This window comes from Henckelia pumila, chromosome 2 (genome assembly GCF_033568475.1).
Source record: "Henckelia pumila isolate YLH828 chromosome 2, ASM3356847v2, whole genome shotgun sequence".
Classification (NCBI taxonomy): domain Eukaryota; kingdom Viridiplantae; phylum Streptophyta; class Magnoliopsida; order Lamiales; family Gesneriaceae; genus Henckelia; species Henckelia pumila.
The window spans coordinates 24,338,125-24,473,273 of NC_133121.1; the positions used below are offsets into that span (position 1 = coordinate 24,338,125).

The following is a 135,149-nucleotide window of genomic DNA, read 5'->3' on the forward strand; positions in this document are numbered from 1 at the left end:
ATCTATAAATACCCCCAACCTCCTTTCATTTTGTTTACACAATTCTCTCTATTCTCAATTCCTTTTAATTTCTTGAATTATCAAAAATATCAAGTTTCGATTATTGTTTTATTGTCAATTGTTGATTTATTTTCATATTTATACAATTACAAATGTCTGGAGCGGGATCAATTCATAGGGGTGACAAAGGAAAAGGAAAGGAAAACAGCATCATACCACCCGAGGTCGAGTATCCTCAATTCAATGTCGATGGATTTGATCTTGAATATTTCGATGATGAAATTCAAGAAATTCAACAAGAGACGCAACAAAGACAACAAGTTGAACAACCACCACCACCACCACGTCAGCATGCAAGTCAAGAAAGTATGAACGATCCGGCGGCCTCTCAAAAACAAACTCGAGCGATGCCTCGCCCGACATCCGATATCTTCACCAAACACTTCGACAAGGTGACGCTTCCATCCGATGATTTGCAAGCCAAATGCAAATATTGTTCAAAATGTTACAAATTTAAACAAGGAGGTGGTTATAGAACTTTGAAGCGGCATATCGAGAAAAATCATCCGGTGGAAATTGGTATTGATCGTGGTCAAACTCAAATTCCGGCATTCTCTTCTCAATCGGGTAATGAATCCCAACTATTTAAATATAACAAAGCTAGATTTAGAGAAGAAACGGCTAAATTTTTTGCGGTTGAACAACTTTCTTTTAGTTTTAGCGATAAATTATCTTTTGAAAATTGGCTTTCTACAAGTGCAAATCTTTCTATTAGACGTATTCCAAGAAATAGTCTCAAACGCACAATGAAAAAGTTAGTCGTTGATCAAAAGAAAGAATTAATTAACGGATTTTATAGTTTGAATAATAAAGTTTCTTTGTGTTCCGATATTTAGAGTGATCATTGGCAAAGTTGTTCATATATGGGTATTACATGTCATTGGATTGATAATAATTGGAACATTTAAAAAACGTTGCTTGCATATAAATGTTTCAACGAATCACACATGGCACAAAATATTTCGCAACTTATATTTTTTATTTTAGAAGAATATGGTCCAACTACTAAAGTTTTTTCAATGTCTTTTGATAATGCTAGTGCAAATACTTCTAGTATTAGTGAGCTTATTGAAATATGTAAACCATCACTAGGTGGCAAATTTTTTCATATTAGATGCACATGTCATATTTTAAATTTGTGTGTTCAAGATGGGCTAAAACATTTAGGCACACATATTCAACCAATTAGAAACGCTATTCATTATTTATGGACGCACCCCCAAGTTATGAAGCAATGGGAAAAATTTTGTAGAGTAAATGGTATGAAACCTAACCGGTTTGCACGAGACGTTCCAACTCGTTGGAATTCAACATATAAATTGTTATTATGCTCTTTTGAATATAAAGATTTATTATGTATATTTTTTCATCAATTTGTTCAAGCTCGTGATATTTATTTGTTTTCAAATCAATGGAACATATGCACTAGTATTTGTGAAATTTTAAAAGTTTTTAATGATGCTAGTGACCAATTATCCGGTATTTATTATCCTACTTCGCATTTAGTTTTAACACATTATTGCAACATTGCTTGTATTTTTCATGAACATGTTAATTCTAATGATAGTGCTTTATCTCAATGTATTCTCGTCATGAAAGCAAAATGGGAAAAATATTTTTTGCTCATTCTTGAAAATTTTTTATGTGCTTTTGTTTTAGATCCTAGACTTAAATTAGATGGCTTAAGCGACATGTTAACATTATATTATGAATCTTTGGAGCCTATTGCAGAAACGATTCCTTCTATCTCATTGATTTTGTTTAATATTAAAACTCATTTACTTGATATTTATAATGAATATAACATCAAATATGGTGGACAAATTGTTTCACATAAAACACAATCCACTGCAACTAGTAATGCTACTTCTAAACTTACTAAAGCACAACTTTTATTAAGGGAATGGACGAAACGTCCACGAGGATCCTCAAGTTCCAGTCAGGAACTTGAGAATTATTTTACCACTACTTTTGATTTTAGTGATACAGATGAGGAAAACTTCGACATTTTGAGATGGTGGTCGCAAAAAACACAAATATATCCAATTTTGGCTATAATGGCAAAAGAAATTCTAGCTTGTCCGGTTTCAACAGTTGCAGTGGAGCAAGCATTTAGTATTGGAGGAAATACATTGGACGAGAGACGTTCTAGCTTAAGGCCAGAAAATTTGGAAGCCCAATGTTTGCTCAATGATTGGTCAAAAGTCGCTACTCGAACACAACATATTCAAAGTGATGAAGAAGACCAAGATGATACCGAAGGAACATCCGGAACTACGATGGGAGGAAATGCGAGTGAAGTAGAATAAAATGTAATAGATTTGTAATATTAAGTCATAAGATATTAAGATGTTGAAATTCTAATATATTGTTTATTTAATAAATGTAATAGATTTTTATTATGGAGATATGAAATATTTGATAGAGATTATTTAATGAATATTTCTTATTAAAAATCTGTTTAAAAATTTTAAAAAAAATTAAATTTCGAAGGTGCAGCGCCCCAGCACTGCATTGGCAGCGCTGGGGCGCTGCAATTTGTTTTTTTTTTTTAAATAGCCCGGGTTATCCCGGACCCTGAACCGGCGATTAACCGGACCCAGACCGGAACCGCCGGTTCACCGACCCGGACCGAAACCGGCCATTGGCGGGCCGGTTAAGGGTTGGCTAAAATCCAACCAGGACCCGAACCGTGGCCAGGTCTACGTGGAGAGACCTCTCAGGATTCTTGACAGGAAGGACAAGGATCTTCGTAATAAGAGAATACCCTTGGTGATGGTGCAGTGGCAGTGCAGAGGTACTGATGAAGCAACTTGGGAGCTAGAGAGCCGGATGCGAGCTGAGCATCCATTGATATTTTGTACTTTTCTTTGTAAGGAAGATTTGTATTTTGTAATGTTCAATTGTAATAAAGAACATTGTTTGACTTTTCGAGTTTTCCTCTAGACTTAAATTTCGAGGATGAAATTTCTTAAAGGGGAGAGAATGTAGTAACCCGTAACCCAATAAAGTGATTAAGGAAATTAATCATAATTAATATTCCTAATGTTTGGACGGCCCGATGAGAAGACCGGAGGATCCGAAGACGTTCGGACGACCCGAAGTGAAGTTTGGAGGCTCCGATCGCGTTCGAATGGTCCGTCGGCAGGTTCGGAGGATCCGAACAGGGATAGGGCTTACGTCATTGATTATGTCAGCAAGGTGACATCATGGATGACACACTGATGGGACTTCGGACGCCCCGAAGTAGGGATCGGACGCTCCGATCGTGTTCGAAGGCTCCAAACTGGGTTCGGACGGCCCGAACTCCGTCTACAAATAGGGGAGCCGAGATTCATTTTCACTCGCACCTCTCCTCTCTTCTATCTCGATTCCTAGGCCTTCTAACTCAGATCTAGGGAGATCTAGGCGTCCTATGGGGAATCCAAAAGTGGCATAGCGATCATGGCGTTGTAGCGGAGCCGTGGCCTAGTTTTGAGGCAAACGACAACAAAGGGCTAACGACGGACGCAGGTATAGCTTTGGCTTTCTAAAAATATTTTGTAACGCCCCGTTTTTATCTTAATTGAATTTATTTGAGTTAATCAGAGATTACAGAGTTCTCGAGCCGGTTTGATTTTGATCAGGGTCCTTTTTGCAAAAATTGGATTTTTCAGGGACTAAAACGCAAATTTTGATTTTTATATATTATCTACACATGGATTTTAATTTGGAGAAGCCTCCATCTTCCTCTCCAACCGTGAGCCTCCATTAGAGCTGCCCCTTTGGAGTTTTGAGCTTTCAGATTTCCTCCCGAGCTCGATCCGTCCGTTGAAATTTATTTCTGAAGGCAGATTATCGATCACAGCAGTGAGAGCTCTGTTATATCGTAAGTTTTTCTACATCGGATACATTCTAGTTTTTGGATGTTGTTAGAATCGTTCTAGATTCGAGTATGTTGTTCTCTACAGAGTTCTGATCGTTTATTATCTGTCAGTTTTGAAATAGAGCGACGTTCGGATTTGTTATGATTTTTGTAAGCCATTTTCGAAAATCATGGTTTTGAGATTTGTTGGGTTTGTCTTGTTGTTGTTGTATTAGCATTGAATTGAGTTGTTATCAGTATTGAACTGCTGTCTGCGTTGCCGGTTTGTTCAGTTATAGCCGTTATGCCGTCGGTTTGAGTTTTTGGAGATTTTGAACCGTTTTTGAGTTTGAACTTGGCTTGTAAGTTGATCGTGGTTTTTGATCAATCATCTCTTGTATCTGAACAGATTCGTTTGGAGTTGTCAAGCCCAGAGTTAGGAGCTGTTTGATCGTTTCAGAGAATTGGACGAAGAACGGTATAAAGAGTTTTCCTTGAACCGTTGCCTTGTTGTTGTTAGATTGTGTAGTTGTTTATACAATCTCTTTTGTAGCTTATCCAGAGTTGGAGCTACTGCATTGAAAGGTAAAAGCAGTCATCGTAGCGGGATAGCATACTCGGGACTGTGGTTCTCGAGTTTTCCCTTTTGAAATCACATACTTGCATCTACACTTGTTCTAGCATGAGAAACTTGTGTATTGTTTGATTGTATTGGTTTTTGTTAAAAGGATTATGTTTTATGTTTCTGTTATGCATTCATCTTGAGTCAATCTTGTTTCAGCGGGCAGAACCGCCCTTTTTGTTTAGACGTTTGGGAACTATGATTGAGTGGCCCAGGTCGTAGTCGTTTCGTCTGGTGCTAGCATACTCATTATAGTTGCTCAAAGTCTAGAGGAGTGAGATACGTGGCACCACCTCGATTGGGAGAGTCGGTGAGTTGTTACGTGATCTTATCCTTGGGATCCCAAAGGCACAGCAGCAATCCCTCGTTATCAGATTTGATATCCCTGTTTAAAGACATGCATTTCATTACGATGTTATTGATTACGTTATTGCATTGAAAGTATGTTTGTCACTTGTATTAATTGTTATGTTGCTTTTACTGGGAATGTCGTTCTCACCGGTTATCCGGCTGTTGCTTTGTTTTGTATGTGTACTTGGCAACAGGTGGGGCAGGAACAAGTCAGAAAAGGCATGGTTAGCTTCGATGGTAAGTAGTAGAAGTGAGACTCGGTTTAGAAGTCGAATTAGCATGTTTATCTAGTTTAATATTGAAGCATGTTAGAACTCGAACTTGATATGTTTTGTTATTCGAATTAGTTTGTATTCGGATTGTAATCTAAAATCGAAGTATGTTGTTGTTGTATCGATTTAGACTTCTGATTGTTTTTATGCCTTCTGAAAGCATGACTTGTTATGGCATGTTTCCCTACACCTTGTTATTGCATATGTGTTTGAAGGCATGTCGGATCAAGTGCGGAATCCTTTCTTTATTTTCTGCAGCCTGAGCATTTTCTGCCCAGGCCTTCCGCGCGCGGGCGAGGCGTTCCTCGCGCGCGCGCGAGGCCTCCGTTGGGCCTCTGAATTGTTTGCCCGTGCGCGCGCGAGCTTGGTACCTCGCGCGCGCGTGAGCCTTTGGTTGGTCTCGGTTGTTGAAGCCCGCGCACGGGCGAGCTTGGTTCCTCGCGCGGGCGCGCGGCGTTTAAAAAAAAAAAAAAAAGCCTTTGAATTGTTTTACTCTTGGATTCTTGTTCGCTTAATTGTTGTTTAATTCGAGATTAGTGGTTTAGAATCGAGGTCTCACATTAAGTGGTATCAGAGCGTTAAGATTCTTGGTCGAACTAGAGTGAGCGGGGTAGATCGAGTCTGTGTGCAATGAATCCTCGCATGTGTTTGAATTATTTAATTGTGTACTTAATTCCATGCGAGCATGCTTTATTGTTTGAGCATTATTTGAATTTCATGGTTGTGTGATTTAAATTAATAAAGCATGATCTACTTGAGATATAACTTTTTCTGTTCTCGACTGGTATTCGGTATTCCAAGCGGTTGTAAGGGCACTGATGGTAGCGATTGAGATATCTCGTGTGCTAACCTTTGATTATCAGATGGGTCCTCGTCGAGTGATAAACAGAAACACACTACCAGTTATCCCTGCGACTGAGCAAGCTAGCACTGAGGTTGATCAGTTGGATGCTTCAGCGACTCCTATGGAAACCTTGCTGAAGAGGTTTCAGTCGTTCAATCTGCCATTGTTGATGGGTTCAGAAAATCCAGTTGACTGTGAGAGTTGGTTGGATGATATGGATCAGTTGTTTGATTCCATTGACTACTCAGATGACCGCCGAATCAGGTTAGTAATTCATCAGCTGCGTGGTGGTGCTAAGAGCTGGTGGATCATGACAAAGAAAGCATTTGAGAGTAGAGGTACAGAGGTTACTTGGACTCTTTTTAAATCTGAGTTTTATAAGCGGTTTTTCCCTATCTCGTATCGTAAGGATAAGGGAGCAGAGTTTGCAAATTTGAGGCAAGGGAATCTGAACATTGAAGAGTACGTGGCTAAGTTCGATAGTCTATTGCATTTTGCACCGCTAATTGCCGGAGATGAAGAAGCTAAGGCAGATCAGTTCATCAATCGGTTGAACCCCGATGTCTTCACGTTGGTTAACACCAACAGGCCTAGCAACTTTGCGGATGCCATGAATTACGCAAAGGGAGCAGAAGCAGGCTTGTGGAGGCAAAGAGGTAATCAGGGGGCACCTCAGCAGCAGAGGCAGTATCAGAACCAACCATCTCAGTACCAGAATCAGCCACCTCAACATCAGAACCAGCAGCAGAGGTATGAAGGTGGAAACAGTGGGGGAAACAGAAAGGATCAGTACAAGGCAAGAGGTAAACAGTTCAAGAGACAGGGGAACAGTTCGTCCAGTTCCAGTGGTTCAAATCAATTCGGTTCAGGACCGAGTTCTGGGTCATCATCCTTGTACTGCAGCAAGTGTGGAGGAAGACACTCATCGGATCAGTGTGTGGGAGTCTTAGGCAATTGTAACACATGTCAGCAACCGGGACACTTCTCCAAAGTGTGCCCTCAACGTATTAGAGATAGAGCTCAGAGTGGGAGTTCGTCTAGACCTGCAGCTCAGCCGGAGAGGCAGTCGTCTGTAGTGCACTCTTTCCAACCCCAGCAACAGCAAAACAGACAGGGAGGTAGCTCTAGTGCAAATCAGCCTCCGAGACAGCAAGCACGAGTCTTTGCATTGACAGAGGATCAGGCTCAGGCAGCACCTGACGATGTCATAGCAGGTAACTGTTCGATTTTCGGTCATTCTGCTCATGTCTTGATAGATACAGGTGCTTCCCATTCCTTTATCTCTGAGAAATATGTGTTATTGCATGCTTTGCCAACTGAATTGTTGCCTACAGTAGTAGCTGTTACTTCACCTTTGGGTGGAGGAATTGTTTCTGTCCGACTAGTCAGGAACTGTGAACTTTGTTTCGAGGGGAATTTGTTAGAATTTGACTGTATTGTGCTTGGGTTGTCAGATTTTGATTGTATTGTCGGTATAGATGCTTTGACCAAGTACAGGGCAACAGTTGATTGTTTTCTGAAAGTTGTCAGGTTCAGACCTGAAATGACAGACGAGTGGAAATTCTTTGGTAAGGGTTCTCGATCTAGAATTCCTTTGATTTCAGTGTTATCTATGACTCGTTTGTTACAGAGAGGTGCAGAAGGATTTTTGGTTTATGCGGTTGATGTACTGAAATCTAGCCCAGCTTTGGTTGACTTACCAGTGGTTAGAGATTTTGCTGATGTGTTTCCGGAAGATGTTCCTGGATTGCCACCCATTCGAGAGGTTGAATTCAGCATTGACTTAGTGCCAGGTACTCAACCTATTTCAAAAGCTCCTTATCATATGGCACTTGTTGAATTGAGAGAGTTGAAGGAGCAGCTTGAGGATTTGATTGCCAAGGGATACATCAAACCTAGTGTATCGCCTTGGGGTGCTCCTGTTCTATTCGTTCGAAAGAAGGATGGTTCTATGCGGATCTGTATCGACTACCGTCAATTGAATCAGGCTACAGTTAAGAACAGGTATCCTTTACCCCAAATAGATGACTTGTTCGATCAACTGCAGGGTTCTTCTGTCTACTCTAAGATTGATCTGAGGTCAGGCTACCATCAGCTGAGAGTGCGAGAGGAAGATGTTCCTAAGACCGCATTCAGAACGAGGTATGGTCACTTTGAGTTTATAGTCAAGCCGTTCGGTTTGACTAACGCTCCAGCTGTTTTTATGGGTTTGATGAACCGTATCTTTCAGCGTTATTTAGATGAGTTCGTCATTATTTTCATCGATGATATTCTTATCTACTCGAAGAACCGTACTGACCATGCAGAGCACTTGAGAATCGTCTTGCAGATTTTGCGAGTTGAGCAGTTGTTTGCCAAGCTATCGAAATGCGAATTTTGGTTAGATCGAGTTGTCTTTCTCGGTCATATTATTTCTGAAGAAGGGATTTCTGTCGATCCCAGCAAAATCGAAGCGGTTATGAATTGGCCTAGACCGACATCAGTACCTGAGATCCGAAGCTTCATGGGTTTAGCTGGTTATTACCGTCGTTTCATCGAGGGTTTCTCGTCTATTGCCAAGCCTATTACCCAGCTGACTCAGAAGAATGCGCCTTTTGTCTGGACTACAGATTGTGAGGCTAGCTTTGTTGATCTGAAGAGGAGACTGACCAGTGCTCCAATTCTTTCTATTCCGAAGGGTACTGGAGGTTTCACAGTGTATTGTGATGCTTCTAACCGAGGTTTGGGTTGTGTTCTTATGCAGCATAAGCATGTGATAGCGTATGCATCGAGGCAGCTGAAACCGCACGAGACTCGTTATCCTGTTCATGATCTTGAACTTGCAGCGATTGTATTTGCTTTGAAGATCTGGCGTCACTATCTTTATGGTGAGTCTTTCGAGATCTTTTCTGATCATAAGAGTCTTAAGTACATGTTTTCACAGGCAGAGCTGAATATGAGACAGAGAAGATGGTTAGATCTGTTGAAGGATTTCGACTGTGAGATCAAGTATTATCCAGGGAAGTCGAATGCAGTTGCAGATGCCTTGAGCCGAAAGCTTTGTTCTTTATCTCTTTCAACTATCGGTGTTTCTCAGTTGGTCGATGATTGTTGCACTTCTGGTTTAGAGTTTGAAACAGATAGGGAGACTATCAGAGTGTTTGCTATTCAAGCCGAGCCGGAGTTGTTTGTTGCAATCAGAGAAGCACAGAAGTCTGAGCCGAGCATTCAGGTTTCAGTAGAGAAAGTCAGAACTGGGCATCAGTCAGAATTCCAGGTTAGAGATGACGTTTTGTTTGTGAATAACCGTATTGTTGTGCCTGATATTTCGGAGTTGAGACAGCGTATTCTCCGAGAGGCTCATTGCAGTCGGTTTAGCATTCATCCTGGAGGTCGTAAGATGTACAACGATCTGAAGATTCAGTTTTGGTGGAAGAGAATGAAGAGCGACATAGCAAGGTTTGTATCTCGGTGTTTGAATTGTCAGCAGGTGAAAGCAGAACGGAAGCGACCAGGAGGTCTATTGCACAGTCTATCTGTTCCTGAATGGAAGTGGGATCACATTTCCATGGATTTCGTCACGAAGCTACCACGATCCGTTCGAGGATGCGATGCCATTTGGGAAGTGATCGACCGATTAACGAAGTCTGCGTGTTTTATTCCGTACAGGATGACGTATCGTCATGATCAGATGGCTGAGTTGTATGTTAGCAATGTTGTGAGACTGCATGGTGTGCCGAAGTCGATCGTTTCAGACAGAGATCCTAGATTCACTTCTCACTTCTGGCACAGTCTTCAGGGGGCACTTGGTACTCGATTGCATCTGAGTACAGCTTATCATCCTCAGACCGATGGACAGTCAGAGCGGACTATCCAGATGTTAGAGGATATGCTGCGAGCGGTAGTGCTAGACTTTGGCACTAGTTGGCAGGATTCTTTGCCTCTTGTCGAGTTTTCTTACAACAACAGCTTCCAAGCGAGTATCGGTATGGCGCCTTTTGAGGCTTTGTATGGTAGAAAGTGCCGATCTCCGTTGTTTTGGGATGAATTGTCCGAGTCACCAGATTTGGGACCGGAGATGCTTAGAGATATGGCAGAGCAGGTTAAGATCATTCAGACCAGAATGAAGTCAGCTCAAGATAGACAGGCGAAGTATGCGAATGTCAGGCGTAGACCTCTGAGTTTTGATCAGGGAGACCGAGTCTTTTTGAAGATTTCACCTTTCAGAGGCACTGTCAGATTCGGTAAGAGAGGGAAGTTATCTCCGAGATTCATCGGGCCGTACGAGATTCTCGAGAAGTTAGGCGATCTTGCCTACAGACTTGCACTTCCTCCGTCTTTATCTGGTATTCACGATGTTTTTCACGTCTCTATGCTGCGAAAGTATCAACCAGATATTTCTCATATCCTTCAGCCTGACGAAGCCGAGTTAGACGAGACCCTGAGCTATTTTGAATGACCGATTCAGATCCTTGATCGGAAAGAAAAGCAACTCAGAACCAAGTTGATTCCATTGGTGAAAGTGCAGTGGAGCCATCACGGCGTCGAGGAAGCGACTTGGGAGACAGAATCTGACATGAGACAGCGATTTCCGGAGTTATTCGGATGACGTGAGTTCTTCTTACTGTCTTTAGTTCTTTATTCTATCTTATGAGTTATGGTTCTTGTGGATTTCGAGGACGAAATCTCTTCTTAGTGGGGGAGAATTGTAACACCCCGTTTTTATATTAATTGAATTTATTTGAGTTAATCAGATATTACAGAGTTCTCGAGCCGGTTTGATTTTGATCAGGGTCCTTTTTGCAAAAAATGGATTTTTCAGGGACTAAAACGCAAATTTTGATTTTTATATATTATCTACACATGGATTTTAATTTTGAGAAGCCTCCATCTTCCTCTCCAACCGTGAGCCTCCATTAGAGCCGCCCCTTTGGAGTTTTGAGCTTTCAGATTTCCTCCCGAGCTCGATCCGTCCGTTGGAATTTATTTCTGAAGGCAGATTATCGATCACAGCAGTGAGAGCTCTGTTATATCGTAAGTTTTTCTACGATCGGATACATTCTAGTTTTTGGATGTTGTTAGAATCGTTCTAGATTCGAGTATGTTGTTCTCTACAGAGTTCTGATCGTTTATTATCTGTCAGTTTTGAAATAGAGCGACGTTCGGATTTGTTATGATTTTTGGAAGCCATTTTCGAAAATCATGGTTTTGAGATTTGTTGGGTTTGTCTTGTTGTTGTTGTATTAGCATTGAATTGAGTTGTTATCAGTATTGAACTGCTGTCTGCGTTGCCGGTTTGTTCAGTTATAGCCGTTATGCCGTCGGTTTGAGTTTTTGGAGATTTTGAACCGTTTTTGAGTTTGAACTTGGCTTGTAAGTTGATCATGGTTTTTGATCAATCATCTCTTGTATCTGAACAGATTCGTTTGGAGTTGTCAAGCCCAGAGTTAGGAGCTGTTTGATCGTTTCAGAGAATTGGACGAAGAACGGTATAAAGAGTTTTCCTTGAACCGTTGCCTTGTTGCTGTTAGATTGTGTAGTTGTTTATACAATCTCTTTTGTAGCTTATCCAGAGTTGGAGCTACTTCATTGAAAGGTAAAAGCAGTCATCGTAGCGGGATAGCATACTCGGGACTGTGGTTCTCGAGTTTTCCCTTTTGAAATCACATACTTGCATCTACACTTGTTCTAGCATGAGGAACTTGTGTATTGTTTGATTGTATTGGTTTTTGTTAAAAGGATTATGTTTTATGTTTCTGTTATGCATTCATCTTGAGCCAATCTTGTTTCAGCGGGCAGAACCGCCCTTTTTGTTTAGACGTTTGGGAACTATGATTGAGTGGCCCAGGTCGTAGTCGTTTCGTCTGGTGCTAGCATACTCATTATAGTTGCTCAAAGTCTAGAGGAGTGAGATACGTGGCACCACCTCGATTGGGAGAGTCGGTGAGTTGTTACGTGATCTTATCCTCGGGATCCCAAAGGCACAGCAGCAATCCCTCGTTATCAGATTTGATATCCCTGTTTAAAGACATGCATTTCATTACGATGTTATTGATTACGTTATTGTATTGAAAGTATGTTTGTCACTTGTATTACTTGTTATGTTGCTTTTACTGGGAATGTCGTTCTCACCGGTTATCTGGCTGTTGCTTTGTTTTGTATGTGTACTTGGCAACAGGTGGGGCAGGAACAAGTCAGAAGAGGCATGGTTAGCTTCGAGGGCAAGTAGTAGAAGTGAGACTCGATTTAGAAGTCGAATTAGCATGTTTATCTAGTTTAATATTGAAGCATGTTAGAACTCGAACTTGATATGTTTTGTTATTCGAATTAGTTTGTATTCAGATTGTAATCTAAAATCGAAGTATGTTGTTGTTGTATCGATTTAGACTTCTGATTGTTTTTAGGCCTTCTAAAAGCATGACTTGTTATGGCATGTTTCCCTACACCCTGTTATTGCATATGTGTTTGAAGGCATGTCGGACCAAGCGCGGAATCTTTTCTTTATTTTTTGCAGCCTGAGCATTTTCTGCCCAGGCCTTCCGCGCGCGGGCGAGGCGTTCCTCGCGCGCGCGCGAGGCCTCCGTTGGGCCTCTGAATTGTTTGCTCGCGCGCGAGCTTGGTACCTCGGGCGCGCGCGAGCCTTTGGTTGGTCTCGGTTGTTGAAGCCCGCGCACGCGCGAGCTTGGTTCCTCGCGCGGGCGCGCGGCGTTTAAAAAAAAAAAAAGCCTTTGAATTGTTTTACTCTTGGATTCTTGTTCGCTTAATTGTTGTTTAATCCGAGATTAGTGGTTTAAAATCGAGGTCTCACATATTTAGGAGTATAGAATAGCTTAGTTAAGGCTTTTAGAGCTTATTTAATGATGAATGGGTATTTGCATTGTAGACACCTTAGTATGGATGTGTAGGCGTGGGATCTAGACTAGTGGTGCTAGGATTTTCCTGCATTGTTAGAGATAAGTAAGTACTGACCGAGATAGCCGGCATGATATATATGCTTATATGTTGCATGAGTATGTGCTATATGTTTTACCATGTTTTACAGCTTTAGAACATGCATATTTTTACGGTTGACTGCATCTGGTATGATGTGAGCCATTGACAGTTTCCATCGGTGAGGGGTTACTCCTTATGGATTCGTGTCTGGGGTGACTCAGCCCCTGGTTTTTCTATCACTAAGAGCGGCCACAATGGTGGGTTTTGACGCTATAGTTGATAGGAGAATATACGAGTACCTCGTGGAGTCGCTCTCTTAGCACGGTACTGTATATTAATGGCGCCCTGAGTAGACTGTTTTAACCAGTATTTTAAAGTCATTTGCTTGCTGCATATTAGTCTATATATCATTGATTTCGTATTGAGCATTGTCGCTCATGCCCCTGTGTTGGTTTCTTTTTGGATTCCTTGTGGCGGGGCAGGTTTGAGGCTGGACGGTCCAGGTGACTCGCAGCAGGGTTGAGGTTGTTACCTGTTGCAGCGAGGTTTTAGTGGTAGGGTTTGTAACCCTAAGACTTTCGATTTGGTTGTATAAGAGTATTTATACACTATTTTATCGTCGGTTGTATTCTGCCGATTGGATTTGTTGTATTTTAAATATTTCGCTCTTTACGCTTTTAATTTTAATGCATGCGCTATTTAAACTCTGATTAGGTAGTGGATCCGGGTAGGGTCGCTACAGAGATACTTTGTGCCCATGATTTTTGGTAATGCTATAGAGGAGTTGAAGCATTTCATGGAGGGACTGAATGACACTATTCGTTGTGATGTCAGATTGAGTGGGGCACAAACTTACCGAGCATCCATCGACGAGGCTATGTTATCAGAGAAAGACGGGAATGATATGATCAAAGAATCGCAGGCAAAGAGAATCAGCCACCAAGGGAGAGAGCAGCAAGGGCCTAGTTAGAAGAGGCCGTACCTAGATCTAGCTTAGAGGAGACCACAACATCAGCAGTTCCAAAACCCCAATCAGGCGCGACTTCAAGGGTAGAATCAGCTGAATGCCAATGCTCCAAGGCCGGCGGCTGCACCTATCTGTCAGAAGTGTGGGAAGTCACACTCAGGTTAATGCATGCTTAGGACCAATACTTGATTTCTTTGCAAGAAGCCAGGGCATTTTGCCAAGTATTGCTCGCAATCAAAGGAGCCTGTTAAGGGGAGAGTGTTTGCTATGACTCACGATCAGGTTGACCCAGATTTTGTAATTGTCACAGGTATGATCCGTATTGCTGATTTACCTGCTTTCGTGTTGATAGATACAGGAGCTACGCAATCTTTTATGTCTGTTAGTTTTATGATGAAATTGAGGATCTTGTCGGATGAATCTATTTGGAATTTTGTGTGTCGTTACCCTCAGGAGAAGAACTGAAAAGTAGTAGTGTGCTAAGAAATTGTAAGATTAAGATGCATAATCTAGAATTGTGTGCAGATTTTATTGTTTTGGAGATGGTGGATTTCGATGCGATTTTTGAGATGGACTGGTTGGCTCAGCATGAGTCTATTATTGACTGCAAATGGAGAACTGTCTCTTTGAAAGAGCATGGAAAACCATTTGTGTTCCGCGCTACATCTAAGAGGAGCACACCAGGTATGATATCAGCAGGAACGGCTTGGAAATTATTGAGTAATGGGTGTACAAGCTTTCTAGCAAGACTAACTGGTGATCAGGAGGGGCAGCGGTCGAAACTTGAGAAAGTGGAAGTAGTGAAAGATTTTCCAGAAGTCTTTCCCGATGATGTTGCGGGATTGCCTCCAGTCAGGGAAGTAAAATTTGGGATAAAATTGTTGCCTTGAACTAAGCCAGCTTCTAAGGCACCGTACAGATTAGCACCAACTGAGATGAAAGAACTGAAGGATCAGTTGCAAGAGTTGCTGGATAAGGGGTTCATCAGACCGAGTGTATAGCCATAGGGTGCACCGGTGTTGTTTTTTAAGAAGAAAGATGGGTAAATGAGGTTGTGCATTGACTACAGAGAGCTGAATCGAGTTACATTGAAGAATAGATATCTCTTGCCCAGAATAGACGACTTGTTCGATCAATTTCAAGGGGCGGTGGTGTTCTCAAAAATCGATCTACGATCAGGATACCACCAGCTGAAGGTGAAGGATGAAGACGTGTAGAAGACAGCATTCAGGACTCGCTATGGCCACTACGAGTTCTTGGTAATCCCATTTTGGTTGACCAATGCACCAGAAGTGTTCATGGACTTGATGAACAGGGTGTTTCAACCTTTCTTGGATCAGTTTGTCATAATCTTTATAGATGACATACTGATTTACTCTCGCAGTTTGGAGGAGCATCGTCAGCACTTGACTAAAGTATTGCAGATTTTGAAAGAGAAACAGTTGTATGCTAAGTTCAGTAATGTGAATTTTGGATGGAGCAGATTGCATTTTTGGGGTCATATAGTGTCAGCTAAGGGGATTGAGGTGGATCCTTCTAAGGTGGAAGCGGTTCGAAATTGGGTTGCTTCGAAGAATGCTACAGAAATACGGAGTTTCTTGGGTTTAGCAGGCTACTACGGGAGATTTATTCAAGATTTCTTCAAGATAACTCTATCATTGACTTCTCTAACTTGGAAATGTGTGAAGTTTGTGTGGTCAGAATAGTGTGAGAAGAGCTTTGCAGTTGAAATAAAGACTGATATCAGCGCCAGTGCTAGCAATTCCAGAAGGCACGGGTCATTTTGTGGTTTATACTAATGCTTCTAAGAGTGGATTAGGGGTTGTTTTGATGCAGGATGATAAAGTAATAGCATATGCATCTCGACAGCTGAAGGTACATGATAAAAACTACCCGACTCACGATCTTGAGTTGGCGGCAGTTGTATTTGCCTTGAAGCTGTGGAGACACTACTTGTTTGGCGAGAAGTGTCAGATTTTCACCGACCACAAGAGCCTGAAGTACTTCTTCACTCAGAAGGATTTGAATATGAGGCAGATACGATGGTTGGAATTGGTGAAGGACTACAACTGTGACATTAGCTACCATCCAGATAAGGCTAATGTAGTAGCAGATGCATTGAGTCACAATTCTACGACTTTGAACCATTTGACAGTCCAACAGGAGTTGATTGCAGATTTTGAGCGTATGAGTTTGGAGGTATTCGAACCAATGGATGTATGCAATTTATCATCTTTAACAGTTGTACCAAGTTTGCTTGATAGAATTCGAGCAGGACAAGCTTCTGATGAACAGTTGATGTTGTGGAGGAATAGAGATGGTACATTATATACTGTCAAAGATGGAATTGTTCATCACAAAGATAGAATGTGGGTGCCAGCAGTAGACTCACTGAGAATAGAAGTGATGAATGAAGCCCACACTGTATCGTATTCCCTTCATCCAGGGAGTACGAAGATGTATAAGGACCTACAATCCTTATATTGGTGGCCAGGTATGAAGAAGGACATCGTCAGGTATGTGAGGGAATGCTTGACTTGTCAACAGGTGAAGATTGAGCATCAGAGGCCAACAGGACTTCTGAAACCGTTGCCTATACCCGCATGGAAGTGGGAAGACGTCACTATGGATTTCGTGGCAGGATTGCCAGTTACACCGCGGAGGATGAACTCGGTTTGGGTGATATTGGACAGATTAACAAAGTCAGCTCACTTTCTTCCAGTCAGGAATAATTTCTTGATGAATCAGTATGTGGAGCTGTACATTCAAGAAATTGTCAGATTGCATGGAGTTTCAGCTAGAATAGTGTCTGACAGAGATCCTAAGTTCACCTCGAATTTTTGGGGAAGTTTACATAGAGGATTGGGAACGAAGCTAGCTTTCAGCACATCTTTCCACCCTCAGACATATGGTAAGTCAGAACGAGTGATCCAGATACTCGAAGTCATGTTGAGGGCTTGTATGATCGACTTTGGAGGTAATTGGGAATCGAAAGTACCTTTAGTGGAGTTCACATACAACAATAGTTATCAAGCAACTATTGGCATGGCTCCTTATGAGGAATTATATGGGAGAAGATGTAGAACTCCATTGCATTAGGATGAGGTTGGAGAAAGAGCTGTTTTGGGGCCAGAGATAGTGACTCAGACAGTGGATGTGATAGCCAAGATCAGAGATAGAATGTTGACAGCTCAAAGTCGACAGAAAAGTTATGTCGATCGGCGGCGTAGAGATTTGGAGTTTGAAGTAGGTGACCATGTATTTTTGAAGGTGTCACCTTGGAAGGGTGTCATGAGGTTTGGAAAGAGAGGTAAATTGAGTTCAAGATATATAGGACCTTTCGAGATCCTAGAAAAAATTGGGGCTCGAGCTTACCGAGTAGCTCTACCGCCAAACTTGGAGGGTGTACACAACGTCTTCCATATCTCCATGCTAAGGAAATATGTGGTGAATCCTTCCCATGTTATTCGCCATGAGCCAGTAGAATGGACGCCAGACTTGTCCTACGAGGAGATGCCTGTTCAAATTTTGGACAGACAAGTTCGTAGGTTGAGGAACAGAGAGATCCCGACGGTGAAGATCCTATGGCGAAATCACTTGGTTGAGGAAGCTACATGGGAAACCAGGCAGGATATGCGAGCACGTTATCCTGAACTATTTGGTAAGTCGAATTTCGAGGACGAAGTTCTTTTAAGGAGGGTAGAGTTGTAAGGTCCAAAAAGTTCACTATCTTAATCACAATTAATTAATTAAATTATATGATTTAAGGCATGATATTTAGAATATTTAATTGTTATGTTTAATTATATGATTTAATTAAATGCCTGAAATGTTATGTGATATGTATGATTTTAAAGTTTTCAACTTGGTATTAATTTTGGGTCGTAGGGACGAGTCTAGCCTTGGACCGAGTTAAGAAAATATTTTATATGCAGTGTATTTTATTATTGAGAGAGTAAAATTTTAAAAGATTTTTAAGTGTAATTAATGGGCCGTGTGAGAGCCCATTAGTCACAAAAAAAAATAAGCGTTCAGAATTTTATTCTGAATTCTCATTTTGAACGCTCCATTCTCCTCTCAAAGTCTCTCTCGCTCAAACACTACCATTTCAAGGGTTAGGGTTCTTCATTGTCAAGGCTAGATTATCTCTCCGCCCAGGTTAATCCCAATCAAACGATTCAGGTAAGTTTTTACTGTTTTGAAACTTATTCAAGAGTATATGTATTTTAAAGTAAACCCTATGAGATTGTTGATGATTTATGCATATTTCTTGATGATTCATGAGTATGTTGTTTAATTGTGACACGTGAGACGTTCTTGATGTTTTCGGTACAAATTTGATGAGATGTAAGGACATAGATGTTTGAAATCCAAACTTTTTGGGTTGAGTGTGTTGGGTGTGAATTTGATTCAAATCTTTGAGTTTATGTTTTGATGGGTGAATTTTGAAGTATTATTTGAAGGTCTATTGAGGTTTTAAAGTGCTTATACTGGATTTAGGAAGATTGATCGTTTTAGGAATCCAAAAATATGATTTTCATGAAAACAGGTTTGCAGATTCGTAAATTTGCAGAATTTCATTCGCAGTGTCCAGACCCTGGAAGGGGGTCCGGACACAGGTCTGTGCATCGACGCATTTTTTTAAAAAAACGAGTTTGGCTTAATGCACGGACCCTGGCATGGGGTCCGTGCAGCATCCGTGTAAGGGTCTGGAAGGGGGTCCGGACATAGGTCTGGAACTCGACGTAGACGTAATAATTTATTTTGAAAACTTAATGCACGGACCCTGGCACGGGGTCCGTGTCACCTCTGGATAAGGGTCCGAACAAGGGTCCGGATCACTTCGAATTACAAAAGTTTAAATACTTTGTTTTTGGGTTCTAAAACGTATGTTTATGATATTTTATGGTGTCTTAAATAAATTTAGGAGGTTTTATGTAAAAGTTTTATGTTTTCAATGCACGGGACGGATGTAACGACTCACACGAATCGGTTAAGCTATGTATGACATGATTATGTGAATTTCTCATGAAAATCATTTCTCTCATGAAAAGTTTTGAAGAACTTTATGCATGTAGTATCACGAGGAGCTTATATAGCATGATTTTATGAGATGTATGAAAATGGTATGACACGTTATGTTATGATACGAAGAATGACATGGTGCATGAAAAATATTTTGATGTCTTATGCGTCTTGTGGTGATTATACGGGATATGCAATTCGGGATGAGCTCCGGAGCGGATATCCAAACATGGCTCACGGGATGGTTATACGGGGTATGCACTTTGGGATGAGCTCCGAAGCGGCTATCCAAAGAATGAAAGTTTACGGTCGTAATGCCATATGCTTGTTGATCAACAGAAAATTATGAATGGCTCAATATGACGGTTGCCACAATACTCATACTTCATCACCCCAAATATTTTTATGTTATGGCTACAACAAAGTTATGTTTATTGCATGAAAGCCTGAGTTAATGTTTTCTCTTTTAAAGTTTAGAAAGATCCTTTTTATGCATTTCCTTGCCGAGTCTTTAGACTCACTATACTTGAATGGTGCAGGTAACATTGATGTTGATGCATTCATTGATAATTATGTGGCCGGACATGAAGAAGAGGCAGAGGTCGGTCCAACGGGCGATGCATGAGTGCGAATGCGATTGAATGAAAGTTGTTTAAAACATTTTTAGTTGATGAGAGGAAAACAAGTTTTAAATTTATAGTTGATGGTCATGTTTGTCATAGTCTTTTAAATGTTTTATTTTGTTATTTGTGCACTTTTAATACGCTCATTTAATAAAGATGATGATGCTTTCGCAAACTTTTTATTTTTTTCCCCCCAAATTTTAAGTATGTATGTTTGAGTAACGTTCCGATGTGAAAATTGGGGCGTTACAACTGGATATCTTACTAAGAAGAGTGAACCAATTATAAAACTAAGAAAAGTGTGACACCCGAAGCCAAATATCCTAGGCTGTTAAATGGTCCGTAATATGGGTGGTTAATACCTGAAAGATGAAAACTCCAACAATGAATGAACAACGGATGCATGAATGAACCGATTCCACATGAAAATGAGAGGTACAAAATATTTGATATGTATTACTCATATCAAAAAGGTACATCTTATTTTCGAGAGCTCATCACACAAGAATTCCAAATATGAACGTGCTTAACTTGAGGCAATTATAGGATGTGTGACCTCTTGAGAAGTTTCTTAGGATGCGTGTGAGTGGGAACATAAACACGTTGAAAAAACTAGTCTTGATACAGTAGGGACATTCATCGAATCTGAGACGTCACAAAAAGAGCCTTTTCTCAGAAGTAATTCATTTGTGTAGTATTTAATAGTTGAGAGATCTAGGAATTTTAGTAGGCAAAGGTAAGCCCTGCTAAAGTGGGTTTGTACTAAGTCTTGTACTAATTAAATCTTCTAGTGATACCTTCTGGAAATAGAAGAAGGTGTAACGTGTAAGGTTTTCATCCTTCGAATTTCCAAGAACAAATCGTTTTGCATTTTCTTTTCATCTGTCATTAGCTTCAACAAATCTAGTAGACTGTTTTACGCAATATTCTAGTAGCCTACTGTTTTGTCATTGTAGTGATCCTGCATGGTATCACCTACTAACTGGCAACTAATAGCATGCATTAAACCTTAATACTGCAAAATAACTTAACAGAGTAAAACGTGCGGAAACATAACCATAAATTACATATCAGCTTAGTAACATAATCCAGGCTTAAATCTGTAGTGATACAACCAAATTGAAAACTTAAACAGTAAACATTATACATCTATATCGAATCCTGTTGTATAATAAAATACTCAAGGCTCCTGCTCCCTAGTCCTGCCTTGAACAACCAGCTCCGTCCATCCTGCGACCTGCCCCATGGAATAGGATGTCCAAGATAACAACTAGGACGTGAGCACTAACGCCCAGTACATAGACATGAGTAAACATATGTATATAATGCATACAACATGATGACTGGTACAGGGTCATCTAAAAAATCATGCTCAGAACCGGCGCCACATGAGTGCTGCCACCGCACGGATCAACCTCTGGGTGCAACCACACTCGTCTAGTACACCAGAGTAGACAGACATAAATGCCCCCGCCATCGCGGTACTCTCAGTGACAGACTATCGAGTATAGAGCTGAGCGGCTCTATAATCAGGTATAACAAGGTATAGGCTCAACGTGTATATGCACATGATATATGAATATAGAAAGCGGTAAATCATATATCATGTCATATAATAATGCCAAATAAATGCAACATATAAACATGTATACTCGCTGGTAATCTCAGTCAATGTGTACGTACCTCTAGGCTAGTTCAAGTATAGTAAGATCCTAGGTTCCAAGCCTATATTCAAAAGTTCACCGTATCACTACATAAATTCTATAAGCCTTAACTAAGCTAATAAGTACTCCCAAAACTTAAATAGATTCCCGGACCATACCTTCGTCCGTAGTTAGCCCTTTGGAGTCGCTAGTTCCGGATGACTATAACCACACCTTGGTTATTCCAGAACCTCTATTATAACCGATAGGGCCCTCAAGTGTATATCTTACACTATATAACTGAAGAAAGAAACTCGGGAATTCGTATTTAGAAATGAATCTGAGAAGCCCTATTTATAGGCAAAATTCCCGGCCAGGATCGGAACATCCGATTTTGGGATCGGAGCTTTCGATCCAGCTCATTGCGTGCATGCAAGACACTCCAGGATCGGAACTTCCGATCGGGTGATCGGAGCTTCCGATCTGCTCTATGTTCAACACTTGTCAAAACTCGCGGCTGAGTCATCGAACATTGCTGGCAGCTGGAGATCGGAACGTCCGTTCCAGGATCGAAGCTTCCGATCTCTGTGCTTCCGATGAGCTTCCGAAGTGGCTAGGATCGGAACTTCCGATCTGAGTTTAGAGCTTCCGATCCGGCCCAAAGTCAAAAGCCCATATTCTCTTCCGAAGTCCAATAACACTCCGAAATTGATTAATTATCAACCCTTAATCATGTTTAACATATTATTATCTTAAAATGGAATCTGGGTTACTACATTCTCCCCACCTTTAGATATTTCATCCGTGAAATAACATCTAAAGACAAAATCAAGATAACAATATGAAACATCAGACCATGTTTTATTACAACAACTGTAATTACATCTTACATGGTAAATCAAAAGTACAAATCAAACAACTCAGGATATTCCGCTTGCATACGACTCTCAGTTTCCCAAGTTGCTTCTTCAACGCCTCGGCGTTTCCACTGTACCATCGCAAGTGGTATAGTCTTGTTCCGAATAACTTTCTCCTTCCTGTCTAGGATACGGATTGGTCGTTCAACAAAAGACAGATCTGGCTCTAGCTGAATATCAGTAGACTGAATCACATGAGATTCATCAGCTATATACTGTCGAAGTAACGACACATGAAAAACATTATGTATACTGGAAAGATTTGGCGGTAAAGCCAAACGATATGCAACATCTCCAATCTTTTCCAGTATCTGGAAAGGCCCAATAAAACGAGGAGACAACTTGCCTTTCACGCCGAATCTCATCACCTTCCTGAAAGGTGATACTCGGAAAAACACATATTCACCAGGCTCAAACTGAAGTGGCTTGCGGCGAATATTAGCATAACTGGCTTGTCTATCTTGAGCAACTTTGATCCTATGCTTGATCAAATCTACCTTGTCTACAATCTGCTGTACCAATTCAGGACCCTCGACTTGTCGTTCCCCGACTTCATCCCAGAATAACGGAGTACGACACCGTCGACCGTACAATGCCTCGAAAGGTGCCATATCAATACTACGATGATAACTGTTATTGTAGGCAAATTCGATCAAAGGTAACTGATCCTGCCAAGATAAGCCAAAATCCATGACAGAAGAACGTAGCATATCCTCCAGCGTACGAATCGTCCGCTCTGACTGCCCGTCAGTCTCCGGATGATATGCAGTGCTCAAACTCAGAGTGGTACCCAACGCCTCCTGAAAACTACCCCAAAAACGTGAGGTAAATCGCGGGTCTCTATCACTAACTATGCTCACTGGAATCCCATGTAATCGTATTATCTCCTGGATGTATAAACGTGTCATGCGATCATAAGAATACTCCCGGTTATAAGGAATAAAGTGTGCTGATTTCGTCAAACGGTCAACAACGACCCAGATAGCATCACACTGACGTGACGTCATAGGTAAGTGGGTGACAAAATCCATAGTTACGTGCTCCCACTTCCATTCGGGAATCTCAAGATTCTGCAGTAATCCACCTGGTCGTCGATGTTCAGCCTTGACCTGTTGACAAACCAAACATCTCGAAACAAATTGATACACAATCCTCTTCATCCCTTTCCACCAGAATCTAGTTCGCAAGTCCTTATACATTTTCATGCTACCAGGATGAACTGATAATCGACTCCTGTGAGCTTGAGAAAGAATATTATTCCTGAGCTCCGCATCATTAGGTACAACCACTCGATTAGATAAGCACAATAAACCATCTGCCTGAAAATGGAATCCAGATGTATTAACTCCATTGGCTAGACGTGCCAAACGCTGAGTCTTAACATCAGATATCTGAGCATCTCTGATCCGAAAATACAATGCTGGCTCAAATAGAATAGTATACAATCGAATCCCATTTCTCCCTTTCTTGTGCTTGAGCGTAAAACTCAATGAACAGCACTCTTGAATCATATGAGATACTTCACTAGTCTGAAGTGCAGAAAGTCTCACCTGCCGACTCAAGGCATCAGCAGTAAGATTAACAGAACCTGGATGATATTTGATTTCACAATCATAATCCTTCAGAAGATCCATCCAGCGTCTCTGTCGCATATTCAACTCCGCCTGAGTGAATAAATATTTCAGACTCTTGTGATCCGTGAATATCTCAAATTTCTCGCCATAAAGATAATGCCTCCAAATCTTGAGCGCAAATACAATGGCGGCTAACTCGAGATCATGTACTGGATAATTACTCTCATGCGTCTTCAACTGTCGAGAAGCATAGGCAATAACATGTCCATGCTGTGTCAAAACACATCCTAACCCCTGACCAGAGGCATCAGTATAGACAACATAACCTCCTGATCCAGAAGGTAGAGCTAGCACAGGTGCAGTAGTAAGACGTCTACGCAGCTCGTGAAATGACTCCTCACAATCTGAGGACCATATGAAGGCAACATCTTTCCGTGTAAGCTGTATCAAAGGCCTTGCCAACTGTGCAAAATTCTCGATGAACCGACGGTAATATCCAGCTAGACCCAAGAAACTACGAATCTCAGCAACCGTCGTCGGACGAGATCAGTTCAGCACTGCCTCTATCTTACTAGGATCAACAGATATTCCTTCACTAGAAATCACATGACCGAAAAATACTACCCGATCAAGCCAGAATTCACACTTGCTCAATTTCGCATACAGCTGCTTATCTCATAACGTCTGTAAAACAATCCTTAGATGTTGTGCATGCTCATCCTTGTCATGAGAATAGACAAGAATATCATCAATGAAGACGATGACAAATCTATCCAGATATTCTCGAAATACCTGATTCATCAGATTCATAAAGACTGCCGGTGCATTCGTCAAACCGAATGGCATCACCAGAAATTCATAATGCCCGTATCTGGTCCTGAAAGCAGTCGTAGATATATCTGAGTCTCGTACCCGCATCTGATGGTATCCAGATCTCAGATCTATCTTCGAGTAAATAGAAGTACCCTGTAATTGATCGAACAGATCATCAATCCGCGGCAAAGGATACTTATTCTTGATGGTGACACGATTCAACTGTCTGTAATCAATACATAATCGCATCGATCCATCCTTCTTCTTGACAAACAAAACAGGTGCTCCCCACGGAGAAACACTCGGACGAATATATCCCTTATCAAGCAGATCCTGTAACTGCTGTTTCAATTCCCTCATCTCTGACGGTGCCAGACGATAAGGTGTTCGGGATATAGGCGTAGTTCCTGGTACTAAATCAATACCAAATTCAACCTCTCGCACCGGAGGAAAACCAGGAATCTCATCAGGGAATACATCAGGAAACTCGCTGACAACTGGTAACTGATCAATACCTGTACTACTCGTGGACATATCAACTGCATAGATGAGGTAGCCCTCCCCACCTGACTCCAAGACATGACATGCCTTCAGAGCCGACACAAGTGGCATCGGAGGTCGCGCACCCTCACCATAAAAATACCAGCTATCACCCTCAACCGGATGAAATTGTACCAGACGCTGATAACAATCCACAGTAGCGTGATACAAAGTCAGCATATCTATTCCCAAGATACAGTCAAAATCTGCCATCACTAATATCATCAAATTAGCTGCTAACACATTACCCTCAAACTCTAGAAGGCAACCCATCACTAGACGCTTAGTTACTATCTCTTGCTCCAATGGAGTAGATACAACTAAATCCATATCTAATGATACATAAGGTAATCTATGTCTCTTAACAAAGAGACTAGAAATAAGGAATGCGATGCTCCAGTATCAATTAATACAAGTGCAGGAATACCACATAACAGAAAGGTACCTGCCAACATACGATCGCTTCCCTCTGTAGCCTGCTCCTGAGACAGAGCAAACACCTGCCCTTGAGTCTGGGGACGATAACCAGAAGAACTCTGTGGTGCTGGCTGCTGACGTGGAACAATAGAAGCCTGAGATCCAATCTGTGATCCCGATCCACTAGCAGAACCCATGCGCTGAGGACAATCTCTCCGCAGATGTCCCTGCTGACCGCAAATATAACAAGCACCAGTAGCTCTCCGACATGAAGCTGCAAGATGCTTCCCTCCACAATGGCTACAAAATTCCTCCTTCTTCTTCTTCTTCCCAAAACGGAACATACCTCGTGAACCACGAGATCCAAATGAAGTAGTAGGAGTAGAAGAAGACATAGGTCCAAATTGCACAACAGATTGAGCTCGAGGCTCAAAAGATCCACTAGGATGTCCTGGCATCATCAACTGTGCCCGCCTTTTGCTAGTCTCCACAAGACGGCAACGGTTCACCAAAGTCTCAAAAGATACCGGGTCATCACAGACGACAACCTGAGAGTAGATATCTTGGTTCAAATCTTGTAGAAATATATCATACTTCGATGCATCACTCTCATTGATATGAGGACTGAAAGGTAGCAGATCAAGAAATCGTTGCTGATATTGATCAATAGTCATTGATCCTTGCCTCAAAGTAAGCAACTCCATAGATCGTGCTTGGCGAACAGCTGGAGGAAAATACAGTTTCTGGAACTCCCGACAGAAATCCCCCCAAGTCACCTGTCCTCTCTCAGTACGTGCCTGAGCAGCTTTGGCATCCCACCAAAAACGTGCTCGATCCTCTAGAACAAATTCTAGAACTTCCAATTTCTGATCCTCAGTACAATCGAAAGCACGAAAAGTACTCTCGAGTTTAGACATCCAACTCCTCGCCTGTTCAGGATTCTCGCCTCCCACCAAAGGTTTTGGTCCTACTTGCATGAACTTATTGATAGAGTAGCGACGTCTACCCTCATGATGACGATGATGATCATCATGATGGCGGTGACGATGATGATGACCACCTCCCTGGCCAACACTACCGTGACTATCGTCAGCCATATCCTGAAAAGAATTGCACATTAAAATCTCAAATGCGCAAGAATTACTCAAGACTAAACTAAATCCCAAGTACTAATCCCAAAATCTAAGCATGCTCTGATACCAAAAATGTAGTGACCCTGCATGGTATCACCTACTAACTGGCAACTAATAACATGCATTAAACCTTAATACAGCAAAATAACTTAACAGAGTAAAACGTGCGGAAACATAACCATAAATTACATATCAGCTTAGTAACATAATCCAGGCTTAAATCTGTAGTGATACAACCAAATTGAAAACTTAAACAGTAAACATTATACAGCTATATCGAATCCTGCTGTATAATAAAATACTCAAGGCTCCTGCTCCCTAGTCCTGCCTTGAACTACCAGCTCCGTCCATCCTGCGACCTGTCCCATGGAATAGGGTGTCCAAGATAACAACTAGGACGTGAGAACTAACGTCCAGTACATAGACATGAGTAAACATATGTATATAATGCATGCAACATGATGACTGGTACAAGGTCATCTGAAAAATCATGCTCAGAACCGGCGCCACATGAGTGCTTCCACCGCACGGATCAACCTCTGGGTGCAACTACACTCGTCTAGTACACCAGAGTAGACAGACATAAATGCCCCCGCTATCGCGGTACTCTCAGTGACAGACTATCGAGTATAGAGCTGAGCGGCTCTATAATCAAGTATAATAAGGTATAGGCTCAACGTGTATATGCACATGACATATAAATATAGAAAGCGGTAAATCATATATCATGCCATATAATAATGCCAAATAAATGCAACATATAAACATGTATACTCGCTGGCAATCTCAGTCAATGTGTACGTACCTCTAGGCTAGTTCAAGTATAGTAAGATCCTAAGTTCCAAGCCTATATTCAAAAGTTCACCGTATCACTACATAAATTCTATAAGCCTTAACTAAGCTAATAAGTACTCCCAAAACTTAAATAGATTCCCGGACCATACCTTCGTCCGTAGTTAGCCCTTTGGAGTCGCTAGTTCCGGATGACTATAACCACACCTTGGTTATTCCAGAACCTCTATTATAACCGATAGGGCCCTCAAATGTATATCTCACACTATATAACTGAAGAAAGAAACTCGGGAATTCGTATTTAGAAATGAATCTGAGAAGCCCTATTTATAGGCAAAATTCCTGGCCAGGATCGGAACTTTCGATTTCGAGATCGGAGCTTCCGATCCAGCTCATTGTGTGCATGCAAGACACGCCAGGATCGGAGCTTCCGATCTGCTCTACGTTCAACACTTGTCAAAACTCGCGGCTGAGTCATCGAACATTGCTGGCAGCTGGAGATCGGAACGTCCGTTCCAGGATCGGAGCTTCCGATCTCTGTGCTTCCGATGAGCTTCCGAAGTGGCTAGGATCGGAACTTCCGATCTGGGTTCAGAGCTTCCGATCCGGCCCAAAGTCAAAAGCCCATATTCTCTTCCGAAGTCCAATAACACTCCGAAATTGATTAATTACCAATCCTTAATCATGTTTAACATATTATTATCTTAAAATGAAATCTGGGTTACTACAGTCATTCAGAACGAGATTAATTCATTTGTGCAATATTTCATAGTTGAGAGATCTAGGAGTTTCACTAGGCAAAGGTAAGCCCTACTGAAGTGGGTTTGTACTAATTCGTGTATCAATTAAATCTTCTAATGATTCCTTTTGGAAACAGAAGAGGGGGATACATAGAAGGTTTTCATCCTTCGAACTTCTTTAAACAAATCGGTTTGCATTGCCTTTTCTTCTGTCATTAGCTTCAACAAATCCAGTAAACTGTTTTATGTACTATTCTAATAGTCTACTGCTTTGTCATTCAGAATGAGATTATCCTATATTGCTGTCAATAACAGTACAAGGCATACATCAAACAAAAAAATCTGAGAGTGTTCATTCACTCCCACTCTAAACACTCTTCTCGATCCTAACAAGTGGTATCACAGAGGTTTTATGTCATCTTTGTGAAGCTCCTACTGCTAATTCATGGCATCTTTCAGCAAAATTTCTATATTTTCAAAAGAAGAGTCCGGTGATTGGAAAATCAGAATGCGAGCTCATTTTGCCACACTAGATGATGATATGTGGTACATTGTCACTGAAAGTTCAATCAAAATCATGAAGCCTGCAACCATTCGAAGAGACAGGAGAGTGAGAGGTACCTGAGGCTGAGCACATGAAGAAGTTCCAGCAGACGCAAAGATGGTGGCTAGAGCAGCCTGCGAGGATGAGGCGCAGAGGCAGCGGTCGAGGGAGGTGGCTCTTGAGATTTCATAGCAGTCTTGGCATTTGATTAATGTTGTAGTGATTGTTGCTTGGTCTTTTCACCGTCGTCTCTAAGACCAGGGAACTCCTTTTTTTTTTTTTACCTTAGGACCGGTTCTGCTTCTTCGCCTTCATCATGAAGACCCATAGATGCAAACATTCCATGGCTTCTTTGACGTAAGCATCCACATAAGCCTTAGTTGGTAGTTGATCCATTTCAAACTCTACGCGTCGATCAAACACAACTTTAGCAGCTATGGTGGCACTGTGTTTGAGACGCTCGACAGCTTCGAAGTCATCAGGAACAGTCATGTTGTCTTTGTCAAATTTCTTCTTCCATTGCAAGATAATATGTCGTCTGAGCAGGCTTTCTCTGAGTTGGAAGTTAATGAGTCTGCGTCTGCTCAAAGCTAATTCAATGTTGTCTGTCTCTGCAAGCATGAGCATCTTGTTCTCCAGTTGGCCAACTTGGCCAGGCATTTCTCCTTGATGATATGGGAGAAATGGACCTCGGTTCTGTACAAAAAACATTCATCATATTTCTGCAATCTTCTTCTCACGGCTTAGTACTTGCGAGAGCGTGAAGGTCACCTCCACATCCACTACATAAGGGCCCTTCTTATAACGGGTGCCACATTCCCTTTACCCTTGTCTTTAGGGTCCACAATAGGCACCCTAGCGCGCGGCAGAAGAAGGCACTCCTCCTTCAAGATTAGTGTCTCGTTAACATATAGATATGAGAATAAATTACCAAATTTAAATATTAAAACAAAGTTAAGGAAATATATAAGTACTATATTTACGATGAGAATTACATGCACGTTACATGTATCCATAGTGTCTCGTTAACATCAAGATTTTGTTATTGTCCTAAGCCATAGTGGTTAGTTAAATATGATCCAAGTACTACTTGAACGATTCTTTCAGCATAAAAGTAAGAAAAACGGCCAAAAATCCCACAAAATATCCCATCCCAAATGGAATCTTCTTGATGCAGTGCCACCATGAACAGCTAGTCTCGTGTTCATCATCAGATTCTTGCTCGCCATCTTCAACTGTAACAGGGCAGCTTCTTTTCAGAACATACCCACATAGCTTCGGATTCCCCTCGAATGAAGCTGCTGAAAATGTATCAAACTGGCCCTTCCTCGGAATCTCTCCTTCAAGATCATTATTCGCGACGCTAAATGCGGACAAGAAACTAAGTCTTGTAAGAGATTCCGGGATTTCGCCAGAAAGATGATTCCCCGATAGGTCTAACTTCTCCAGGTTAACGAGATTCGACAGCTGATCGGGGATCATGCCATCGAAACCGTTGTTGCTCAGCTCAAGAATATCAAGAAGCTTCAATCTGCCAATCTCTGTTGGGATATGGCCACTCAGGCTGTTGTTTCCGAGTTTCAGTCCCCGCGGCAGGTTAAAGAGGCGATTGTATTGAAGACTGGAGAACAAGAAAGGCAGTGCTAGGTAACTCAAATCTGTGCTGGTGTTATCTGCAATCAGAGCTGGCAATTGGCAGATTTCAGGTGGGATGGTTCCTGACAGAAGATTTTGAGTGAAATTTAGCACGAATAAGCTCGGCATATCGCCTATCCAAGATGGGATTTTGCCTGAAATTTGGTTGTAAGAAAGATTCAAGACTTTGAGTTTCCTCAGTTTCGAAATCCAAGATGGGATTTCACCTTTCAGCTGGCATCCTCCGAGGGTGAAAATCTGCAGGTTTTGGAAGCCGTTTCGATGGGAAAAATCGCCGTCATCAGGCATTTTTTCGGCATGGAAGCATCTGGAAAGGAACAGGACCGCTAGATTTTCACAGTACATGAGAGTGTTCAGAGCTCCAGCGACATTGGACAGGTAATTGTTGGATAGGGACAAGTGAGTTAGAGAAGATAGTGAAGCCACACAAGGCGGAAGTTCGCCCACGAGCTGGTTGTAAGCTAGTCGAACAGCTGTGAGAGACCTGCACAAACACAGGCTTTCGGGGATTTCACCAGTAAAACTGTTGTTTCCAAGATCGATGGCTTGAAGTTTTTCGATTTTAGAGAAATCAAGATCTGAAATCTCTCCTCCAAAAAGATTGTTCCTCAAAAGTAAAGTTGTTAAATTGGAGCAATCTGTTATAGAAGGGGGTAAAGATCCACTTAGGTTGTTTGTGTGGAGTTGAAGCTGCTGCAAATTCGAGAGCAACCCGATTTTCGGAGGTATTTCGCCCGTTAATTCGTTGACGTGAAGCTCTAGTATTCGGAGATTGGAGAGCAAAACAATGCTGTCATTGATAGGTCCTGAGAATTGGTTATTGCCCAAAGAAAGTTCTTTCAAATTCTTCAAACCGTAAAGATCATACGGAATCCATCCGGACAGGGAATTGAAACCTGCCCTGAAAACTTGTAGACTGTGACATCCGCCGATTCCAGGAAGCATATCGCCATTGAATTGATTCATGGAGAAATCGAGGGCCTGGAGAAGTGGAGAGCCAGCGCAAACAGACGAAGGAATCGCTCCCGAAAAACTGTTGTTGCTGGCATTGAAACCGATCAAATTCGACGCATTCTGGAAAACAGAGAGATCAACGGACCCATTGAAACGATTACTCGATAAATCAAGTGTCTGTAGCGAACGTGGGAAGCTATACAATGATTCGGGAGGCTGAAGCAAACCAAAGAAACCATTGAAGCTCAAATCAAGAACTTGGAGACGGGTCAAATCGTGAAAGAATCCGAAACTCAGAGGACCGGAGAGGTGATTGCGAGACAGATTGAGGTGACCAAGGAACGAAAGGTTCCCGAGAACCGGAGAAAGAATCCCGGACAAGCCCCTCCCGGGCAACGATAAACGGGTGACCCTCGGCTTCCTGGCGCCATGTTCAGAGCTGTAGATAGAGCAGGTGATGCCTTCCCAGTGGCAGCAATCGGCGGATGACCAGTTAAGAGGAGTCGACGGAGGCGGAGAGATTTGTTCATAGAATGATACCAAGGAATCACGCTCATATTGATCACAAGAAAGTACATTTTGCACGTGCAGATTCAGCAGAAGTGAAGAGAGCACAAGAATCAACGTCAGATGGTGACGGAGAGTCGGCATATTGTTGATCGATTTTGAGCACACACACCCTTGTATATGATGGAGAGACGGGGACATATATAAGTAGTCCAACGTTTTACTGTAACCGGTGGACAAGGAAATGGAGGAGACTTAGGGGGTACATCTAAGATGTAACTAACCCCAATAGGATCAGAGTCGTGCCTGTCTATCTTCATTGACGCCGCATATTTTCACACACTGGTTTGAGAAGAATATTGACTGATTTCACTACACTACATTGAATAAAATACTATGTAATCGCATCTTTCTTCAAGTTGAAATTGTGGGCCATGAATGAGTTGGAAAGATGGACTGAAAAGAGTGGCAAAGTTCTTAAATTGGTTATATGGCACTTGAAACTTGAAAGAGAGACCACGGATCAATTTTTTTTTCCCACGATCGGTCCGTCCATCTTTGGAAATGTATTATTGTTTTAAGGAAAACATAATTTTGGTAATTTAATTTACATTTTTTTTTATTTTTAGTCTTGTTGACGGTGAATTTATAATTTTAGTCATTTAACTTACATGGTTTTTATCATTTTGGGTCCGGTTACGATGAATTTGAATTTTTATTAATGTAACTTTCTTTTCATTTTTTGTCCTTATTATATGTTTTTTTTTCATTAATGATCTTTTTCACCAACAAACACGATAGACTTTGGTCAAAATAGGAGCAAAAATGGGAAAAAGTATAAGTTATAGGACTAAAAATAAAAACTTAATGTAACAAGAACAAAATGAAAAATAAATTGCAAGTTACAAAAATAAAAATGCAAATTCAGTGTTAACATGACCAAAAATAAGAAAATTGCAGATAAAATGATAAGAAGTTGTGTAGTTCATCCCTCGAATCTTTTTACGAAGGTGAGTTGGATGCGGATTGCTGTGTTATGCTGAAGACACAATCTAACATCATTTGTATTTTTGAATTCATATCAATATTGTTTCTTGCGTGAAAAAAATGATTAGGACAAAAACGTAAAAAACAGTCAACTTTAGGTTGATTGGATTAAGCAGAAAATGAGCGATTAAGCATAATGTTTAGATAAAATTGCAAGTTAACTTTTACTTTTAAAGAATTTCAACTAAAATTCTACTTTTTTGTTAACTAATACTTGTAACTTTTAAATATATGTTAATATTTGATAATGTAATTTTTTTTACAAAAAAAAAACTAAATATACTGAAATTTCTTTATTGGGTACTCTTTATAATAAAATATTTCCAACATCTAAACATTTATTCTCTTTTTTTTTTTTTTGAGAGGAGGGGATTTATTCTCTTTTTTATGTTTATGTGTTATTTAAAAATTAGTTGACTTGATATAAATTTAAATTTTATATAAAAAGAACCAAAATATTTTCGTGTCTAATCTGGTACTAAACTCGTTTAAGTTTATAAAATTGAAGCTAACTTTGATGCTTTACGATTTTTGCAACCTTGAACATGTAATTTGAGCCTGACATTGGATATTGTTTATGATATATTCCTTTTTATTATATATTTATTTATATAAAAATATATATTTCGAAGTTGACAGAGTCAAAAGTCACAGGAAACTTAACGACAAATAATGAAAAATTTGTCCATATTGGAGTAGCCACCAAGAATCCAAGATAAGATGTGGTGCGAGGTTGAAAATTGAAAGAAAGTGACAATCAACATTTTAGGACTCATTTTCTACTCTTCCTACCACCATCAAATGGCAGCAGTCGCAGGGAACTCCAACACCAATCTTTCAACGGGACACCAATCATTCAACGCGAAATGGACCGAAATAATCGATTTTAAAGTCGATTTTTAGAAAATTATAATCTTATGGGTTCGGTTTCGGTTTGGGAAGGAAAAAATGTTGGTATAACTTTGTTTTCAGTTATTCGATTTGATTAGCAATTTGATTGATCGATTACATATCCAATATCGAAGTGCATCTGAATTTATTTATTTATTTTTTTACATACGATTACACTTACACGTTATCTTTACATAAATTATATAATTTTAATGATAACATATGATCGTAAGTAACTACAATTGTGAGGATGAAAAAAAAATTAAAGTAAATAAAGTTTCCCCACGGTGAGCGAAATAGGATTGAGCGGGACACGTGCGCTTTAGCGTGTTATAACGAAGTAGGCACTTTCAATAGTAAAACCGTGAAATTCAATTGGACCACCGGGTTGATATGATATACATGGATCTTTGTTTGACTTATGGGTCTTGGGCAATTTGTCTCTTATTATGTATCGACAGTGAAATCCAAGGATCGTTGTATTTATATGTATACTTAAAAAAAAAAAAAAACATCCTAGTTTATATTCTGAAAAGTTAATAAACACACTACAGATCGTTTATTTGATTTATACCTCAAATAAGAAGCATGTATTCGAGGGTGCCAAGGGGCAAAGTCCAGAGAAGAAGAAATATCGAGTTCAAAATTCGGTTAAAATGTTTTATAATATCTCAATAATTATTTTTGAGGTGTTTAGTCAAAATTTAATAAGTGGATTTGAATTATAATAATAATAACATTAATTCATTTTATTATAATACATAAATATTCATATATGGGGAAAAAAGGAAAAAAAAAAATTAACTTAGAATACTGAAATTAGATATTAAAATTAATTAATAAATTAAATTAAATTAAAAATAAAAACATGCGTATAAAACTTTACATTGACATTGCTTAATTTAGACATCAACAAGTGTCAAAAAATTTCAAGACAAGTGTCAAAAATTTAAAACTAAACCAAGACACTTGTCTAAGTTTGGGAGCTTTTATTCTTTTATAAATAAACTTCATTCCAAGAATTTACATTTTTTCATCACAAATTCGTTGGGGTTTAGTGAAATTAAGTTGTAGGGAAGAGTAGAGTGGGAAATAAAGAAAAATAGGAAGAAAAATAGGTGAAAATATCCAAACATATTCCAAAAATTCTCAAATTTTTACGCAATACTTCTTTCTTACCTAGAAACAATGGTGTTTTAGAGGTGTATCAAAATCGTCTTCCAAATCGTTCCGGAAAATTCAAAACCGTGAAGAACATTTCTGTAAAATTTTCAGAAAATCAGCTTCAAGGTAGCTAGTTCTTGATTAGTTTTATCATTCTTCTTGAGAAAACTCCCAACTGTCTGAAAATTTTAAAATAGCTGTAGAATTTTTTTATAAAAAAATAAAGGCTAGCCTATGACCATGAAGGATTAAAGACCACCCATCAGTCTGCAACGTGAGTTATAAAATAGTCGCTCGGCTCTGACTAACAGCTTCAAAACACTACACTGGATCCATAGCAGGAAAAGTGGTAAGAAGGGATATGATACATTAAAGCTTGATATGAGGGGCTTATGACAGAGTGGAGTGGAGTTTTGTGGAAGGAATGATTATTAAATTGGGCTTTGCACCGACTTTGGTGGAAAGAATTATGCGTTGTGTTCGAACAATCCGACACTCATTCTCTCTAAATGGTGAATTAGTAGAAAACATCACTCCGACCAGGGGATTGAGACAGGAAGACCCTCTCTCACCCTACTTATTTGTTGTATGTGTTCATGGGCTTTCTTCTGCTCTACTCTCATTAGAGGAATGAAAAATCCTATCTACAGTTCGCATCACACCCACATGTCCACTTATTACTCATCTATTTTTCACTGATGATAGTCTCATGTTATTCAAGGCGATGATGGAGGATTTTCAAGCAATCCATAACTTTCTGCGATTGTATGAGTTGGCTTCTGGGCTTCTCATTAATTTCGAAAAATACTCCTTGTCCTTTAGCCCGAATACCAATGAGCAGATGGTTGACATTATTAAATCCCTGTTATCAATACCTATGGTCCAGGGACACGAATTATATCTAGGCTTTCCAGTTTTCTCAATCAGAATCTGTACACTGCAATTCCGATATTTGGTGGATAGAGTGGCCCAAATACTACAGCAATGGGGTGACAACACATTTTCAGTTGGAGGAAAAGAGACAGTGATCAAATCTATACTTCAGTAAATTTTTACTTATGATATGTCCTGCTTTCGCATTCCAAAATCAATTTGTGAGGTGATTGAACATGAATGCTCAAATTTCTGGTGGGGAGTGGATGATAAGAAAAAGAGGAAACACTGGAAAATGTGATAAGCTATGTGCAAACATAAATGTATGGGCGGCCTTGGGTTTCGAAATCTTGAAACTTTTAATAAGGCACTCCTGACTAAACAGATTTGGCGCATCATTGTCAATCCTGATTCATTAGTAGCCCGTGTCCTCAAGGCTCGATATTTTCACCACCAAGATATCATGGAAGCTTCCTTGGAAAATAACCCATCGTACATCTGGAGATCGATCCTTTGGAGCTGACCCCTTTTATACAAATGTCTTTGCTGTGTGGGGGATGGGACTAAGATTGCCACATCTGGACAACGTTCGGTACCGGGAGCCTGGTCTCAAGTATACCCTCAACAGGAGATCGAGAATTACTTCACGTTCAACACACTTATTGAGGATGGAAATGGAATGATTTATTGGTAAACCAGTTATTCTCGCCTCACTTAGCGATGGATATATTAAACATTACCATTGCCACACCGCAACATGTAGATTCAGTTATGACTCGACTACTCATGTCTTATTCTTTTTGCCGAGTTGTTAAACCTTGCTGGAAGGAGACTCAATTCTGGTTACTTTTGAAACAAGCAAGACACCTGGATATTTGGGATATATTTAACTGGATGAAGGAGAAACTGAGTATAATGGATTTTGAGTGTTTTGTGATGCGGTCCTCGGCTTCCTGGAGCGAATGACTTAAAGTGGTTCATAATAGAGAGATAAAAAATGTAGTCCTAAGTGCAGACTGAGCGAAGCCCAGGTAAAGGACTTCCATGATGCACGAGTGGTCGTGGCACAGAACAAGTTGTTCGTCACCAAGCACTTGACTGCTCCTCTACCTAGCCAACTTCGTATGGATGTCTGCCTTTAGTGAACACGCGAATGGCTATGCAACCGATGAAGTAATTCGTAACCATGAGGACCAAGTGGTGTTGGCCTTTGGGCAAAAGTTTGAGAAGTTCCCGTCAGTGGTCTTTGCGGAGCTGACTACGATCGAATTAGGACTGCAGATTTCACAAAGATGTAACATACGGATCCATCAAGTCACATCTGATTCTTTTTTTGCCGTGCGAGCAGTCACGAATCAAGAGGAGGGTCTCGGCTATGTTGATACACTTGCGACTAGGGGCATAGCATAATGTGGGCATTAGCCTAGCAAAAATTTTCAATTTTTAGGCCTAGGTATACATGTTTACAAGTCCAACTTATTTACCAGTCATAAAACCATTAAAGAATATGAGAAACCATTATCTCACAAAAAAACACTGATGAGCCCATTTAATTATTAAAGCTCAATCCAAAAGGTTATTAATTGTGTAGATTATAGACCACTGCCTGAGAAAAATCAAATAAAGCAAGCTGTTGAAATTTTCGAATAAAAAAGAAGGAGTGGCGCATGCAGAACGACAAAAGAAGAACTTCAATTCTTCAAATATAGGTATGTGTTTCAAATTTATTTATACTTCTATAATTGATTATATAAATTATATTTTTTTAAATATTATGTAAATATATTAAATTTAATTTTACTTTCTAGGCTTGAAAGTTGAAGGTGAATGGGGATTTTAAGATTTCTAATATTTAGGGTTAAAATGCAGACATTGAAATTAATATCTAGTTTATATTTGTTCAAAGAATACAAATCAGTGAATCTTTATCTTCATATTTAAAATCTATTATATGATTTAACTTGTTCTCTTGTATCTATAGAATTATGTTGAAATTTTTAAGATTCAACTTTTTATGGTTAAAAAATAGTAAAGAATTTACAATTTGAAATGAATTAGGACGCCACTTAAATAAAATGGAAAATGATTGATAGGTTGGTTCGGTTGATTTTGACTCTTCCAGTTTCTACAGCAACTACAGAACAGAACGAGCTTTTTCAAGGATGAAACTCATCAAGACGCCACTTCGAAATAAAATGGGAAATGACCTTCTAGCCAATAACATGGTTGTTTATATAGAGAGGGATATTGCTTTTCGTATTAATACAGAATTTATCATAAACAAGTTTGATGTATTGAAAAATCGTAAAATACGGCTTAGATAAAAATTATGTACGTTTCTTTAGTTTCTTTTATTTTTATTGTATGATGTTTAAATTATTAATGAAAAACATTTTGCCCATCAGAGAAAATATTCATGGCTACGCCCCTACTTGCGACAAATATTCGAAGATCATTGGATCATCATATCAATACAACCCTGAGTCATGTTACAAGACCTGCTCACGATGTAGCTCACATGATTGCAGCTTTTGCTATTTTTTCCTTCTGAATTTTACTTTATGGTTGTTAAATCTTGTAATGTAAGACTTGCCCCCTCCTTTAATAATATTACAAGGTTTTTCCGTAAAAAACAAATTCATTACAAATAATATAATATTTCAAAATTCATCAATTACATAAGTCAATATATAAGTAATGATAAAATAACAATAATGGCGATAGCAATAACAAAGTGGTGTGCAACCCTATTAACCCTGACCACAGCCCAAATGAGCTAATCCACCTCGAAAAATTTACCTCAACCAACCACACACACATATATAGAGGACTTTTTAGCTGCCCAACAATATTTCTCCACCTTGTCCCCGACCACTAAAACTCGGTTGCTTTTTTTATTTTTCGCATAACTAAAACACGGTATCGGGTTTTAGTGATCGGGGACGAGTTGAGCATCATTGGTTGGGCAGCTGAAAATTTATATATATATATTATTAACTTGTATAAACAGCTGCAACCACATATGAATCTATATTTTATATTGCACAAATCATTTTTTATTCCACATTTTTCACTTTATTTTTTAAAATCTTTTGGAATTCTTAATTATATATTACCTAAATTATAAAAGTAGTCCTTATAATATATATGATTATTTTTTCTATCATTATATTATTTTAAACACATAATTAGTTTATAATAGTTTAAATATAAATAATATTTTTGAAATAATTTTCATTTTTTGTGATGGTGAAAAAATTAATTTCTTGTACGTATTGGTCCAATGAATATAGTATAAATTATGAAAATTAGTCCTCACAATCATGGGTCATGTAAAAATAGTAAATAGAGTTAATTACGAATTGTTTATTTTTAATCATGTAATTTCTAAATTTTTTTACAATTCAAATTTACTGATAAATTTATTGAATTTTTAAATTTTCATGAAAATCCATTCAAAATCTTTTAATAGCTTCGTAATTTTATTTGATTATATTGTATTAAAATTTATAATATTTTGTGAAATTCATTAAGTTTGTTTTACTTCTACCCATATGTTAGGATTAAGCGTTTACCACTAGGCCAAAAAATTAGAATTAAGTTAATCAAGACACAATTTTACTTTCGTATACTCTTGGCAGTGCAGATGGGTCGAGTTATTAAATTCATGAGTCTAGAGAGTGACGTGTCTTACTGTTGGTGTTGCACATATATGCCTTGTTTCCCTGAAATTTTTCTGTAAAATTTAATCTAATGACTTCGGTCTCTCAAGTTTCAAGTACACACTAAAATCTCGTTTGTTTTATATTAATTTTTAAATATTGTAAGCGTGGCGTGATGTAAATGTATAAAAAAATGAAACTTTTCTTGATTGGGAGTAAAATATCGTAATTCTTGAATAATGAAAATTTAATTCGATGTTGGATCAAAATAAACTATTTGAATTGGAAAAAAAAATTTAAAATTGTATTTTTTGTTATATTACACTAAAGCCTAAATTTATAAAATTCTCAAATGAGATTCAAATATATTGTATATAAATTTTATATATTTTATGATAATAATATATAATTTATTATATTAAGTTCAAGCCCCATCAACTCTAATTCCTGGATCCGTCTCTGAGTCCAAGGAGGGGCGTGTCTAACTATCAGTGTTGTCTCATATCTTTTTGAGGTCAGTCTTATCATTTTAATACTGAGGGTATTATTCGTTAAGATCTGGTGTCCTTATTTCACAGCCCACCTAGTCAACTAGATCAAATAGTGCAACGTCAGCAATTTGATGCATTAGAGCTTCTCAGGAGGTCAATCATCCTAGTATTAGGGAACGGTATTACTCGTTAAGATCTGATGTACTTTTTTTACAGACCACCTAACCAACCAAATCAAACAGCGTAACGTCAGCAGCTTGACACACTAGCTAGAGCTTCCCAATAGGTCACTCATCATAGTACTACCGTCACCCATGCACACTTGACCTAATATATCTCCTAAAAACAACCCCCACCCCCCCAAAAAAAGTATAGAAATATGATTTTTGGGAGACTCAAACTCATGACCTTGACTTTGATTCCAATTGTTAGGATCAAGCACTTACCACTAGGTCAAAAACTATAGTTGTTAGCCAAGGTGCAACTTTATTTCTTTATACTCGTGGCAACACAGATGAGTCGGGTTGTTAAGCCCATGAGTCTAAGGAGGGGCGTGTCTTACTGCAGGTGATGTCTCATATCCCTTCGAGATCAGTCTTATCATTTCTTACCCCCGGTCAAGTCATCCGCAAAGACAGTATTACCCATTAAGATCTGACATTCTTCTTTTACATCTCACCTAGTCATCCAAACTAAACAACGCAACGTCAACAGCTTGATGTACTAGAGCTTCTCAGGAGGTCATCCATCCTAGTACTACTCTCAGAGCCGGCCCTGGGGCAGGGCTACTAGGGCTCCTGCCAGAGCCCAAAAATTTTAAAAAAATTAGGGCCTAGAATTCTAAGAATATATATACTTATATATCAAATAAAATAATTTCATTTTTTATACATACGTTGAATAGTTCTTTTTATTTGAACCAAAAGCTTGTTAATGATATATACACTTACACATCAAATAAAATAGTTCTAAAAATAAACTCATTATACCCAAAATGTATATCTTCACAATCTTTTTTGTCGACCTATCAAAAAATAATCTCTCTCCGTTAACTGGTGAAGAAAAAAAACCCTTGCGACACTTAGGTTTAAATATTCACAATCTCACGACTCACGAGAAACTCTTTCTTCTTATTGGCTCAGGTTTATTAATTTTTTATTATTGCTATTTAGTGTTTTGTGCTTTGTTGAGTAATCTTTTTTTTCAAATCTATTTTGTTCTTTATTTAACTTCTTATACATAAATTTCAGTGATTTTTTTTCATGGTTTGATTAAATTTTTGTGTATTTTTATGAACTTTCAGGAAATTTGTTACGTCTTCTACATGTGGATTTTGTTTTGAAGAAAAAAATCTTCATATTAGGTTTTATCATTATTTTCTTATTGTTAAGTCGTATATTCTTTTCTTTTAATTTTATTTTTCTCAATTGTCATTTTTATTTTTTTTTATTATAAATAGGTTGAGCATAATCTTTCACCATGAAACAACTCCCTGGATATCAAAAAAAGACAAAAAAAAAAAGGAAAAAGAAAAAAGAAGAAGAGATAGCCCAAAGCTTAAGAGGTTCACTGAACAAATACTTTAGTAAAGATTAATGTGACACAACTAAAAGCTTAGTTAATATTTTAATAATGAATCTGATGAAAATGAAGATTTTGTTGAAAACAAGAAAGATGAAAATGAAAAATTTGTGAGAAACGAAAGTGACGAGAATGAAAAGTTTCTAGAAAATGATAAGGAAGAAAATAAATATTTTAATGTTTTGGATGAAACTGAAGTTGAAGAAGCTATAGATATTGATAATGAGCATACAAATGAATATCATTGCTTGACATTTGGATATGATTTGAACATATTTGATCCAAGAATTTGGGATAATATTGATACAAAAATGAGAGATTTACTTGTAAAAAAAGGTCTTAAAAGGGAAAATATTCTCAAGTTTCTTTTAGATAAATAATCTCGATATTTTTCTCATACTTACTATGTTCAAATGTTACCAAATGGTAAGACTCGTGATCGAAAATGGTTAGTGTATTCAAAGGAGTTAGACAAAGTATTTCGTATTTGTTGTAAGTTGTTTAAAGTGTAATACACACCAAAAGTAATTTAGCAAGAGAGGGAATTAGTGACGGGAAATATTTATGTGACAAGCTTAAACAACATGAAAATAGTGTTGAACACCTCACTAATTTGAGAGCTTTTGTTGAACTACAAATGAGATTAAAAAAAACATTGACAATTTTCAAGAAAATGCAAGAACAGATTAAAAAAAAGACACAAAACAGTGGAAACACGTTATGCTAACTGCTAAGAATAGTTGTTGTTGTCAAATTTCTTGCCTACATAATTTGGCATTTCATGGTGCACATGAAAAAAATTATGCAGATAGTAACGGTAATTTTTTGGGTCTACTTGAAATGATTGCAGATTTTAATTCAATAATTCAAGAACATTTTCGAGTTAAGATAAGAAGATTCATTATCACTATGTTAATCATAAAATTCAAAATGAGTTGATATCTATTCTAGCCTCCAAAGTCAAGAATGAAATAATTTAAAAAGTAAAAGAGGCCAATTATTTTTTATTAATTATTGATTGTACACCGGATGCAAGTCACAAAGAACAAATGACTCTCATATTAAGATGTGTAGATGTTTCAGACCCTCCAATTAAAATAGAAGAGTACTTCTTAGAATTTGTAAATGTAAAAGATACATCTAGTTTAGGCTTTTTCAATGAATTGCAAGTTGTTTTACAATCCTTAGAACTTGATATTGATGATGTGAGAAGACAAGGTTATAATGATAATGGATCTAATATGAAAGGGAAAAATCAAGGTGTGCAAAGGAGATTTCTTGACATTAATCCTAAAGCATTTTACATTGCATGTGTTTCTCATTCTCTGAACTATTTGTTTGTGATATGGAAAATTCTTGTGCAAAAGCAAAATATTTTTTTGGAGAATGTCAATGTATGTACACAGCATTTTCTAATTTAACAAAAAGATGGAATGTTTTGCTTGAATATATTGATGGATTAACTTTAAAATCATTGTCAACTACAAGGTGGAAAAGTCATATTGGAACAGTCAAATCAATATCATCTCAAGCTTTCCAAATCAGAGAAGTTTTGTTTAAATTAACAGAAATAAGTGAAGACAAAAAATTAAGTAGAAATGCTGAAACTTTATCATCTGGTGAACTTTCAAGTTTTGAATTTATATTAAGCCTTGTTATTTGACATGATATTTTGCATAAAATTAACTTAGTTAGCAAAAAAAAATACAGTCAGAGGATATGAGTCTTGATGTTGTTGTAAAAAAATTATTTGGTCTAGTTTCTTTTTTTGAAAAGTATAGGGAAAATGGTTTTACTTCTGCAGTGGTTGATGCAAAAAAAAATAGTCTCTGATGAAAATTGAGCTTGTATTTCCTACAAAATGTAAAATTTGTAGAAATAGGCATTTTGATGAAAATTTTAACACTGAAAGGGAAAATCAATCACCGAAAGAATCTTTTCGAATTGATTATTTTATCTTATTACTTGATATTGATTTGGGAAAATTGAAGAGTAGGTTTGAACAATTGCAATATTTTGAATCTATATTTCGGTTTTTGTATGATGTTGCAAAATTGGTTTCATTGGATGACGATGAATTGATGAGTTGTTGCATGAATCTTGAAAATGCTTTAAGGAATGGTGACTCTTCTGATATTGATGCAAAATACATGTTTTTAGAACTACAAAATCTGCAAGTAATGTTACCAAATGAATCTTATGAAAAAAAAATAAAGAATAGTCTTGAATTCACATATTAGAATTTTTAAAAAACAATGGATATATTTCCAAATGTGATGATTGCTTGTAGGATATTATTGACAATATTCGTGATAGTGGCTTTTGCCGAAAGAAGTTTTTCAAAATTAAAATTAATAAATCTTACTTACGGACCACAATGACTCAAGATAAGCTAAATGGATTGGCAATTTTATGCATTGAAAATAATATTTTGGAAAACATTGAATATGATGATATTATTGATGATTTTTCCTCTAAAAATGAGTCAAGAAGACACTTTAAATGAATTGTCAGTGTTATTTTTTTGTAGGTGTATATGCCATCATGGATGATGTAAAAGTTTCTTTTGGAAGAAAGAGTGCTCGTGGAATAAAAATTATTGATCGAAAGATAAAATTGAGGCATAATTTATAGTATCACCCAGGGCCTATAGACAACAAGGACCGGCTCTGAGTATACTCTCATTCATGCACACTTAACCCAACACCATAAATTCAGCTTTATGAACTTAAATTTCTAATTCTTATTTAATCTACTTTAATTATGCAATTTATTTGATATATTTCACTCTCGTTTATAACCCTTGATTTTATGATCGATTATTTATATCTCTCTTAGTATATGATTTTCTGGTATTTCACTTATTACAAGTTAATGTCATATATTTTTGCTGTTAAAATTGTTGATTTTCATCTCCTGCTTCAAGTAAACAAGTTTTTTCTTCAATTAAAAGATTAAAATATTTCAGTGAAATAGTAAATATACATCAATAGGGTAGGGCACTTGTTTGTAAAGCACGGGAGTTTTATAATTCAACCGTTCGTTATTCAGTCAACTAAATGTTGTACTTTCTCTCCATACAAATTTTCCAAGTCACTTGTGTTTGTTTATATATGTGATCACATTAGATTACTCTTAAAGCTGCTTTGTTAATTCTAGCAGAGGTGAATTCAAGGAACAAGAATGCACATGTGCTTAGAAGAGCCAAGTATAAGACAATGCATATGCTTGAAATGTGATTAGCTAGGTTATATGCCTTATTAATACAAGTTAAAAGAGAAACTAATGTATCATACCGCATGTCTCATCTAATTATTACAAACTAATGTTATATAACTATAAAGAATGATCAATAAAAAAAAAGTCATTAAAATCTCAAGGTTACATACACTAAACAGGCCACATGGAGTCGATCATCAACAACAACAATTTATTTGACTCTTAGTTCTTACCTCCAACTTGTCATTCAAGACCATGGGTGGAATGATATTTGCACCAACTTTTATTTGCATCATCGATATTCACTCTCAATTCCACGAAATTGTTGCACCATGAAGTTGTTCTTTTCTCCCTTCTATAAATCATTACATGGATGTCAAAGAGAAACTAGAAGAAATGCAAGCAAACATGGGAAAATTCTCATTGTTGTTCATCGAATATATTGTGTCCATCAACTATTAATGGAAAAAATAAAAGGTGTTAGGAAATTTCAAATTGCAAAGCCAACAAAATTCAAGCTCCTAAGTCAAATGACAAAACAATGACATGTTCCCACAGAAAATCCTAGCAAAGAAATACTAGAAATTTTTTTTAAAAAAAATCTCCTCAACTAGCAATACCAAATTATATGCAAATGGGAGGAGATCATCTAAAGAGAAAAAAAAAATCCACAAACTGAAAACTAAAGATAATGAGAATAATTAATAAAAACAAAGCATAAAAATTTGAAGAAAAAAACCTGCAAACATCTCTACATTTTTTTTGTCGCAGAGAAGATACACTTATCTTTCCAGTCATTTACATTAGTCATTATTTGGTTAATGTAGCTTTTATGTAGTAATTGTAGTGACCCTGCATGGAATCACCTACTAACTGACAACTAATAGCATGCAATAAACTTAACAGAGTAAAACGTGCAGAAACATAATCCATAAATTACATATCAGCTTAGTAAAATATATTCAGGCTTAATACTGTAGTGATACAACCATATTGAAAATCTTAAAAGTAAACATTATACAGCTATATCGAATCATGTTGTATAATTAACTCCTCAAGGCTTCTGCTCCCTTGTAGTGACCCAACCCGGATCCACTATCTAATCAAAGTTATAGTAAAAGCGCACGCAATAAAAGCTTAAAGCGTAAAGTGCGGATAATTAAAATACAACAAATCCAATCGACAGAATACAACCGACGCTATCACAAGCGTATAAAATACTGTTATACAACCAAATCGAAGGTTCAGGGTAAATAAATCCCTAACCTCTACAACCTCGCACTCTCCAAAGCTCAATCCTGCTGAGAGCCGCCTGGACCGTCCAGCCTCAAACCTGCCCCGCCACAAGGTACACAATACCCAAACACAGGGGCGTGAGCTAGAACGCTCAATACGAAGCAATGATATAAATACAAATATGCGCACACAGATGATTTAAAACTCAAGTGAAAACACTTGCTCATGGCGCCGAGAATATATAGTACCGGCTAGAGAGCTACTCCACGGGGTATTCGTATATTCCATATCAAGGCTGAGCCAACCCCATCCTAACCCGAATCCAAAACAGGATACAAGCCTCATATGGAAACTGTCATACCTGACTCGAGTCCAGAATGAGATCATCGTTCCCTATGGAGACTGTCAATGACTCAAATCTCTCCGGATGCAGTCACACGTAAAATCATGTATGTGCTAAGGCGGTAAAACATGCTTAAACATGATAAAACATATAGCACATACTCATGCAACATATAAGCAAATATATCATGCCGGCTATCTCGGTCAGTACTTACGTACCTCTAACACTGCTGGTCAAACCTAGCTCTGCTGGTCTAGACTCCAAGCCTACTAGTCCAGTCTACTAGCTGCTACAATGAAAATATCCATGCATCAACAATTAAGCTCTAAAAGCCTTAACTAAGTTATTGCATACTCCTAAATATTTTTAGGAAGCCAAATTATACCTTCGTCCGTCGTCAGCCCGCTGGTGTAGAATCGCCTCAAAACTTAGGCACACCTCCGCTACGACGCCGGGATCGCTAGGCAACTTCTGGATTCCCAATAGGATGCCTAGAACTCCGTAGATCTAAGTAAGAAGGTTCGAAAACCAGAGGAAAGGAGGGGAAATCGGTGCACAGAATGAGGGCTCGGACCCCTTATTTATAGACGGTGATCGGAACGTCCGATCCCTCATCGGAACGTCCGATCGCGAACGGAGCGTCCGATCGTGACATCGGAACGTTCGATGTCACCTCACGTGCGTAAGCAGTGACGTCATCTTGCTGACGTCGGTGATGACGCCAGCCCTAGCCAGAACGGAACGTCCGATCCCGATCGGAGCTTCCGATCTGTGCTTCGGAGCTTCCGATCCACTTTGGATAATTTTAGGCAAAATTTAGTAATTAATTTCCTTAATTACCTTGATTAATTGCGGGTCACTACATTCTCCCCCACTTAAGAAATTTCGTCCTCGAAATTACATTTTAAGGAAAACATAGAACGCAAAATCAATGCTCTTATTACAACTGAATAATATACTTTCGATACAACAGAGTACAAAATCTTAAAACAACTCGGGGTGCTCGGCTAACATCCGACTCTCCAACTCCCAAGTAGCTTCCTCTATACCTCTGCGTTGCCACTGTACCATCACCAACGTTATGCGCTTGTTACGAAGCACCTTGTCCTTCATGTCGAGAATCCTGAGAGGTTTCTCCACATATGACAAATCGTGGTCTAGTTGCACCTCAGTCGGACGCAAGATGTGGGACTGATCCGCCACGTACTGTCTCAACAAAGACACGTGAAACACATCATGAATCTTCGAAAGATTCGGTGGCAAGGCTAGACGATAAGCCACGTCTCCAACTTTCTCGAGAATCTCGAAAAGACCAATAAATCTTGGTGACAACTTACCCTTGCGACCAAACCTCATTACCTTCCGAAAAAGTGACACACGCAATAAAACATATTCCCCTACCTCAAAATGAAGTGGCCTGCGGTGAGTGTTCGCGTAGCTAGCCTGTCGATCCTGGGCTGCCTTAACCCTGCGTCGAATCAATTCTACTGCATCAGTCATCTGCTGAATCATCTGAGGACCCTCCACCTACCGCTCACCAACCTCGTCCCAAAACAAAGGTGTACGACAATGACGTCCATAAAGAGCCTCAAATGGTGCCATGCCAATGCTGCTATGGTAGCTATTATTGTAGGCGAACTCCACCAAGGGTAAATGATCATGCCACGCTGGACCAAAATCCATCACCGCCGCGCGAAGCATATCCTCTATAGTACGGATAGTCCTCTCCGATTGTCTATCAGTCTCTGGATGATAAGCCGTACTCAAGCTCAAAGTAGTACCAAGGGCTCGCTGGAAACTACCCCAAAATCTCGAGGTGAATCTCGGATCTCTATCGCTGACAATGCTCAACGGAATCCCATGCAATCGAACAATCTCCCGCACATACAATTGTGCCATCCTATCAAAAGTGTAATCGCGATTATAGGGAAGAAAATGCGCCGACTTCGACAACCGATTCACAACAACCCAAATAGCATCACAATTCCTGGAAGACATAGGCAAGTGGGTGACAAAGTCCATCGTCACATGCTCCCACTTCCATTCAGGAATCTCTAAGCTGTGAAGTAACCCTCCGGGTCGTCTAAACTCTGCCTTGACTTGTTGACACACAAGGCATCGGGATACGAACTGATAAACGCTGCGCTTCATCCCTTTCCACCAAAATCGAGTGCGAAGATCCTTATACATCTTCATGCTGCCTGGATGTACAGAAAATCGACTGCGGTGAGCTTGCGATAAGATCTCATCCCTCAAAGTAGAATCCTTGGGTACCACAACTCGACCAGAAAGACACAACAGACCGTCTCCTTGCAGATGAAAACCAGAAGTATTATCACCTTCAGCCAGCCGGGCCAACTTCTGAGTCTTCAGATCAGAATTCTGAGCTTCTTGGATTCGTTTGTATAGCGCTGGCTCTGCAAGCACAGAAGAGACACGAATCCCTTGTTGTTCTTTCTTATGACGGAATGTAAATTCCAAAGAACAACACTCCTCCACTGCCTTCGAAACCGAACTGGTACGAATGGAACTCGTATAAACTTTGCGACTAAGCGCATCAGCAACAGGATTTGAAGAACCTGGATGGTACTTGATCTCACAGTCGTAATCCTTCAACAGATCCATCCAACGACGCTGCCGCATGTTCAACTCAGCCTGAGTGAACAGATACTTCAAACTCTTATGATCGGTGAAGATCTCGAATCGTTCTCCGTACAAATAGTGACGCCATATCTTAAGAGCAAAGACAATGGTTGCAAGCTCTAAATCATGTACGGGATAGTTCTCCTCGTTAATCTTCAACTGTTTGGAGGCATAAGCGATCACGTGGCCATTCTGAGTCAACACACACCCCAAACCCTGGAGAGAAGCATCAGTGAAGACTACAAAACCACCTGATCCAGATGGTAAAGCAAGAACTGGAGCTGTCGTCAGACGACGTCTCAAATCACAAAAACTGTCTTCACAAGCATCAGACCAAACGAAAGAAACTTCTTTCTTCGTCAACTGAGTCAAAGGCTTAGCTATCTGAGAGAAATTCTCCACAAAACGACGATAGTATCCTGCTAAACCAAGGAAACTACGAATCTCAGAAGCTATATTCGGTCGTGACCAATTCAAAATAGTTTCTGTCTTGCTAGGATCAACAGATACGCCATCTTGAGAAATGACATGACCAAGGAACACAACTCGGTCAATCCAGAAGTCACACTTAATCAGCTTTGCTTACAGCTGTCTCTCCCTCAAGACCTGCAATACAGTATAGAGATGGTAGGCATGCTCATCCATGCTGCGAGAATACACCAAAATGTCATCGATGAACATCACCACGAACTTATCCAGAAAGTCGCGGAAAACTCTGTTCATCAGATCCATAAAAACAGCTGGAGCATTTGTCAAACCAAACGGCATCACTAGAAACTCATAGTGTCCATACCGCGTACGAAATGCTATCTTAGGAACATCCTCTTGTCGAACTCGCAACTGATGATACCCAGACCGAAGATCAATCTTCGAATAGACAGATGTACCCTGCAACTGATCAGAGAGATCATCTATCCGCGGAAGAGGATACTTATTCTTCACTGTCACTTGATTCAACTGACGGTAGTCAATACACAACCGCATCGAACCATCATTCTTCTTGACAAACAGTACTGGGGCTCCCCATGGAAAAACACTAGGTCGAATATAACCCTTATCAAGAAGATCTTGCAATTGCTTCTGCAGCTCTTTCATTTCTGACGGTGCCAATCGGTAAGGAGTTTTGGAAATCGGTGCAGTACCTGGCACTAACTCAATGCCAAACTCAATCTCCCTTACTGGTGGCAAGCCTGGAATCTCCTCTGGAAACACATCTGGAAAGTCACGAACCACTGGTATCTCTTGGATATCTGGCTCTCCTAAGGATGCGTCAATGACGTAGATAATGTAGCCTTCCCCGCCAGACTCTAACGCACGCCGGGCCTTCAAGGCTGAAACCACTAGCATCGGGGGTCGCGCTCCCTCACCATAGAAATACCATGACTCGTCATCCTCTGGACGAAACTGAACAAACCTCTGATAGCAATCCACTATCGCTCGGTAGGTAGTCAATAGATCTATCCCAATGATGCAATCGAAATCCTCCATCGCTAGAATCATTAGGTTAGCACTAAGCTGATGTCCCTCAAAATCCAAAACACAACCCACAACTAGACGCTTGGCTAAAACCTCGCTACCCATAGGAGTAGAAACCACTAATAACACGTCTAGAGGAATATATGGCAACTTATACTTCTTAGCAAAACGTGCTAAGACAAAAGAATGCGATGCACCGGTATCAATTAAAACATATGCAGGAAAACCACATAAACTACAGATACCTGCAATCATCCGATCGCTGTCAGCCTCTGCCTGCTCCTGGTTAAGCGCAAAGACCTGACCCTGGGCACGTGGCCTCAAAGAAGAATGACCCCGAGAAGGAGTCTGAGTAGGCTGTCTCTGAGACTGCTGCGGATGCTGGAGCTGCTGCGAAAACTGCTGCTGGAAAGGTGGCTGCTGGTACTGAGGTGGCTGAACAGATGCCTGAGAACCTCCGGAACCACTCGCTGCCCCAATCAGCATAGGACAATCTCTCTTCATGTGACCCTCCTGGCCACACTGGAAACATGCAGTGGTCGATCGACCACACTGTCCTGGCGGATGCCTGCGTCGGCACTGAGTACACCGGTTCGGTCTCTGTCCACCAAAACGATGCACCCCACCAGATCCAGAGGAAGAAGAAGTACCTCCTGGCTTCTTGAAGGACTGTCCTCTCGGATCCAAAGGACTAGAGCTCGCTGGCGTGGAAGAAGAAGAATAAAGTCCCCTGTTCCTCCGAATACTGTCCTCGGCCTGGCGACAACGGTCCACCAAATCCTCGTAAGTCCCATCGCCGCCCACAACAACCATACGATGAATGTCAGGATTCAAACCCTGAAGGAAATGATCAAACTTCGCCATAGAACTATCAGCAATATGAGGACAAAAGGGTAGCAGATCAAAGAACTTCTGCTGGTACTCCTCGATCGTCATCGTCTCCTGTCGCAAACTCAACAACTCTGGCTTTTGCCTGACGAAGAGCTGGAGGAAAATAAAATCTCTGATAAGCAGTACGGAACTCAACCCAAGTAGCTGCACCTCTAGCTGCTATGAACGGTGCGGAATTAGATCTCCACCACTTCCTCACTCTGCCCTCAAGCATAAAGGCAAGAATCTCCATCCTATCCTCAGCCGTGCAACGGAACTCCTGGAAGCACTGCTCCATCCTCTCCATCCAATCCTCCGCCTCTTCAGCTGTCTCACCACCCGTCAAAGGCTTCGGGCTAACTTCTTTGAATCTACGCATGCTCACTCGCCTGCGCTCCTCGGGCTGTCCCCGACATCTACGATCATCTGGATCGCCCCAACGACCGTCGTCTACGCTACCGTGACTTTCGTCGTAATCTGCCATCTGTTACATAAGAACAGATAATTACTTAATCCGCTTTACGATATTCCCAGTGCAATGCGTTGCTCTGATACCAAAAATGTAGTGACCCAACCCGGATCCACTATCTAATCAGAGTTATAGTAAAAGCGCATGCAATAAAAGCTTAAAGCGTAAAGTGCGGATAATTAAAATACAACAAATCCAATCGGCAGAATACAACCGACGCTATCACAAGCGTATAAAATACTGTTATACAACCAAATCGAAGGTTCAGGGTAAATAAATCCCTACCCTCTACAACCTCGCACTCTCCAAAGCTCAATCCTGCTGAGAGCCGCCTGGACCGTCCAGCCTCAAACCTGCCCCGCCACAAGGTACACAATACCCAAACACAGGGGCGTGAGCTAGAACGCTCAATACGAAGCAATTATATAAATATAAATATGCGCACACAGATGATTTAAAACTCAAGTGAAAACACTTGCTCATGGCGCCGAAAATATACAGTACCGGCTAGAGAGCTACTCCGCGGGGTACTCGTATATTCCATATCAGGGCTGAGCCAACCCCATCCTGACCCGAATCCAAAACAAGATACAAGCCTCATATGGAAACTGTCATACCTGACTCGAGTCCAGAATGAGATCATCGTTCCCTATGGAGACTGTCAATGACTCAAATCTCTCCGGATGCAGTCACACGTAAAATCATGTATGTGCTAAGGCGGTAAAACATGCTAAAACATGATAAAACATATAGAACATACTCATGCAACATATAAGCAAATATATCATGCCGGCTATCTCGGTCAGTACTTACGTACCTCTAACACTGCTGGTCTAGACTCCAAGCCTACTAGTCCAGTCTACTAGCTACTATAATGCAAATATCCATGCATCAACAATTAAGCTCTAAAAGCCTTAACTAAGCTATTGATACTCCTAAATATTTTTAGGAAGCCAAATTATACCTTCGTCCGTCGTCAGCCCGCTGGTGTAGAATCGCCTCAAAACTTAGGCACACCTCCGCTACGACGCCGGGATCGCTAGGCAACTTCCGGATTCCCAATAGGATGCCTAGAACTCCGTAGATCTAAGTAAGAAGGTATGAAAACCAGAGGAAAGGAGGGGAAATCGGTGCACAGAATGAGGGCTCGGACCCCTTATTTATAGACGGCGATCGGAACGTCCGATCCCTCATCGGAACGTCCGATCGCGAACGGAGCGTCCGATCGTGACATCGGAACATCCGATGTCACCTCACGTGCGTAAGCAGTGACGTCATCTTGCTGACGTCGGTGATGACGCCAGCCCTAGCCAGAACGGAACGTATCCTCCAACGGAACGTCCGATCTCGATCGGAGCTTTCGATCTGTGCTTCGGAGCTTCCGATCCACTTCGGATAATTTTAGGTAAAATTTAGTAATTAATTTCCTTAATTACCTTGATTAATTGCGGGTCACTACATCCCTAGTCCTGCCTTGAACTAGCAGCTCCGTCCATCCTGCGATCTGCCCGTGGAATAGGGTGTCCAAGATAACAACTAGAACGTGAGCGCTAACGCCCAGTACATAAACATGAGTAAACATATGTATATAGTGCATGCAACATGATGACTGGTAAAGGGTCATCTGAAAAATCATGCTCAGTACCGGTGCCACATGAGTGCCACTGCACGGATCAACCTCTGGGCGCAACCACACTCGTCTAGTACACCAGAGTAGTCAAACATACATGTTCCCGCCGTCGCGGTACTCTCAGTGACAGACTATCGAGTATAGAGCTGAGCGGCTCTATAATCAGGTATAACAAGGTATAGGCTCAACGTGTATATGCACATGACATATGAGTATAGAAAGCGTTAAATTATATATCGTGCCATATAATAATTCCAAATAAATGCAACATATAAACATGTATACTCGCTGGCAATCTCAGTCAATGTGTACGTACCTCTAGGCTAGTTCAAGTATAGTAGATCCTAGGTTCCAAGCCTATATTAAAAAGTTCACCGTATCACTACACAAGTTCTATAAGTCTTAACTAAGCTAATAAGTACTCCCAAAACTTAAATAGATTCCCGGACCATACCTTTGTCCGTAGATAGCCCTTTGGAGTCACTAGTCTCGGATGAATATAACCACACCTTGGTTATTCCAGAACCTCTATTATAACCGATAGGGCCCTCAAATGTATAACTCACTCTATATACCTGATCGAAGAAGGAAACTCGGAATTCGTATTTGAAAATGAACTCCGGAGACCCCTATTTATAGCCAAAATTTCCGGACACGAACGTTGCGTCCGTTCGGGTTCGTTGCGTCCGTTCCTGCATGTTTGACACTTGTCAAAACTCGTAGCTTAGTCATCAGGCCACCTCATGCCTGCCTGTATCTCAAGGAACGTTGCTTCCGTTGAGGAACGTTGCGTCCGTTCTGCCCCTCCATCGTTGCGTCCGATGGCCAACGGAAGCTCCGTTCGTCAAATCATCTTTCTAGTTTATTAAGCACCGAAATTGGTTAATTACTAACCCTTAATCATGTTTAACATATTATTACCTTAAAATGGGTTCTGGGTTACTACAGTAATAGTGGCCTTTAGGCCCACTACACAAAATTTTAAATCTCAAAAGTCAAAACCATGAACTCAATGGTTAAATACTTCATTTCCTTGTTTATTTATTTTAATCATTTCGCTCCTTGACTGCAGTCACTCTCAAGTTCCACAATATAAATATTCCTTTTACTTTGAACTTTTATAATTTTGTCATTCTCATTCCTTTCAAGAGTTTCTAATCCAAAAAACTCCTAATTTTTTGAACTTTTTCATCACTAACATGCTACTTTCGATGTCTCACTTGCTATGATCAATAATCTTATAATGATTGTCAAGTCTTTTTCTTTTTTGTCTTTTACTTGAGCTCCAAAAAACCATTATTTGGCCAATACATATTTCATATCATGAAAATGGTTTCCCAGCCTATTTTACAAAATATAAGAACACAAGCTGAAGAATCTAGCATCTTGAATTCATTGTCATGTAATTCACTTGGGCTGGAGAATTGTTAATATCTTAAGAAAATATTTTGGTGAATATTGATTCTCGACTTTGGACTTGGTGATTTTTCATGTATTCTGTGTTCATTGGCCCTTAATCAAGCCAAGGATCTCCTTCTATCAATATCTTACCTGAGATTTCGGAAGCCTGAGTTGAATTTTAGAATTCGGGAGTATTTAGTTTTTCCTTGAAAGAAATAAATCCACATTCTCTGTAGATTCGACCCTGATCATCATTACAATTATTTTATTCGAGATTAAGAATTTAAGTTTGGTGGTTCGACTACAGTCCATCAATTTATTGTAGAAAATCCATAAATAAAGTACAATGACATTTTATGTGATGAAAATTTCGGAACAAGTGACTAGTGAATAAATGTTATGAATAACTAATGAAATGGAAAACTCAATATTACCAAACTCTAATTCAAGGGATTTCAATATTCAATTGTATCATCTGTCATCGGCTAACAAATAAGTTATTCATGCATTTCAAAGCAATTAAACTTAAAATTATAAGGATATATATAGCTGTTAAAATATCGTATTTTCCTAATTTAATTGACCAAATCCAGCATTAAGCCAAAACTTATTAGTAATTAACTGAGCATGATAGCATTCTATATCGATTAAAGATAGTTTTTCGCTTTGTGAAACAGTTAATCCTGAAAATATAATAATCGTGATAGTTTCATTGATTTATTTAGATTAAAAATTTAATGATAGCACAACACATTTTTCTATTGCTACCCGCGTACCAATCATTTATGACAATTACGGACCACTGTATACATGGATAGCAATAGAAAGATATAAATTGAACCAATTTTTTAGATTAATCAACATAAAAATTTCATGAAATTAAATCATAAATAAAAAAATATTTGAAACAAAAAAAACATCAATTTAATGAATCCCATAACTTCATGGTGATAAAAATTGAAATAGAATAGAACAACCCTTGAACCAAAAAATAAAACCTTATCGATGCATAGTTTGATTCATAGCCTCGTGAAAAAAAAAATCAAATATGAAACTAGGGTTGAGAAGAAGAGAGGAAAAAGAAAAGTTCAACCTAATTCTAGTAGAAAAAAGATAAATTCTAGCAATAAGAAAATTTAGATTTTTGTGCAATAAAACTCTTAAATATCTAATAACAGTCTTCTCTTTCTAAAAGTCTTCCATAAATCTAATACACAATTAGGACTCATTGGTCTCACGTTTTATTGTAAATCTTATTCTAGTTTACTGCTTTAGTTTCTCCCACAAGCATGCCCATGCTTTAAGTAAAATTATCTTCTACCTTGTCATCACTTAAAGTTTCATCTTGTGTTATCTAAATATGATGAAAATTTGTATTTTTAGCCAAATTTATCTCCAAAACCATCAAACTTGCTCCTATAATAAAATGACACAAAATATAATCAATTAAGCCTATTCAAAAGGCGAGAACAATAGAATATGATTAAAAAAAATCAGCTAATACGAGCCTATCATAAATACCTAAGTCATGAGTTGCTTCCAAGTCATGAATGACAAGGTTTGAGCCTCTACAAGCATGTCCTTCTTCTTCTTCTTCTTCTTCTTCTTCTTTTTAAAAAAATTATTTGTGAGTTTCCATGTATTGATCTTCTCTATTCATCTCATTGGAAGGAAAAGTGAGGAATGTCATTTGCTTGTACATTTTTCACATACTTTCCTTGCTCCACAACTTGCTTATTTGGGTAGGAATAAATTTTTTTCTAGTAGAAAACATTCATAAATTTTAATTCAAAATATCCAACAATAAAATATCTGTAAACCAAGTTGGGAAGCCACCAATAGTAAAATCTAAAGGTGAAGATGATAAAAGAGCAAGAAGATTAGCTATTCCATTAGTCGAACGCCGCATATGCAAGAGTGAGATGAAGTTTCCTGATTGCATAAGCTCGTGGATTTTAGCCGCAGTCGTACCACTCAAGCTAAGGTCCTCCACATGATTCTGGGTTGCTTTGATCGCTTGGGACGAATCCGAATAAACGCAAAGATTTTCCAAGCTAATCCTTAAACAAAGTTCCATCCCTTCTCAAATCTCCAACTCTCCATCTTTCACCGAGCCCGGATTTCTATGATGCACCCTTTTGCACCCGGATAGAGCCCAAAAAATCTCTAATCACTGCACCAATGCTATATCGGTTTTCTTTTCCATCAAAAACCTGCATCTACATCAAGTCTTAGTTGAGTTTCCATCGGTTCTATCCACGCTATATTAGAGGTTTGTTGTGGCTTGATACTCATAGAATCACACAATAAACTGGATTTACCATCAGCCCCAACACCCAATCAACCTTGACTTCGAATCTGTGTCCTATTGGTTCATTTGTATGCTTACAAATCTCAAGCCAAACACCCCACAAAATCATTGCAAACAACTCTAACTCCTCATTCTTAATCTGTGAAGATACTTCTAACACACAATCAAGAAAAGATGCATAGCGAAGCTTTTTCAAACACTCCCAAAAATCATTATGTTCCAAAAACTCTTTAACATAGGACAAAAAATGAGGCAATGACTCGTTGTAGCATGATGAATCTTACAAAGAGAGCAAATAACAATGGTTGGAACATGATGCTTTGCAAGATTAGCTACTGTAGGAATGAAGTCCCATGATGCCCTCCACAGAAATATGCGTACTTTAGGTGGAATCCAAAGGTGCCAAAGAGTTTTCCACCAACGATTGTTAGGGAACATGGACTAGAATGGATGAGTTGTCGCACTGTTAATCTCCAACATGTAACCTGCCTTAACTGAGTATCTATCATCCACACTGCTTGGCCAAAATCTTATGCCTCCACTATTACTGCGGTTCAGAGGGATATCCAAGATTGCTTCCGCTTCATGGGCCAACAAATTCTGTCTAACGACATATTCATTCCATGCTCCTGTGCAGGTGAGTAGGTTTGCCACTTTGAAATCATTATCTAATAAGTGATTTATCCCACTATGGTATGATGTTATTCCTGGAATCCAAAGATCCATTTCGCTGAAATACTCCGCCCATCTCCTACTCTCCAACAAATCCCTTTTTTGATGAGGTCACGATTCCATAACAAGGATCTCCAAATATAAGACGGGAATTCAAGGATCCATTTTTGCTGAAATACTCCGCCCATCTCATACTCTCCGACAAATCCCTTTTTTGATGAGGTCACAACTCCATAACAAGGATCTCCAAATATAAGATGAGTTTGAGCCAAGACCTGCCACCATCACATCAGAATTTTTAAAGTATCAGCCCTTGAGAGTTCTTGCCATCAATGAGTTACAAAGTAGGCAGTCCAAGATATATGTCGTGACCCTTGACCACTTTAATTGAGAGAGCAATTTTAATTACTTCAATATTTTGGCCACATATGCTCGGGCTAAAATTTAAAGCTGATTTTTCATAATTAATCTCTTGTCCCCAAGCACGTTCATAATTTTTTAAACATTGACGCTGTAAACGTCCCACTGTATCAAGACGAATCTTTTCAGCGTGCTGATGTCCTCACTCACACGCACCTTGAAAAAATTTCCAGGGGGTGACCCATTCCAAAATTACCCCAAGTCAAGCACGCTTCACTTCTTAAAATTACCCTAAGTCAAGCACGCTTCACTTCCTAAAATTACCCCAAGTCAAGCACGCTTCACTTTGGAGTTCTTATGTAATGAGCTCACGAAAAGAAGATTCATCTTCTTGATATGAGTTGTACATATCAAATCTTTTGTACCTCTCATTCCTGTGTGAGATACGTTCATTCATGTCACCCGTTGCCCATTCTTTTTGGCGAGATTTCCATCTTTCAGGTATTAACCACCCATATTGCGGACCATGTACCACCCTAGGACTTTTTGGCTCCAGGTGTCACATGCTCACCAGCTTCCATCTTGTTCATCCCCGAACCACACCGTACTAGGAGAGGCCAAGCTCTGATACCATTTGTAACTTCTCACTGTACGAGTCTTTTTAGCGTGCTTATATCCTCACTCACACGTACCGTAGGAAACTTTCCAAGGGGTGATAAGTGCATTTTGTATGCATTAGTTTGTGATATCCCGGTTAATTTTGTAGGAAAATGGATTTTTGAAGAGTTAATTACGGAGTAGCCTTGATCGAAAAATCATATTTCATTTTAGAGAGATCCAAATCCGATCTTTACCGTTCAGAATCAAGTTCATGATGTTTTGAAGGTTCTGTTCAAATTTTAGATCAATCCGACGGCTAAAACTTAAGATATGAATTTTTCAAATTTGTCGCTCAGAGCAGGTTGAATGTTGCGCTGATGGTGAGAGTTGTAGCGCGTTTGCACAACAAGAGGCGCAAACAAGCAAGGAATTAGCGCAAACGCGCAAGGGAGAAAGGGACCTACGCAAGAAAGTCTGTGTGTGTTAATTTTTTGGGCAGAAACTTGCTCGCTCGAGCAAGAGCTTGTGCTCGCTCGAGCGAGCGATACGTGAATTTTATTCCTCGGAACAGAGAGTCTCTCGCTCGAGCGGGAGGTTGTGTTCGCTCGAGCGAGATATCGGGAGCAGAAAAAAATCAGAAATTTCGGAATTTAAAAAGTCTTATTTTTCGGGCTTTATTCTATGGGCTTTTTAAGACATATAAATAGAGGAGATTAACCATCAGATTAGGGGGTTCCAACACGCATAACGCAGACGCAAGGTGGCCGCTGGGAGCAGAGAAGATTTCTTCGCTATTTCTTTCTTCTGTTCTTTATTTTTATTTTATTTTTGTTTAATTCTAGTTTCAATTATTGAGTAGTTATTTTTCAACCAAGACGGCGTGATTGGACCGAACAAATTTATATAGAAAACTTGTATGTTTGTTTGAGACTTTTCAGAGTTTATTTTGTTTTATTGATTTTCAGATTTATATTTGTCTTGTGAATAGTCTGATCAACTGTTTGCTTGCATGTTAATCGATTCCAAGTTGACAGAGGAGGTTTCGATTTTGATCACTTTGATAATCAACATATTGTAAAACCGACTAGAAATAGAATTCGGTTTCAGTGTGCGGTTTGGATGCAAACTGAATTTTCATAAATATTTAATGCATTCAAATTTGATTAGAATTACGAAAGATTAGTTCATCAATATTTGAATAGGTTTGATTGTTTTAGAAATAGTACTTTGAACAAATTAGGAGAATTCCCGTGAATTAATATTAAATCTGAGTCCTGAATCGACTACATGTTACATGATTTGTTCGGTACCTACGTGTGTCTTGGTTGTCTCGTTTTAATTAATTTTATCTTCAGTTATTTTAATTTTTATTTCTTAAGCAGTTTTTATTTTTAAATTCTTATTTTATTTAAATCAAATTTCTTTTTATGATTTTGTCTAGATTAAGTAAATTAATTAATTCTTGAAAATTGACAACAGTCCCTGTGGGATCGATACTTGGACTCTTTGTCCACTTTACTATTACTTGACCTGGTACGCTTGCCAGTAGATTTATATCACACCGATTTAGCAGGTCAAGTTTTTGGCACCGTTGTCGGGGACTGTTTAGTTAATATTATGATAGATTATTTGCTTGAGACTAGACATTTTTTTTCTATTTTTTTCGTTCCTTTGATTATTTTTAAAATTTAATTTTTTTTTTCCCTTTTCTTTGTGAGGTGCTTGGAGATGGATCATCGACAGGTGTTCACAAGGTTTGGCCAACAATATTCGGAGCCTTTCTATGCTGCTTGGGGGAGATTCAATGATTTGGCGAACATATTTCGATGCCATAATTTTTTGAACTACACGCTCACTCAGATTTTTTATGGTGATTTGGATGAGACTACAAGAAGTTGGGTGGATTATGGAGCCTTGGCCACTGGCAGTCACCTGTTCAGAAGAGATGAAGACAGTGCTATGCACTTGTTAAATGATATGGCGGATTTCGACTACCATTGACATTGTAATCCTTCATTGCAAGGTTGGAGTCACAAATATCCTCTAGAATTCAACTCCACAAATTTTGCGAACCAACCACCGGAGCATCAAAAAGAGTGTGTAGGGTATTTTGAGGATCATATGGCTCAGTTGGAGAATTTTGTGAAAAGGCAGGAAGAGACAAACCAGTTCTTCGAAAGCCGCATCAAATTTTTGAGTCTTTTGGATGAACAGATTGCGCTTCATAGAGAACCAGTCTCTGAGATTTGCCAAGAGAGTGAAGTAATTGAGCCAGAGCACGAGAAAATAAATTTTGAGGAATCTTCTTGTGAGGATGAATCAAAAGTGACAATGGAGGGGGAAGAAACATACAAGGCTACATATTTTACCTCGTCAATAGTCGTTCCATGTACACCGTTAGAAGATTCTTTCTTGCCATTGACGCCACCTCCAGCATATTCCATCCTTTATGAGCTTCAGCCTAGATTCGGAGTCTCCTTCCAAAAGAAAAATTTCAGACCAAGTGTTGTTGGACCGATGAGCTTACAAAGTCTATATCATGCCAAGCTTGAGGGTGAAGGAAATCTAGACCCATACGTAGAGTCGTATGATTCTTACTATGGGCGGAAGCCACTCTTTGATGGTGGCTTCTGCATAGTCGGGTTGTAGACTATAAATTTAGCGTTGACTGGGAGGCAACCCAGTGTTCTTTCCCTTGTTTTTTATTTTATTTTTGGTTTTTGTTTTGTTTTATTTAATTTTTACTTCTTTCCCATTCCAGTTTGCCGAGCCTGCCGATATATACAGTCTGCTGCTGCTGTACCAGCTGATACTATCAAGAAGGAAGAGGATGAATTGAAAACCAAGGAAGTGTTATTTTTGTTCTCATTGTGTTTTTGTTTGTCTTTGCATTTGTGTGTTTGTTATGCATTCTGTTCATTGTTCTGAAGCATTGAGGTCAATGCTTTGGATAAGTATGGGGGGGTAGACTAGTATATTGCATTATTTGTTATGTTTGTGTTGCAACTGTCATGTTTTGTGTTCGTTTGCATTTAGTTTGTTTTTGTTGTTGTTTGCATTGTTATGAGTAAGATGAGTCATAATAGCCAATGATGATGAAGCTTATTTGAAAAAAAAAATTTGGTTTTTTGAAAAAATTTTGCTCTTGACTTGACATGAGAAACTGTAGGTTGAACCGTGAATATTTTTAAGCACTAATGTTAGACCAGCGAATTGTAGCGAAAGATTTGATGAAGTTTCTGTCTGTTTGACCATTGCACGGCAATAGGTGTTTTGTAGATCTTGATTGTTTTCTATGAATTTTGATGAGGCTCTAGTTTACACTTATGATCTTTGGCGCACTTAGAAAAAAAAATTTATTCAATTCCATCTGGGCCTTGAAAGGATTAAAATCCTATAAAAAAAATTAAATTTAAGGCTAAGTATGCGGATTAAATGAGATTGATGCTCCATCCGGGCTATAGACGAGGGGATTAGAAAGAAAAAATAGAATGATTTTTCGTATCTTAGCCAGTTATAGCTAAGTCAGCGGGTAATTATTGGGGCTAAAGCAATACCGGGAGCAAAATCCGGAGGTGTGTAATTCATTATCTCAAGGAAGGTGGGTATGTCTAGAGGTCGTTGGAAGGAATGGGCACTTGAAAAGTGAAACTTGCACTGATTTGTTATAGGTCGCTAAGTAGATTTGAGACGAATTCGGTCTAAGTTGCATGAAACCGGAATGACATTTCACACACACACGTTCACGTTAAACCGAAAGTATATTATGAAAAGTTGAGAGCATGTCTGTGTTTTTGGTTTTGTGATTGAACTTCTCGGAGGCTGTGCACATTATTGAATCATCCTTACTTATGTTTTTGTTTGAATTTTGTTTTTGCATGTCTTGCTCGAGGGTGAGCAAGAGTTAAGTATGTATGTGTTGATAAGTACATTTTGTATGCATTAGTTTGTGATATTTTTATATATATTTTTGTGTGCATCAATATTGTTTTTATGTGTTTTTATGTGTTTTAAGTTCATGTGTGTGTATTTCACTCTCTCGGTTAATTTTGTAGAAAAATGGATTTTTGAAGCGTTAAGTACGGAGCAGCCTTGATCGAAAAATTATATTTAATTTTAGAGAGATCCAAATCCGATTTGTTCAGAATTAAGTTCAAGATATTTTGAAGCTTTTGTCCAAATTTCAGGTCAATCCGACGGCTAGAACTCAAGATATGAATTTTTCAAATTTTTCGCTCGGAGCAGGTTGAATGTTGCGCTGATGGTGAGAGTTGTAGCGCATTTGCACAACAGGAGGCGCAAACAAGCAAGGAATAAGCGCAAACGCGCAAGGGAGAAAGGGATCTGCGCAAGAAAGTCTGTGTGTGTTAATTTTTTGGGCAGAAACTTGCTCGCTCGAGCGAGAGCTTGTGCTCGCTCGAGCGAGCGATACGTGAATTTTATTCCTCGGAACAGAGAGTCTCTCGCTCGAGCGAGAGGTTGTGTTCGCTCGAGCGAGATGTCGGGAGCAGAAAAAAATCAGAAATTTCGGAATTTAAAAAGTCTTATTTTTCGGGCTTTATTCTATGGGCTTTTTAAGACATATAAATAGAGGAGATTAACCATCAGATTAGGGGGTTCCAACACGCATAACGCAGACGCAAGGCGGCCGCTGGGAGCAGAGAAGATTTCTTCGCTATTTCTTTCTTCTGTTCTTTCTTTCTTTTTATTTTATTTTTGTTTAATTCTAGTTTCAATTATTGAGTAGTTATTTTTCAACCAAGACGGCGTGATTGAGCCGAATAAATTTATGTAGAAAACTTGTATGTTTGTTTGGGACTTTTCAGAGTTGATTTTGTTTTATTGATTGTCAGATTTATATTTGTCTTGTGAATAGTCTGATCAACTGTTTGCTTGCATGTTAATCGATTCCAAGTCGATAGAGGAGGTTTCGATTTTGATCACTTTGATAATCAACATATTGTAAAACCGACTAAAAATAGAATTCGGTTTCAGTGTGCGGTTTGGGTGCAAACTAAATTTTCATAAATATTTAATGCATTCAAATTTGATTAGAATTACGAAAGATTAGTTCATCAATATTTGAATAGGTTTGATTGTTTTAGAAATAGTCCTTTGAACAAATTAGGAGAATTCCCGTGAATTAAGATTAAATCTGAGTCCTGAATCGACTACATGTTACATGATTTGTTCGGTACCTACGTGTGTCTTGGTTGTCTCGTTTTAATTATTTTTATCTTCATTTATTTTAATTTTTATTTCTTTAGCAGTTTTTATTTTTAAATTCTTATTTTATTTAAATCAAATTTCTCTTTATGATTTTGTCTAGATTAAGTAAAATAATTAATTCTTGAAAATTGACAACAGTCCCTGTGGGATCGATACTTGGACTCTTTGTCCACTTTACTATTACTTGACCTGGTACGCTTGCCAGTAGATTTATATCATACCGATTTAGCTGGTCAGGGGGTCACTCATCTTAAAATTGCCCCAAGTCAAGCACGCTTAACTTTAGAGTTATTATGTAATGAGCTCCCGAAAAGAAGATGCACCATCTTAATATGAGTTGTACATATCAAATCTTTTACCTTTCATTCCAGTTTGGGATCGGTTCATTCATGTCACCCGTCGCCCATTTTTTTTGGTGGGGTTTCCATCTTTCATGTATTAACCATCCACATTATGGACCATGTACCGCCCTAGGATTTTTTTGGCTCCGAGTGTCAAAGACGCAATTGCAAGCAATCTTATTTCTTAGCCCTGAAAATGACTAAGCTATCGTCAGCGAAAAATAAGTATGATATAGGGGGCAATGACTTGCCAATTTTCACTCCCTTGAACAATCTTCTGTCCACAACTTTAGACATTATCTGTACTATACATAAAATTTGAGCACTTTAGAGTGAGGACATTAATTTTTGTTCCAAAATTGTCCCTACACATTATAAATAAGTAAATTTGAATTTATTTTTATATATTTTCATATATTTCTCAACTAACTATTATAGATAGGATCGGATAAAATGATAAGTAATTTTTAAATTTACTTTTATATTATTTTAAAAATGCAAAAAAAAAAATTCTAAAAATTATTGAAGAAAACATATTATTTGTATAACATATAAAAATTGAGTACCTTAGAGTGAGGACACCAATTTTTGTTTCAAAATTGTCCCTACACATTATAAATAAGTAAATTTGAATTTATTTATATATATTTTCATATATTTCTCAACTAACTATTATAGATAGGATCAGATAAAATGATAAGTAATTTTTAAATTTACTTTTATATTATTTTAGAAACGCAAAAAAAAAATCTAAAAATTATTGAAGAAAACATATTATTTGTATAACATAAATATATTATATTATTTTATACACATGCAACGCGTGTGTGCGGTTATGCTAGTATATGATAAACCTTGAGCACACAAAACAAATAGATATGTCGATAATGGATCTCTTTGTCTTAATCCCCTTAGAGCGTGAATGGTGCCATAGATGGAATGGTTAACCGGGAACGAGTAGGACACTGTAGTAACACATCTCATAATCAGCTGGTTAACCCAATTATCTACAAATCCCAGCTAGATCATCACTTCCTTAAGAAAACTCCATTCGACTCGATCGTATGCTTTACTCATATCTAATTTGAGTGCTGCAAATCCATCTTTAGCCTTTCTATTATTCCGGATCCAATGCATACATTCAAACCCCACAATAACGTTGTCGAAAATCAATGTTCCAGGGATGAATGCACTCTGATATGGATATATAATTTGAGCAGACACGGGTATGAATCTGTTTGTTATTGCACGAGCTACAATTTTATAGAACGTGTTGCACCGGCTGATTGGGCGAAAATCCTTCATTGAGGTTGGGTCTTGATATTTTGGTACGAGTGCAACGAGAGTGAAATTCCAATCAGATGGGTCCCTTAGGCAGGAAAAATTGATTTGACATGTCGGAGCATAATGTTGGTATGAACTCTTTCATAACCTCTTTCATTTTTGCAAAACATTACTTTGAGTCCTAGTTCTTCAAATTTGTTACAGATAAATTCTTCTAACTTAGAGTTGGGATTCAATGGACTTCAGAGCTGATTATATGAATCATGTTCCCACCCTGCAGTGCATGCTCCTCGAATTGATGCACAATTTTCTATACTACTCAATTTGGTTGGATTTCTGATTATTCTCTCCTTCCTCGTATACATCTTTTTTTTTTTTAAAGAAAAGAACATTTTCAAAGAACAATTTTTGAATAATCAAAATCTTATTTTAGTTAAACTTTCGAAGCAACGTCAAGAGGATATTGGGCTTGGCCTTCCAACATCTTATGGCCTCGTACAAAAATAAAGCCCCGACAGAATATTGGGCTTTGTATTCTACCCCCAAATGACCCGTGCTTGCGTAGGATGACGTAACGTGCCCTGCCCGACGTCGTTTTACAGAAAGGAGCGAGCGAGCCAGCGAGCGAGCCAATGCAAATCCTAAGCTGAAACATCGATTGTTTTCCATTTCAGGTCACGGTAGCAAACCTAAATCGGCTTGGCATTTGCTAATCATCATTTATATTTGATTATTGAGTTGGATTTTGATTGGGTGCTGAATTTTCATCGAAGAAGATGAATGGACTTGTAATACAAAATGTATTAAGATTTGGTTGCATTTTTGTAACATTGATGATGCAAGGAATAAGCAGATCGGCATCCTTTTCCCCCCAGGACTCGATTTTGGGGGTTGCTCCTGAAGGTCGTTATTGGTCTCCCATGAATGTGATCGTCTGTTCTGTGTGTATTGCTAGTCTCAGTGCGTATACACTCACGGGTGTTGTGTATTTCAAGTGCAGATGAGAATTATTACATGGGCTTATCATCACGAGGAACGATCAAGTGTAAAGATGGATCAAAGAAATTTAACAAGTCCCAGCTCAACGACGACTTCTGTGACTGCGCTGATGGCTCCGATGAACCAGGTACTCCTTTTCATCGCCCTTTGAATTTGCAGTGCTACGGAAATTTTTGGTTCGGATAGTTGTGTTTGTGGCAAACTGAGTTCTTTGCGATTAATAACATTCTGTTTTGTGATTTTGGACTCTGGTGCAGGAACATCAGCTTGTCCCAATGGGAAGTTCTTTTGCAAGAACACTGGGCACGCTCCACTCTTTTTGTACTCTTCTAGGGTCAATGATGGTATATGTGGTAAGCATTCTAGCTTCGCGGAATATGTTTGAACTGCTTAGGGCCGTATTGCTCGGAGCACCATATGAAAACTGTTTTTGTCTGGGCTTTGACCTATTTTACAGACTCTGCGGCGTAAAAGTTGCTGGATAATGGAATTGCCACTTTTTATTTGCACATTAAGGATTTAGATTTTGAGCGATAATTCATCTTCCTGTCTCCAGAAAGCTACATGATTATTCAAAGTTATACTGTTTAAATATATGAATGTACAATTGCGACATGGGATGATTCCAACTATGGATTATGGTGGTTACGGAGTCCCTATTTACTTTTGGAAAATTGTGGTATCAAATTTATCAAGTTTTGATTTGAGAAGTTAGATTTGGCACAGAAAATGTCATGACTCATAATCCATGTTTAGTACATTTGAGATCCTGATATACTTGTCCCTGGATTGTTTTTGATAAACCTTGTAAAGTATCAGACAACATATTTTGCCATATCTCAAGCATAATCAGTTTTAAAATTTGGAAGAAACATGTTTTAATTTAATTAGCTTGATTTGCCCCGCGCTAGCAGGCGTTGATTTTCATGTGTCATAGTAAAGATGAGATCCAGTGATCAAGTTGCTATCCAGTTTCTAAATTGGGAAAGAATTTTGGCTCTCTATCCTGTCCTCATTTGCATAAAATACAAACTATCTTTTAGTGTTGAAGCAGAGTTATATGGTCTTATAACCTTAGGAGAGTTTCAAATCCATCAAGCTTTGCACTGTTATGGATGCTTCTGATTTATGTCAATGGTTTAAGCTGCCTTCATATTGTACAGAAGGATTGATACTAATGTTATGCATGGAGCCATATGTCTATTGTGACATAATTTACTTGAACAAGCTCGGATGCGTTCCACACATTAGGGACTGACTATGTCTTTTCTTTATATTATTTACCATGCTCTTCTCCATGTGGTACACGTTAATAATCATTATGTAAAATTTCAGAATTATGGTTTAAAGTCCGCCTGGCCGATTTTTCATCCTGCACTGATAATATGCATATGCATATACAGTTTTCATGTAAATATTTGCCTTGGTTTCCTTCATTTGCTCTATATAGTATATTATATGTAGAATCTTTGTTCTCCAGTAAACAACAAAACTTTCTCGTAGTTGTTCCTCATGTATTTAGGATTGAAAAACTGAACTTGCACGACTGTGGCAGATTGTTGTGATGGGAGTGATGAGTATAATAGCAAAATCAAATGTTCAAATACCTGTTGGGAAGCTGGCAAAGTTGCAAGAGACAGGTTGAAAAAAAAGATCACCACATATAAGGAAGGTGTCACCATACGCAAGCGAGACATTGAGCAAGCAAAACTAGCCATAGCCAAAGATGAGGCAGAATTATCCAAGCTAAAAAATGAGGAGAAAGTGCTAAGTGGATTGGTTCAAGAACTTAAGGGTATAATCTTATTTCCGTTGTCAAAATTTTGTTGGGGCACTAAACCATGATATTTCTCCTCAGACACACACACCTTCCCTTTTAAATTAAATACGAAAAGGAAAAACATTAAAAACGGATTTAATGTGAGGAGCATGGTGATGTAGTAAAAATCTTGTTGACTATATGCCCACATTCTTTGAACTCATGAAAAATGAAACTTCTTGGAAAATTCGCAAAATGTTGAGTTCTTGCATACATTTTTAGCGCATCAACTTCTGTGGGACTTGACCTGAAGGGTGACAGTGTCTTTTAAGTATTTATTAGATGTGTTTATTTGTAGAACATGAGGAGCCAAATATTGGAGCCTTTATGATGAGAAACTCGATAATAAATTAAATGGACCCTAAAAATATGCACCAAACGCTTTCTCTGGATGTCTAACTCAAAAACAATGATACTAGACCATGATCCAAGAAACTAGGTTTTGGCTTAACTTGGAAACCCAACCCAACAATTATATAATAATTGCACAATGCACATTGAATCATACCAGGGTTTTATATTTGTTTGGATGATATTTTTTAAGTGAAGATGATGAACTCAATTTTTGAGCGCCATAAGAAGAAATTGATCAATAGGAATACGAGAAAAAACTCTCAAGTTGAAGAAAACTCACAATTTTGTTAGTGAAAATCTGTGTTATTCCTACTTAATATTTGTGGCCTAGCATATATATATATATGCATTGGCAACTTAAAGCAAGCCTAACGGGATTAAATACTACCTAAGCTAGCTTATAAAAATCCTAAATTTAAAATTATTCAGAAACAAATAGAAATAGAACAAATTTGAGGCGCACTTGAACATAAATAATCCTCGTAATTAATTTAATATAAGTGAACCTAGCCCTGAACTAATTAATTTTGGGCTTGAATTTAGTTGATAACACGCATAATCTTTTAACATTTTCCTTTCTTTAAATCGTCATATACTTCATCTTTCACTTTCATCTGATTGGTCAACATCAAGTCGTGTGAGTGATCCTCCGTACTTTGCTTCTTATATTTGTTGGGATCGCATCACTTTTAGGTGCCTACATTATTCACTCATTCCTTGTGGCAGGGCCAAGTAATTGAAGGTAAAGTTATATATTCCTTCCAAATGTGTACCATTGCATATGTATTAATTAAAGTACTAGGGTACACACCTGGCACCATTCCATTATACTGTTATTTTTCCATTTCACTGAATAAAAAGTCCAGATTTTTTCCTTCAACAAAGACTTCTCCATCATTATTGAGGCTACAGGGGTGTTAAAATTATGTAATAAATAATTTATATCCTTTCCAAGTTCTGAGGATTTGAGTTAAGTTATTATTCTGTATAGATGTTGATCATCTCACCCAAAAGCAGAAGGGTAAGAGAATGTTTTGCCTTGTTATTAAATAACCAACTTATCTCTTATTATCAGGAGAGTACAATATTTTTTTTTATGTTTAGCATCTTCCTTATAGATCTCTTGTTGCCAAGCGGATGATAGCAATTTTGTGGGTACGACGATAGTCGAGATCAAGACCAATAATCCCACTAGCATGTCGAAAACCCGCCCAGAATTTGAGTTGGATGATACCCGCAAGATTGCCCAAATGCAGGTAAGAGAGAATGTGAAATTTAACAACCGGGCCAGAAAGAGGCATATTCTGGTGTTTGACATCATTCCGAGAAGTCCAAAGGAACCAGAGAATGAGGAAAGGGATGAACTCCCGGATATGACCGGAAGAGGACGAGTCAGTGTTCCTTTTCCAGGCACTAAGGAAAATGTTCAGATTAAAGGATGCCGAAAGTTGGACCTGGAAAATAGATGCAAAGAAAGTCCAAACTTCACAAGCAACAGGGCCCGAGATGAAAACGTGCTCGAAAGATTCCTCCGACCTACAACAGAGGCAACGGGAAGGGAAGGAGAAGCCTTTGGCATGTAGAACATCATCTAGCGGGAGCCAGCGATACCACAACCGCCAAAAGAAGAATGACATGGTGGGACGCATCTAGCGCCCCCAACAAGGGCGAAGGAAGCTCCTAGAAGGGGCCCTAGGACGGAGCATCTCCCAAGCGGAACGAGTAAAGAAACGCCCATCATCGCTGCAAGACCAGATGATAAGGTCATCAGAAGGAGAAATGGGAACCTGAGAAATTTTAGCTCAGCGCTCACCACCGTATGAAGAAGGTCGATATCCCAAGAGCCATCCCTAAGGAAATGAGCAACGGGAAGGGACCGGTCCCCCTGGACTATAGAGCGGTCAGCCAAAAGAGAGTGACCAAGCCAGATATCATCCCAGAAGGATACCAAGCCTTGGCCTATGCGCCAGCGAATCTCTGGTTCTGCCCTAGGGCGAGCACGCAAGAGTCGACGCCAAGTAGGGGAGATGAAGTCCCCTTTTTGGACCCGAGACGGGTGAGAAGAGGAGCAGTATTTGGTTTTCAAGAAATGAGCCCAAATATTGTATCCTTGTCGGAAACGGAACCAGAGCTTGATGGAGAAAGAGTCTACAGGATCTTTTAGGCGGCGGAAGCCAAGGCCACCTTCAAGAGTAGGCAGACAAGTTTTGACCCATTTTGCCCAGTGCCAACGTTTGACACCTGGACCCGAGCCCTAGAGGAAGCTGTTAAAAGTGAGTTCCAGAGATTCAAGAACCGCTAGAGGGGGCTGAATGATCTGGAAGAGATAAACAGGAAAGAAGTGAAGAACGCTACGGATCAAGGTGATACGACTGCCAGGGGAGAGAGTACGAGATTCCCAGCCCTCCAATCGATTTCTAACAGCCGATAGCAAGGGGTAAGAGACTCCTTTTGCGATGTCCCCTGAAAAGGGAGGCACCCAGGTAGCGGATAGGAAGATCAGTAGAGACGAATCCCGTATCCCCAAGGATTCGGGCTCGTTGATTTGGGGGGACAGAGGGATAGAAAATGATGGAACTCTTAGAGCAATTAATGAGCTGAGCGGAGCAGTTCTCATAGTGCCTAAGAAGATCCATGAGCCTCCTAATGCTCGACTTACTCCCATTAGTGAATAGGATGATATCATCAGCATATGCTAAATGAGAGATCGGGACGGAACATCTCGAGCGAAACTGGAGGGAAGGGAATGCTGGAAAGAATGAGAGAGAGAGCAAGAAAGGTATTCCGCACCCAAAATGAAGAGCAGAGGAGATAGAGGATCACCCTGCCGAAGGCCACGAGTAGAAGAAAAGAACCCCGAGTTGGACCCATTGATGTTGATCGAGAATTTGCAATTAGATGTGCAATCTCGAATCATCCTGATCAAGTGAGGAGAAAAGCCAAAGTGATGGAGGATTTCAAGCAAAAAACCCCCACTGAACTCGATCATAAGCCTTGGCCATGTCCATCTTCAGGAGGACATTGTGTCCTCGAGAAGGGAGAGCCAAACTGTGGGTGAGTTCTTGGGCCAAGAGGATATTATCAGAGATAATACGGCCCAAAATAAAGCCGCTCTAATTAGGAGAGATGAGGCTGTCTGCGATACGGCGGAGGCGGCTGAACAAGAGTTTGGAAATGATTTTGTTGGAGACGTTGCAAAGGCTGATGGGACGGAAATCCTTCCACGCCTGAGCACCAACAATTTTGGGAAGGAGAACGATAGTGGTGGCCGAAAAACTGTGCGGTAGGGGAGTACCTTGGAAGAAATCAGTCACCGCTTCGAAGACATCCTGCTTAATGAAATCCCAACAGTGCTGGTAGAAGCAAGAAGAAAAGCCATTAGGGCCAGCAACACTATCCGCCTGGATGGAAAAAACAATGGATCGAACCTCCTCAATGGAGGGAAGGGCAGAGATATCCCTATTGTCCTCCTCCGAGACAACAGTGGTGAAATGCGCGAAGTCTGGCTCGGAAAGAACAAAAGGATCTCTGGTGAGGAGATTTTCAAAGAAAGAGCACCCAGAGCGGCGGATGTCCTCGGGGTTAGACAGACAGACACCATCCTCCCAGATGCAAAAGATCTTGATAGTCACCCTTTTCTTTTTGACCGCATTATGGAAGAGTTTGGTATTTCTTTCCCCATCAGCAAGCCTGTTCCAGGCTGCTTTTTGCTTCCAGAAATCCAGCTCCATTTCAGAGATTTGGGCAAGGGAGGTTATGTCTTACAGTAAATACAAATTCGAAGGCAGAAAATGATGCGCCCAATGAGATGAAAATGAAGATTATATATTAAGAAACAGAATAAACCCAGAGGCAAACCTCTGTACAATAAGTAACTCCCTAGCTAAGTGCTAGTTACTCTCTCAACAAGAAATCAAATCTCTAATACCATCTCATACCAACTAACTGCTATTATATATTCTCTTTCCCTTCACGTGTGTTTCCTTTGTTTCTCCTAACATACACTTTGATTGTCTTGGGCTTTTCATCTTCAGTTTCACTTGGGCCCTTTGAATTTGATGTTTCTGGGCCCAATGGATCAAGATCTTGCATATATGAATCTGGGCTCATAACAGTACCGGTCTCCTCAAAAATCGCCTTGTCCTCAAGGCGAAATTCAGGAAATTGTCTTTGGAAATCTCCCAGGTTCTCCCATGTTGCTTCCTCATCAGTTCGTCCTTTCCATCGTATTAGGAGCTGTTGATAGGGCTGCGCTGCTATGTGTTTAATCCGCCCTGCTAACACCTCATCAGGTTCAAATGTCATGAATAAATCAGTGTCCAGTTCATCTGGTAATCTGATCACAACATCATGGTTACCCACTGCTCGTTTCAAACATGAGACATGAAAGACCGGGTGTACCCTAGACCCCTCAGGTAACTGTAATCTGTAAGCCACTGTCCCCACCTTCTTCTCAATCTTAAAAGGCCCATAAAATCTGGCAGCTAACTTCTGAAAAACTCTTGTGCAAATCGAGTTTTGTCGATGTGGTCGCAACTTCAAATACACCATATCACCTTCCTGAAAATCAACATCTCTCCGCTTTTTGTTAGCCTGCTTCGTCATATGTTGTTGAGCTCTTTCAAGATTATATTTCAGCTGCCTTAATAGTTCATCTCTATCCCATAAGGCCTGCGATACAGCTGCTACCACTGTCTCGCCCGGAAGAAATCGAATCATGGCAGGTGGTTTGCGTCCATATACCACTTCGAAAGGACTCATTCCTGCGGATGTGTGATGGGAGGTATTGTACCAATACTCGGCCCAATGCAGCCACTGAGCCCAATTCTTGGGTTGCTTCGAACAGAAGCAACGTAAATAAGAATCAACGCACTTATTCAATGCCTCACTCTGTCCATCGGTTTCCGGGTGATATGAAGTACTCATTTTCTGTTGAGTCCCCTGTACCCTGAAGAGTTCGGACCAAAACAGACTTATAAATACAACATCCCTATCACTCACAATCGTCTTTGGAACCCCATGCAATTTCACCACGTTTTTTATAAACACATCCGCCACTGTACTAGCTTTGTAGAGATGTTTCAATAAAAGAAAGTGTCCATATTTGGACAACCTCTCGATCACAACGAAGATAACATCATATCCTTTTGACTTTGGAAGCCCGGTAATAAAATCCATTGCTAAATCCTCCCAAATCATCACTGGAATAGCCAAAGGTTGTAGCAAACCTGCTGGTTTGGTGGCTTCATACTTTTGTTGCTGACAAATTACGCATTCAGCCACAAACTGACGGACATCCTTTTTCATTCCTTTCCAAAAGAAATTACTCGCCACTCTTTTATACGTTCGTAATGCCCCGGAATGGCCTCCAACTGGTGTGGTATGAAATTCATTTAACAACTTGGAAACCCACTGCGACGAACGGGGAACTACCAATCTGCCTTTGTGCAACAAACACTCGTTGACTAATCGATAATGTGTGCAGCCCTCATTCTCCTTCCGGAGCTTATCAATAATTTTCCGCAGTTCTGGATCTTCCCACACTGCCTTCTTAACTTCATTTATCTCAACCCATTCTGCTTTTGTTAAAACAGCCAAGCCGCCTCTGTCCGCTCTCCGTGACAAAGCATCCGCTGCTCCATTATCCATACCAGCCTTATGCTTGATTTCAAACTCATAGCCGAGCAGTTTGGCCAACCAATATTGTTGGTCTGGAGTGGTTATGCGTTGCTGAAGGAGGCTTCGTAATGGTTTATGGTCTGTGAGCACTATAAACTTGTGTCCCAAAAGATAATGACGCCAATGTTGAACTGCCAAAACCAAAGCCATTAGCTCTCTTTCATAGGTTGATTTTGTTAAAGCTCGATCGGCCAGCGCCTTGCTGTAGTAGGCAACAGGTCTGCCTTCTTGTGTCAATACAGCCCCTAGACCAACTCCCGATGCATCACACTCAACCACAAACTCCTTATCAAAATGAGGCATTTTCAGAACCGGAGCAGTAAATACAAATTCGAAGGCAGAAAATGATGCGCCCAATGAGATGAAAATGAAGATTATATATTAAGAAACAGAATAAACCCAAAGGCAAACCTCTGTACAATAAGTAACTCCCTAGCTAAGTGCTAGTTACTCTCTCAACAAGAAATCAAATCTCTAATACTATCTCATACCAACTAACTGCTATTATATATTCTCTTTCCCTTCACGTGTGTTTCGTTTGTTTCTCCTAACATACACTTTGATTGTCTTGGGCTTTTCATCTTCAGTTTCACTTGGGCCCTTTGAATTTGATGTTCCTGGGCCCAATGGATCAAGATCTTGCATATTTGAATCTGGGCTCATAACAGAAGTGTTATAAGCGGATAGGTGAGCCGAGGAGGAATCCGAAGGATTGGCCAGAACGGCGGCTTCAGCATCATGAACAGCCTTTTCCGCCTCAGCAAGTTTCTCAAAAAGATTCCCAAACACCTCCTTGTTCCACCACTTCAGGTGAAGTTTGAGACGTTTGAGCTTAGCAAACAGTTTGTGCATGCCTCTCAAGGCGCACAGAAGGTTTCAGTTAAGGCTGACTGTCTGGAGAAAACCAGGGTGACGAGTCCACATATGCTGGAATCTAAAAAAGCTCGGACCGCAAATCCCAGTAGGGGCGGAAACCAAGAGAGGGCAGTGATCAGAGATGGAACGACATAAGTGCTCCACCTTAATCGAAGAGATGTGGGTGGACCAACTAGAAGAAACCAACACTCTATCCAGACGCTTCCAGATAGTCTTATTGGTCCAAGTGAATTGAGAACCAACAAATCCCGGGTCAATAAGAGAAGAGTCAACAATAAAATTGTTGAAATCTTCGATGGGGCCCAGACGACCACCAGATGTCCCAAGGCATTCATTGGCGGAACGAACGACATTGAAGTCACCACCCACCAGCCATGGGGCGGCTGGGGGTCGAACTTGGAGAAGAGAAGCCCACAATTCCTTACGATCCGAGCTGCCGCACGAAGCGTAAACAAACGAGCAGAAAACTTCAGTAGGAAGGAAAGAAGCGGTGAACTTGAGGTGAAGGAATTTAGGTTGACCAAGGAGAATCTCAAAACTCATCTCCTCTGATAGAAAGCCCCAGATCTTACCTATGCAGTTCGATAACACTCGACAGAAATTAAATTTCTGTGTCATGTACCGTACGTCTAGCTGGATCATGGGTTCAAGAATGAAAACGATTTTAGCCATATGGACCTTCAGCAAGGCTTCAAGGCGCCTCTGGGATTCCAGGTTACCCAGACCCCGAATATTTCAAATGAGACAATTTATGACGACCGAGTCGAAGGATCAACAGACTTGTGATGAGAGGATCTACGCAAAAGGGCCTGCCGAGAAGAGTGACCATCCTTGCGTTTGAGGGTGGATTCAATCATCGCAGAGTCCTCAGTGTGAGAGCCAAAATCATGCTCATCACCTGAGGCGGAGATGCGATAGTCAATGAAAGGATCTGGGGTGGAGGGATCGACCATCGTAGTGACATGCTCAGACACCGGTTTTTCCGAAATCTCAAAGAGATGTCCAAGACTGGTGGCAATATCCTGATCCGGAGTAGAAGGATTTGATGGGATAGAAGAAGCCGATTTAATTGTGGGGCAGGGCTTCAAAGGTGAGGGCACTGAAGAAGAAGGCTGAGAACTTTGATCACGGGAAGAGGAAGGAATCAAGGCGCGAGAGTGATCCTGAGCTATCGCAAGCTTGCGACCCTTCGGCACACGTTCCCCTCCCTCATCAGAGGTGATAGAGTGAGGAACCAGAGTAAATCAGGAGACTCAAAATCAGCTAGTTTTGAAAGAGGGTCAAACTGATTAGAAACAATGAGTTTTGACCGGGGCTTTATGCTTAGCAGACCGATGCCATTTCTTCTTTGTGGTCCATCCCGAGTCCTCAGGAATCGGACTAGAAGAAGAGGGGTCCGAAGGATTGACCTGAGCAGAGGAAGGGGCGGCTGCCCCTTGGGGCCGATTTTTGGCAAACCTGGGATTTTTCCCAAGGCGATAGCAGATATCAGAAGAATGCCCAAGGATTTTGCAGTCCGAACAAAAGAAAGGAATTTTTTCATAAACCACTTCAATCGAGTGACGATGATCACCCCAACAGACCCAGAGACGAGAAGGACGCCCAAACCCTAACTTCGGACACTTTTTCCTTCAATTCGCCTCCATTGCCGCCCCGATCGGAAAATTGGACACATGGTTCTCATCCTCAATCCATGGGTCGTGTTTTGCCTCAATAAATTTTGAAAAATCCAACCAAACAGTCAACTCGATTTTCCCCCAATTTACCGAGTTCCCAACCGAGTCAGGCCATTTCGCCGGCCCTCTTGGGCGAGTCTCGCCGGTCTGAGACCGGTTCCATGCCCCTCACCCACCCAGCAACCCACGGCCCTACCCAGGTCCCACCGGCCCGAGTCAACTCGGCCGAGTCACCAAGGCCAGTCACCCAGCTCGCAAAACTGGTCAGTCCACTCAAGTCCAGACAATTCCTCCAATCTCTTTTCGTGAAGTCTTGGATCCTAACTCTCCGGGGGCTAGGAAAGTCTCTTTTGATGATCTTTCTGACTCTTTGGAGCACATCCCGCTGTCCTCTGTGGAAGATGGACCGGGTATCCTATTTCCGGAAGAGGTAATTTCTGCTTGGGCTCAACCGTTTAAATTTTCTCTTATTGGTAAAATCATTGGGAATAAGGGATTAACCCCTAATAATTTTATCACTGCTGCCCTCTTCTCTTTGGGTCTTGTTGCTCCTTTCAATATCAAATTCCTCCCCCGTGGTTATATGGTCCTTACTCTTACTGTGGAGGATGACTACACTAAATTCTGGAACAATGGTATTCTCACTATTGGCACTGTTGCCATACGCTTTTCCAAGTGGACACCGGAGTTCAAATTTAAAGCTGAATCTCCTATTGCTCCTGTTTGGGTCCGTCTCCCGGACCTCTCCTTCCATCTGTATAACAAGAGTTCCCTTTATGCTATTGTTCGCTGCTTGGGCAATCCTATTAAGATTGATGCTGTCACCGCAGAAGGATCCCGTGGCTCCTTTGCCCGTCTTTGTGTTGAAATTGATGTTACTAAGGAGCGTCCTCATCTCTGGGTCGGTTGGGGTGATCATCGTCACTCGATTGAAGTGGTTTATGAAAAAATTTCTTTCTTTTGTTCGGACTACAAAGTCCTTGGGCATTTTTCTGATATTTTCTATCGCTATGGGAAGAACTCCAGGCTTGCCAAAAATCGGCCCCAAGGGGCGGCCGCCCCTTCCTCTGCTCAGGTCCCTCCTTCGGACCCCTCTTCTTCTAGTTCGAATCTTGAGGACACGGGATAGACCACAAAGAAGAAGCGGTATTGGCCTGCTAAGCGTAAAGCCCCGGTCAAAACTCATGATGTTTCTAATGAGTTTGACCCTCTTTCAAAACTAGCTGATTCTGAGTCTCCTGATTTCTCAACCCAGGGTGATACTATGATTCCTCACTCTATCTTCTCTGATGAGGGAAGGAAACGTGTGCCGAAGGGTCGCAAGCTTGCGATAGATCAGGATCACTCTCGTGCCTTGATTCCTTCCTCTTCCCGTGGTCAAAGTTCTCGGCCTTCTTCTTCATTACCCTCACCCTTGAAGCCCTGCACCACAATTAAATCGGCTTCTTCTATCCCATCAAATCCTTCTACTCCGGATCAGGATATTGCCACCAGTCTCGGACATCTCTTTGAGATTTTGGGAAAACCGGTGTCTGAGCATGTCACTACGATGGTCGATCCCTCCATCCCAGATCCTTTCATGGACTATCGCAGCTCCGCCTCAGGTGATGAGCGTGATTTTGGCTCTCACACTGAGGACTCTGCGATGATTGAATCCACCCTCAAACGCAAGGATGGCCACCCTTCTCGGCAGGCCCTTTTGCTTAGATTCTCTCGTCACAAGATCCTTCACCTCGGTCGTCATGAATTGTCTCATTTGGAATATTCGGGGTCTGGGTAACCCGGAATCCCAGAGACGCCTTGAAGCCTTGCTGAAGGTCCATAAGGCTAAAATCGTTTCCATTCTTGAACCCATGATCCAGCTAGACGTACGGTACATGACATGGAAATTTAATTTCTGTCGAGTGTTATCGAACTGCACTGGTAAGATCTGAGTTTTTCTGTCAGAGGAGATAGTTTTGAGATTCTCCTTGATCACCCTCAATTCGTTCACCTCAAGTTCACCGCTCATTTCCTTCCTACTGAAGTTTTCTGCTCGTTTGTTTGCGCTTCGTGCGACAGCTCGGAACGTAAGGAATTGTGGGCTTCTCTTCTCCAAGTTCGACCCCCAGCCGCCCCATGGCTGGTGGATGGTGACTTCAATGTCGTTCGTTCCGCCAATGAATGCCTTGGGACATTTGGTGGTCGTCTGGGCCCCATCGAAGATTTCAACAATTTTATTGTTAACTCTTCTCTTATTGACCCGGGATTTGTTGGTTTTCAATTCACTTGGACCAATAAGACTATCTGGAAGCGTCTGGATAGAGTGTTGGTCTCTCCCAGTTGGTCCACCCACTTCTCTTCGATTAAGGTGGATCACTTATGTCGTTCCATCTCTGATCACTGCCCTCTATTGGTTTTCACCCCCACTGGGATTCGCGGTCCGAGCTCTTTCAGATTCCAGCATATGTGGACTCGTCACCCTGGTTTTCTCCAGACAGTCCGCCTTAACGGAACCTTCCGTGAGCCTTGAGAGGCATACACAAACTGTTTTCTAAGCTCAAACGTCTCAAACTTCACCTGAAGTGGTGGAACAAGGAGGTGTTTGAGAATCTTTTTGAGAAACTTGCTGAGGCGGAAAAGGTTGTTCATGATGCTGAAGCCGCCGTTCTGGCCAATCCTTCGGATTCCTTCTGGGCTCACCTATCCGCTTGTAACACCTCCCTTGCCCAAATCTCTGAAATGGAGTTGGATTTTTGGTAGCAGAAAGCAGCCTGTTCCTGGCTTGCTGATGTGGAAAGAAATACCAAACTCTTCCATAATGCGGTCAAAAAGAAAAGGGTTACTAACAAGATCTTCCGTATCTGGGAGGATGGTGTCTGTCTGTCTAACCCGAGGACATCCGCCGCTCTGGGTGCTCTTTCTTTGAAAATCTCCTCACCGGAGATCCTTTTGTTCTTTCCCAGCCAAACTTCGCGCATTTCACCCCTATTGTCTCGGAGGAGGACAATAGGTATATCTCTGTCGTTCCCTCCATTGAGGAGGTTCGATCCATTGTTTTTTCCATCCCGACGGATAGTGTTGCTGGCCCTGATGGCTTTTCTTCTTGCTTCTACCAGCACTGTTGGGATTTCATTAAGCAGGATGTCTTTGAAGCGGTGACTGATTTCTTCCAAGGTACTCCCCTACCCCACAGTTTTTCGGCCACCACTATCGTTCTCCTTCCCAAAATTGTTGGTGCTCAGGCGTGGAAGGATTTCCGTCCCATCAGCCTTTGCAACGTCTCCAACAAAATCATTTCCAAACTCTTGTTCAGCCGCCTTCGCCGTATCGCGGACAGCCGCATCTCTCCTAATTAGAGCGGCTTTATTTCGGGCCGTATTATCTCTGATAATATCCTCTTGGCCCAAGAACTCACCCACAGTTTGGCTCTCTCTTCTCGAGGACACAATGTCCTCCTGAAGCTGGACATGACCAAGGCTTATGATCGAGTTCAGTGGGGGTTTTGGCTGAAATCCTCCGTCACTTTGGCTTTTCTCCTCACTTAATCAGGATGGTTCGAGATTGCATATCTAATTGCAAATTCTCGATCAACATCAATGAGTCCAACTCGGGGTTCTTTTCTTTTACTCGTGGCCTTCGGCAGGGTGATCCTCTATCTCCTCTGCTCTTCATTTTGGGTGCTGAATACCTTTCTCGTTCCCTCTCTCATTCTTTCCAGCATTTTCCTTCCCTCCAGTTTTGCTCGGGATGTTCCGTCCCGATCTCTCATTTAGCATATGCTGATGATATCATCATATTAACTAATGGGAGTAAGCCGAGCATTAGAAGGCTTATGGATCTTCTTAGACACAATGAGAACTACTCCGGTCAGCTTATTAATTGCTCTAAGAGCTCCATCGTTTTCTCTCCCTCTGCCCCCCAAATCAACGAGCCCGAATCCTCGGGGATACGGGGTTCGTCTCTGTTGATCTTCCTATCCGCTACCTGGGTGCCTCCCTTTTTAGGGGACATCGCAAAAGGAGTCTCTTTGATCCCTTGCTATCGGCCGTTAGAAATCGTCTGCAGGGCTGGGAATCTCGTACTCTTTCCCCTGGCAGTCGTATCACCTTGATCCGTAGCGTTCTTCTCTCCCTTCCTGTTTATCTCTTCCAGGTCATTTAGCCCCCTCTAGCGGTTCTTGAATCTCTGGAACGCACTTTTAATAGCTTTCTCTGGGGCTCGGGTCCAGGTGTCAAACGTTGGCACTGGGCAAAATGGGCCAAAACTTGTCTGCCTACTCTTGAAGGTGGCCTTGGCTTCCGCCGCCTGAAAGATCTTGTAGACTCTTTGTCCATCAAGCTCTGGTTCCGTTTTTTACAAGGATACAATATTTGGGTCCATTTCTTGAAAATCAAATACTGCTCCTCCTCTCATCCGTCTCGGGTCCAAGAAGGGGGCTTCATCTTCCCTACTTGGCGTTGACTCTTGCGTGCTCGCCCTAGGGCAGAACCAGAGCTTCGCTGGCGCATAGGCCAAGGCTTGGTGTCCTTCTGGGATGATATCTGGCTTGGTCACTCTCCTTTGGCTGACCGCTATATAGTCCAGGGGGACCGGTCCTTTCGCGTTGCTCATTTCCTTCTTCATACGTTGGTGAGCCCTGAGCTTGTTGCTAAAATTTCTTAGGTTCCCATTTCTCCTTCTGATGACCTTATCATATGGTCTTGCAGCGTTGATGGGCGTTTCTCTACTCGTTCCGCTTGGGAGATGCTCCGTCCTAGGACCCCTTCTAGGAGCTTCCTTCGCCCTTGTTGGGGGCGCTGGATGCGTCCCACCATGGCATTCTTCTTTTGGCGGTTGTGGCATCGCTGGCTCCCGCTAGATGATGTTCTGCATGCCAAAGGCTTCTCCTTCCCTTCCCGTTGCCTCTGCTGTAGGTCAGAGGAATCTTTCGAGCACGTTTTCATCTCGGGCCCTGTTGCTCGTGAAGTTTGGACTTTCTTTTGCATCTATTTTCCGGGTCCAACTTCCGACATCCTCTAATCTGAACATTTTCCTTAGTGCCTGGAAAAAGAACACTGACTGGTCCTCTTCCCGTCATATCCGGGAGTTCATCCCTTTCCTCATTCTCTAGTTCCTTTGGACTTCTCGGAATGATGCCAAACACCGGAATATGCCTCTTTCTGGCCCGGTTGTTAAATTTCACATCCTCTCTTAACTGCATTTGGGCAATCTTGTGGGTATCATCCAACTCAAATTCTGGGCGGGTTTTCGACATGCTAGTGGGATTATTGGTCTTGATCTCGATTATCGTCGTACGCATAAAACTGCTATCCTCCGCTGGTTGCGACCTCCTCCCAATTGTTTCAAACTTAATGTTGATGGGAGCTCTCGTGGGAATCCTGGGGAATCCGCTGCTGGGGGGATTGTCAGGGATGCCTTGGGTCAAACCAGATTATCTTTTAGCGAGTTCATTGGTGAGGGGTCCATCACGCGAGCCGAACTCTCGGCTATCTGGCGTGGTGTCCGTAATTGTGTTGACCTTCTTCTGTTTCCTCTATGGATTGAGATTGATTCTCAGACGGTCATCCATATTCTCCGATCTCGGCGCTATCGGTGGGACTTAAGATCATATTGTGAGCCGCATCCTTAACCTCCTTTTTGGCTGTCCTTTCTACATCTCACATATTTACCGCGAGGGAAATGCTGTGGCGGATGCTCTGGCCTCTCATGCTTATACTCATAGGAGCCTCTTTCTGACGGTTGGTCCTGATCTTCCTCCTCAGATCTTCCAGTTGGCTCGATCAGATACCTCAGGTACTCCCTACCTGAGAAGCAGGTTTTCTTAGGGTATCAATAAGGTGTGCCCACGCCTTGTTGATGCTCCTCTTCTGAATTTTCGTTATTCCTTCCCCCCCAAAAAAAAAAAAAAACTCTTTTTAGAAGTGGATTCTTCACAAGGCGTGCCCACGCTTTGTATTATAATCTCTTTTGAAAAAAAAAGGGGGCTTCTTTGTTTCCTTTATTCTCTTGCTAGTTGTCTTCTTCTCCTTTTATTTTAGTTTATTTTATTTTCTTTGCTCTCTGTTCGGGGGTTGCGGTCGTTCTTTTGCGTGTGTTGGGGTGTGTGCGTTTTGGTTTGTGACCGCTCGTGTCTCGTGGAGAGTGTTTGAGTTGGTTCTTCTTTTGTGTGTGTTTGTGTGTGTGCGTTGGTGGGCGTTTTAGTGTGCGTGTGTTTGTTGGGTGTGTGTGAGTGTAGGGTGGATTAGGTCGTGTGTGTGTGTGTGTTTCTGGTTCTGTTCCTTCCTGACCCGCTCATGCTTGGGTCCTGTTCGAGATAGGCCTATCCTTCCGGCCTCACTTGGTTCCTCTGGTTTTGCCTGGTGTTGGTTTTCAGAGTACTTTGGAGTACTCCACTGGGTTTTGCGGATATCGTTGCTGAGATGGACTCTTTCTCCATTGTTGCCCACTTTCCTTGGTTCTTCTTTCTGACCTTCATGGGTGATTTGATTGAGTTTGGCTTGAAGACTTTGTTCCTCCAGTTAGCTTAGTCAGTTTGCTTTATTTTATTCGACCTCTGTGGTCTTGTTGCTTTTACTTTTATTCATTTTTAGACTTTGTTGTATTGATATTTTGAACTTATTCCTGTGCGAGGGAGCCCTTTGCCCTTCTTCACAGGTGTAATTTCGTCATTTATATATAGGTAGGGGTCTGCCTAATCCCCGCTTCCGGCGGTGTTTTTTTTTTCACTAACTTCCACAGTTATTTGGGTTTGAATCGCATCTTATACTGTTTGTTGGTTGAATTATTGAAAAAACTGTTGAAAATAAATGTTGCATAGCCTTGGTGTGCTGGATAACAATGCTTGCATTGGTGTATCACTAAGTGAATGATTTAGATAATTTGACCACATGAGGCAGATAGAGAAGTTTGGTCATGCGCCATGAGGTTTTCTAATCTTCCAGTACATCATTGACAAGTGCATTCTTATGGAATCACAAACATCTGTCATGGGATTTGCGTGACTTCTAAATTTTAATCCCTACTATTCCCCTGAACATAAGTGCCGTTGTGAGCTTTCTGGCCCTTGACCTCTCCCCTTATTAAGCTACGGGTATTGCCTATGATTCCTCTTGTGAAGGCTCTGTGTAATGCATAGCATGTTACAATGCTCGATGAAAATCTCACTACATCTGAAACATTGCGCACACATTATTTAAAGCTCCAGCTTTTACAAGACTCCTAGTTCATCTCCTCTTCTGACCTACACTCTTCTTGCAAGCAAGTTAGAATTTTCATTCTAAAATGGAAATGATTCCTCTGAGCCGCATGCTAAATAAAGTTCACTACGTAATATATTCAACTTGTCTGTTGTACAAATTTTGCATCCTTCTTTAAATATGAGAATCAAGTTTATGATCGCTCATCATGATCAGTGAATTTATCTAGCTCAAAACGATCGGTGCTTCTGATGAGTTGATATTGTGTTTTTTGTTTTCATCAAGAACACAAGGAACGGATTGACGAGGCAGAGGAAAAAGAGCGTCTGCAGAAAGAAAAAGAAGAAAAGGAAAGAAGAAAAGCTGAAGATGCTGAAGAGAAGGAATTTGCAGTTGTTGAGAAAGTTGAAGACATTGAATCTGGGGATCACGATATCCATGATGAGATGGGCATAGTTGATCAGCCGCCTCAGGTTTTACTTGATGAGATTTTCCTTGGTCTTTTCATTGGTACAAACTTAAGCCTGCCTTTGGAACCTGAAAAAATATTGATATGATAATTCTTGAGTATATATGAATTTTTAAGTATAAATTATATGACTGCCAATATCAAATCCTTGTGGTTCTATTACCATAACGCAGGAAAAAATTAGATACCGTTAACCCTCACCCCCCACCTCTCTTCCACTCCTTCAAGATAAGATGTCGGGGATGTCTCTGAACTTTTATTGTAGACTTCTTGTTCTAAATTCACTTTTATGTGCCCCTCTATTAGATTTGCCAATCTTTCCCGCGAAAGTTATAGGGCTATTCATGCCTCAATATTCTGTATTATGAAAATTTTATGCCTTATAATTTTTTTATTATTAAGCTATTTAGAGCTTCATTTTGTCTGCTCAAATATTTACAGCCTCAACTATGGTTGCATACTTATCTTGTTCATGTGACATAAATAGAATTCTGGAGACGACCTTGAATCCATCAGTGAAGCAGAACACAACGATCATAGGATGAAGGATGAACATTCAAGCCATACAGTAGAAGGGGATGGAGATGATTCTTTCCAGGCCAGTCTTCTTGAATAAATTTCCTGACATTGAACAATTGAAGTTTATTTTTTTATTGACACTCAATATGTATTTCTTCTAACACAGGACATTCCTGACATAGAACACTTGAAGTTTTTTTTTTTTTATTGATGCTCAATATGTATTTCTATCTACTACAGGACACGGAACAGAAGTTGGAAAGCTCCTCATTTGATGATGGCAAAGCTGTTCTTGATGCTGACAATGTGGTATGCCTTTGTTTGGCCTTCTTTTGGTTTTTGCTTGGTAGGTAGATTCCACTTTGGAACCTAGTAGTCTAAATGAATTGCCCCACCGATCATTCTGTCTCGTCATTTTGTCCCTCAAGTCAGTCTCAATTTTTTAAGGACAAAATCTCCTTTAAAAATAGGAATTGATGTACCAAATTCACCCATATGCCTGAAATAAATAGTAGAAGAAAGGATGAAACAATTGCATCACTTTTCAATAGATAAAGGCTCCAGCGAGAAATTGTAGTCCACGGCAAAAATACCACATCTGTGGTGTTATCATCCTCAATTCAATTTAACTGCTGAAAGCTCTGATAGTGTTCTCAGCTTCGGAGGTGAATACACCTTCTCGCAACTTCATATCTTGCATGCTGTGGTCTTGGGCATTTAGCCAGAATGAATTAATGAAAGCATGGAGCACATGGTATAATTTGCATCCATGCTCGTGGCCGTGATAAAGGACTGGGAAATGAAAGCCCTCCATGGTCTTGGAGAAGTACCTTCGTCCAAGTTGTGCTTGAAGAGCTGGTAAAGATCTCTTGATGCAACAGCACTGTTACTCAGATGCCGACTCAGCAGTCTGTTACGCAGCAGTCTGGAAATATGTTACCTCTTTATCTACAGGGGGTCTGACTTCACTGGTGGACATATCCTATGAAAATCGAGTAATTTTTTAATTGATGGCATAAGTAAAGGTATTGACACTTGAAAAATCCTTGGTTCATGGATAGGATAAGTAAATGATTTATCAACCAAGTGATAAGAAAGAAAGTAAACGATAAAGATAAATCATAAATGATATATTGTGATAATTAATTGCATGTTTATTATTATTTATTACTCGGAACTACTTTACTGTAAGATTTTGGTGTATTTGATAATTAGAATTAGATAGGTTCAATTTATACATTTCTTCAAGTTCCAAAACACTAGCCTTGCATGGAATGTCAATCCACACATTTCACGCCAGATCCAATAAATAGGGCAAACGTCACCTCTTCTAAAGGAAGTCGTGATAAAGGAAGAAGATTAGTCCTCCCATGCACATGAGATAATGAGATATAGTACCATGATTTGGATGCAAAGCAACTACGATATTTTTAGCTGAAGTCGTGATAAAGGAAGAAGATTACCTATCCACTTCTTCCCACTGCTGCTTTGACCTTGTTTTCAGCCGAGAATTAGTGTGCACCTTTCTTCCAAGTGAATCATTTGCTTCCTTCGTCATAAAATATGGGTTAAGGTGGTTATTCGTTCAATTTCCAGGTTTCCTGGGTATAATTGTAATTGGCAGCCCTTGTCCGTGATACTGTGCAGAGCTGTAAGAATTATGCGACAGCTGCCTAGGGATGCTTCTGTTTAATGGAAACAGTAAAAATTATGCGATGGGCTGGAGGCCAAATGGGCTTTTCCAGTACTCACACCAAACACCTTAGCAACAAGAATTGATATGCCAGTCTGGCCTTATCACATATACCAAACGGCACCCTAGAGTCATCCTTCTACACAAAGCTTGCCTGGGGCTGGGATTCATACTGAACTGGTAAATAACACGTGTAGCTTTCTAGATCTTTGCGATGATGTTGGTATAAAAGGTTTTATTTGCTGCCTTCAGCAGCGGTAAAGTAGGAAGAAGTTATTTTGGACGAGCAAAGTTGGTATCTATGGCTATTTTAAGAATAATAGCAGTCGAAACATATAAAGAGTTGAAGTAAAAGCTGCACAAGTGGCATCATGGAAACAACCACCCCCCTTACCATGGGTATCTTTTTTCTTGTAGATCTTTTTGGGTTGCTTGTGTGGGGATTCCGGTCTCAGATTTAAGTCCCGTTTTGTCACAGTACATGACCATTTCAAATTTATGGCCATCCCACATAGAAAATCTCACGCAAATGGTTGGCCTCACATGTGAAATGAGACTGAATGATTGTGGTTTTATTTTTTATTCAGTTAGGTGAAAGTCTGGCAATGAATGATATTCTATTTACAGTTATTGGTATAACATATCCCCTGCTTTGACCTGAAATTCCCACAGAATTCTAGACTGCATAATGCAAAAGCATCATCCTTCGAGGGTGCACACTGCATTTCTCTGCTGTTAGAAGGGCCTTTCGATCCCAACAACTTGAAATCCTTATCTACTTGACTTGGGTCTTACCGATGACCATAAGTCTGTTGTTTTTCCAGAAGAATAATGATGCTGAAGATATTGAGTCGCTATCACGGGAAGAGCTAGGGCGTCTTGTCGCTTCCCGGTGGACAGGGGAGAAAAATGAACAACCATCGCAGGAGCTTGATGGCTCTCTAGATAAGGATCCGGAAAATCATGATGAGGATAAAGAAACCAGTGAGGAATACAATGGCTATGACTCAGAGAGTGATGTGCAGGAGTATGATGATGAGGATGACGGTGTAGAACATATTGACGAATTTGAGGGTGGTGATCATGATGTTTCAAGTTCTTCACACATACCTGAGTCAGATGATGAATCAAGCTTTTCAGGTACATTAGTTCTTTGTTGGATCTAAGGGTGCAGTCCTTACAAATTGCTGATGCTTTTTTCGTGTAAGTGCTATTGAAATATAATTATCTTGTTGATTCTCTGATCCAACTTGGTCAGACATAACTAGCACTGGTAGCCCATCTTGGTTGGAGAAGATACAAAAAACAGTAAGGAGCATCTTTAAGGCCGTCAATTTATTCCAAACTCCTATTGATAAATCAGGTACTGGAGGGGTTTGCCCTTTTTTTAGTAGGCATGAACATAAGAAAGCGGATAGGGATCTAACTTTCCTCACTTTTGTAGATGCTGAACGTATTCGCAAGGAGTATGATGAATCCAGTGCCAAATTGTCCAAACTGCAGTCAAGGATATCAAGTTTGACACAGAAGCTGAAACAAGATTTTGGTATTTGAGACACATTAGTGAAGTCAAAACCTTTTTAGAATTTGGGCACCTTTATGTTTCGGAGACAAGATGAGATGCCAATATCTCTATTTTTGTTTTAGGGCCGGAGAAGGAATTCCATTCATTTTATGGTCAATGTTTTGACATCAATCAGAACAAGTAAGCTCCTTAGCTTCTATTTGAATTTATTATGTCATGCAGTTCTTAGTTAATTTATTACATTCATGAAAACTATTGCTTCAGGTATGTTTACAAAATCTGTCCGTTTAAACAAGCTACACAAGTCGAAGGTCATAGTACATCTCGTTTGGGGTAAAGCATTCTTGTAGCTTGAGCACTTCTGTCAAATTGCTTTCACTGGCCGTGTGTTCTGTATTCATATTCCTGAATGCAAAATTCCCCTTAAACTCGTTGATTTTTTTGTCGTTTTTTTTGTTTTGGGTGTATCGCATAATAATGGTTTAAATTCTAATAATGTAGGAGCTGGGAGAAATTTGATGACTCCTATAGAATAATGCTATTTTCAAATGGAGACAAGTGCTGGAATGGCCCAGATAGGAGTTTAAAGGTAGATCAAATCTCTGTATCTTAAATTCTTGTTTATGACCTCTTGTGTAAGCTTCTTTTCTCCTTTCTGCCACGAGCAATTTTTTTCGCCGGCTTATGTATACTTTATCCTGCCATGTGTTTGGTGCCAGTGACCTTCCGATTTGTTTTAAATTTTTTAAGAACATTGTATCATGGCCTCAAATAAATTCATTATATGCTCTTCACTTGCTCAAAAACCAACTGGAGAATGCAGCTAATCTGATTTGTTTTGTGTGTTCCTTCTACAAAAGTACAACTTCCTCCAAATATATGTTTTCGTGATTTCTTTGATTGTGTTTTGGAATATGTTTGTACAGGTCAAGTTAAGATGTGGTTTGAAAAATGAAGTTACGGATATAGATGAACCAAGCCGTTGCGAGTGAGCATCTGTTCTTTAATAGACATGTTTTTGTGACTCTGTTGTATGCTTGTAACATCTCTCCTGTTTTTTTTTATATATATTTGCAGATACTTGGCGCTGTTATCCACCCCGGCTTTATGTCTAGACGACAAACTTAAGGTTCGTCTACAATCTCCTGATCCTTTTTTTTTCCTGACCTAAATCCTCCGGTATTTGGAGTATATTGGGTCTATTCCATTGCAGAATCGGACTCACACCCATCAATGGGACAGTTCTCTTGTAGCATTCAGCGGGAGTAAAATTCGAAATCTTTCTTAAATCAAGTCAAGCTCTTTAACACTTGGATCAATATGCCTTGCCCCTTGTTTACGTTGACCGTCGTCAATAAAGGATTAATTGATAAAATGTTGTGTGCAGGAACTGCAAGAGAAATTAGAGTCACTGAAGAGAGAACCAGTCGAGGTGCACGACGAGCTATGAACAACATGATCTAACTGGATAAGTCGTGTTTATCTTTGCAACTCTGAGATAGAAGAAAAGAGGAGGGAGTCAAATATGATAGCTGTAGGCTGAGAGGGAACTCCATTTTTGATTAAATAGAAAGAAAAATATAAATTAATCAAATGTTTGGTTGTGATATCAAATTTTCTCATGGACATATTACAAGCAATCAAAACTTATCATAGCAATTCTACTGCCATATGATACCAACCGCTTTGAAGTTCTTTTCATATATAAATGCACACGGTGCGTGTGTGTTTGTTTTAGGTTTGTTGGCTAAAAGTTAGAGTCCGATTTGTTCTATTCGAACTTAACATGGAGATATAGTAAGTAAATGTTTGGGAATCAAATTAAATTTGGTAGATTATTTACCTTTGAATGTATGTGCAACATCGATAAAATGTCCAAGTGATTAGGGTTCGAATTCGGCATGACTATGTACTCGAATTTGGTTTGAGCATAGATGTCAAAATGGGTTAGGTCCATCGGGTTGGCTCGTCTCATCGTACAAAATTGGTGGGTTGGGTTGACAATTTTTCAACCTGTCTAAAAGATGAGCCGGCCCGCACCGTTTCGCCTAATGGTGGGTTGTGATGGGTTGCGGTTGGCCCGCAAAAACCCGTCAATTTACATGTGAGTCTGCCGGGTTAGTCCGTCCCGCTACCTAAAATATGTGGGTTGGTTGGTGTTTTCCCAATTCACTTAAAAGATGGGTCGCCTCGTCCTGCCTAATGATGGGTTGTAATGGATTGTAGGATGACCCGTTTTGACACCTCTAGATTTGAGTTTCATCATTTGGAGTATGACTCAAATTATTCACTAGAAAATTTGTATGAGCTGGATGTGATATTATTTAATTTGTAGAAGAAATCATTGAACTTTCTGCAACTTCAAGCATGTGCTAGATTGCAAGTTCAAAGCTATTTTTGTTGGACAGTTTATAATTTTCTTATTGGCTTTAGAATATTAACTAGTATTTTGGGTGTGTGTATTTGAGCAAATATTTTTTAAATATTAGAACTAAACAAACTCGACCATCATCTGACCGGTGGATAGAGTGCAATAATTAGCATCTGAGTCATATTTTCACATAAATTTTATGGTTAATTGGGGATAAATCCTTAATCAAAACACGAAGTTTGTGTTCAGTCCCCAACTCAGAAAAACTTATTCTGAAATTCCTGACCCTCTTCAAAACTTATTTTAAGCTCCCTAGCAACTAATTCACTCATATTTTTCCCTTTTTTATTTTCTTTCTCATTCATTTTCTCTCTCTGTCGTTCCCTATTTTTTTTTCTTCCTTATCACGTTGAAGACGGAAAAACTAAATCCATAGCCACCGGCGAAGTCGACACCCACTGTTGGAAGCCACGGACGAGGAATACATATTCTTTTAATTAGGAAAAGTTTCTGAAACCAGTTTGATTTCCAACTAAGGTTTGGATTTGTGGTCGTGATTGTGCGATCCAGTTAATTAATTGAATAAATTCTCTTGAAATCAATGTCTTGTTTTCAGAAAAAAGAAATTTTGTTTGCATTACATGTTCTGCAATTTTTTATGCATTTTGGTATGATTTTTCAGTAATGGTTCATCTTAATTTTCTGAAACTTAAATTGGGTTTTAGTTTTTATAGCTTAGGTTTGTGATTGGGAGCTAAATCGTGAGGTTCTCTTAAATTTTTTTCTTTAGTTTGTGATGTATTCAATTTTGTGGATTATTTTGTATTAGAGCTCTTTCATGGATTTCTTTTTATGGGCTTTTACAAATTAAAAATTTTGATATGTTAATTTTCTCACCCATTTTGTTGACGCAACTGTTACCAAAATAATTTTTTGACTACGGGTTGCACGTTGTGAAGTGTGATTTGATGTCATTTTATGGTTTGTGGTTGGTTAAGTATTGTGACTCTTGCGGAAAATTACCAATTCTTATATTTTTACTGGTATATGTACGCATTTGGTGTTGATCAATTAAAATATTCTTATGTCCACTTTCTACTTTTATTCCTTGAAAATGTTTGCTGCCATGTGTGCGTATTTTCTTTCCTTAATCTAAAAATTGATTGTGCAACCTCTTTGGAAATAAATTCTAAAGAGATGGGGTACTTTCATGATTTTGGTTCTTTTTCCACCACTTTTGTTCGAATTTTGAAGTGTTTTTTTCAATTTACTGCTTGTATTTTCCTGAAAATTGTTTCGTTTTGTCGTTGGTTTAAGTATATTTTATAGTTGATCTCTGTATTTTTGTTGTTTCCTCTTCTCTTTTATATTGTCAAATGGACTTTCTTGATATTAAGAATGTTTTCAGTTTCTGAGATTGGTTGTGATTGCTTAATTGTTGTTGAGATTATGCATCTTGAATTTTAATTCATTTTATTAACTGCTTTGTTTTTGGCATGCTGAGTTTGAGGGTGAAAAAAGTAGACCATTTTTCATAATATTGATAGAGATTTGAAATCTCGGTTTTTTTTAGATTAATATTTTTTTAATTTTTTGAGCATTGAAATTGAAAAGTGTGACTCAAGATCAATACTTTTTTAATTAAAATTGGGTAATTGACTCTCAATCATTTGAACTTTTATGATATTTTGTATTTAAATCTCTTAGATCTTTTTATTTATTTATTTTTTGGTAAAGTCTATACCTTCACAATTAATAATTTTATTCTTAAGCATTGCGTAAGAAAGCACATATTATGGTCGAATGAACATGAATTTGGATTGAAAAATTCTTCCTTTCTGTAAAATATTGTGTGGTATCTAAACAATTGGGATACAAGACTCACAAATTTCATTGTTTCTCAGATCGGAAGTTGAAGCTATCGAAGCACAAAAAGATCGAAATGGAGTCTTCAAACAGAAGCGAAAGAACACATGTGAAGCCTAAAATTGATTTAAGATTCCCTCCTACACCTTCGTGTTCCTATCGAAGGATGGCTGATATTAGGGTTGTTAATTCTGAGAAAAAAAATCTAAAGGTATGTTGTATTACTGTTGCTCAAACAATCAATGTGGTTTTGTTCGTTGGTGCAAACCAGACTATGCTACATGATTACTTGGACCTGGACTTGTGGGAGAAGATACAAAAAGTTAGGGTAGTAGAGATAAATCCTAGAGCACCCCCAATAGTGATAAAAACAAAGAAAAGCAAAAAGAATTTGGCGATGAAAATTGCGTGAAAGTTGGGACAAGATCTGGTGGATCTCGTGTTGGTGATGGATATGTGCACATTGGTGGGGTTGCTTGTTTGTTGCTCTTAGTTTTATTGATTGTAATATCTGTTAAATAAGTGAAAGTAGTTGATGTTTTGGTGTAAGTTTGGTTTCGTCAAGCACATTGAAAATGGTGTTGAGCTTGTTTTTTTTTTTTTTTTATATCGAATGAGTAATTGCAAGTGCGTGAGTCCTATTTTAACCATATTAATATTTCAAGTAGTTTTCATTGTATCGAAGTTTGCGACATTAGTAATAATACTACAATTAGTCTCAGTATTATCACAGTATTCTACATTGTTGTATGAGATTCTGTTAAATTTGGTACATCTTCCATACATGTTTTCCATGGAGGTGTTGGTGCATGGTCAGAAACGCAGTACCAATTATATCGATACGTAGTACTTTAGTTTGAAAATAAAGTATAATAATGTCTAATTGTGGTAGGAGATTTTGTTAAATTCGATACATCTTCCATACATATTTTCCATAGTGGTGTTGGTGCGTGTTCAGAAACGCAGTACCAATTATATCGAAACGTAGTATTTTAGCTTGCAAATGAAGTATAATAATGTCTCATTGTGGCATAAGATTCTGTTAAATTTGGTACATCTTCTATACATGTTTTTCATGGTGGTGTTGGTGCGTGAGAAACACAGTACCATGTAGTACATTTTGTCGCAAATGAAGTATAATAACGTCTAATTGTGGTATGAGAATTTGTTAAATTTGGTACATCGTCCATACATATTTTACATTGTGGTGCTGGTGCGGGATCAGAAACGCAATAACATTTATATCGATATGTAGTACTCTATTTTGCAAATAAATTATAATAATGTCTAATTGTGGTATAAGATTCTATTAAATTTGATACATCGTCCATACATATTTTTCATGATAGTGTTGGTGCGTGGTCAGACGCAGTACCAGTTATATTGATCAGTAGTATATTATGTCGCAAATGAAGTATAATACATTCTTACTTTGGCATGATGTTTTTTTTAAAATTTGGTATATGATTAAATAAATGGAAATTAAACATCCATTATACCAAAATACAATACCAACTTCATCAATATAGTTATCCATCCGATCAAAGTACAGTATAAAATACACCAATTGTTCACTCTATTCTCATTTCCCTTGGTCCATTTTCATCAAACCATATTACAAAGGAAGGTTCCATTTTCAAATCAATATTCACCGGTTGTCCAACATATTTTAACCCCATCACAATGGAAAACTCTGACAACTTAAAAGGAACCGATACACTACCATCTCCAAATTTGATGGACAAAGACTGAACATCAAACCTTTTCAATACTGCCTCAACCTTCAAACAACTAAAGCTAAGCTTTGGCATTTTCAATCATTCCGAGAATGGAGAATATTTTATCCACAGTAATTGTCTTCTCTCGATTACAGGTGAAAGTTTTTCCATCGTACTCCAAAATACTGAAGCAGAGCATCGGCTAGCTGACTCAAACGGCCTCCGGGTACTAGCTTTCACCTCAGATCCTACTCTTTTTCAAACTATTTCTAAAAAAAATAATACAGTTTGCCATAAGTCATAACGAAAAGCAACATAATTTAATAGATTTTTTCGGATTATCATGCACTGCTTCAAAATCAGCATAATTCAAGCAAAAAACCAGCATAATTCAAACAAAAATCAGCACTTGTCGAAAACAGATTAGCACATTTTCAATAAATACAAGAAATGTTTGAGGAAAAAATCGCCATAAATAGAAGAAACCAACATATGTCGAAGAGAATTCGACACAAACTGAACGAACAAGCGCAAAAACCAACAAAAATGTGACAAATAATTTATTTAAATGATTTTGATTCTAGAATTTCAAGGCAAATTTTAGATTTCATCTGAGTATGTATAATACACTGTTTCATGGAAATTAAAACTTTTTTCATCCCCTTTATTAAATAAAAGCTCATCTTCAATGGCCCAAACCCCCCAATTTGATTCAAAACCCACAGTCACATTCGTCAAATACCAATCAACTAAAATGCAAGTTAAATTAGCCACAATCAATATAGCAGTAACCAGATGCACAACCATTTCGATCAAACATCATACTTATTCAAGCAAGAAGAATAAGGAGGACATAATTGAAGGAAATAATTCAAAACAAGCCATATATCTATATGCACAACTATACACACACATAATACAAAATCCAATATTGTAATCCTAGATCCCATTTTCTACGCCAAATTTTAATCCAAAATCCTACTTTACAAATTAATAAGCACACAAGCACATAACAACGTAAAAATTAAGAAATAGTACAAACCGGAATGAAAGCGATTAATGGCGAGTGACTACGGCGGTGGCGGAAAGCTACGGTGGTCGTTAGGGATCGAAGAGAAGTGGAGGCATGAGGAGAGACGGGCGAAGCTATCCTGAGTTTGAAGCGACGCAAAGGCAATCAAATGGAGCAAATTTTGCCGGTCATTGAAGTCAGCCGGTGAATGATTTGGGATAGAGATTTCCGTCTTCTGCCATGAAAGAGGAGGGGAAAAGCGTGAAAAGGAGGAAGGGGAGGAAAGAGAAACCAATGATAAATAAAAATAAGATTTAAGAGAAATATTATTATATTAGAGAAATATTATTATTATTAATGGATATAAAAAAAATTAAAAAAGATAAATGAAATACAAAGATGAAATAGAGAGGGAAGAAAAAGAGTTTATTTGCAGGAGAGAGTGCAGAACAAAAAAGTCTTACATGGATACTGAATCACAAGTTGTGTTTGTGTGTAGGGATTTTTTCCCAATTTTCTCTAAATTTTACTTGAAAAGGATAATTTATAGATTGAAAGCAGCTTAATTAAATGAATACCAAGATCTAAGTATTCTGTTAGAATTGCAATTTTGATAACCACAATATACCGTTGGTTTTATCATTTATGGATAGAATAAATGAAGGATTTGTACAAGTGTAATAAAAATATGATAAGTTATGAATTAATAATGAGAGATTTTTCGAAATGACCTTTCTTAAACTATCATTGAAACGACCCTAACTCTATAATTATTAAATAAATAAATATGCGGAAATTTTTTTCTTATACTTACTAAATAAAATAAGTACATATATGCCCATACATATATGGACAGAATAAAAAGATTTAAAATAAATAAATAAATAAATAAACAATTAAATACTTAAATAAAAATGCATTCTTTAAAATAAAATAAATATCTGAGTCAAACATTTAATTAAAAATACTGCATAAATAAAATGATTAAAATTTGCATGCACTGACAATAATCAATAAAATATTCAAATCTCACAACCACTGAAAAATAATATAAAATGCGTAACGTGCTGACATAATAAAAAACATGCATGTGACTCAGACATCTATCACGGTCACGGGGATCACTGCCAGTCTGCTCATACGTCCTCGCCTCCGTGGGTACTACATCCTCCTCTACGTACTCACCTGCACCATATAAGTGTAGTGAGCCTAGAGGCCCAACATGCTAACATAACAAGGGTTTAAAATAATTTAAATCACTTTGATACTAATACATAACATATACATGAATGAGCATGCTTAAAAATATCATGACATAAACATAACTTAAATTAACTTAAATAACATAATACATAAATATTGTTGAGCAGTTAAATTTCTAACATCGCATGGTTGTATCCGTAGTGTAACCTTAAATCATACATTAAATACTGATCAGCGTGGAAACCAACGTACGTGGCGGTGACGAATCACCTCTTAAATTGGCAGTAAACTGTCCTTCAATAGTTCACATATGGGGACGAATCCCCCTTAAATTGTCACACTACTTCAACTTCCAACATAAAATATTTTATTATTGCTCAACCTTAAACATTTAATTATGCATAAAATTATTTCATGAATGCATGCACTTAAATAAAATGTGTGTCCTTCATATATATTTAATTTAAATTTCTTACTAACATATAAATATTAAAATAACTTCAATGCATGAAAATAATTAAATATATAATCAGGACACATGCAATTTTCTCATGGATTGTACTGACTGCTGGCCCTAACACTCAAGCCCATTTTCTTAAATTCTGGCCCATTAACATTGAGACTGACTCATTAACATACTTAAACCCATTAACACCTTTCTAAGCCCAATAAATCAATTAAAGCCCATTAGCACATACTTGGCCCAATAACAACTTAATCTGGCCCAATGGGCCTAAAAGCCCAAAGACTGACCCAATAATTTTCGTGGGCTCCAAAGCCCATAAAAATTATTGGACTAATTTAAAATAATTATTCAAGCCCATTAAGAAACTTAAATGTAGCCCATTAATTTAATTAATCTAATTAGCCCAATTAAAACACTTTAACTTAATAATTAACTTAAAAATAAAATACCCGAGCCCGACTAACTTAACCCGGACCCGGACCCACTAGACTTGACCCATGACTTACTGAAACCGACCCGGACCCATGAACCAACCCGGAAAGCACCTAGAACCCTAAAACCCGAAACTCTATCTCCCCTTGTGCTGCGGCCGTGAGCAGCCCTGAGCGGCTTTAGAAAAACTAACCGTGCCGCCTTCTCCGGCCACCTTTGGCCGTGAAACTACCACCCATACTTAACCAACATCAAGACGGTTCTAACCCCACAAATATTATCTCAAACGGATCTCTGTAGAGGGAGAACGAACCAAAACAATCTACCCCTAGTTTCTGCTCACGCGCAGAACGCAACCAGAGGCTTCAGGCCGTTCGGTCGCTCATCTCCGGCAACCACCAGCCAGAAAAATTACCTGTACAACCTTCCCCAAGGTCTTGGGGTTCTAACCCAATTGGAATCACCCTCAAACTCGTCTTCAACAGTGCACACGAACCATTCTCCTAAAACCGCTCAAACTGCAACCTGTTGCGCATCAGAAATAGATGGCTTCGGTTCCAGCTTGTTACACCCATAAAACCTGACCAATCTCAACCCTAGGGACCCTAACACACCCACCTAGACATGCACCAGCAGTTGGTCATACCATGTTGGAAGAAAACATGAGTCATGATCAAACAAATGCATAAACATGTCATGAACATCAAAACCGATCCTTAAATCTGAAAATTTGAAGAAAAATCGATGCTACAAAATACACACTCTATAATATCTGATAGGTACAAAAATTTGAAAGAAAAACATGCCTTGCACCGTTAAAAGAAGAGGTAGGAGCGTGTAGAACGAATCCGGGACGACGGGACGAAAAACGATCAACTTTGGAGCTTCAAAGATTATGGCTATGGAGTTGAAGTTTTCTGTCAAAACTGTGGTGGAGGCTGATGAAGAAGGGTGGGAGGCGGCTAGGAAGAGTTTGATCGGTTAAAGATTTAGTTTAGGGTTAAATATTAGATAATTACTTAAAATACAAAACCTATTTAGATAATATACTATAAAATAATAATTAAACTATTACTAATAATAAAAAATCTGATGCAAAAGCATAAATCCCGAAATTATAATTTAAGGGATTTTTAAAATTTAATAAAAGTCATTAAAATGACTTCTTTTGGCTAAAAATAAATCCTTAAATAAATATATAAATAAATACTAAAATTTTCTTGACAAAATACCTTAAAATATTATTTTAAGGCTCATATAGCTCATAATTTATTTTTGGCTAAATATTTTGGTATCTCGTCCGTCCACGGTCCCGTCTACGCGATCAAAACAATTAAATACTAAAAATCATAAAAATCTCAAATTATGGGTTAAATGCTTGAAAATAAATCTTAAAACATGCACAAATAATTCACATCATAATTTAACCCATAAATCTAAAATTTTAAATAAATAAATTTCCCTAATTATGCATGCGAATTTACGTACTAAAAATACTGGGTGTTACAATTCTCCCCCCCTTAATTTGAATTTCGTCCTCGAAATTAAAGTACTTACCCGAACAACTCCGAGTAGCGAGTCCTCATGTCCGCCTCGGTTTCCCAAGTAGCTTCCTCCTCCGAGTGATTCAGCCACTGGACTCTGACCATCGGTATGACCCGCGTCCTCAATCTGTGCTCCTCCCTAGCCAAGATCCGTATAGGCCTCTCCTCAAATGCCAACTCCGGTGTCAACTGAAGAGGCTCAAAATCCAACACATGCGACGGGTTGGAGACATATCTCCGAAGCATGGATACATGGAAAACGTTGTGCACTGCTGCAAGCCCTGGTGGTAGAGCTAAACGGTAGGCCAACGTGCCAACTCTCTCCAAGATCTTGAATGGCCCTATATACCTCGGATTAAGCTTCCCTCTCCGGCCAAATCGTACCACTCCCTTCATAGGTGACACTCTCAGAAACACGTGATCACCTACTGCGAACTCCAAATCTCGTCGTCGAGTATCTGCATAACTCTTCTGACGCCTCTGAGCAGTCCTCATGCGATCCCGAATCTGAGTCACAATGTCAGCTGTCTGCTGTACGATCTCAGGACCAAGTAAGATCCTCTCGCCAACCTCATCCCAATGCACAGAAGATCTGCATCTCCTCCCGTACAATGCTGCATGAGGAACCATACCTATAGACGACTGAAAACTGTTGTTATAGGTAAACTCCACTAATGACAGTCTAGTCTCCCACGAGCCCTGAAAATCGATGACATAGGCTCTCAGTAAGTCCTCAAGAATCTGTATCACCCTCTCAGACTGACCATCTGTCTGGGGATGAAAAGCTGTGCTGAACAGTAATCGAGTCCCCAATGCTGTATGTAGACTCTTCCAGAACGCGGATGTGAATCTCGGATCTCTATCGGATACGATAGACACTGGTATGCCATGCAGTCTAACAATCTCCTTGATGTAAAGCTCTGCATACTGTGTCAAGGAGTAGGTAGTCCTCACCGGCAAGAAATGAGCTGACTTGGTGAGTCTATCCACGATCACCCAAATAGCGGTACACCCTCTAGTACTCCTCGGAAGGCCAACTACAAAGTCCATCGTAATGTTCTCCCATTTCCATTCCGGAATAGGAAGAGGTCTAAGAAGTCCTGCTGGACGCTGATGCTCAGCCTTGACCTGCTGACAAGTCAAGCACTCTGACACAACTCTCCCGATGTCTCTCTTCATCCTGGGCCACCAATACAATAGCTGCGAATCTCGGTACATCTTCGTACTTTCGGGGTGAATGGAGTACGGAGATGTGTGAGCCTCTGCTAGAATCTCAGCTCTCAACTGATCGACGTTCGGTACCCACATCCTACCACGGTACTGAACAATGCCATCCACAACTGTATACAAAAGACCACCCTTGGCCTCATCTCTCTGCCTCCAACGCTGCAACTCCTCATCTGTAGACTGTCCATCTCTGATCCGATCTCATAGAATCGGCTGCACCGTCAACACTGACAAGCTCGGTGCATGACCACTCGAGTAAAACTCCAAATCAAACCTCTGAATCTCGCTCTGCAGTGGTAACTGCACTGTCAAACACGATACCACTGACGACTTCCGACTCAAAGCATCGGCCACTACATTAGCTTTACCTGGATGGTAGCTAATATCACAGTCATAATCCTTAACCAACTCCAACCATCTTCGTTGCCTCATGTTTAACTCCTTCTGAGTGAAGAAGTACTTGAGGCTCTTATGATCCGTGAAAATCTTGCACTTCTCGCCATACAGATAGTGCCTCCAGATTTTCAAAGCGAAGACCATTGCTGCTAACTCCAAATCATGTGTCGGGTAGTTCTGCTCGTGAATCTTCAACTGCCTCGATGCATAAGCAATAACCTTACAACACTGCATAATTACTGCGCCTAAACCTAGCTTAGACGCATCGGTGTACACCACTAACTCCTCGTGTGGTACTGCCATCGCCAAAACTGGTGCAGTAGTAAGTGCGTCCTTCAATCGATCGAAGCTCTTCTGACAATCAGAGCTCCATACAAACTTCGCGTTCTTCTTGGTCAAGGAAGTCAAGGGTACTGCAATAGAGGAAAAATCCTTGATGAACTTCCTATAATACCCTGCCAAACCCAAGAAACTGCGAATCTCCGAAGCATTCCTCGGAATACCCCATTTCTACACTGCCTCAACCTTCAACTGATCCACTGCAATCCCATCTCTCGAAATAATGTGGCCAAGAAATGCCACCTGCTCAAGCCAAAACTCGCACTTGCTGAACTTGGCATACAAACGATGCTCCCTCAAAGTCTTCAAGGCTGTCTGTAGATGCTGCCTATGCTCCTCCATGCTCCTAGAGTAGATCAAGATATCATCAATGAAGACTATGATGAACTGATCAAGATACGACTAAAATACCCGGTTCATGAGATCCATGAAAACCGCTGGAGCATTGGTCAGTCCAAATGGCATTACTAAGAACTCGTAATGCCCATAACGTGTCCGGAAAGCAGTCTTGGACACATATGCCTCTCTAACTCGCAGCTGATGATAACCAGATCGCAGATCGATCTTGGAGAACACCGAAGCTCCCTGCAACTGATCAAATAAGTCCTCTATCCTCGGCAGTGGGTACTTATTCTTCACTGTGACTCTGTTGAGCTCTCGATAATCAATGTACAGTCTCATACTGTCATCCTTCTTCTTCACAAATAACACTGGAGCTCCCATGGAGAAAAGCTAGGACGAACAAAGCCTTTCTCTAATAAATCCTGAATCTGCTCCTTCAACTCTTTCATCTCGGTAGGAGCGAGTCTGTACGGTGCCTTTGAGATAGGCACGGTGTCTGGCACTAATTCGATACTGAACTCCACATCTCTCACTGGTGGAATTCCTGCAACATCCTCCGGAAAGACGTCCGAAAAGTCACGAACCACCTCTATCTCTGATAATGATCTGCTAGATGGTTCTGATACCGTGACAATACTCGCTAGAAAACCTCGGAAACCCCGTCTCAACAACTTCCTCGCCTGAATAAGAGATATCACCTGAGGTGTACTACTGCTCTGAGATGCATAGAAAGTAAACAGGTCGCCTTCTGATGGTTTCACTGACATTGTCCCTCGACGAAAATCAATCGAAGCTCCATTGACTGTCAACCAGTCCATACCCAATATCAAATCAAACCCGCTCAACGGCAAAACCACTACATCTGCGCGAATGGAGTGCCCCTGTAGCTCCAACTCCAGTTCTCGAATGACACTAGAGGTAGAAATAATCTGTCCTGACGGCATAGTGACATCATAACCACTGTCGGCAAATCTCAGGTGTGATGCATATCCGTCTGATAAACTCTAGGGAGATAAACGAATGCGTAGCCCCTGAATCTAGCAACGCAAATATGGAGTTTCCTCCTACTAGAATTCTCCCGATGATTAAGGAGGTATCTGGGTCTGCCTCCTCAGCCTGCATGACAAACACCCGCCCAGTGGTGTTCTTCTTCCTTGAGCAGTTGTATGCCCCATTCCCTAGCTCCTTGCAGTGGTAGCAAACGTTGGAACCGATCAAACACTGACCTGAGTGAGGCCTCTGACACTATGGGCACAAGGGAACTACTCCTGTCTTAGGGGCCCCGCCCCTCTGCTGCTGCTGTGGCTGGCGCCCCTAAGGCCTCTGCTGCTGTCCCTGCTGATTCGGGCCCTTAGACGGCCCAGTAAATTGCTTCTTCGCAGAAGGCTGCGAAGATGGTCGATAAGCTCCTGGCTGGAACTGCCTCTTGCCTTGCTGTTACCTCTGCATCTCTCGTCTCCCTTCCTCAGAACGCAATGCTCTGCTAACTGCCGCCTCGTAAGTAGTGACATCCAACATGCGAACGTCATGCTTGATGTCAGCCCGCAATCTACAAACTGTCTCAACTTGTCTGGTGCACTCAGCAAAAGAGGCACGAAGCCCCACCCTCTCTCGAACTGGGTAATGTAATCCACCACATGTTTCTTTACGTAAATCGACATGCATAACTAAGTGCTTAAAAAAATTTTCTGCTAACATAAATGCTTAAGTCTTAAACATGATACGACTAAATCAGACTAAAAGCAATTAAAACTTACAGACCGGTAGCGTGGATTTAACACCCAGTATTTTTAGTACGTAAATTCGCATGCATAATTAGGGAAATTTATTTATTTAAAATTTTAGATTTATGGGTTAAATTATGATGTGAATTATTTGTGCATGTTTTAAGATTTATTTTCAAGCATTTAACCCATAATTTGAGATTTTTATGATTTTTAGTATTTAATTGTTTTGATCGCGTAGACGGGACCGTGGACGGACGAGATACCAAAATATTTAGCCAAAAATAAATTATGAGCTATATGAGCCTTAAAATAATATTTTAAGGTATTTTGTCAAGAAAATTTTAGTATTTATTTATATATTTATTTAAGGATTTATTTTTAGCCAAAATAAGTCATTTTAATGACTTTTATTAAATTTTAAAAATCCCTTAAATTATAATTTCGGGATTTATGATTTTACATCAGATTTTTTATTATTAGTAATAGTTTAATTATTATTTTATAGTATATTATCTAAATAGGTTTTGTATTTTAAGTAATTATCTAATATTTAACCCTAAACTAAATCTTTAACCGATCAAACTCTTCCTAGCCGCCTCCCACCCTTCTTCATCAGCCTCCACCACAGTTTTGACAGAAAACTTCAACTCCATAGCCATAATCTTTGAAGCTCCAAAGTTGATCGTTTTTCGTCCCGTCGTCCCGGATTCGTTCTACACGCTCCTACCTCTTCTTTTAACGGTGCAAGACATGTTTTTCTTCCAAATTTTTGTACCTATCAGATATTATAGAGTGTGTATTTTTTAGCATCGATTTTTCTTCAAATTTTCAGATTTAAGGATCGGTTTTGATGTTCATGACATGTTTATGCATTTGTTTGATCATGACTCACGTTTTATTCCAACATGGTATGACCAACTGCTGGTGCATGTCTAGGTGGGTGTGTTAGGGTCCCTAGGGTCGAGATTGGTCAGGTTTTATGGGTGTAACAAGCTGGAACCGAAGCCATCTATTTCTGATGCGCAACAGGTTGCAGTTTGAGCGGTTTTAGGAGAATGGTTCGTGTGCACTGTTGAAGACGAGTTTAAGGGTGATTCCAATTGGGTTAGAACCCCAAGACCTTGGGGAAGGTTGTACAGGTAATTTTTCTGGCCGGTGGTTGCCGGAGATGAGCGGCCGAACGGCCTGAAGCCTCTGGTCGCATTCTGCGCGTGAGCAGAAACTAGGGGTAGATTGTTTTGGTTCGTTCTCCCTCTACAGAGATCCGTTTGAGGTAATATTTGTGGGGTTAGAACCGTCTTGATGTTGGTTAAGTATGGGTGGTAGTTTCACGGCCAAAGGTGGCCGGAGAAGGCGGCATGGTTAGTTTTTCTAAAGCCGCTCAGGGCTGCTCACGGCCGCAGCACAAGCGGAGATAGAGTTTCGGGTTTTAGGGTTCTAGGTGCTTTCCGGGTCGGGTCATGGGTCCGGGTCGGTTTCAGTAAGTCATGGGTCAAGTCTAGTGGGTCCGGGTCCGGGTTAAGTTAGTCGGGCTCGGGTATTTTATTTTTAAGTTAATTATTAAGTTAAAGTGTTTTAATTGGGCTAATTAGATTAATTAAATTAATGGGCTATATTTAAGTTTCTTAATGGGCTTGAATAATTATTTTAAATTAGTCCAATAATTTTTATGGGCTTTGGAGCCCACGAAAATTATTGGGCCAGTCTTTGGGCTTTTAGGCCCATTGGGCCAGATTAAGTTGTTATTGGGCCAAGTATGTGCTAATGGGCTTTAATTGATTTATTGGGCTTAGAAAGGTGTTAATGGGTTTAAGTATGTTAATGGGCCAGTCTCAATGTTAATGGGCCAGAATTTAAGAAAATGGACTTGAGTGTTAGGGCCAGCAGTCAGTACAATCCATGAAAAAATTGCATGTGTCCTGATTATATATTTAATTATTTTCATGCATTGAAGTTATTTTAATATTTATATGTTAGTAAGAAATTTAAATTAAATATATATGAAGGACACACATTTTATTTAAGTGCATGCATTCATGAAATAATTTTATGCATAATTAAATGTTTAAGGTTAAGCAATAATAAAATATTTTATGTTGGAAGTTGAAGTAGTGTGACAATTTAAGGGGGATTCGTCCCCATATGTGAATTATTGAAGGACAGTTTACTGCCAATTTAAGAGGTGATTCATCACCGCCACATACGTTGGTTTCCACGCTGATCAGTATTTAATGTATGATTTAAGGTTACACTACGGATACAACCATGCGATGTTACAAATTTAACTGCTCAACAATATTTATGTATTATGTTATTTAAGTTAATTTAAGTTATGTTTATGTCATGATATTTTTAAGCATGCTCATTCATGTATATGTTATGTATTAGTATCAAAGTGATTTAAATTATTTTAAACCCTTGTTATGTTAGCATGTTGGGCCTCTAGGCTCACTACACTTATATGGTGCAGGTGAGTACGTAGAGGAGGATGTAGTACCCACCGGAGGCGAGGACGTATGAGCAGACTGGCAGTGATCCCCGTGACCGTGATAGATGTCTGAGTCACATGCATGTTTTTGATTATGTCAGCACGTTACGCATTTTATATTATTTTTCAGTGGTTGTGAGATTTGAATATTTTATTGATTATTGTCAGTGCATGCAAATTTTAATCATTTTATTTATGCAGTATTTTTAATTAAATGTTTGACTCAGATATTTATTTTATTTTAAAGAATGCATTTTTATTTAAGTATTTAATTGTTTATTTATTTATTTATTTATTTTAAATCTTTTTATTCTGTGAATATATGTATGGGCATATATGTACATATTTTATTTAGTAAGTATAAAAAAAAAAATTTCGCATATTTATTTATTTAATAATTATAGAGTTAGGGTCGTTTCAGTTGGTATCAGAGCCGACCTCTCTTAATACGGTATGGTTCGGGGACGAACCAAGCGGAAGCTGGTGGGCATGTGACGCCCGGGGCTGAGGAGGCAGGGAGTGATCGCCGGTGCCAAGAGGTTGCACGGACAATGAGCGGCTCCTGGTAGGCTTCTAGGCGGAGGGAGACATGAATGAACCGATCCCGTGCCGGAATGAGAGGGGATTCTGAGACTATGCAGGTATGGGACTACATAGTTGAGGAGAGTTTAAAAGATTTCATATGTACTGCTCATATCAAGAAGGTGCATCTTCTTTTCGGAAGCTCATCACATAAGAACTCCAAAGTTAAGCGTGCTTGACTTGGGGCAATTATAGGATGGGTGACCCCCCTGGAAAGTTTTTCAGGGTGCGTGTGAGTGAGGACATAAGCACGCTGAAAAGACCCGTCTTGATACAGTGGGTCGTTACAATCATAATCAATTTTGGCCTTCAAGTAACTTAATTCCTAAAATGAACCTTTAATTCCAAAAATAGCCTTAATTATTTTTTATTAGCCTTCTTTTGAACCCTTCTACATAAACACAAAAAAAATATTTATTTAAATTGTAAAAATACAAGATCATAATTAAAATATAAAAGTTTATATATAAAAGAAACAACAAAAGATATAGTAAGGAATTTTCTACCAAAATTAATAGTCATTAAAAGATAAATTAGACTTTTTTTTAAAATTAATTAATTAAGAACAATTCTTATTTTGCAATATGAGATAAATAGTGCAGATCCAAAACTTCACCTTTTTTATTTTTAAATAGAAAATAAATAATAATAGTATTTAATAAAAATAAAAATATTAATGAATATAAGAATATTAATGATAAAAAATTAAATAAAAAATTACATCATTCATAACAAATTAATAATAGTGAAATTTATTTTTTAAAGCATCTGAATTAATTAGTGAATTATTGTTCTAAAGTTAAAATTGAAATATTGATATGAATAATTTGAAATATGGAAGACAAAATCATGATTTTGTACTAACATTGAAAATTAAACGTATTAGATTTTTAAAATAAAATGAAAATTTAAGAAAATCATCTAATTGAGAATATCCATAGATTCATAACATAAACTTGCATTTTTTTTTTTATAGCGGTTAAAAATTATTTAGAATATAAATTCAAAATCATGAATTAAAAACAAAAAATTGAAAACTACGCCTATACACTGTTACAAAATTTATTATTCAAAAATTAAAAGTTATATTTCAGCAACATATATTTAAAAATTTGAAATATATATTTTCTAAATATAGAAAAACAAATCTTAATTCTAGGGAAAAATGTTAACAGATAAGAACAACATATAACTAAAGAGTTTAAGTATCTTAATCTATTTATGAGAGTATTTTAGGATTATTATATTAAATAATGCTATATTATGAAATGTTTAATAAATGAGGCTATTTTTTAAAAATTACCTTTTGAAAAGAGCTACAATAATTAAATTCCGATTAAAGAAGAATATACAACGATAAATAATAGGTTTTTTATGTTTTTAATTTTGTAAGATAATTATACTTATTATTATATGTCTTAAATTTTCTTTTTAATTGCAAACTATTGTGGGAAAAAGACTATATTCGCGAAATTCCACTTATATCAAGACAGACATGTCTTCATCACATGAGTTAAGAGTGATATCTCATCCAACCCGTATATAATGATGTAACATGTCACAAGATATAAATAAGTTAAACAAAAAAATGAGACACAAGGGATGAGTAAAAAATTGACTCATCTCATTTTCATCTATTGTATCAAACGACACCTAAAAATAGCAAGGGTATGTATTCTTCTTTAAAACTCATTTGAACGTTTCCATGTGTTACAGGCTTATACAGTTAAATGTGTGTTGCATTTAACATTAATTATCACCACCTAATATCACCTTTATTTCAGCTGATCAAGTGGTATAATTGAATTCCAAAAGAGAGAATGTATTGAATACAAATATGATATAAACTTAAATGACCAGTGACCACAAACTCGAATTTACAGCAGCCCTAGTCATTTTATTGAAAAACATGATACACAAACATTTCTTACAAGAGCTTAAACATGATAAAAAGAAAAGCCACACGGATTCTTGCTCCACTTGGAAACATGTTCTGTCTGAACACAGGAAAGTTGAAACAAAGTTCCCTTTTTGCACATTCACAGTGTAACAATTATATACAAATGCAAGACTAAATAAAATCTATCGCATATATATATATATATATATATATATATATATATATATACGTATAGAGAGTGAGCACAAGAAAACCGATACCCGAGCTTACCCACGCGAATCAATTCTCATCTGGGTGCGAACTACTTGGGGGTGCATTGGAAGACATGGAAGATGTAAATGACGAATTCCCACTAGTAGATTGAGAAGTGCTAGATGATGAGAAGAGACTGTTGAATGGCCATGGAAGGGGTACCGAAAACCGTCTCCAATTATCGTTTCTGTCATCCCCACCAACCCCATCATGTTGATTATCGTTGTTACTGGATTCATTGCTGTCATTACTGTTGTTTCTCGAAACGTCTGATTCAATCTTGGACTCATCACAAGGTAATTGATACCTGCAGATGGGACAAGAGCTATGGAGCTCGAGCCATGGCAAGATGCACCCTTTGTGGAACCTATGCCTACACGGCATCTCCTTTACGTCAGCCCCAATTTCACAATCTTCCAAACAAACAGAACACTGGATTATCTCATCATTTTTAACAGTGGCCAATGCTTCCACAGCCTCCTTTTGAGCTGGTGGTGTTCCGTACCGGTTCGGATCATTGTCTGCCAAATGCTGCAGTAGTAAGTCTAAACCAGGACCTACAAAATAATCTCCCAAAGAGCCAATTGGGGCATGGTTCTGAGAATCGTTATTAGGGTCAAAAGAACCTCGGAAAACGATAGTTTGATTGAAGGGGTTGATCAAGACCATATGCTCTCCATCCTGATCATTATCCATATCTCTGTTCTGCGGATCAATTCCCGAGTTCCCAGGATCGGATATCATTCCTGCTCGTATTCCCTGGAGAAGCTGAAGAATCGTGGCTGAGTTTCTCCTCCTCCTCCTCCGTATCATAGACTCCAGCTGATCAAGTTCCATCTCCCCATTATTATGTCTCTGACGATTTTCATAGCCATCCAAATCATCATTGTCCTCGAATTCCAATCGCCTTGATCGAGGACGCCGATGATTACCCATCATACCAAGTAAGATTGGAGCCCAAAGGGAGAGGGCACCATCAGGATCTGACCCTCCGAGTCCAAAATCAGGAGGGCTGTCATTTCCTGGAGCAGTGACAGATGCTATCTCTTCAACGAAGCCACTTTGACAAAAGGGACATTTTACGGTCTCAATCTCCCTGACCGGATTCACCACTTGTGAACACATATGACACCAATATCTTGATTCCTCCGCCTCCTCCATTTTTTAATTCAAAACTTGGATTTTTGGATCGTTCTAGTTTCCCTAAAAAGAAGAAACAAGATTCCCATTTAAAATATATATCAGTTAAAGCAGTACACTTTGTCCATGACATAATCAAGCTCTCTCAGCAAGTCTCAATGTTTTCTAAAACAATAAAAAGTTGCCACTAATTTTAGATTAGATGATTCTAACTAACCAAACAACAGAATCTTGACATGAAAGAATGGAAGGAAAGAACAAGATCAAGGTAAGGGATCAAAATCCAAGACAACAAGATGATATCTTTAACCTACATCTTTAATCCCTTGTTTTATCAATACAAGAAAAACACGATCAAAATATTTTTACAAAAACAAAAACATCGCACCATCTTACCCTTTTGAGACCCAGAACCAATCAATTACAGAGTAGGACAACAGGATTCCAGAGTTGGTAAAATCCAAACAGAATGACAGCCCGTGGATGTTGAAGAACTTTTTCGGTGGTTAAATAATACAATGATATCAACAATTAATCAAACTCCAAGATTGAAAGGGTAGGTGAAACACAGTAAAAATAAGGTGGCATATTGCGTAATAATTTGTAGAACAAATAAATGCAAAAACGTAAGGTAAATTAAAAAAAAGCCCATTTCACCTAATAAAGAAAGAACCCTCCCCGAAAAGAAAAAATTGGTTGTCGCTTTCAAGATTGCGAAAAATACAGTACAGCCACACAATTTTTACCAGCGAAGAAGAAGAAAAAAATTGACGCAAAAAATTTCTGAGATGTACCTGGAAAAGAAAAGTCCGAGATTTTTCTGGTCCTCCTTGGATTTGTCTGGTGCGATTACTCTCTCAGCTTCCAGAGAAGAGGAGTTGAATGAATTTGGGAGCACCCATGGAATCTTTTATTCAACGAGGAGAAAATTTGAATATTACTGCGTAATATATTTTTTATATACATATATTAAATCATCGAAGGTGGGATCGGGTCATAGCGCTACGCGGTTTGAGGTTGTCATTGCCCCATTTTCAACTTTCTTGTCACCACTTATCCATTTTTTTTGCTTTAAATTTAATTAATTTATTTAAGTGTTTTATAATTTCCTTGGAAAATTACACTTTGATCATAATAAATACTTTTTTTTGCAATTTTTTTATTTTATTAGAGAAACTATGGTTGGTTTAAGCGTGCATGGGTATGAGTAGTACCGAGATGAGCGACCTCATCAAAAGTTTTAGTGTGTCAAGCTGACGTTATATAATATTGTTTCTGTTGGGGAAATGACCGACGGTAGATAAATGATAAGACTGATCTCGAAGGGATATGAGACAATATTAGCAGTAAGAAACGTCCCTTCCTGGACTCATGAATTTAACAACTCAATCCATCTGCGATGCCACAAGTATAAGGAAATAAAGTTGCATCTTAGCTAACAACTATAGTTTTTGGCCTAGTGGTAAGCGCTTGTTTCCAACAAATAACTTGTGTTGCATGTAGAAGAAATTCTTATGTAAATATATTTATTTAATTGAAGTTACCTAGTTTTTCAGCTGAATAGTCTTCTAGAACTCGTCTTTGCATGTCTCAACGAAAAAATAAAATATCTACTATTTTCAGTAAAAAAAATTGAATAACATAATAAAAATAAAAAGTTGTTATGCCTTAAATGCATAAATCTCGTGTTGTGAGATTAATGTTTTTAATACATTAACAAGTCTCAAATTTATGTTTTGATGATTACAAAATTAGGTTAATTGTTACTAATATTTTAAAGTGAGAATATTTCAGATATTAATATTTCTCGTCAAATAAAATTATTGGAAGCAAGTACCGATAGCCAAAAATTGAAGAAAATATTCAAAGTTATTCGAATTGCAGAGTTCGGACGATCCGATGCTTGATCGGATGGTCTGAAGTGTTCGGATGCTAGTTCGGAGGACACGAAGCATGGGTTCGGACGGTCCGAACCATATAATCAATATTTTAATCTTCGGAGTCAAGTTCGGAGGCCACGAAGTCAGTGTTCGGATGATCCGAAGACCCGATTGGATGGTCTGATCTCTTTACAGCGATAACAGATCTTGTCCGAAGACTTTTGCTCGACAGTGAATTTAATGCAGTAGATCAGACGATCCGATCTCAGTTCGGACGGTCCGAACAGTGCCACAGTTGCATATATTTGAATTTGAATCAGTACAGTTCAGAGGCTCCGAAGCCCAGATCGGACGGTCCGATCTCACCCGATTCAGCACTATAAATAGAGGCATTCCGAGGTCATTTAAATCACAACTCACTCAAACATTCTCTCATACTTTCAAGCATCATTTGAGCGATTATTCAAGAATTCCAAGCCCATTTCAAAGTCTCTCAATATATATTTGTGTATCGAGTTGTATAGGTGCTTGAAAATCGTTGTTGTGTATACTCGTGTGTGAAGCCGAGTTTATCGAGTTATTGTGGCTATCCTTGGAGCCCTTAAGGCCAAGTGTTTCGAGTTGTTGTGAGGCTATCCTTGGAGCCCTCAAGACCAAGAGACGCGGTGATCGTGTTGTTATTGTATCGAATAACTTGGAGCCATCAAGGCCAAGATGAAGTGCTAGTGATACCTTGGTTAATCGATCTTAACCAAGAAGGGGAGTCGTAGACGATTTATTGTTGAACTTCCATAAACATATCCTCTCTTATTTACCGCTTTATTTACTTTCCATCATTTATTTTATTTACTTACTGCATTTATATTTGACTGCCCTAAGTCTTTCGCTTGTGTTTTTGCAAAATTATTTTAAATTGCTAAAGTTACCAATAGAACCTAATTCCCCCCCTCCCATTAGGTTCCAACAAGTGGTATCAGAGCCATATTTTAAAAATATTTTTCAAAAGGCTCTATGGCAAATCTAGCAAGTGATTATGTTCAAGGGCAATCAACCAATCGTCCTCCTCTTTTTAACGGCACAAAACACGGTTATTGGAAAAATAGAATGTCTCTATATATCCAATCCATAGACTATGACCTTTGAAAAGTGACGGTGAAAGGTCCCTACATCCCTATGAAAATAGTGGATGGTATCGAAGTTCCGAAAGGAATGAACGACTTTTCAAAAGAGGATATGCGATTAATTTCTCAAAATGCTAAAATTATGAATATTTTGCATTGTTCACTAGATATGAACGAGTACAACCGGATCTCTTTGTGCGCCTCCACAAAAGAGATTTGGAAAAAATTGGAGATTTTCCATGAAGGAACAAATCAAGTGAAGGAGACAAAGATTGATCTTGTACAACTCAAGTACGAAACCTTCGAAATGGATGCCAAGAAAGATATTGATACAATGTTTCGAAGGCTCACTCAAATCATCAATGAGCTTGCACAACTAGGCAAAAATTATCCAATCAAACAAGTATGGAGAAGAGCACTTCGAGCACTATCCAAGAAGTGGGATGCAAAGAGAACGACGATCATTGAATCCAACAGAGGTGACACTTCCTCCTATGATCTTGATCAACTTTATGAGACCCTAAAAACCCATGAACTAGAGTTATCCACAAGAAAAGAAATAAAGAATGAGGATGAAAAGATCAAGGCAAAGGGTATAGCCTTATCAAGCCAAGTTGAAGAAGAAGATGATAATGATATGAAACTCTTTGCAAGGAAATTCAAAAAATTCATACGAGAAAATAAATTCAAAAATAATAAGAAGCCGGAGAAGGAAGTGACGTGCTACAACTGCCAACAACAATGACACTATGCAAATGAATGTTCTCTCAAGAAGAAAGTTGACAAAGGGAAAAAGAAGGAACTCATAGCAACGTGGAGTGACAGTGATGACGACGATGAGGAAGCCAACATCTGCCCTATGGCTAAGGATGATGACATCGTCTCCGACGATGATGATGAGGTACCTTATTATGATGAATTAATACACGTCTATAAACTTATGTTTGACATGACTAAATCACTTAGACAGTAAAATAGAAGTCCTAAAAATGAATTAGAATCTAAGAAGCATGAAAACTTAAAATTAAAGGATGATATAGCTCACTTAGAAAAATCATTTGATAAATTCAATGTTAGTAGTAATAAATTGAGCTATCTTCTAAGCATGCAAAAATATAGCTTTGATAAAGAAGGAATAGGGTATGGTAGTAAATCTATATACTTCACTAGTCTCATTGCTAAGGCTAAAATGAGATCACCCCCTATCTGTACTTATTTCTGTAAAACTGGTCATGCTAGATATAAGTGTAGATCATTAAGACATCAGTATAATGCAAAGAGTTATTTGAAATGGATAACTAAGATTTCTCAATAATCATGAGTTGACATTATGAAAACATGATCTAAGGGAGTTCTTCACATATCGGTTTAAACTGCCTTGTCTTGCGACTGATCTCCCTGATGAACATTTCTCTGTCTAAGGAGATAGGTTTTTAAAGAGGCCTTAGCCCTACATAACTTTTCTGGGAGCACTCTTGGAAAGTTTTGATTATGTTACTAAGTGACTATTGTTATATCCCTAACAATGATGGACCCAAAGAACTAAGGGTACAAAAATTTTTATTGCAGGGACAGAAAAGAAGTATGCCACCAAGCATATGGTATCTTGATAGTGGTTGCTCCAAACACATGATGTGAAACAAGGAGCTGCTCCAATCAATCAAACCAAAAGAAAAAGGGATAGTTATTTTTGGAGACAACAGTAAAAGAATCATTGAGAGCATCAGATCAATAGGTATATCTAACTCTACTATAATTGATGATGTTCTTCTTGTAAAATGACTTAAGCATAACCTACTAAGTATAAGTCAATTATGCGATAGAGGTTATGAAGTCAAATTCACTCTCAACACTGCACCGTATCACTCATGTCTGACAAATCCATAAATTTCAAAGGATATAAGTGAAAATGTTTGCAAGGTTTCTTTAAATATTTTATATTTTTCAAAAATCAAAAGCCTTGTATCCTTGAATGTTGATGACAACATTCTTTGGTATAGACGATTAGGTAATGTTGTTTCTAGTACCATTGAATTTTTTTTTAAACTTGATATAGTTGTTGGTATGCCAAAGCTGAATTTAAAATTAAATTCTGTTTGTGATGCATGCCAACTTAACAAACATACAAAGAAATCTTTTAAAAGCAAAAATTGTGTATCCATTTCTATGCCCCTTGAACTTCTCTACCTCGATCTATCTGGTCCCTCGAGGAACGCTAGTCTAGGAGGAAAGCTTTATACATTTGTCATTGTGGATGATTTTTTACGTTTCACTTGGACATTGTTTTTAGCCCACAAAAATGATGCCTTTGACTATTTCAAAGCTTTTGTCAAAAGAGTTGAAAGTAAGAAAAATATTTCTATCAAACAGATCCGTAGTGACCACGAAACTGAATCTCAAAATGAAAATTTTACAATCTTTTGTTTAGACAAAGGCATCGGTCACAATTTTTCTTGCCCTAGGACTCCACAACAAAATGGTGTCGTTGAGAGGAAAAATAGGACATTAATTGTAGAGATTGCGAGGATCATGTTATGTGAGCATTATCTACCAAAATATTTTTGGGCTGAAGCAATGAGCACTGCTTGTTACATCATCAATCGTGTATCAATAAGGTCAATTCTCAAAAAAACTCCATACGAGTTATGAAGGGGGAGAAAGCCTAAAATTTCATATTTTTGTGCATTCGGATCAAAGTGTTTCATTCACAATAATGGTAAGGACAATCTTGGTAAGTTTGATGCCAAATCCGACAAAGGTATTTTTCTAGGGTATTCTACTTCAAGTAAGGCATATAGAGTTTTTAATAAACGCACTTTACTTGTAGAAGAATCAATGCATGTCGTATTTGATGAAACTGTTTCTATATCTCCATGCACTCAATGATGATATAGAATTACTCGAAGAAGAGATGACCTCCTCAAGCTTGAATGATAACAATGATGCGAGTGAGGACACATCCCTTCCAAAAGAATGGACACTTCACAAAGACCATCCTATGGATATCATATTTGGAAGTTCATCAAAGGGAGTATCTACTCGTTCATCTCTTAATAATTTGTGTAATCATCTTGCATTCGTTTCTCATGTTGAACCTAAATCTATTGATGATGCATTATTAGATTATTCATGGATTATTGTTATGCAAGATGAGTTGAACGAATTTAAACGGAACAATGATTGGTATCTTGTTCCTAGACCTTATGATAGACATGTTATAGGTACTAAATGGGTGTTTAGAAATAAACTTGATGAGCATGGTTCTATCACTAGGATTCTCGGACCATACCTTCGTCCGTTGTTTGCTTGTTGATGTCGAAAACCTGGTTTCTACTCTCAATTGGATGCTATTACCAAAGCACCAGTCACTTATATCGTTGGACCCTCAATTAGACTTAATGAAGAAAGAAAACTATGAAATTTTACTCCAAAATGTCGTCCGAAGACCCCTATTTATAGACACAGATCGGTAGTTCCGAACTGGGGTTCGGTAGTTCCGAGCTTTGGATGCTCGCCACATTTCCGAACGCCAGAGTTTGGACGTTTCGATCCAACCTTCGGTGGTTTCGATCTTTGCATGCATTCACATGCGTCCAGTTTCATTGCTAAGTCATTGTGCCATGTCATCGGAAGATCCGATCTGTCACTTTGGATGGTCCGAACTGTGCCACGTGTCAGTTCATCTCGTGACTACTCATGGACAACTTGGCCGACAGGGTTCGGACATTTCGATCATGAGTTCGGATCTTCTGAACGTCACTATTGCTTGTGAAGTTGACCATGTTGACTTCATTGCTTCCGAAGATGTAGAGTTCGGATCTTCCGAACTGCCCGGTAGTTTCGAAGTACAAACTTTATATTTTCATTTTATTTAATACCTTGATTTGTCTTTAGTAACCCTTAATCATGTTTAACATTTGATTATCTTAAAACAGAGTACGGGTTACTACATTCTCCCCAACTTAAAAAATTTCGTCCTCAAAATTTTAGTCTGAGTAATAAATTAGGGAACAAGAACACTCATGTTTATTAATCAAAAGATATTATACATTCCATACTTATTAACAGGATATACAGCAAACAACTCAGGATAGTCTGTCTGCATCCGACTCTCAAGTTCTCAATTTGCCTCTTCAACACATAGACATTGCCACTGTACCACCAATGGTATACATTTATTTCTGAGGACCTTTTCTTTCCTATAAATAATCTTGAGTGGTCTTTTCAAGTATGACAAATCAGGTTCAAGCTGCACGTCAGTCGGATATATCACATGCGACTCGTCAGCTATTGTAGTATCCCGACTCCATTTTACAAGATTAATTGAGTAAAAATGATTAAGAAAGGATTAGAGGCTTAATTTGGACTTAATTGGACAATTTTTGGAATTTTGGCCAAGGGAAGTTCGGAACGTCCGAACTTGGGATCTGAGGGTCCAAACCCTTTGGAGGCATGAATCAGAGGATCGGAGGCTACAGATAGATCGGATCGTCCGAAACAGGATCAGAGCGTTCGATCTCAGTTAGGCCATGAAAGTGTTGAGGTGTAAACACTGATCAGACACGCAGCAGCTTGGAGTCTCCGAAGTAGGGATCGGAGCATCCGAACTGTGCATGCAGTGACGTGTTGCGCATGCAAGGATCGGAGCGTCCGATCTCCTGATCGGAGCATCCGATCTCCGCCTATAAATAGGCCCTCAGAGAATTAGAATTTCACACCAATTCCTTAGATCTCTCTTGATTCTAGTGTATTTTAGGTTTTTTGGGGTGTTTACAGCCTTCCTAGGCTTGGTCCGGAAGTTGGCGAGGCGCTCCGGGGTTGCAGCGGAGAGGTGCCCAAGTTCTGGGGCAGTCGTCATCAGAGGGCTGAAGATGGACGCATGTATAGATCTGGCTCCTTATAGTAAATAGAGAGTATGCTATAGATTATTTAAGACTTTTAGAATAAGATTATAATGCATGAGAACTTTGCATTGTAGTGCGGACTGTAGGCTTGGACTTAGAGCTGGTCTAGCTTGCCTTAGTATATGAGGTACAGAAGTATTATTCGAGATATCCAGATTTAGTATGCTTGTATTATGTGTTTTCATGTATTATGTGATTGCATGATTTATATGATACAACATGTCATGAGTGTATGTTGCATACATGAGCATATTGATCCCATATCTTTGAGATATCCTGTAGTAGGGCGCTCACCCTACGAGTTGTGGATGGTTGGATACATAAGTCTTGTGTCAGGTCACCGTTATGATTGGACACTTGTACTAGTATCAGGTCACCATTATCCACTGGGTATAGGAGCCACCTCCTGATGCGACGGTGCAGCGTGCTATATACTCTAGGCACGGTCTATGAGCTTGTTTCTTGATCTGAGTGTCTTGGTACCCAGTTCACTTGCATACATACACGTATAATACCGTATACTCATACTCTTGTACTGAGTCTTTTATGCTCATGTCCCGTACTTTGTTTCTGGACACCCTATTCCATGGGGCAGGTTTGCCTTTGGATGAGGCGAGTGGTTCCAAGAGGACTTAGGATTTGGAGGGCCAACGATGATGTCTAAGTTTACTGTTTTAATGTATTTGGGATAATACATTTGATTCGATATAGTTGTATAATAATTATGCTTTCTTAAGGATTTTATTTATGGTTTTCGCTGTTATTTCTGATTATTTGATTTGTTAAGTTAAATGCATGCTTAAGCTTTTGATTAGTAGGTGATCACGGTGCGGATCACTACATTTATGGTATCAAAGTATGCATAGTAATCTTGGGATCTATATTTTTGAAATTGGTATTAACCTTTAATCATCGTGTAGATGGCGGGATATGGTGACGAAAGTAGCCATGGCAGTGTAGGTGGAAGCTGGGGTGATCAGGGCAATCGAGAGCATTTTCAGGGCCATCATCACCATCACCATGATGATTGTAGGTGTTTCAGCATGCATAGGTTCATGCAGATGGGTCCTAAACCATTGATCGAAGGAGAATCACCAGAGGATGTGGAAAACTGGCTGCGGCGTATGGTGGTTTGTTTTCGTGAATTTCGATGGACTGAGGAACAAAAGATGGAAACTCTTGATTTCCTTGTAGAAAGGCGAGCACGAAAGTGATGGAGTTTTGAATCTGCACCCTTTATTGCAGCTCGAGGAGTAGCTACTTGAGAAGAGTTCCGCAAAGCCTTTATAAGCTGTATTTTCCTCTTGCATTCTGACAGACGAAGGCAAGTGAGTTGTTGGGTTTGAGGAAAGTATCGATGTCGATCAATGAGTACCAGCAGAAGTTCTTTGATTTGTTGCCCTATTTCCCCCAGATTCTGATAGCACGGAGGTGAAGTACAATCTATTCCTCCAAGGCCTTAATCCGGAGATCCACAACCTAGTTGCTGTGGGAGATGACATGACTTACGAGGGATTAGTGATTCGATGTCACCATGTAGAGGACAACATCCATCGTAACAGATCTTTTTTCTCGTCTAGACCGGCAAGTTCCTTGGATCCCCGTGCTCAATCTTTCAAGAAGTCTGGTTCTACTTATTCTTCCTCAGGATCTAGGGAGGTGATGCGTTTTGGGAAGAAGAATCAAGGCCCTTGCAGACATTGTGGTGGGAGTCATCCTACTAACAGGTGCCGGAAAGTTTCAGGGGCATGTTTCCATTGTGGGGAGATTGGTCACCTGAAGAAGGATTGTCCACAGGCCTGGGGAGCTGGTTCTTCTATGATAAGGGAGCATGACCTCAGATGCCCCTGGTATCGGCTGTGAGAGCTTGTCGAGCTCTGGAGTCTGGCGGGAAAGGCTACCTCATCTATGAAGTTGATACATCCGTTGGAAGTATTGATATAGAAGCATTGCCAGTTGTGAATGAATTTCCAGATATGTTTCCAGATGAGACTCCAGGATTTCCTCCAGTGCGCGAAGTTGAGTTCGGCATAGAGTTGATGCCAGAGACTTTGCCTATTTCTAGAGCACCGTATCATCTGGCACCATCAGAGATGCGTGAGTGGAAGCAGCAGCTTCAGGACCTTTTGGACAAGGGTTATATTCTTCCTAGTGTTTCTCCTTAGGGAGCGCCTGTTCTGTTCTTGAAAAATAATGATGGGTCTATGCGTCTGTGCATTGACTATCGCCAGTTGAACAGGGTAACAATCAAGAATAAGTATCCCTTGACTCATATAGACAATTTGTTTGATCAGTTGCAGAGTACTTCAGTTTATTCAAAGATTGATTTGAGATTTGGATATCATCAGATGAGAGTCCTGAGATCAGTATATAGCCAAGACAGCATTAGAACCAGGTATGGGCATTATGAGTTCCTAGTAATGCCATTTGGGTTGACTAATGCACCGGATGTATTCATGGACTTGATGAATCGAGTATTCCGGGAATTTCTGGACAAGTTTGTTGTCGTGTTCATTGATGATATTTTATTATATTCTCATGATGTAAATGAACACGCGTATCATCTGAGGCTTGTGTTGCAAACTTTAAGAGATAGACAGCTATATGCTAAACTAAGTAAGTGTGAGTTTTGGCTGGATCGAGTGGTAGTTCTTAGCCACGTTATATCCAGGGATGGAGTTTCTGTAGATCCGAGCAAAGTTGAGGCTGTAATGAATTGGTCGCATCCAACGACGATAGCTGAAATCCGTAGTTTTTTGTGTCTAGTAGGATATTATCGTCGCTTTATCGCAAATTTCTTGCAGCTAGCTCGACCTTTGACACAACTTACTCGGAAGGGCGTGAATTTTGAGTGGTCCTCAGAATGTAAAGAAAATTTTCTGTGAGCTTCGTAGACGGTTGACTTCTGCGCATGTATTGGCTTAACCATCTCGATCTGGAGGGTATGTGGTGTACACTGATGCTTCTCTTCAGGGACTGGGATGCATCATGACTCAGAATGGGCATGTGATTGCATACGCCTCTAGACAGTTGAAAGTTCACGAGAATAATTATCCAGAGCATGATCTGAGTTAGCAGCTATTGTCTTTGCATTGAAGATCTGGCGTCATTATCTTTATGGTGAGAGATTTGAAATCTTCACAGATCATAAGAGTTTCAAGTATCTGTTTACTCAGACAGAGTTGAACATGAGATATAGACTATAAGGCCCGGGATTATTTAATTTTAATCCGATAATATTTTTGTACTGGGATGATATCTCAGAAGTACCTGACATTGGGCCAGATATGATCCGTGAAATGACAGAAAAAGTAAAGCTGATTCAGAAAAGAATGAAAACAGCACAAGACATACAAGCAAAATATGCAAATATCAGACGTCGACCTCTATCTTTTGATCAGAGAGACAGAGTATTCTTGAAGATTTCTCCGTTTAGAGGTACAGTCAGATTTGGCAAGAGAGGAAAGTTATCTACACGTTTTATCGGTCCATACGAGATTATCGAGAAGATAGGCGATCTTGCTTATCGACTCGTATTTCCTCCATCTTTGTTTGGTATTCATGATGTATTCCATGTCTCTATGCTTCGAAAGTATCAGCCTGATCCTTCCCATATTCTTCAGCCTGATGAAGCTAAACTTGACGAGACTCTTAGCTACTTTGATCAGCCTATTCAGATTCTTGATCATAAAGAAAAACAGCTCAGAAACAAGACGATTCAGTTAGTGAAAGTTCAGTGGAGTCGACATGGTGTTGAAGAAGCGACTTGGGAGACTGAGTCAGACATGAAACAAATATTTCCAGAGTTGTTTCATTGATGTGAGTTCTTATTCTGTTTTCTATTGAATTAGACTCTAAATATTTCCAAATTAAATATTCTTGGATTAAAATTAAAGAATCTCGGGCCTTACAGAGACGTTGGATGGATTTTTTGAAAGATTATGACTGTGAAATTAAGTACCATCCAAGGGCTGTTAATCTCACTGCTGATGCCTTGAGTCGTAAGGTACGAGTGTCAGCACTCCAGACTGGTTCTGTAACAAGTATCATTGAAGATTTTTGTTTTTCAGGGTATACCTTCAAGCATAATAAAGGTATGCAAAGTATCCAGATGTTTGCAATTTTGTCTGAGCCAGCTTTGTATTCTCGGATTCAAGATGCTCAGATGTCTGACCCAAAAACTCAGCGTTTGGCTTGTTTAGCCAGAGATGATTGTACGTATGGATTTCATTATCAGTCAGATGGTTTTCTTTGTTTGTCTGGCTGTATTGTTATTCCGGAGAATGATACTTTGAGGGAGGAGATTCTATCTCAAGCCCATCGTTCTATGTTGAGTATTCATCCAAGAAGAAACAAGATGTACAAAGATTTGCGTACTAGGTTCTGGTGGAAGGGAAAGAAGAGAAGTGTGTATCAGTATGTTTCGATATGTTTGGTGTGTCAGCAGGTCAATGCAGAGCATCGACGACTTGGAGGGTTGCTTCACATTTACCTATTCCTGAGTGGAAATGAGAGTTGATCATGATGGACTTTGTGACCCATTTACCGATGTCCTAGAGAAATTGTGATGCTATCTGGGTTGTGGTGGACCGACTCACAGTGTCAGCACATTTCATTCCTTATAACCGGGACTACAGTTTTGACACGATGACTCGCTTGTACATCCAAGAGATTGTTCGATTGCACGGAGTGCCTGTGAACATAGTCAGCAATCGAATCTAGGTTTACTTCCAGATTCTGGGGGGATTATTCAACGCGCTATGGGTACTACTCTTAGCTTGAGTACTGCATATCACCCAAAGACTGATGGACAATCAGAGCGCACGATTCGTACTCTTGAGGATATGCTACGTGCCTGTTATTTGGATTTTGGTCCAGCTTGGCAAGATCAGTTGTCATTGATTGAGTTCGCGTACAACAACAATTACCATCGTAGTATTAGGATGGCTCTATTTGAGGCGTTGTATGGGCGATGATGCCGTACTCCACTTGCGGGGACCTCAGTTTCTAATCTCGATTCTTATGGGGCAATTAATGAATAAGTATCATTGATTAAACAAGTAAGGAGAAAGATCAAAGCAATTTTTTTTTTATTTCAAATGGGGGTGCGCGCGAGCGGTCAAAAACTACCGCTCGGGCGCTCCCTCTAAATTCCCAAGGCAGAAACATGGGCTCAGGGCTGCGCTCGGGCTGTGATATATTGTCGTTCGGGTGCTACCTAGAGCAAAAATCAGCCCTATTTTCTGCAGCTCATTTTCTGATCTTTCAACCCCTTCAATACAAGCTCTTTTAAGTCAAGAACATGCACAAACATATATATCAAGATCTTATCAATATCAACATGCAAATCTTACATCAAACTAGACTTGCAATACATGGAAAAGCTAAACTAAACAAAAGTTCCACATCTAGTCTTCAAGCTACAACAAGTTCTTGACTTCTACAAACATGATAAAGATCTAAGTTTATATCTTCTGCTACAACCCTAGTCGCCACTTGCTAAGACTCTCTCTCTCGAGCTACCCACGTCGTCTCTGGCTAGCTCCTGCCCCTTCTGTTGTCATGCACACATACAAAACAAGACAACATCCGGATAACTCCGGTGAGAATATAATTCTCAGTATAATCAACATAAACATTCGTTAACGATAGAAACTTAATTCAAGCTATAACGTAAACAAAATGCATATTTAATAAGCAAATTGATCCTCGAGATTTCGTATCCGATCTCGGTCTCAAGATTCGTAACCGATCTTGGAATCTAGATTCATAACCGATCCTGATCTGGATATATCCGCGCTTTGTAGATCGTACAAATTTAATTGTCTACAGTACCGACTCAACATCAAAGATAAGAAATATAATTCAAAGATCCATTTACCTGAGATGGATTCACAATTCAAGTTCTAAAAAAAGAACATCTATTTAAACAAGTATGTGGTTTTTGCGGGTTAACTCAAGAATCATAGTTCTCGAGTTTCAAAGCCCTTACGATCGATGTCATATTATACCTTTCGTCTTGAGTTTGGAGATTCTTCCAATCTGAATAAACAACATATCAAACTCATATAAAAATCTGCTCAACCATAAATCAATCCTCAAGGCAAAACTAGTTGCAAACCTTGCTCTTTCTTTCCCGATTCGAATCTAGAATTCTCGACTCGTCAAGATTCACTAAGAATCTGAAATATAGTGTTCATAATCAAGAAATATCAGCTATCAATTCATAACATCTTCATCTCAATCACAAGACATCAAAACAGCTTCAAATCGTAAACCGGCGGCGTAACGACTGAAACCGATAACCAAAACTCAACTCTATCGAGTCTAACAATCATAACCAGCTTCTAAACATAATATATCAGCAGTATATCATCATAAACCAGCATTAATAAGTAAGCATAGGTTCGAACATGAGCTTTAAATCATAATCAATTCAAACGATATCCGTTCCTCGATCCGACTTCGATAACATAATACATAGAACCTCTAGAACACATATCCATGATCAAAATCTTAGTTCTGCACATAAAAAAATTTTGAAACCAGCAGGATCAAATAAATACTTACATCTTTTTGAAGCTCTTGAAGAGAGGATCGCGACGCTATATCCGAAATTAAAATCGACCGGACGGATCTTGAGTTAATGAATTTTGAAGATCAAATTCAGGAAGAAGATGGGATTCTCGATTCTTTGCTGAGAAATCTGATAATTTTGATGAATATACATGTATCACATGTACATACACCTATAAATGCCATGTGTCCTCCACCACTTTGCCAATTTTCCAATTCAGCCCTTCAAAACTTCATAAATTGCAAAACAGTACTCGGTCCTCTTTTTAATTCAATTTAAACCCTAAATAATTTAAGAATATTATAATTTAATTCCAAACTCTAAAAATTCTGAAATTAAATATCTTTGGATTAAAATTAAATAATCTCGGATTAAATCAAATAATCTCGGGCTTTACACCACTGTTCTGGGAAGAAGTGGGGGAGCGGCAAGTAGAGAGACCAGAGTTAGTCCAGTAGGTTATTGATATTGTCGGGCAGATCAAGAAACGAATTAAGACTGCACAGTATCGACAAACTAGTTATGCGAATATTAAGCGTAGACCTTTGCAGTTTGAGGTGGGCAAGAAAGTATTCTAGAAAGTGTCACCATTTCGCAGGATTCTGAGATTCGGACTCAAGGGTAAGCTATCTCCTTGGTTCATTGGTCCATTTGAAATTTTGGAAAGTGTTTGAGATTTGGATTACATATTGGCGTTACCACCGTATTTATCAAGTATCCATGATGTATTCTATGTATCAATGTTACGACGGTATGTGGCAGATGAGTCTCATATCTTACAGCCGTCTGAAGTACAGTTGGATACAAATTTATCATATGTGGAGAGACCTTTGCGTATCATAGGTCATAAGGATAAGGTCTTACGTAACAAGATCATTCCTCTTGTTCTAGTTTAGTGGAAACGCCGAGGCACTGAAGAAGCCACTTGGAAACTTGAGAGCCGTGTGTGTACAAACTATCCAAAATTATTCTGATTTTTGTTGTATTTTGACAGTATCTTGTAAAATGTTCAGTTTGAGTAAAATATGTTTATTCATTACTGATTACATTTAGTACTTAAGATTTATTCGAGGATGCAATATCTTAAGTAGGGGGAAAATGTAGTAGCCCGACTCCATTTTACAAGATTAATTGAGTAAAAATGATTAAGCAAGATTAAAGGCTTAATTTGGACTTAATTGGACAATTTTTGGAATTTTGGCCAAGGTAAATTTGGAGCATCCGAACTCGGGATCGGAGGGTCCGAACCCTTCACAGGCATAAATTGGAGGATCGGAGGCTACGGACAGATCGGAGCATCCGAACCAGGATCGGAGCGTCCGATATCAGTTAGGCCATGCAAGTGTTGAGGTGTCAACACTGATCGGACACACAGCAGTTCGGAGCCTCCAAAGTAGGGATCAGAGCGTCTGAACTGTGCATGCAGTGACGTGTTTCACATGCAAGGATCGGAGCGTTCGATCTCCCGATCGGAGCATCCGATCTTCGCCTATAAATAGGCCCTCCCAGAATCAGAATTTCACACCAATTCCTTAGCTATCTCTCTCTCTATTCTAGCGAATTCTAGGAGTTTTGGGGTGTTTCCAGTCTTCCTAGTCTTGGTCCAAAAGTTGGCGAGGTGCTCTGGGGTTGCAGCGGAGACGTGCCCAAGTTCTAAGGCAGTCGTCATCAGAGGGCTGACGACGGAAGCAGGTATAGCTCTAGCTCCTTATATTAAATAGGGAGTATGCTATAGATTAGTTAAGGCTTTTAGAATAAGATTATAATACATGAGTACTTTGCATTGTAGTGCGGACTGTAGGCTTGGACTTAGAACTGGTCTAGATTGCCTTAATATATGAGGTACGGAAGTGTTATTCGAGATATCCAGATTGAGTATGCATGTATTTTGTGTTTGCATGTATTATGTGATTGCATGATTTATATGATACAACATGTCATGACTGTATGTTGTATACATGAGAATATTGATCCTATATCTTTGAGATATCCTGTAGCAGTGCGCTCACCCTACGAGTTGTGAATGGTTGGATAAATAAGTCTTGTATCAGGTCACCGTTATGGTTGGACACTTGTACTAGTATCATGTCACCATTATCCACTGGGTATAGGAGCCACCTCCTGATGCGACGACGCAGCGTGCTATATACTCTGGGACCGGTCTATGTGCTTGTTTCTTGACCTGAGTATTTTGGTACACTGTAAGGCCCGAGATTATTTGATTTAATCCGAGATTATTTAATTTTAATCCGAGAATATTTAATTTGAGAGTTTTTAGAGTTTAGATTTAAATTCCAATATTCTTAAATTATTTAGGATTGAAATTGAATTTAAATAAGGGTCGAGGACCGACTTGCAAATATTGAAGAGTTGAGGGGCCAAAGTACAATTATGTGATTTAGTGGAGGACACATGGCTTGAATATGGATATTAACGTGTGTAAGTTTATACTTATCAGATTTTCACTTTCTCAGCACAAAATAAACCGAGAGCATCATCTTCTTCCTTGAAATTTTATATTCAAACTTAGATATCTTTTGATCCGGCCAACCGAATTTAATTCCGAGCATAGTTCCGGAATCCTTGCAACTAGATCTTCAAATTGATGTAAGTATCTTTATTTTCTAACATGTTTCGAGATGGTGATGTTGGGAGAAATCATAAATGATTATGAATATGTATTCTTGAGTTTATATGCTTTCTCGTATCGAAGTCGGATCGAAGAACGGACGTTGTTTACAATTCTTATTATTTTGCAGCATATATTCGACCCTAGAACTTCTGATATGATGTATATATATGGTGATATGAGTTGGTTGAAGTATGTTAGATTGGTATATTGGATTCGATATCGTTTCGGTTGTCGATTTTTTGTCGTTACGCCGCCAATTTACGATTTGAAGCCGTTTTGATATCTAATTGATTGAGCTGTGTATATATGAGTTCTTTGCTGATACAAGTAGCTTGATATGCTATATTTTTCAGACTTGAAATCAAGGGAGATCAAACAAGAGCCTCTAGTTTCAAACCGGGAAAGAAGGAGCAAGGTTTGCAACTAGTTTGGCCTTGAAGATTGATGTATGGTTAAGTAGATTTTTGATATGTGTTCTTGGTGATATATTTTCAGATTTGAAGCACTCAAGAACCCATATATAAGAATGTATAAGATGACATCAAGAATAGGGATTTGAAACTCGATATCGATGAGTCTTGAGTTTCCCAAAACAAATCACATACTTGTTATATATGTTCTTTGTTTAGAACTTGAATTATGAATCCATCTCAGGTAAATGGATCCTTGAATGTTATTATTTACCTTGATGTTGAGTTTATTACGATCCCCAGAGCTCGGATATATCCAGATTAAGATTATTTACGAATCTTAATTCCAAGATCGGAAATGAATAATCGAATCTTGAGACCGAGATCGTATACAAAATCTCGAGAACGTGGATCAACTGTCTTTACTAAATATGCGTTTTATTTATGTTATAGCTTGAATTGAGTTGAAATGTTTAATGCAGGTTTATGTCAATTATACTGAGAATTATATTCTCATCGGATTTATCATATTGTTGTCTTGTTTTGTATGTGTGCATGACAACAGATGGGGAAGGAGCTAGCCAGAGACGACGAGGGTAGCTTGAGTGAGAGACTTAGCATGTAGTGACTCGGGTTTTAGAAGAAGTGATGTAACATAGACTTTATTAAGCATGTTAAAAAGCCATGATACTTGTGTTAGGTTTTAAAAACACATGTTGAACTTATGTATAGTTGGTTTTGATGGTTTTAAGCTTTTAGTTTGTTGTAATGCATGCTTGTAAACATGGTTTTCACTTGGTGTGAATGTATGTGTATGTTTTAGATCTGAATTATCTTGTTTTAGAACCAAAAGAGCAAGTTTTGGAAGAGATGGAAATGGCCAAGATTGAGCTGCAAAAATAGGGTGTTTTTCTGCCCAGAGCTGAGCTCGAGCTGCACTTTTTGGCAGCCTGAGCGCAGCCCCAAAATCTCAACCCAAAAGTTGAGAAAAATGGGCGCTCGAGCGACGGAAAAGTGCCTCTCGAGCGCACCCCTAATTGAAAAAAAAATAAAATTGTTTGATCTTCTTCCTTACTTGTTTAGTTAATGATGCTTATTCATTAATTGCCCGGAAGAATTGAGATTAGCAACTCCAGGTCCCTACAACAGGTTTCAGGTGCCTCTGAAACATCATCCAAATAAAAATAATCTATACTTCTTACCATATAACGCTTCAAATGGAGTCATCTCAATACTTGTCTGATAGCTGTTATTATAAGAGAATTCCACGAGTGGTAGTGAATCTTGCCAAGTAGTGTTAAAATTTAACACCACAACTCTAAGCATATCCTCAAGTGTCTAAATAGTTCGTTCTGACTTTCCGTCAGTCTGAGGATGATATGCAGTACTCAAGTGCAAACGAGTACCTAGAGCTTGTTGCAGGCTATGCCAAAAGTGAGATGTGAATCGAGGATGTCGATCAGATACGATAGACTTTGGCACTCTATGAAATCTAACCACTTCTCGAATATAGATCTCTGCCATCTGATCATGTCTGTATGTCATCTTATATGGAATAAAGCACGCTGACTTCGTCAGTCTATCAATAATCACCCAAACAACATCACAACCTCGGGATGAACGTGGTAGCTTTGTAACGAAGTCCATGGAAATGTGATTCGTCTTCCATTCAGGAAAAGATAAGCTATGCAAATGTCAGACGTAGACCGTTACGTTTTGAGCAGGGAGACAGAGTATTCTTGAAGATTTCTCCGTTCAGGGGTACTGTCAGATTTGGCAAGAGAGAAAAGTTATCTCCGAGATTTATCGGTTCGTATGAAATTCTGGAGAAGATAGGTGATCTTTTTTATGGACTTGCATTGTCTCCATCTTTATATGGAATTCACGATGTATTCCATGTTTCGATGCTTCGAAAGTATCAGCCTGATATATCTCATATTATTCAACCTGATGGAGCGGAACTTGACAAAACTCTGAGTTATTTTGAACAGCCTGTTCAGATATTTGATCGTAAAGAAAAGCGACTCAGAAACAAGACGACACAGTTAGTCAAAGTTTAGTGGAATCGACATGGAGTTGAAGAAGCTACATGGGAGACTGAAGACGATATGAAACAGAGATTTCCAAAGTTATTTCACTGATGTGAGTTGTATTCAGTATTTTCATTCTTCCTTATCTTTTGTGTATTTAGATTGCATGCGATTTCGAGGGCGAAATCATATCTTAGAGGGGGAGAAATGTAAGGCCCGAGATTATTTGATTTAATCCGAGATTATTTAATTTAAATCCGAGAATATTTAATTTGTGAATTTTTAGAGTTCAGATTTAAATTCTAATATTCTTAAATTATTTAGGATTGAAATTGAATTTAGATAAGGGCCGAGGACCGACTTGAAAATATTGAAGAGTTGAGGGGCCAAAGTGCAATTATGTGATTTAGTGGAGGACACATGGCTTGAAAATGGAGATGAACGTGTATATGTGTATACTTATCAGATTTTCACTTTCTCAGCACAAAAGAAACCGAGAGCATCATCTTCTTCATTGAAATTTTATATTCAAACTTAGATATCTTTTGATCCGGCCAACCGAATTTAATTCCGAGCATAGTTCCGAAATCCTTGAGACAAGAGTTTTGAATTGATGTAAGTATCTTTATTTTCTAACATGTTTCGAGATGGTGATGTTGGGAGAAATCATAAATGATTATGAATATGTATTCTTTATTGAGCGGAACTTGACAAAACTCTGAGTTATTTTGAACAGCCTGTTCAGATATTTGATCGTAAAGAAAAGCGACTCAGAAACAAGACGATACAGTTAGTCAAAGTTTAGTAGAATCGACATGGAGTTGAAGAAGCTACATGGGAGACTGAAGACGATATGAAACAGAGATTTTCAGAGTTATTTCACTGATGTGAGTTGTATTCAGTATTTTCATTCTTCCTTATCTTTTGTGTATTTAGATTGCATGCGATTTCGAGGGCGAAATCATATCTTAGAGGGGGAGAAATGTAAGGCCCGAGATTATTTGATTTAATCCGAGATTATTTAATTTAAATCCGAGAATATTTAATTTGTGAATTTTTAGAGTTCAGATTTAAATTCTAATATTCTTAAATTATTTAGGATTGAAATTGAATTTAGATAAGGGCCGAGGACCGACTTGAAAATATTGAAGAGTTGAGGGGCCAAAGTGCAATTATGTGATTTAGTGGAGGACACATGGCTTGAAAATGGAGATGAACGTGTATATGTGTATACTTATCAGATTTTCACTTTCTCAGCACAAAAGAAACCGAGAGCATCATCTTCTTCATTGAAATTTTATATTCAAACTTAGATATCTTTTGATCCGGCCAACCGAATTTAATTCCGAGCATAGTTCCGAAATCCTTGAGACAAGAGTTTTGAATTGATGTAAGTATCTTTATTTTCTAACATGTTTCGAGATGGTGATGTTGGGAGAAATCATAAATGATTATGAATATGTATTCTTTATTGAGCGGAACTTGACAAAACTCTGAGTTATTTTGAACAGCCTGTTCAGATATTTGATCGTAAAGAAAAGCGACTCAGAAACAAGACGATACAGTTAGTCAAAGTTTAGTGGAATCGACATGGAGTTGAAGAAGCTACATGGGAGACTGAAGACGATATGAAACAGAGATTTTCAGAGTTATTTCACTGATGTGAGTTGTATTCAGTATTTTCATTCTTCCTTATCTTTTGTGTATTTAGATTGCATGCGATTTCGAGGGCGAAATCATATCTTAGAGGGGGAGAAATGTAAGGCCCGAGATTATTTGATTTAATCCGAGATTATTTAATTTAAATCCGAGAATATTTAATTTGTGAATTTTTAGAGTTCAGATTTAAATTCTAATATTCTTAAATTATTTAGGATTGAAATTGAATTTAGATAAGGGCCGAGGACCGACTTGAAAATATTGAAGAGTTGAGGGGCCAAAGTGCAATTATGTGATTTAGTGGAGGACACATGGCTTGAAAATGGAGATGAACGTGTATATGTGTATACTTATCAGATTTTCACTTTCTCAGCACAAAAGAAACCGAGAGCATCATCTTCTTCATTGAAATTTTATATTCAAACTTAGATATCTTTTGATCCGGCCAACCGAATTTAATTCCGAGCATAGTTCCGAAATCCTTGAGACAAGAGTTTTGAATTGATGTAAGTATCTTTATTTTCTAACATGTTTCGAGATGGTGATGTTGGGAGAAATCATAAATGATTATGAATATGTATTCTTTATTGAGCGGAACTTGACAAAACTCTGAGTTATTTTGAACAGCCTGTTCAGATATTTGATCGTAAAGAAAAAGCGACTCAGAAACAAGACGATACAGTTAGTCAAAGTTTAGTGGAATCGACATGGAGTTGAAGAAGCTACATGGGAGACTGAAGACGATATGAAACAGAGATTTTCAGAGTTATTTCACTGATGTGAGTTGTATTCAGTATTTTCATTCTTCCTTATCTTTTGTGTATTTAGATTGCATGCGATTTCGAGGGCGAAATCATATCTTAGAGGGGGAGAAATGTAAGGCTCGAGATTATTTGATTTAATCCGAGATTATTTAATTTAAATCCGAGAATATTTAATTTGTGAATTTTTAGAGTTCAGATTTAAATTCTAATATTCTTAAATTATTTAGGATTGAAATTGAATTTAGATAAGGGCCGAGGACCGACTTGAAAATATTGAAGAGTTGAGGGGCCAAAGTGCAATTATGTGATTTAGTGGAGGAAACATGGCTTGAAAATGGAGATGAACGTGTATATGTGTATACTTATCAGATTTTCACTTTCTCAGCACAAAAGAAACCGAGAGCATCATCTTCTTCATTGAAATTTTATATTCAAACTTAGATATCTTTTGATCCGGCCAACCGAATTTAATTCCGAGCATAGTTCCGAAATCCTTGAGACAAGAGTTTTGAATTGATGTAAGTATCTTTATTTTCTAACATGTTTCGAGATGGTGATGTTGGGAGAAATCATAAATGATTATGAATATGTATTCTTGAGTTTATATGCTTTCTCGTATTGAAGTCGGATCGAAGAACGGACGTTGTTTACAATTCTTATGATTTTGCAGCATATAATCGACACTAGCACTTCTGATATGATGTATATATATGGTGATATGAGTTGGTTGAAGTATGTTAGATTGGTATACTGGATTCGATATCGTTTCGGTTGCCGATTTTCCGTCGTTACGCCCCGGTTTACGATTTGAAGCCGTTTTGATATCTAATTGATTGAGTTGTGTATATATGAGTTCTTTGCTGATACAAATAGCTTGATATGCTATATTTTTCCGAATTGAAATCAAGGGAGATTGAACGAGAGCCTCCAGTTTCGAACCGGAAAAGAAGGAGCAGGGTTTGCAACTAGTTTGGCCTTGAATATTGATGTATGGTTGAGCAGATTTTTGATATGTGTTCTTGGTGATATATTTTCAGATTTTAAGCACTCAAGAACCCAGATATAAGAAGGTATAAGATGACATCAAGAATAGGGATTTGAAACTCGAGATCGATGAGTCTTGAGTTGCCCATAACAAATCACATACTTGTTATAAATGTTCTTTGTTTAGAACTTGGATTATGAATCCATCTCAGGTAAATGATCCTTGAATGTTATTATTTACCTTGATGTTGAGTTGATTACAATCCCCAAATCTCGGATATATCCAGATTAAGATCGCTTACGAATCTTAATTCCAAGATCGGAAATGAATAATCGAATCTTGAGACCGAGATCGTAAACAAAATATCGAGAACGTGGATCAATTGTCTTTACTAAATATGCGTTTTATTTATGTTATAGTTTGAATTGATTTGCTATGTTTAACACATGTTTATGTCGATTATACTGAGAATTATATTCTCACCGGAGTTATCCGATTGTTATCTTGTTTTGTATGTGTGCATGACAACAGATGGGGCAGGAGCTAGCCAGAGACGACGAGGGTAGCTCGAGTGAGAGAATTAGAATGTTGTGACTCGGGTTTTAGAATAAGTGATGTAACATAGACTTTATTAAGCATGTTAAAAAGCCATGATACTTGTGTTAGGTTTGAAAAACACATGTTGAACTTATGTATAGTTGGTTTTGATGGTTTTAAGCTTTTAGTTTGTTGTAATGCATGTTTGTAAATATGGTTTGCACTTGGTATGAATGTATGTGTATGTTTTAGATCTGAATTATCATGTTTTAGAACCAAAAGAGCAAGTTTTGGAAGAGATGGAAATGGCCAATATTGAGCTGCAAAAACAGGGTGTTGTTTTGCCCAGAGCTGAGCTCGAGCTGCACTTTTTGGTAGCCCGAGTGCAGCCCCAAGATCTCAACCCAAAAGTTGAGAAAAGTGGGGCGCTCGAGCGGCGGAATAGTGCCGCTCGAGCGCACCCCTAATTGAAAAAAAAAATTTATTTGATCTTCTTCCTTACTTGTTTAGTTAATGATGCTTATTCATTAATTTCCCGAAAGAATCGAGATTAGCAACCCAAGGTCCCCACATACACAGTTCATTTGCATACATGCACGTATAATATCGTATACTCATACTCTCGTACTGAGCCTTTTATGCTCACGTCCCGTACTTTGTTTCTTGACACCCTATTCCATGGGGTAGGTTTGCGTTTGGATGAGGCGGGTGGTTCTAGGAGGACTTAGGATTTGGAGGGCCAGCGGTGATGTCTAAGTTTACTGTTTAAATGTATTTGGGATAATACATTTGATTCGATATGGATGTATAATAATTATGTTTTCTTAAGGATTTTATTTATGGTTTTCGCTGTTATTTCGTATTATTTGATTTGCAAAGTTAAATTCATGCTTAAGCTTTTGATTAGTAAGTGATCATGGTGTGGGTCACTACAACTATATATTGCCGAAGCAATGATACATGGAAGACGTCATGGAAACCAGACAGATATGGCGATAAAGCAAAGCGATAAGCTACTTCTCCTATTTTTTATAGTATCTCGAATGGTCCAATATACCGAGGTGGCAACTTTCCTTTCAAGCAAATCACATCACATTCTGAAAAGGTGATACTTGGAGAAAAACATGTTCTTCAGGCTCAAATTCCAATGGTCTTCGATGGGTGTTGGCGTAACTTGCTTGTCTGTCTTGGGCAAGTTTCATTTGTCACTTGATCAAGTCTACTGTAGTAGCCCGGTTCCATTTTATAAGATTAATTTGTCTAATCATGTTAGAATTAGTAAAACATGATTAAGAGATTTTTATATGATCAAAAGGACAATAAATCAGATCCAAAACTTCCAAAATAGTCTAGAGAGGCCCAAGAGTTAGGAAAGATCGGATGCTCCGAACCCAAGATCGGACCATCCGAACCAGTGGAGTTCGGAAGGAGGGCATGAGTTTGGAGGCTAGGGACAATCGGACGTTTTGATCAAGAGATCGGACGGTCCGAACTTACTTAGGACAGGTGTCCAAATGTAGTGACCCTTACCCGGATCACCTACTAAACAGAACTTAGGCATGCAATTAACTTAATAAAATAGATATCAGAATAAAACTGCGGAAACCAATAACATTATACAATCCCAAGTAAAGGAATCTGTAATTATCCAATAATATACAACCAAATCGAATAGCTGTATACACCCAAACAACAATAATAAAACCTAGACGAAGCTCCAGCTGGCCAACCACTGACTAGCCCCTCCTGGATCCACCCTCCTCGTCCAATCGCAAACCTGCCCCATGGAATAGGGTGTCCAGAAAATACAGAGTACGAGACGTGAGCATAAAACGCTCAGTGCGAGAGTATGAGTATACATGCATGCAAAGTGAACTCCCTATAGACTCGAGGTCAAGGATCAGATAACAGAGACAGACCGGGCCCTGGTATGTAGCACGCTGTGCCGTCGCTTCAGGAGGTGGCTCCCATACCGAGATAACCGTGGATACGCCGGACCCAAATCGATGGAAGTCCATCCACTAACAGGATAGGGTACAACCCTACTACAGACATCTCGAAGGAGATACAGCAAGATGCAAATGAATGCAGCATAATATCATGGCATATAAATCATGCAGTCACATAATACATGCATACTCAGTCAGGATATCTCGAACAGTACTTCCGTACCTCAAATACCAGGTAGGCACTACCAGCTCTAAGTCCAAGCCTAAAGTCCGCCTACACAGCGAAATGATACTACTATCATTACAGTGCTCTAAAAGCCTTAACTAAGCTATTGCATACTCCTAAATATTTATAGGAAGCAAAAG

The 135,149-nt window shown here is 39.1% G+C and overlaps 3 protein-coding genes across 5 annotated transcripts; 1 reads left to right on the forward strand and 2 right to left on the reverse strand.

Moving 5' to 3' along the window:
* Positions 1–28,388: 28,388 nt before the first annotated feature.
* On the reverse strand, positions 28,389–32,053 carry LOC140881449 (receptor-like protein 2). Its single transcript, XM_073286775.1, has one exon. It carries the CDS (start codon positions 31,949–31,951, stop codon positions 29,720–29,722), a length of 2,232 nt encoding a protein of 743 aa, XP_073142876.1. The 5' UTR covers positions 31,952–32,053; the 3' UTR covers positions 28,389–29,719.
* Positions 32,054–66,142: 34,089 nt separating this feature from the next.
* LOC140880116 (glucosidase 2 subunit beta) lies at positions 66,143–90,000 on the forward strand. Of its 2 annotated transcripts, XM_073284238.1 has the most exons (16): positions 66,144–66,446; positions 66,544–66,669; positions 66,800–66,895; positions 68,098–68,337; positions 84,410–84,597; positions 85,081–85,191; positions 85,353–85,421; positions 87,630–87,945; positions 88,064–88,168; positions 88,250–88,351; positions 88,453–88,510; positions 88,595–88,663; positions 88,832–88,919; positions 89,257–89,318; positions 89,408–89,459; positions 89,718–90,000. In XM_073284238.1, the coding sequence occupies exons 1-16, from the start codon at positions 66,320–66,322 to the stop codon at positions 89,778–89,780; spliced, it is 1,872 nt and encodes a 623-aa protein (XP_073140339.1). In that variant the 5' UTR covers positions 66,144–66,319; the 3' UTR covers positions 89,781–90,000. The 2 variants fall into 2 exon arrangements, with proteins under 2 accessions (XP_073140340.1, XP_073140339.1); XM_073284239.1 differs by lacking the exon at positions 68,098–68,337 and having other exon boundaries at positions 66,143–66,446.
* A 17,866-nt stretch (positions 90,001–107,866) lies between these two features.
* LOC140882496 (E3 ubiquitin-protein ligase SIRP1-like) lies at positions 107,867–110,309 on the reverse strand. Of its 2 annotated transcripts, none has more exons than XM_073288543.1 (2): positions 110,130–110,309; positions 107,867–109,398 (listed from the first exon to the last, which is right to left on the reverse strand). In XM_073288543.1, exon 2 carries the CDS (start codon positions 109,354–109,356, stop codon positions 108,223–108,225), a length of 1,134 nt encoding a protein of 377 aa, XP_073144644.1. In that variant the 5' UTR covers positions 109,357–109,398; positions 110,130–110,309; the 3' UTR covers positions 107,867–108,222. The 2 variants fall into 2 exon arrangements, with proteins under 2 accessions (XP_073144644.1, XP_073144645.1); XM_073288544.1 differs by lacking the exon at positions 110,130–110,309 and adding an exon at positions 109,732–110,064.
* Between the last annotated feature and the right edge of the window lie 24,840 nt (positions 110,310–135,149).

What these genes read in the sequence shown, in the direction of transcription:
- LOC140881449 (XM_073286775.1), bottom strand. Translation starts at nt 31,951, where the DNA reads ATGTCCCCGTCTCTCCATCATATACAAGGGTGTGTGTGCTCAAAATCG.
- LOC140880116 (XM_073284238.1), top strand. Translation starts at nt 66,320, where the DNA reads ATGAATGGACTTGTAATACAAAATGTATTAAGATTTGGTTGCATTTTT. An exon ending in TTTGGGGGTTGCTCCTGAAG is followed by an intron (nt 66,447 to 66,543) that starts GTCGTTATTGGT and finishes TTTCAAGTGCAG; the next exon opens with ATGAGAATTATTACATGGGC. An exon ending in ATGGAGATGATTCTTTCCAG is followed by an intron (nt 85,192 to 85,352) that starts GCCAGTCTTCTT and finishes TATCTACTACAG; the next exon opens with GACACGGAACAGAAGTTGGA.
- LOC140882496 (XM_073288543.1), bottom strand. Translation starts at nt 109,356, where the DNA reads ATGGAGGAGGCGGAGGAATCAAGATATTGGTGTCATATGTGTTCACAA.